This window comes from Phoenix dactylifera, chromosome 1 (genome assembly GCF_051530095.1).
Source record: "Phoenix dactylifera cultivar Ajwa chromosome 1, Ajwa_hap1_PhDact_Kaust_v1.1, whole genome shotgun sequence".
NCBI lineage: Eukaryota > Viridiplantae > Streptophyta > Magnoliopsida > Arecales > Arecaceae > Phoenix > Phoenix dactylifera.
This window is the reverse complement of record NC_143190.1, coordinates 69109545-69247694: the sequence shown is the minus strand read 5'-3', so window position 1 is coordinate 69247694 and position 138150 is coordinate 69109545. Positions and strand designations below refer to the sequence as shown.

At 42.2% G+C, this 138150-nt stretch overlaps 4 protein-coding genes across 22 annotated transcripts; 3 read left to right on the top strand and 1 right to left on the bottom strand.

Annotated features, from left to right (window-relative positions):
• Positions 1-17252: 17252 nt before the first annotated feature.
• Positions 17253-61676, top strand: ICS2 (isochorismate synthase 2). Of its 19 annotated transcripts, none has more exons than XM_088710904.2 (17): positions 17259-18062; positions 18153-18347; positions 22118-22667; positions 40046-40290; positions 41539-41656; positions 41809-41925; positions 42033-42179; positions 42479-42553; positions 42644-42715; positions 44256-44491; positions 52602-52659; positions 52799-52909; positions 53206-53290; positions 58725-58822; positions 60506-60598; positions 60752-60830; positions 61398-61676. In XM_088710904.2, the coding sequence occupies exons 3-16, from the start codon at positions 22545-22547 to the stop codon at positions 60824-60826; spliced, it is 1653 nt and encodes a 550-aa protein (XP_088567030.2). In that variant the 5' UTR covers positions 17259-18062; positions 18153-18347; positions 22118-22544; the 3' UTR covers positions 60827-60830; positions 61398-61676. The 19 variants fall into 19 exon arrangements, 12 of the variants coding, with proteins under 12 accessions (XP_088567034.2, XP_088567030.2, XP_088567027.2 ...); XM_088710901.2 differs by lacking the exon at positions 22118-22667 and having other exon boundaries at positions 17263-18062; positions 42647-42715; positions 44256-44295; positions 44416-44491; XM_039119183.3 differs by lacking the exon at positions 22118-22667 and having other exon boundaries at positions 17271-18062; positions 44256-44295; positions 44416-44491.
• A 147-nt stretch (positions 61677-61823) lies between these two features.
• On the top strand, positions 61824-63646 carry LOC103723442 (uncharacterized). Its single transcript, XM_008814351.6, has 2 exons — positions 61824-62168; positions 62992-63646. Exons 1-2 carry the CDS (start codon positions 62027-62029, stop codon positions 63480-63482), a joined length of 633 nt encoding a protein of 210 aa, XP_008812573.3. The 5' UTR covers positions 61824-62026; the 3' UTR covers positions 63483-63646.
• LOC103723444 (uncharacterized) lies at positions 63575-77512 on the bottom strand. Its single transcript, XM_089926939.1, has 9 exons — positions 77126-77512; positions 76119-76268; positions 75646-75830; positions 74197-74238; positions 72881-73016; positions 72661-72806; positions 66429-66551; positions 64509-64546; positions 63575-63906 (listed from the first exon to the last, which is right to left on the bottom strand). Exons 3-9 carry the CDS (start codon positions 75664-75666, stop codon positions 63897-63899), a joined length of 516 nt encoding a protein of 171 aa, XP_089783065.1. The 5' UTR covers positions 75667-75830; positions 76119-76268; positions 77126-77512; the 3' UTR covers positions 63575-63896.
• On the top strand, positions 69270-71912 carry LOC149768845 (syntaxin-23-like). Its single transcript, XM_089927406.1, has 5 exons — positions 69270-69585; positions 69777-70795; positions 71079-71153; positions 71635-71858; positions 71905-71912. Exons 2-5 carry the CDS (start codon positions 70698-70700, stop codon positions 71910-71912), a joined length of 405 nt encoding a protein of 134 aa, XP_089783532.1. The 5' UTR covers positions 69270-69585; positions 69777-70697.
• Positions 77513-138150: the final 60638 nt, after the last annotated feature.

Genomic DNA, 138150 nt, shown 5'->3' with positions numbered 1-138150 from the left:
GAAAAAGGACCTTCCCTTTTCTACTCCTTTCTTTCTTCTCTTTCTTTCTTTCTTCGGTTTCTTTTCTCCCGTTTCTTCACAGCACGCCTGGGCCGAACTCACCCCTGTCTCTTGATCCTGATCACAGAAGGAATTGAAGGGAGGAGAGGACACCAGACCTGGGCCGAACTCCAAAACACCAGAGTAAAGAAAACTCCTTCCTCACTCTTCTTCTTCTTCACCGAATCAACCTATCTCTCTGTCTCACGTTTTTCTTCCCAAGAAAAATTCTCTCTCACTCTCCATTCTAGAGGAAATGGTGGCCTACAAATAGGCCAACGCTAAGAGGAGTTAAGAGGCGTAAATGGTCTAGCGTTATTGAATTCATTCATTATCAAATATGAATGAATTTGATAACGGTTGTTTCAAAAACAACCATGGAATAAAACAGCGATTAATGCTAATTACTGTCGGTTTTCAAAAATCAAACTGATCTGGAATGTTGGCGGTTCAAAACCGCACATTTCGGTCCAGTCGGCCATCTGGCCGGAGGCCAGTTGGCTGCGCAATCGCCGTTCAAAGGTTCGCGGACACGTGAAACAGAGCTTCTCTGTTTCATGCGTCCAGGTGAAGTCGCGGCTCACAAAAGGGGAGTTAATGGTCCATGAGGGGAAGGGTCCACGGGTCCATGAGTACTATTCACGTTCAGTATCACTTTAAATGGGAAAAGCCAGCTTGTGATATAAATGGATTAGCCCATTTGATCATAAGTTAGCTATTTGGTTCTAAACCAAATTTGTAGCCCATTTGAATAAATTTTTGATCCGAAAAAATTCCACATGAGTCTGATTCATGGGCGATTCAATTGGGTCTAGTTTCGGCTCGATCCAAATCCGACTTAGATCAAAACAAATACAAAATTAAATTTCAATTAAATCATGATCGAGCCCAATTACACTAATTTAGACCCAATCAAATCCAATCTCAACAATTGAGTCCTGATCAAGTTCAATTTCATTAATTGAAACTTGATTGACCCGAAATACAGACTTAATTAGTTGTTCATCCATGAAATTTAGCATGTACCTCATGTTCAGTACTAGCTGAACATAGACAGAACCAAATTCCAAATGACCTATAATTTAATTCTTAATTAAATTGGATCAAGACCTTCCTACTTAGCTTGACTAATGTGCGTGACTCCGATATGTTCGAACACTAAGCCGATAGTATATGGACTACTCCATGCACTAATCGAGGTGACCATCTAGCAATGATACCCGACGTCCGGATAGGTCGAATATGCAAAGCAACATTCAAGAACCTAGACGTATGGTTGTTGCATAATTCATCCCTATGACCATCGATGCTCAAGATGACCTCAGAGTGGACTGTCGAACTCTGGGTCCGGTCATCCATAGTATATTTCAATTAATCAAATCAAGTGACCATCACTTGGTTTACCCTGGCCAAGGTTTTACTGAATTGAAATACAGCGAGACATCAACTCCTATAATCTGGAGCGGTCAATCCCATCTTGACTCGTACACAGACTTCGCGAGTACTTGACTGCACCCAGCATCCTTCCGATCCCTGAATTAGAAATTCAGGTCATCCAGTGCCTAAGTACAGTGAGTTGCTCGCAAGCCACCGTGACAGTCTCAGGTCTAAGGGGTACTTATGCCCATACGCTTTGCGAGCTAACTCCCGACAGTGGAGTGCTACGCAGGTGAGTCACTGTTCAGTGATGATGTACTCCTACATCTCACCTGTATGCCATACAGTGTCTCCACACTTCTCGGTTTAAGAGGATAACCAACTAAATGACACACAACGACCTATACTTGACATAGCTATTGTCCAATTGACAGCTCATCATTTGGTCGCGAACTGGTTTAAGGACTAAATGATAAAACCTCTTTTATCTACTAAATTAGTCCTAAGGACTTCATCACAATACACATGAGTTCAATTTGAAGATGTAACACTTGTGATGAATAGAAAATTGCCAGAATAAATTTTTATTCATTTTAATAAAATATATACATAATCCAATTTCTTACAATTAAAAATTGGCTTTGGGACACAATTCCCAACATGAAGCCCGAGTAGGTCACCAAATCTAGGGAGCAAAGATACTCCCATCGATGCCTTTGGATCCAATCCCCCAACCGGAACCCTTCTTGATCCAAAAATTTGGAGTGGATCCTTCTCCCTGTGGTTACCAGTCTCCCCGCATATTTAGAAAGTTGAACTGAAGGGGAGGGAGGAGGAGGAGGCTCTACACGTGTCTCACCTTGTGGGGGTACTGTAGAAGACTCTCTAGCATGTCTATCTACACGTGTTGGCCGTGAAACTCTCCCGGATCTCTTAGCAACGGCTCGCTTGGGTCCCATTTTCACCAAATCCTTCCTTAGGTCTTGATCTAACGGCGTAGAGAAGCAATCTAGCACTGTTTAGAGATGATTGGAAGGGATTGGAAAGTGGAAAATAGGGTTTTAGGAAGAGAACAAGATGAAACAGTGCCCTAACATAGCTCATGGGTCCCTCTTTTAAAACCAGGGTCCCGCCGTTGGATCGACCCCAGATTTTTCTTGGGTCGACTCAACGTGGGGTCGACCCCATTCTGGCTCGGGTCAGGCCCAGTTCAGAAAATTTTCTTTCTCTTCCTTTCCTTTTAAAAATTCTTCCTTTCTTCCAATCCTTACAAATTCTTTATGGGATAATGATACATGAGTAAAGAATCTATAGATGACTAGTTTGACTAATGTTTCATGGGTTTTTCGAAATAGGAGGAGAGTATCATGAGACAACTTGCTCCTTTTTATATCTCCTCAATCAAAAGGATCACATATGCCTAATTTCCTCCTAAGCATGCAAAATCTATCTTCACTTAAAGGTTTTGTAAATATGTCAGCTAATTGTTTCTCAGTACATATATGCTCAATACATATGTTCCCATTTTGTACATTATCTCTAATAAAATGATATCTTATTTCAATGTGTTTGGCTTTAGAGTGCCGAACCGAATTTTTAGTAAGGTTAATGGCACTAGCGTTATCACACTTTATAGGAATGTTGTCAAATTTAATTCCATAGTCCTCTAGTTGTTGCTTGAGCCATAGTACTTGAGCACAGCAACTCCCGACAGCTATATATTCGGCCTCAGCCGTTAACAATGCTACCGAATTCTGCTTTTTGCTAAATCATGATACTAAGTTATTCCCTAAAAATTGACATGTTCCACTAGTGCTCTTTCTATCTAATTTGCAACCAGCAAAATCTGCCTCAGAATATGCAAGTAAATCTAAATAGGAGTCTCTAGAGTACCATAAACCTATATTTGTGGTTGCTCTCAAATATCTAAGTATTCTTTTGACAGCACTTAGATGTGACTCCTTAGGATCTGATTGGTATCTAGCACATATTCCCACACTAAACACTATGTCTGGCCTACTAGCAGTAAGGTAAAGCAAAGATCCAATTAAGCCTCTATAAAGCTTTATATCTATACTTTTTCCTTTTTCATCTTTGTCTAGCTTACTAGTGGGATTCATTGGGGTGCCTATTCCCTTATGATTTTCATTCTCAAACTTCTTTAATATTTCCTTTGTGTACTTAGTTTGATGAATGAAGATACCTTCCTTAGTTTGCTTGATTTGTAATCCGAGAAAAAAATTTAGTTCTCCCATCATACTCATCTCGAATTCTTCTTGCATTAATTTACCAAACTCTTTACAAAGATTATCATTAGTGACACCAAAAATTATGTCATCTACGTATATTTGAACTACTAGCAGATTTTTGTCTCTTCTTTTGAGAAAAAGTGTTTTATCTACATTTTCCCTACTGAAATCATTATTCTGTAGAAATTTGCTGAGTCGATCATACCAAGCCCTAGGTGCTTGTTTCAATCCATATAATGCCTTATGTAATCTAAATACATGATTTGGCAATTTATGATTCTCAAAACCAGGAGGTTGCTCTATATATACTTCTTTCTCTATAAAACCGTTTAAGAAGGTACTTTTTACATCCATTTGATACAATGTGAAATCCATGAAGCATGCAAAAGCTAGAAGTAATCTAATAGCTTCTAATCTGGCCACAGGAGCAAATGTTTCCTCAAAATCTATCCATTCTTCTTGATTGTATCCCTTAGCTACAAGTCTAGCTTTATTTCTTATAACTACCCCATTTTCATCTAATTTATTTCTAAAGATCTATTTTGTTCCAATTACAGAGTTATGCTTTGGTCTTTCAGTTAATGTCCATACATTACTTCTTTTGAATTGATTTAATTCTTCTTACATAGCATTTATCCAATTTGTGTCTTTTTCAGCTTCTTCATAAGTCTTAGGTTCTAATTGTGAAACAAAAGCAAGATAATCATTTAAATTTCTAAGAGAGGATCGAGTTCTTACCCCTTGAGATGGATCACCAATGATTAAGTCTTTAGGGTGTCCATATGCATACCTCCATTCCTTTGGCAAGTCTTGAGATTGTGGTGGCACGCGTTCATTTTTCTTTTCTTGATTTGACACGTCATCAAGATTCAATTTTTCAAGGTCAATAATTCCTGCATCATCATCAAGAATATTTTCTCTCCTAGGAGACTCACTATCAGACTCATCAAAAATAATATTAACTGACTCTTCAACTACAAGAGTTCTTTTGTTGAATACTCTGTATACCCTGCTAGATGTAGAGTATCCTAAGAAGATATCTTCATCTGACTTGGCATCAAATTTACTTAGATCCTCCTTGCCATTGTTTAGAATGAAACATCTACATCCAAATACTTTAAGATATTTAGCAGTTGGTTTCTTATTCTTCCAAAGTTCATAAGGAGTTTTCTTGGTTATAGGTCGTATTAAAATCCGATTTAGAATATGGCAAGCAGTACTTATAGCTTCAGCCCAAAAGTACTTTGGAAGATTTGATTCGCACAATATTGTGCGTGCCATTTCTGCCAAGGTCCTATTTTTTCTTTCAACAACCCCATTTGGTTGAGGCGTTCTAGGTGCTGAAAATTGATGTGAGATATCATTTTTATTACAAAATTCTTCAAAGTGTTGATTTTCAAATTCAGTTCCATGATCACTTTGAATTGCTATTAAGGTGAGTTTCTTTTCAGTTATGATGTTTTTATAATATTTCAAGAATGCTGAAAATGCTTCATTTTTATGTGCAAGAAATGAAACCCATATATATCTTGAAAAATCATCTACTATAACTAGTCCATACTTCTTCCCTCCTAGACTTGCGGTTCTAGTGGGTCCAAATAGATCCATGTGTATGAGTTCAAAAGGCCTAATGGTTGATTCTATATTCTTTGATTTGAAGGATGATTTTGTTTGCTTTCCTAATGAGCATGGTCCACAGATTTTATCCTTTTTAAAGATCAATCTTGGCACATCCTTTATCAAATCTTTCTTGACTAGTTTTGATATTAAGTCCATACTAGCATGTCCTAGTCTACGATGCCAAAGCTAACTTGTTTCATTTTTTCTTTCTTCATTAGTAATTAAACATAATCTATTTTTCTTGTCTAACTCATGAAGATCTACCATGTAAATATTTCTCAGCTTTTGTCCTATAAGTACAATGCTATTATCTTTAGAATTTGTGATTATGCATACTGAAGCTTCAAATGTAACTTTAAGACCTTTATCACAAAATTGACTTATGCTAAGTAGGTTATGTTTCAGACCATTAACTAATAAAATATTTTCTATAAAGGTGGATGGAGTGATGTAAATTTTACCCTTTCCAATGATAAGTCCTTTTCCATTGTCTCCATAGGTTACCACTCCATCCTTCTTAGATTCCAAGATGACAAATTGTTCTACGTCATCTGTCATGTATCTTGAACAACCGCTCTCTAGATACCATCATTTATCCACCTTATTAGCTGCAAGACACCCCTTCAATCAAGATCAAGAATATGCTTTAGGTACCCAAACTATGTTGGGTCCTTTAGGGTTAGTACTTGATGTTCCTTTTAGAACCCAAATTTTTTTGGATTTTAGCTTATAATTATTACTCAATTTGTTGTAGCTAGACTTTCTATAGTTACACTCATATGCTTTATGTCCTAATTTATTGCAGCAATGACAAGTTATATTTTCATTTTTGGCTTTCACAAATATGTTCTTTAAGTATTTTTGTTTCCTATTTGTTTTATATCCTAATCCAGCTTTATCATATACAGCTTTTTGACTATCAAGAATCATATTTAATTTAGTTGAGCTAAGTGTAAACTTGTCCACTAAGAATTTGTATTTTTCAGCATCTTCTTTTAGCTTGATATTTTCAGCAATTTGACTTTTGGTTTCATTGGTGAATCTCCTACTTAATGTTTCATAGTCATTAGATAGTTTTTGCTTTTCTTGGATAAGAGATTGATTTTCATCTTTTAGAACTTTATTTTTATTGATTAATTTCTTGTGTTCTTCCATAAGTTCTAAAAATGCATCATGTAATTCTTCAACAGTAAAATCACATTCAAGTTCAGAATCTACCTCATCATCATTGGCCATATGGCAGATTTGGGCCGTCTCTTGTTGATCTTCCTCTTCCGAACTTGACTCCTCACTTTCACTCCATTCAGCCATGAAGTTCTTCTTCTTAAGTTTTCTTGCCATCCACTTTAATTCCGGACAATCTATCTTGAAATGCCCGGGCTTGTTACACTCATAGCAAATTGGTGTTTCCTTTTCCTTTTCTTTGTCCTTACCCTTTTCTTTGCTTGAGCTACCTTTGAGGAAGGGCTTCCTTTTATAAAATTTCTTCTTTCCTCTCATGAACTTTCTGAATTTTCTTCCAAGCATAGCCATTCCTTCTTCATCATATTCCTCCTCATCATCAGATTCTTCTGATTCAGTTTTCTATTTTGGAGTAGTAGACTTCAAGGCAATGGTCTTTCTTTTCTTGACCTCATCTTCTGAATTTTGCCTCATGATCAACTCATGGGTCATGAGTGATCCTAGAAGTTCTTCCAATTGCAGTGTATTGAGGTCCTTTGCTTCTTGAATTGCTGTTATCTTGGCCTCCTAAGCTCTTGGTAGAGATCTGAGAATTTTTCGCACTAATTCAGAGTTAGTATAAGACTTTCCTAAACTCTTTAGCCCATTTATGATTTCCGTGAATCGAGTAAACATTTCAGTTATGGACTCAGTGGATTCCATTTTAAACAACTCATACGTATGTACTAATATATTTATCTTTGACTCCTTGACTTGATTAGTTCCTTCATGTGTGACCTCCAGTTTATCCCAAATTTCTTTTGCGGAGGTGCATATAGATATTCTATTGAATTCACTTACATCTAGTGAACAGTAAAGTACATTAATTGTTTTAGCATTTAGTTGTGCTAGTCTTCTATCAGTCTCATTCCAATCCATTTCTGGTTTGGGAATGATTGTGCCCTCTATACTAATTGTGGGTGTGTGTGGTCCTCTAGTTATGATATTCCACAATTCATAGTCTAGAGCTTGAATGAATATACTCATCCTAGCTTTCCAGTATGTGTAATTAGTGCCATTAAACAGAGGAGGTCTATTTGTAGATTGCCCCTCGCTCATAGAACATTCTACTTGGGTTGCCATGATTTTTATCTCTTGATTGTGAGATCAACAAATACTATGTGAGCACCTTGCCCAAGGTGACAAGCCAGGCAGGGGGGGATAAAAATGTCAACCTCTAATCCCTTGACCCACATCCTTGAGAACAACCAATTGACCGAACCTAATTATAAAGATTGGCTCCACAACTTGAAAATTATCTTAAGTTGTGAGAAATTAGGGCATGTACTGGACCATGACTCCCCAGTGTTACCAAATCATCCGAGTACCGAGCAGTGTGAGACGCATGTTAGGTGGATAGATGAAGACAATAAAGTTAGGTGCTATATCTTGGTATCAATGTCCAATGAACTACAATGCCAGCATGAGAACATGAGGACTGCTAGGGACATATTGCATCACCTGCAAGAGTTGTATGGTGAGTAGAGTCGCACAGCTCAGTTTGAAGTATCCAAGAGGCTCTTCAAAGCCAAGATGCACGAAGGGCAGTCTGTCCATGATAAAGAACTTGGAAGAGCTTGAGAAGCTCAGCATGAACATGCATAATGAATTGCAAACTGATTTGATCATGCAATCCCTTTCTTTTTCATATGGGTAGTTTATTGTAAACTGCCACATGAACAAGATTGAATGCACCAAACTAGAATTGTTAAATATGTTGGTAACAACTGAGGGAGCCTTGAAGAGTTCAAGAGGCACAGTTCTCGCTGCCGAGTTGACTTCTATTTCCAAGAGAAAGTCTACCTGAAAGAAAAAGAAGTCTGCCAAGAAGTAGAAGACCGAGAAGAAGCCAAAGAAGGATGTTCCAAAGAAAAAGGCCGCAGACAAGGGAAAGTGTTTCTATTGCAACGAAGACAGCTATTGGAAGAGGAACTGTCCAATCTACATAGAAAACATAAAAGACAAGAAGGATGACATGCCTTCTGAAGGTATGTCAGATATGCTCGTAATTGAAACTAATCTAATGGTTTCTTCTACTTCCAGTTAGGTTATAGATTCTAGTTCTAGTGCTCACTTGTGCACTTCTATGCAGGATCTAAAAGAAAGTAGAAGGCTTACAGAAGGTGCGATAACCCTCCGGGTTGGCAATGAAGCAAGAGTTGCTGCTGTTGCTGTCGGCACCTACCCTCTGCGATTGCCGTCTGGATTTAGTTTGATACTTAGGGACTGTTATTATGTACCTACTGCTAGCAGAAATTTGATATATGTATCTTGTCTAGCAGAGGAAGATTTTGAATTCAATTTCAATAAAGACCACTGTTCTGTTTATTTAAGAAATAAAACAGTTGCACATGGTTTTATGATTGACAGTCTCTATCACTTACATTTGGATATGTCTGTGAATGTATCTGAGCAAACAGTGGATACCATAGGATCTAAAAGATCTAGAGATGAGATAAATCAAAAGTATTTGTGGCACCTCAGGCTTGGTCATATAGGAGAAGACAGAATAAACAAATTGGAGAAACATGGGCTTCTAGGCTCATTGACTTCCGAGTCATATCCGATTTGTGAATCCTGCCTTCAAGAAAAAATGGCCAAATTATCCTTTGTAGGACACGGAGAGAGGTCTACTGAAATACATACCCTAGTACACACTGATGTGTACGGCCCATTCGATGTGCAAGCTAGGGGAGGTTATTCTTACTTCATAACATTTACTGATGATTGTTCTTGGTATGGGTATGTGTATCTTATGGGATACAAGTCTGAAACTTTTAAAAGGTGCAAAGAGTTTAAATATGAAGTAGAAAAACAAACAGAAAAACTTATTAAGGTTCTTTGATCGGATCGAGGAGGCAAATACCTTAGTGAAGAATTTCATGATTATCTTAAAGAAAATAGTATAGTTTCATAATAGACCCCTCCTGGAAGACCTTAGCACAATGGAGTGTCAGAGAGGAGGAATCAGACCCTATTGGATATGGTCAGATCCATGATGAGCTTCACTGATTTACCCTTATTCCTTTGGGGAGATGCCCTACTTTCAGCAATTTATATATTGAATAGAGTTTCCTTTAAGTCTGTTCCTACCACACCTATGAGATATGACATGGTAAGAAACCAAGTCTTGGTCATCTCAAGAGTTGGGGAAGTCCGGCCCACATCAAACGACAACAGACGGACAAGTTAGAGACTAGGACAGTTAGTGCTCGTTTTATAGGATATCCTAAGGAGACATTATGATACAATTTTTACGTCCCAGAGGATCACAAAGTATTTGTGAGCCGACATGTTGTCTTTCTGGAAAAACAGTTTATCCTTGATAAAGACAGTGGGAGAAAAATTAAGCTCGAAAAGAAAGTTTCTAAAGAGCAACGAGCTACTGTACCTATAGAACCTATTCACATTGAGCCAATACACATAGAACCTCCTCCACCTCGTAGATCTAGTAGAATTTCCCATCCTCCTGAAAGGTACCTAGGTATGCTTACAGAGGAAGTAGGGAAAGTATTCCTCGTGGGAAATAGGTATCATTCTAAAGATCCCAATAACTACAACGAGGCGATGTTAGACATTAATTCCGAGAAATGGTTGGAAGCAATGAAGTCAGAGATGGACTCCATGCATACCAACTAAGTATGGACCTTAGTAGATCGACCAGAAGGTATAGTACCAATTGGATGTAAATGGATCTACAAGAGAAAAATAAGTTCGGATGGCCAGGTAGAGACCTATAAGGCAAGGCTAGTGGCGAAAGGTTATAATCAGTGCGAAGGCATTGACTATCAGAAAACCTTTTCACCTATAGCCATGCTGAAGTCCATTCAAACATTGCTTGCCATTGCAGCATATCATGATTATAAGATATGACAAATAGATGTGAAAACTATTTTTCTAAATGGATATCTTGAAGAAGATATCTATGTGGAGTAGCCTTTGGGTTTCACTTCCAATAATGGAGATCACAAGGTCTGCAAACTGCAAAGGTCCATCTATGGACTAAAGCAAGCATCTCGGAGTTGGAACACTCGTTTCAACGATGTAATCAAATCGTCTGATTTCATCAAGAACGAAGAGGAACCGTGTATTTATAAAAAGGTTAGTGGGAGGGCTATTGTATTCCTCATATTGTACGTGGATGATATCCTCCTAATTGGAAATGAAATTTCCATGTTTACTTCGGTCAAGGTATGGTTGTCTAAGGAATTCTCCATGAAAGACCTTGGAGAAGCATCCTACATTTTGGAAATTAAGGTCTATAGAGATAGATCTAAAATGATGCTTACCTGTCATAGAAAATGTACATAAAGGAAGTGCTGAAGAGGTTCAGCATGGAAAACTCTAAAAGAGGATTACTACCCCTTAGGCATGGGATTCATCTCTCTAAGAAGATGTGCCCCAACACATCTGAAGAGATTCAACGCATGAGCAAGATCCCTTATGCTTTGGCTCTAGGAAGCCTCTTGTATGCCATGCTATGTACACGATCTGATATAGCACATGTTGTGAGTATCAAGAGCAGATATCAGTCAAATCCAGGCGAAGAGAACTGGATAGCTGTGAAGAACATTCTTAAGTACTTGAGAAGAACTAAGGATATGTTCTTAGTTTTTGGAGGAGGATCAAAATTAAAGGTAGAAGGATACACAGATTCAGACTTTATGACTGACATTGATGATAGAAAGTCTACATCAGGATATGTATTCTTGTGCAATGGTGGTTCGGTAAATTGGAAGAGTTCCAAACAACCAATCATTGCAGATTGTACCATAAAAGCTGAGTACATTGCCGCCTCTGAAGCTGTAAAGAAAGTATTCTGGTACAAAAAATTTTGTTGAAGAGTTAGGCGTGATGTCATCAGATGCTATCACACTCTATTGCGACAACAATGGCGCCATAGCATTGGCTAAGGAGCCGAGGTCTCACCAGAAGTCCAAGCACATAGAGCGACGATATCACCTGATACGCGACTACCTCAAAAAGAATTATGTAGAGGTGCAGAGAGTAGACTCCAAAGATAACATGGCAGACCCATTCACTAAGCAGCTAAGTCAGCAAAAGATAGAAGCACATTTTGAGAAGATGGGGCTTAGATATATATCTGATTAGCTTTAGTGCAAGTGGGAGATTGTTAGGAGTATACCCTAGAAGCCAATTTGGCAGACACATTGTAATTATTCTGGAGGCATAAAATTTGTATTTGATCTTTTATTAATTAATAAAATTAGGCATTTTCTTCATTCATGTTATTATATGTCCATGAATCGTCCTAGGGATTAATAAAATGATAACACATATTCTCAAAAGTTGAGAATTTAAGGCATGTGTAATTAATAGTTAATTCCTGAATAGCTCCTGATCGATGGATCATCACGAAGGACGGTGATCGATCCGATAAGATTAGTGCACATATCACTTTCCTTGATGGACAGGTCTTAAGTCCACAGTGTGGCGACACTGGGGTGATTGTGCAAGTGCTTGTTAGAGAACAAGGGTACTGAGCGTGACCAAAGCAAGAAGTCACTTGGATATCTATCCACTCGTCAATGACTTACTTGATGCTGCAGTTGTATGACTAGTACTTAGACCTGCGATGCCTCAGCTAATCACGGTGAGATTGCTGTAGTTTGACGAGCACATAAACATAGGCCCTAAGGGTCCTTGTGGTGCAGATTGGCTACAGTAGTTTTACTGTCGGATTAGGGTTGCATTTAGAAGGATTCTATCGACCTTGATAGACTAGGAGTGATCCTATGTGATTTATGAGACTAAGTTCGAAAGACCTTGGCCAGGGCAGTTCTGAAAAAAGAGTTTTCCAATCTCGAACTTGAGTCAAATAAATCTGACATAAGACAGACAATGGGGTTTGACGAGTTATCCATAACCTCCGTCATGTCGGAATCCATGATAGAGGTACTGTATCATTCGCTAACTGCACCTAGAGGTTCATCCTTTCCGTTCTGCTGGGTTGTCACTATATGCTGCTAGGTGTCACTAGTGGATTGTGAAACTCGAAGGCATTCACTTGGTGATCAGTGAACCCTAAGAGTAGAGTTGAAATCGTTTCAACCCATTGAAAGGAGTTTCAATGTTATTGAGATGGAGATCACAATATATCTCACTAGCAGACAGAATAGAACCTATGGGGTCACACATAATAGAAGTTTTGATCGTTTCGAAGGTTGGATTACGATTTAGAATCGAAATTAAAATTGATTGTCAATTTGATTGATAATTAGTTTAACCCGCTAAGAGTTAGTGAGTTAAAGAAGAAGGATTTGCAATTGAATTGTAATTTAATTGATTCAATTGGACCTTACTAAATTAGGCTCAACCTTATTGGATAAGGATGGGAAGGCCTAATTAATTAGAACTCCTTATTATATAAGGAATTTAGTCCAATTTGAATCCTAATTAGATTAGGACTCATATGAATCAATTTGAAGGACACATTAGGTTCTAATTGGATTAGAATTCAATTAATAACGTGGGACCATGTAATTCCTAATTGGATTAGGAGGCTAATGCATGGAAGGAAGGGATAGAACCCTTCCTTCATGAGTGTGAAGCAAAGAAGGAAAGAAGGAGGGGCGTCCGCCCCTCCTCCTTCTCACACACATGAAGAACGCCCCTCCTTACTTATTTGGTCCACGCCACATGGAGGGCTGATAGCCCTCCTTCCTTTTCACGCGGATTGCCACATGGCATGAGGAGTGCCCTTGGATTCTCTCTAATCTCTTTTAAGTAAGGGATGTGATAGAATTAAGTAAGGGGTGTTGCAGATTTTGGAAGGATGAATCAAGAAGTGATTGATCTCTGAAATTATTTCTTATTTATATGGGCATGAGATGCCTATTTAAAGGGTCATGGCGTGAAACATAAGAGCAATTGAAGCTTCTTGCTGCCGCCACCCTTTCTCCCTTCTCCCTCCTTGGCGTGAGCAAAATAAAAAGAAGAAGAAGCGTCTTCCTCTTCCTCCTCTTCATCCTTCTTCTTCTTCCTCTTAAAGGAGTCAAAGAGTTGATTCAAAAGAGAGGAATTCAGTCATCAAAGGTGATCTCTGCAAGGGAGCTAGCACCCCGGTGAGATTTTGGAACAATGTGTACCTCGTGTGGATAACTGTAGAGGCTGGACGCTTGTGCGGCTTCAAGAGAACCAGATAGCGGTGAAGTTCTACCCGCTCAAAGGTAAAAATTAAATCTTTATAAATTCTATACAATTAGGAATTGTAATAGATCTGAAATTAATCTAGTCTTTTAATTTTAATCTTTCCTTTAGATTTCATAAATCGGAGTTAGAGAACTTTAGAAAATTTTTGAAATCTACGTTCCCTAGAAAGTTCATGAGATGAACAACCCCGCGCGTGTCTTTCTGCTGCGATCATCGCAACATGTGCAGGGATAATCTGACATGGAGTATATCTGACAATGTGCTTATTGCCCAGGAGTTCATGTTTGATCTCGGCAGGGCTCCGGTGAGGAGGAGCTTGATGGGGATCAAGCTTGACATGGAGAGGGCCTATGATAGGGTGAGATGGGATTTTTTGCAGCAGTCCTTGCAAGGGTTCGGATTTCATGAGAATTGGATCAGATGGGTGATGGGCTGTGTTCGTGCTCCCTCCTTTGCTATTTTGGTGAACGGTACGCCGTCCCGCTTCTTTATGTCGTCAGGGGGGTTGCGCCAGGGATGCCCTCTTTCTCCCCTATTATTCATTATTTGTGTAGATGCACTATCTAGATCCCTACGACAGGCAGTGGCTACTCAGAAGTTGGAGGTTTACAGACCGGCGGTAGGGGGCCCTCCGATCTCCCACTTGCTTTTTGCTGATGACTGTTTGCTTCTGCCAGGTCGTCGCGGCAGGCGGCCCGGGTTATTTGTCAGATTCTTCGGGATTACTGTGCAGCATCGGGACAGCGGGTCAATTTGACCAAGTCAGCTATTACTTTCAGCTCGAAGACCAAAGTGGCGGTGAGGCGGTCTATATTGGAGATCCTGGGGATAGGAGAGTAGGAGGGTACGATGACATACTTGGGGGTCCCACTCTCGGGCCAGTGGCTACGGCGTAGGGACTGTACATCCCTGGAGCTCAGTATCAGATGCAGATTAGAGGGGTGGCAGATGCATACACTTTCTATGATGGGTAGGATCACTCTGGTTTGATCAGTTCTTACCTCGTTCCCTATCTACCTACTTTCCAACGTCATCATTCCAGTTACAGTCTTGAGGTCCCTTGAGCAGCTACTCAGGAACTTTATTTGGGGGAGGAGCAGTGGCAGAGGTGGGGTCCATTTGATGGCATGGGATGTTGTGTGCTAGCCGATTAGCTACGGAGGTTTGGGGGTGCAGTCCCTGGTGGTGAGGCGGGAGGCCTTAGCGGCTAGACACGCGGTTAGATTTGTGCTCGAGCCCGAGAGTATGTGGTCCTCGTTGATGAGGGCCAAGTATGGCGCTTTGGTTCCCGGGGTGCGAGCTGGCCGTCACCACTCACCGGTTTGGAGGAAGACGTGTACTAGAGCCGCGGTGGTGCTTCCGGAGATCAGATGGATCATAGATGATGGTCGTTCTATTGATGTGTTGGATGATAGCTAGGTGACCAAGCTGCCGATCTGTCGCATGCCGACCATAGTGGATTCGATGAGATTAGCAGGCTGCAGGGTTAGCGAGCTGTTGACTTTAGAGGGGGGTCGATGGAGGGAGGAGCTTATCCGGAAGGGTTTTGGGGAGCAGTTGGCGGAGTCGGTTCTATCTCTTCCGGTTCCCGCCGGGGGGGGGGGGGGGGGGTTGCCAAGCTAGTATGGATGCTGACAGGTCGGTCGCGGGTTCGAGCTAAAGATCTTCATGCCTTGATCGGTAGGGAGCCAGCTCGTCAGATTGAAGGTGGTTGGATATGGAGGCTGCGGATTCACCCCCGTGTGGCGCTATTCATTTGGAAGGTGGCCTGGGGCTGCCTTCCTGCGAGGAGCTTGTTAGTCCGGCATGGCATGGTGGTCTCTCAATGCTGTGAGGAGTGTGCGGATATCGAGGAGACAACCGAGCATGTCCTACTGCAGTGCCTTAGAGCCCGAGAGATATGGAGGAGGTCACCGATCCCACTATCCGACTCGGTGGTTCTTGCGCAGGATATGATTCACCTGCTGAGAGTGTCCATGTAGAGTCCCAGATCTGCTGAGGCAGGAATTTTGGTGGCATACTTGTCCTAGTACATTTGGTTGGACAGGAATACCGGCCTATTTGAGGGGAGGAGGTCGCCCCCGAGGATGGTGGTGGACAGAGCGATGCTATATGCGAGGGAGGTTCTTGCGGCTACCGTTGGATTTTCTTTTGGGATAGCCAGGGATATCTGGGGTATCGTTCACGCTGCTTCAGCGCCCCTGTTTGCCCTTGTTTCTTGGGTACCCCCATCTCTTAGCTATCTTAAAGTAAATTTCGACGGCAGTCGGTCAATGGATGGTGTGACTTGAGGGGTTGGATTTGTGATCAGAGACTACCTTGGTAGGATGATTGCAACAGGAGGGCGGCACATGCCAGGACTTACAGTGGTTGAGGCAGAGCTGCGGGCAGCTTGGGAGGGTATATGCTATGCGTGGCAGATACTTGGTGTGGAGCGGGTCTACCTCGAGGGAGACTCATCTATGATTATCGATTGGCTTCGAGGGGCAGATCGGTTTGGTGATAGTCATTCCCTCATCCGGGAGATCCGTAGGATGGCTCGGTTGATATGTGATGTTCAGATAGGACACGTGTTCAGAAAGGTGAACATGGCTGCAGACTGGGTCGCCTTCTTTGTTGTCCGGTATTTCGGAGATTTTCTTTGGATGTCTGTATTAGACGTCCATCCTTCTTTGTATCTTTTACTTTTTCGTGATTTGAAATGTTGTTTTTACGTTAGAGTTGTATGAAATGGGCAGTTGTTTTTACCAAAAAAAAAAAAAAATTTTTGCAGGTCGGAGTGGTGGGACCCAGCGGCCGATGGTTTGTCTGCTGGATCTGAGACCCAGGACCGTGTGATACTGTGATGATCATTAATGCGTCATTGAATCATATCGTCCAAAACGTATCATGCACTTAAATATGGAAGGCAAGGACAAAATGCCAGCTCAGCCCCGGTCTGACATCGTCAAATAAAGCAGGGCAGGGATGATGGAGAAATTCAAGTATGTGACCACACAAAGCAACAAATCGAGATCAATTCTTAGCCAACCAAACCAACCAACTTATCCATATTAAACAAATAAAATGGAGAAACAATTCTCTCTTAAAAATTCTTAGAGAAGATATTTTTTTAGAAAAGGGAAAAAAATGAATCCCTCTCCCTTGTATCATGGTTTAATTGTCCAGTTCTAACTGACGTGGAATATTTGAAAGTTGTATTTATCGTACTTAAACCACCTATCATAATCATAATGGCATTATTACCTTTTTTTTTAATATTAATTATAGATGCATTTACTAAGCATATTTAGGATGATATTTTTTTAATATATATTATTTATGGGTGATATAGTTTTAGCGGATGAAATTGAGGTCAGAGTTGATCATAAGTTGAAATTATGGAATAATTTTAGATTAAGGAAAATTAAGATGGAATGCATGAAATATGGTACTAAAAAAATTAGAAATGGAGATAAAGGTAGAGTGAAAATTAAGGACCGTGAAGTTAATATTTTTTAATATTTAAGATCCACTGTTCATAAGAAATGAAAGATTGAAGAGAATGTTATCCACGAGATTAAAAAAGCATGCGGATAAAATAGAGAAGTGCAGGTGACTGTAGGATACCTACTAAGATGAAAAGAAAAAATTATAAAATAACCATTCGACTAGCTAATGCTTCATGGTATAGAATATTGGATAGTTATAAAATAATATATAAACAAGATAAATATGATAAAAATAAGAATATTGAGATAGATGTAGTGTAATACAATAAAAGAAATATTAAGAAATGAAGTGATCTATAAAAAAAAATAGAGGTAGCGATGGAGATGGACTGAGAATCACATGGGATGAAGAAGGAATGACTACATATCTTAATATCTTCAAAAAGTATGGCCCCAAACTAAAAGTATCGTTATTATAACTGTTGGTATTCCCCTTGTTGTTGGTATTATTGTTGTTGTTATTGGTCTGCTAATTTCATTGCCATGGCGTCGCTATTTTTACTGCTACGAGTATTGCTGGTGCGGCTATTGATGAGATTATCTCTTATTTTTTTCATTCACTTTATTTCAATAATTATTTAAGGATCAAAATTTTCCCTCACTTAAAAAATATTAATTTATTCATAAATTATTATTTTGATATTTGAAAAATATATTAAATAAGTATTTTTTTAATGTTTAACACTTGAAATAGTGTACTGGCGTGTGTGAAGCACTCGGCCCACGCTCTCGAGCTCTTCCGCACCTTCATCGTTTTTTCTTTTCGTTTTTCTTTTATTTTTTTATTTTTTTGAGAGGAATCTCCATGACAATGGCTGCTCACTCCACCGGAAGTTTGCCAATTCCGGAGTCCTCCTCCCTTTGCCGGCAAGCCGTTCCTCCGGCTCGACACGTAAGGCTTGGTTTATCTAAAACTCCAATTTGCGTGTTTGCTTTCTTTCCTTTTGCATCCTTTTTTAATTAATAGAGCGAGGGTGGGCAGAGGTATCGCCCGTGCAGTCTGTCCATGAACGGGTGCGGAAGGGGAGGAATGGTGGTGCCGGTGGGCATCTGCGAGACGAGGACTCTCCCCGCGGTCTCCGCTCCCGAGTCGGCGGTGTCGGAGCTCAAGTCGGCGATTTCCGCTTTGGTGGTTGCGGACCCGCCTCCCTCCACCTCCGGCATCATCCGCCTCCAGGTATGCGGCAAAACTCTCTCTCTCTCTCTCTCTCGGAGTACCTTATCCCTTTTTTTGGATGGCCAGGATCCATCAGTCCAGGCTTCGGAAAATAAAAAAAAGTTTTTTTTTTTCATAGATACCTTTCTAAATATAGAATTTTACGTGAATACCCTTTCAAAATTAATATTTGTATGTATACCTTCGTAATACCATCTTACGCCATTAAAAAATTAACGATTTTAAATTAAAATAATTAAAATATTCTTAATAGGTAGACGTGCAAATAATTTTTTTTATAAAAATATATAAGTAAATAAAAATTTTACCATGCTTTTGGATAAAAATTTGGATAAATTTAATTAATCATATCATAATTATGAGGTGCTGGGCAATCCAAGACTCCGAAAGACTTGCAATTGACCTCCAGTCAGAATAGGTGACCCATTACCTACTAACTGAGTCTGTTTACAAGCCACACCTTCTTCCAAAATCCAATTCCATTGTAGAAAATTGGCACATGACACATATTTAGTTGAGCGTTCCATCACTTTCTCCCTTCAAAAGTTAAAAGAAACAAAAATCAAAAAACAGAAGGAAAAAGAAAAAAAAAAAACAGCACCGAGACACCAGAGGTATCAACAGTGTAATAGATCGGAGAGAATCCTGAAGGGCCGAGGTTCCTTTGGATTCTGTGAACCTATGCTTGTTGCTATCCTTCCACACTTGAGCCCTACTCCCCTTAGGGCTTTTCCTCCTCACTGGCTGGCATTTCCCATCCCTTTAGAGAATAATAAGGCCATGGGAGCAAGCTAACAATCTCCTAAGACACCCATATCTCCTTCCTGTCTGCCTTAAAAACCCGCCATAAATTCACTTTAAAACGACCAATAGTACCACCACCCACACACAAAAAAAAAAAAAGTAGAGACTCTCTTGCTTGTTATCACAAAGCGAACTCATTTCTCTGATCTTTTGCTGGATTTTAGGTGGCGTTGTGCAGCCTTTATCCTGATTTTGTTTCTCTTTTTCTGTTTCCATTACCACCAACTCAGTGCTGTTAAAGCCACCTATGTTGAATTAAATTAAATATTTTAAAACCAAATTGGTCAACGACCAAGTGGCAAGCATCCTGCACAAGCAAGGGAGCAAACATGAAAAAATTTCCAAAGAAAGCAAACCATGACAAGTGTCATGCATCTAGCGCAAGAGCAAGCATGGAAAGACCCCTTGAAGAAGGAAGAAAGCATGGACGGCCAAGATGCAATAAGCCGCATGATCAAAAAAGCACAAGAAGACACGTCATCAATCTGCAGGAGGAGAGTTTGCTTCTTTTGACGGGCCTGAGCTTATATAAGGGCTCTAGGGATCATTTCAAAGACAATCAAAATTTTCTCTTCTTCCAATTCCAAGAGTCTAGATAAAAAGTGAGGATGATAGTATTATTTCGATGATTAATACAACCATTGAGGGAATATCAAATTAATGATTCAGTTTAACGTGATATATCACTAATGAATACGACACCCTCGATACATTCATGATATATTAAGAGAATGAGATCAAGACATCTTCCAATGATTAACAATGAGATAAAATTTGTAGTAGAAAAGTGATAGAGAACTCTTAATTCTAATTCAGCAAAGTTTCAAGTGAAATATACTCTTAAGGGCAAAACAGTAATTTTTATTGTTAAGGGTATGTAGCTCTATCGTGGCATGCATTCAAAATTGCTTGAAATATGTTTCATTGATTATATGAATTAGTCTAACCTTAAGATGCAGAAAAGTGTGGATTGAGTTGACCCTAGCTTAAGTGGAGTCGACCCTGGCACATCTTGGAACCATCTGGCACACCCCTGCAAAAATGGCATAGATGAACAGTAAGTGGAGTCGACCCCATGTATCTTTGAGCCGATCCCAGGTGAGGAGCCGATCCCAAAGAACCTTGAGCCGACCCCAGTTTGAAGCCTCAAGAAAACAACTCTCTGGAATTCACTAAGAGGGTCGACCCCAAGATTCCTTGAGCCGACCCCAGCTGGAGCCGACCCTAGGAATACTTGAGTCAACCCCAATGGAGCCGACCCCAACTGAACATAAGTCGACCCTAAGGATATGTGTTCAAAACCATGTCTCTGGAACCCTGAGAGGGTCGACCCCAATGGAACTTGAGTCGACCCCACTATAGCACGGGTCGACCCCAAGAAAGCTTGAGTCGACCCCAGTGAAAACAGCCGAAAATACAAGGTTCTGTGGTTCCTGAGAAGGCCGACCCCACTGTAGCAGGGATCGACCCCATAGAAAGTTGGGTCGATCCTAGAGGAAGTTGAGTCGACCCCAAGTCTGATGAACAGTAAGTTGAGTCGACCCTAGAAAAGTTTGAGTCGACCCTAGCACGGGCAATGGCATAACGGCTAGTTCTGCAGAAGTGCTTTTTGACCTCCTAACAGCTAATAACGGCTAGTTTTTCAAATCTAACCAATAGGGAGTGACCAATAGAGGTGGGCAAGTATTTGAAGTGATACTATTCATCAGAAGAAGTATCGTTTGCCAAGAAATCAATAGTTCATTCAAGTCAATGCAAGCTCAGCATCCTTCATCAAGGTTCTCCATTTAAGTCTCAAAAAGGAGGTGGTTGAGCAATCTGGATGTGCATTCAACAGCTCCACCAAACCATTGTGAAGTGAAGTAACCTTGGCAAAGAAGAGAAGAGCATCCTCAAAGCGATAACTATTTTCTCATCTCTTCTATTAGTGTAAAATTGTTATATTTGTTCTTCTAGGAGTTTCAAACTCTTTTTTCTTAATTACTTTGTAAGGTTTATTGGTGAGCCCGTAAAACCAACGGTGTAAGTTGTTGGTGAGCCCGCAAAACCAACATAGATTTTTGGTGATCCTGAAAAACCAAAATGTAAAGGTTTTTGGATTGTGAGCCAGGAAAACAATCCAACTGTAATCCGCGGGATTATAGTGAATTCCCAAGAAAACGTTTGGGGAGTGGATGTAGGTACTTAGGAGAGCACCGAACCACTATACTTCTTATGTGTTTGTATTGTGTATTGTTCTAACTTCACTACATACACTCAATTAATATTAACTAAACCACTCACTCATCAATTGATTTAATTAAGGGATTGAAAAATTTAGAAAAATCAATTCACCCCCCCCCCTCTTGGCTTGTCACCTTGGGCAACAAGTAGTATCAGAGCTAGGTGCTCTCATAGTATTTGTTGATCTCACGATCAAGAGTCAAAGATCATGAAACCCAAGTAGGATGTTCTATGAGCGAGGGGAAATTCACAAATAGAACTCCTCTGTTTAATGATACTAATTACACATATTGGAAAGCTAGGATGAGGATATTCATTCAAGCTCTAGATTATGACTTGTGGAATATCATAACTAGAGGACCACACACAACCACAATTAGTATAGAGGGCACAATCATTCCTAAACCAGAAATGGATTGGAATGAGAGTGATAGAAGACTAGCACAATTAAATGCTAAAGTATTTAATGTACTTTACTGCTCACTAGATGTAAGTGAATTTAATAGAATATCTACATGCATCTCCGCGAAAAAAATTTGGGATAAACTAGAGGTCACACATGTAGGAACTAATCAGGTTAAAGAGTCAAAAATAAATATATTAGTACATAGGTATGAATTGTTTAAAATGGAATCCAAAGAGTCCATAACTGAAATGTTCACTCGATTCACAGAAATCATAAATGGACTAAAGAGTTTAGGAAAGTCTTATACTAACTCTGAACTAGTGCGAAAAATTCTCAGGTCACTACCAAGAGTTTGGGAGGCCAAGGTAACTACAATTCAAGAAGCAAAGGACCTCAATATACTACAATTGGAAGAACTTCTAGGATCACTCATGACCCATGAGTTGACCATGAAGCAAAACTCAGAAGAGGAGGTCAAGAAAAAGAAGACCATTGCCTTGAAGTCTACGACTCCAAAACAGAAAATTGAATCAGAGGAGTCTGATGATGAGGAAGAATATGATGAAGAAGGAATGGCTATGCTCGCAAGAAAATTCAGAAAATTTATGAGAGAGAAGAAGAAATTTCATAAAAGGAAGCCCTTCCTTAAAGGTAGCTCGAGCAAGGAAAAATGAAAGGACAAAGAAAAAGAAAAAGAAATACCAATTTGCTATGAGTATAACAAGCCCGTGCATTTCAAGATAGATTGCCTAGAATTGAAATGGATGGCAAGAAAGCTTAAAAAGAGGAACCTCATGGCTGAATGGAGTGAAAGTGAGGAGTCAAGCTCGGAAGAGGAAGATCAACAAGAGACAGCCCAAATCTGCTACATGGCCAATGACGATGAGGTAGATTCTGAACTTGAATGTGATTTTACGGTAGAAGAATTACATGATGCATTTTTAGAACTCATGGAAGAACACAAGAAACTAATCAATAAAAATAAAGTTCTAAAAGATGAAAATCAATCTCTTATCAAAGAAAAGCTGAAACTATCTAATGACTATGAAACATTAAGTAGGAAGTTCACTAATGAAACTAAAAGTCTAATTACTGAAAATTTCAAGCTAAAAGAAGAAGCAGAAAAATACAAATCCTTAGTGGACAAGTTTACACTTAGCTCAACTAAATTAAATATGATTCTTGATAGTCAAAAAGCTGTATATGATAAAGCAGGGTTAGGATAAAAACAAATAGAAAGCAAAAATACTTAAAGAACATATTTGTGAAAGCCAAAAATAAAAATATAACTTGTCATTGTTGCAATAAAGTAGGACACAAAGCATATAAATGTAATTTTAGAAAGTTCAATTATAACAAATTGAGTGAAAAGAGTAAGCTAAAATCTAAAAAAATTTGGGTTCCAAAAGGAACATTAGGTACTAACCCTAAAGGACCCAACATAGTTTGGGTACCTAAAGTACATTCTTGATTTTGATTGTAGGAGTGTCTTACAGCTAAAAAGAGGGACAGATGATGGTATCTAGATAGCGGCTGTTCAAGACACATAACAGGTGACATAGAACAATTTTTCACTTTAGAATCTAAGGAGGGTGGAGTGGTAACCTATAGAGACAATGGAAAATGACTTATTATTGGAAAGGATAAAATTTATAATACTCCATCCACTTTTATAGAAAATATTTTATTAGTTAATGGTCTGAAACATAACTTACTTAGCATAAGTCAATTTTTGTGATAAAGGTCTTAAAGTCATATTTGAAGCCTCAGTATGCATAATCACAAATCCTAAAGATAATAGCATTGTACTTATGGGACATAGGCATGAAAATATTTATATGGTAGATCTTCATGACTTAGGCAAGAAAAATGGATTATACTTAATCACTAATGAAGAAAGGAAAAGTGAAACAAGTTGGTTTTGGCACTGTAGACTAGGACATGCTAGTATGGACTTAATATCAAAACTAGTGAAAAAGGATTTGATAAAAGATGTACCAAAATTGATTTTTGAAAAAGATAAAATCTGTGGACCATGGTCATTAGGAAAGCAAACAAAATCATCTTTCAAATTAAAGAATGTAGTATCAACCACTAGGCCTTTTGAACTCATACACATGGATCTATTTGGGCCTACTAGAACTACAAGTCTAAGAGAAAAAAAGTATGGACTAGTTATAGTAGATGATTTCTCAAGATATATATGGGTTTCATTTCTTGCACATAAGAATGAAGTATTTTCAGCATTCTTGAAATATTATAAAAATATCATAACTGAAAAGAAGCTCACCTTAATTGCAATTCGAAGTGATCATGGAACTGAATTTGAAAATCAACACTTTGAAGAATTCTGTAATGAAAATGGTATTTCTCATCAATTTTCAGCATGTAGAATGCCTCAATAAAATGGGGTTGTTGAAAGAAAATAGGACATTGGTAGAATGGCACGCACGATGTTGTGTGAGTCAAATCTTCCAAAGTACTTTTGGGCTGAAGCCATAAACATTAGCCATATTTTAAATCGTGTTTTAATATGTCCTATAACAAAGAAAACTCTTTATGAACTTTGGAAGAATAAGAAACCAACTGCTAAATATTTTAGAGTATTTGGGTGTAGATGTTTTATTTTAAACAATGGCAAGGAGGATCTAAGTAAATTTGATGCCAAGTCAGATGAAGGTATCTTCTTAGGATACTCTACTTCTAGCAGGGCATACAGAGTATTCAACAAAAAAACTCTTGTAGTTGAAGAGTCAATTAATATTATTTTTAATGAGTCTGCTAGTGAGTCTCCTAGGAGAGAAAGTACTTTTGATGATGATGCAGAAATTATTGAGTTTGAAAAATTGAATCTTAATGACATGCCAAATCAAAAAAAGGAAGATGATCGTGTGCCACCACAATCTCAAGACTTGCCAAAGAAATGGAGGTACGCACATGGACACCCCAAAGATTTAATTATTGGGGATCCATCTCAAGGGATAAGAACTCGATCCTCTCTTAGAAATTTAAATAACTATCTTGCCTTTGTTTCACAAATAGAACCTAAAACTTATGAAGAAGCTGAGAATGACATAAATTGGATTAATGCTATGCAAGAAGAATTAAATCAATTTAAAAGAAGCAATGTATGGACATTAACTGAGAGACCAAAGCATAATTCTGTAATTGGAACAAAATGGATTTTAGAAATAAATTAGATGAAAATAGGGTAGTTATAAGAAATAAAGCTAGACTTGTAGCTAAGGGATACAATCAAGAAGAAGGGATAGATTTTGAAAAAAACATTTGCTCCCATGGCTAGATTAGAAGCTATTAGATTACTTCTAGCTTTTGCATGCTTCATGGATTTCAAATTATATCAAATGGATGTAAAAAGTGCCTTCTTAAATGGTTATATAGAAGAAGAAGTATATGTAGAGCAACCCCCTGGTTTTAAGAATCATGAATTTTTTGATCACGTATTTAGATTACATAAGGCACTATATGGATTGAAACAAGCACCTAGGGCATAGTATGATCGACTAAGTAAATTTCTGTTAAATAATGATTTTAGTAGAGGAAATGTAGATAAAACACTTTTTCTCAAGAGAAAAGATAAAAATCTGCTAGTAGTACAAATATATGTAGATGACATAATTTTCGGTGCCACTAATGATCTTCTTTGCAAAGAATTTGCAGAATTAATGCAAGGAGAATTCGAGATGAGTATGATGGGGGAACTAAATTTCTTTCTCGGATTACAAATCAAGCAAACTAAGGAAGGCATCTTTATTCATCAAACTAAGTACACAAAGAAAATACTAAAGAAGTTTGGAAATGAAAATCACAAGGGAATAGGCACCCCAATGAACCCTACTAGTAAACTAGACAAAGATGAAAAAGGAAAAAGTGTAAATATGAAGCTCTATAGAGGCTTAATTGGATCTTTGCTTTACCTCACTGCTAGTAGGCCTGACATAGTATTTAGTGTGGGAATATGTGCTAGATACCAATCAGATCCTAAGGAGTCACATCTAAGTGCTGTCAAAAGAATCCTTAGATATCTGAGTGGAACCACAAACATAGGATTATGGTACTCTAGAGACTCTTGTCTAGAATTGCTTACATATTCTGATGCAAATTTTGCTGGATGCAAATTAGATAGGAAGAGCACTAGTGGAACATGTCAATTTTTAGGGAATAACTTAGTATCATGGTTTAGCAAAAAGCAGAATTCAGTAGCATTGTCAACGGTTGAGGCCGAATACATAGCTGCCGGGAGTTGTTGTGCTCAAGTACTATGGCTCAAGTAACAACTAGAGGACTATGGAATCAAACTAGACAACATTCCTATAAAGTGTGATAACACTAGTGCCATTAACCTTACCAAAAATCCGGTTCAGTACTCTAAGGCCAAGCATATTGAAATAAGGTATCATTTTATTAGAGATCATGTGCAAAATGGGAATGTATGTATTGAGCATATATGTACCGAGAAACAATTAGCTGACATATTCACAAAACCTTTAAGTGAAGATAGATTCTGCATGCTTAGAAGAAAACTAGGCATATGTGATCCCTTTGATTAAAAAAAAGAAAAAACCAATTGAAAGGAACAAGTTGTCTCATGATACTCTCCTTCCATTTTGAAAATTCCATGAAACATTAGTAAAATCATTTATTTATAGATTCCTTACTCATATATCAATGTCCCATAAAGATTTGGTAAGGATCAGAAAGAAGGAGGAATTAAAAAAAAAAAAATTTGGCCTGAACTAGGGCCGACCCGAGCTAGAATGGGGTCGACCCCTCCTTAAGTCGACCCAAGAAAAATCTGGGGTCGACCCAACAGCGGGACCCCGTTTTTAAAGGAGACCCGTGAGCTATTTTAGGGCATTCTATTCTTTTGTCTTCTTCTTAAAATCCTATTTTCCACTCTCCAATCCCTTCCAATCAACTCCAAACAGTAGTAGATTGCTTCTCCAAGCCGTTGGATCAAGACCTAAGTGAGGGTTTGGTAAAAATGGGATCCAAGCAAGCTGTTGCCAGAGATCCAGGAGGGTTTCACGGCCAACCATTGTAGAAGGGCGTGCTAGAGAGTCTTCTACAGTTTCTTCACGAGGTGAGACACGTGTGGAGCCTCCTCCACCTCCTTCTCCTGAGTTCAACTTGCTAAATATGCAGGGAGACCGGTAACCATGGGTAGACGGATCCATTCCGAATTTTTGGATCAAGAAGGGTTCCGGTTGGGTGGTTGGATTCGAAGGCAAGAATGGGAGTATCTTTGCTTCCTAGATTTGGTGACCTACTCGGGCTTAGTTCGTGAGTTCTATGCATTTCTAAAAGTCGGTCCGGGAGGGCTTGTGTCTGAGGTCCGAGGAGTACAAGTTCATGTTTCAGAGGAAAGCCTAAGTGAGTTGCTTGATCTCCCCTGTGAAGGAGCCATACCAGAAAAACCAGAGAACAAGTTGAGGGCTTTACAGATAATTTTTGAGAGAGATGACTTTGACTATTCAGAAAATTTAATAGCTAGCTCTCTATCAGCTGAGATGAGGTTATTGTATAACTTCATAGGTCGGATATTGTTTCCGAAGAGTGGAAGATTTGATCATGTATCTGAGCATGACTTGGCTATTATGGAGCATGTCATTCAGGGTATTTTCTTGAATCTTCCAGCTATGATGATTAGGCAGATGCGAGAGGCCATATGCAAATCGAGAGTCTCCTTGCCCTATGGTATGATACTCACCCTGATATTCAGGCAGCATGACATATGTGTGGAGGGAGAGATATCTAGGCATTTGCTATTTATCGACACCTACACTGCACGGTCTCTAGTGCGCATGAGAAGGTGGATGGTCAGTGGGTGCGTGGAGGTGCAGGGGTACATGCACCAGAGGGTGATGCACCAGATATTGGAGACTCTATCCCTGAGCCTGAGATACCTGCGGATCATCCTACAGCACCTTCAGAGGCTGGACCTTCGTCATCCACACCTACGGGATGTACAGAGAAGTTTTGGAGTAGGATGACTGAGCTTATGTCAGCTCGGGTGAGGACTCTCTCTGATGGCATGATGAGCAGGATGGACAGTATGACTGCTGAGATTAGAAGCCTCAGAGATCAGGTGACAGCATTAGAGAGAGAGAGAGGCTCATAGTCCATATATGCCCCGAGTAGCTGAGTCAGAGATTTTGGCACAGAGTCACCCAGCTCACAGAGGTCCATGACAGACTCAGTCCCATCAGGCCAAACCTCCCCTCACCACTTATGCTAGGAGGATGAGGACTAGATCACAGCCATTAGATTCCCCCTAGGCCCGATGATAGCACTACAGGAGTCCATCATGATTAGTGCCTAGGATTTATCTAGTTCTCATATGCATTTTACTTTGTTGATGTACTTTACACCTTAATTGAAGAACATTGTACTTTTGGCATTAGTATACTACAATGTTTCATTTTGATCAATGGAATTTGGATTTTATCATTTATTGCTTCTACTTATCTATTGTTATACATTCTTTTGATGATAACAAAAAGAGGGAGAAGTAAGAAAAGAAAGAAGTTGCGATATAGGGGGGGAATTGCGATATAGGGGAAGAAATAAGTTTGAAAATTAAAGAAAGAGATTATATTCACTTAAGGGGGAGCAATATGTAATAATAAAAATTTTCAAAATAAGAAAGTCTGAATTTTCAATCAAAATTTCTGAATTTGGCACATACTCCTCATGCTTCGATACATAATATGAAATTCTTGCTTTATCTCAAATTCTTGAAGTTTCATCTTTAATAAAATACAAAAGAAAGGAGGAGAAAATCAAAAGCTCAAATTGACAATATTTCGATTAAAGAGGGGAAGCTTTCACTTTTAAATTTGAAAAGCTAAAATTCAGCAACTTAAGCTCTTTCTAAATCAAAACTCCTAAATTCACTATAAGTGTCAATTTGCTCGTGCTCAATGTTTTGTAATTATCAAAAAGGAAGAGATTGAGGATGATAGTGTTATTTCGATGATTAATACAACCATTGAGGGAATATCAAATTAATAATTCAGTTTAACGTGATACATCACTAATGAATACGACACCCTCGATACATTCATGATATATTAAGAGAATGAAATCAAGACGTCTTTCAATGATTAACAACGAGATAAAATTTGTAGTAGAAAAGTGATAGAGAACTCTTAATTCTAATTCAGCAAAGTTTCAAATTAAATATACTCTTAAGGGCAAAACAGTAATTTTCATTGTTAAGGGTATGTAGTTCTATTGTGGCATGCATTCAAAATTGCTTGAAATATGTTTCATTGATTATATGAATTAGTCTAACCTTAAGATGCAGGAAAGTGTGGATTGAGTCGACCCCAGCTTAAGTGGAGTCGATCCTTGCACACCTTGGAACTATCTAGCATACCTCTGCAAAAATGGCACAGATGAACAGTAAGTGGAGTCGACCCTATGTATCTTTGAGCCGACCCCAGGTGAGGAGCCGACCCCAAAGAACCTTGAGCCGACCCCAGTTTGAAGCCTCAAGAAAACAACTCTTTGGAATTCACTGAGAGGGTCGACCCCAAGATTCCTTGAGCCGACCCCAGGAACACTTGAGTCGACCCCAATGGAGTCGACCCCAACTGAACATGAGTCGACCCTAAGGATATGTGTTCAAAAACCATGTCTCTGGAATCCCTGAGAGGGTCGACCCCAATGGAACTTGAGTCGACCCCACTGTAGCACGGGTCGACCCCAAGAAAGCTTGAGTTGACCCCAGTGAAAATAGCCGAAAATACAAAGTTCTATGGTTTCTGAGAAGGCCGACTCCACTGTAGCAGGGGTCGACCCCATAGAAAGTTGGGTCGACCCTAGAGGAAGTTGAGTCGACCCCAAGTCTGATGAACAGCAAGTTGAGTCGACCTCAGGAAAGTTTGGGTCGACCCCAGCACGGGCAAGAGCATAACGGCTAGTTCTGCATAAGTGCTTTTTGACCTCCCAACGGCTAGTAACGGCTAGTTTTTCAAATCTAACCAATAGGGAGTGACCAATAGAGGTGGGCAAGTATTTAAAGTGACACTATTCATCAGAGAAAGTATCTTTTTTGCCAAGAAATCAATAGTTCATTCAAGTCAAAGCAAGCCCTAGCATCCTTCATCAAGGTTCTCCATTTAAGTCTCAAAAAGGAGGTGGTTGAGTAATCTGAGTGTGCATTCAATAGCTCCACCAAACCATTGTGAAGTGAAGTAACCTTGGCAAAGAAGAGAAGAGCATCCATAACTATTTTCTTATCTCTTCTATTAGTGTAAAATTGTTATATTTGCTCTTCTAGGAGTTTCAAACTCTTTTTTCTTAATTACTTTGTAAGGTTTGTTGGTGAGCCCGTAAAACCAACGGTGTAGATTGTTGGTGTTAGATGTATGCCCTAGAAGCCAATTTGGCTGACACATTGTTGATTCTAGGGACATAATTTTGTACTTGACTGTTTATTATTGAATAAATAAAAGGCATCTTTTCATTCATATTATTTATGTGTCTATGAATCGTCCAAGAAATTAATAAGATGATGATACATATTCTCAAGAGTTGAGAATTTGAGCCATGTATCATTGGTGATTAATTTCTAAATGCTCCTGATCAATGGATCATCACGAGGACGGTGATCGATCCGATCAGTGCACAGATCACTTTCCTTCTGGATGGACGAGACTTGAGTCCACAGTATAGGGACACTGAAGTGATAGTGCAGGTGCTTGTTAGAGAACAAGGGTACTGAGCGTGACCAAGATAAGAAGTCACTTGGATGTCTATCCACTCGTCAGTGACTTGCTTGATGTTGCAGTAGTGTGACTGGTCCTTTGACCTGCGATGCTTCGGCTACTCACAGTGAGGTTATTGTAGTTTGACTGCACACATACATGGTCTCTAGCCATATGGGTCTATGCAGTGTAGATTGGCTGCAGTAAGTTCACTGTAGGAGTAGGGTATGCACCTATAAGGAATCTATCGACCTTGATAGAAGAGGAGTGATCCTATGTGATTTGTTAGACTGAGTTCTAAGACCTTGGCCAGGGCAGTAATATAAAGTGGAAAAAGAGTTTTCCACTATCGAACTCAAGTCGAATAAATCTTGACATATGACAGACGATGGGGTTTGATGAGTTGTCCATGACCTCCATCCTGTGGGGATCCACGATAGTAGGACTGTATCACATGTTAACTGCACCTAGAGGTTCATCTTTCTATTCTACTGGGTAGCCACTACATGCTGCTAGGTGTCACTGGTGGATGGTGGGACTCATAGGGATTATCTTGATGATCGATAAACCCTAATGAGTTGAGTTGGAATCGTTCCAACCCATTGAAAGGAGTTTTCAATGATATTATGATAGAGATCATAATATATCTCACTACCAGTCAGAGTAGAACCTATGGGGTCACACACACTAGAAGTATTGACCGATCCGATGGTTGAATAGTGATTATGAATCACGAGTAATCAATTCGATTGATATTCGGTTGAAGAAGGAACAAAGGGAATTAATTAATTGGACTTAAACACAAATCCTACTTCGGGTAGGATTCCTAGAGTCCTAATTGGATTAGGACTGGAAATCCTAGTTGGAGTAGGACTGGGATTCCTACTTGGAATAGGATTCCTACAACCCTAATGAGATTAGGAATTTTGAATTAAAATTGGATTCCTACTTGGAGTAGGATTCCTAGAAATCCTAATTGGATTAGGACTTCGGATTCAAATAGAGTCCTAATTGGATTAGGACTAAAATTAAATACATCCTAATTGGATTAGGATTTCTTAAGTCTAAATTAATTATTAATCTAATGAATCAACATGACTCCTAATTGGATTAGGATTGAAGAGTTCAATTGAGTCATGGTTCATTCAAGTTCTAATAGGATTAGGACTAGCATGGATTGAACCCAATTGATTCATGATTTGGTTAAAGCCTAATAGGATTAGGACTTAGCCATAAGAGGGACACCTAATCCTCCTTAGAGGAGGATTAGGGCATCACAAGAAGGAGGGATCACGCCCCTCCTCCTCTCCTTGTGTGCGGCATGAAGAGAGGGGCCGGCGCCCCCTTCTTATGGAATTAACTCTAGGGCTCCTAGATTGTAGGAGCCCTAGATGGCTATATAAGAGGAGGCAAGGGGTCGGCGCCCTAATGCACTTGAAGCCCTCCTCTTGCTGCTGCCACCCTCCCCTCTCCTCCCTTGGTTCAACCGCAAGCAAGGTGCAAGGGAAAGAAGACCTTGGCGACATCCCTTCTTCCTCCTCTTGGCTTCAACGCATGAGAAAAGAAGAAGGCTGCGAAGGGCTTTGATCTTCTTCCTCTTCTTCATCCTTCTTCTTCCTCCTCTCAAGTGCAATCAAGAGTTGATTGAAAGAGAGGAGATCAGCCATCAAAAGAAGTCTTTGCAAGGGAGCTAGCACCCCGGGAAGACAAGAAAGATTTGATCGGTCCTCTACTTCGTGTGGATACCCGTAGAGGCCGGACGTTTGAACGGCTTCAAGCGAACCCTCTTCCGAAAACCACGAATTCAGATTTGCGGTGATCATCTACCCGCGCAAGGTGAAGATCTGATCTTCCTAATGGTTTTAAAAGTTTTAATTCTTACCTAATTACGAAAGGTCTCGAAACAACGTTCATGCGATGAACGTTGATCCCGCATATGCCCCCTTTCCGCTGCCATCTGATTTTTGTTTTGAAATATCAGCGGCATGGGCGGGTTCCCAACAGTTGGTTAGCCCGCAAAACCAACATAGGTTTTTGGTGATTCCGAAAAATCAAAGTGTAAAGATTTTTGGATAGTGAGCCCGAAAAACAATCCAATTGTAATCCGCGAAATTATAGTGAATTCACAGGGGGACGCTTGGGGAGTGGACGTAGCTGCGTAGGAGAGCACCGAACCACTATACTTCTTGTGTGTTAGTATTGTGTATTGTTCTAACTTCACTACGCACACTCAATTAATATTAACTAAACCACTCACTCATTTAATTAAGGGATTGAAAAATTTAGAAAAACCAATTCACCCTCCCTCTTGGCTTGTCACCTTGGGCAACAAAAAGGGCTCTAGGGATCATTGGGGAGAAAAGAAATAAAGAAAAATTTTCTTCTCCTCATAATTTTTCTAAGTTTCTTTTGAGCTATCTACAAGCGTGAACGTGCTCTTGTTTCTTCCCTGGAGGCGCACTGACGGGGAAGACGTGGTTCTGTATTGGGTCGTAGTATCTCTAGGAGATCTGTGCCAGCAGACCCGTGCGTGGGGGACATAAACTTTTCTAGGACAACGCATCAGCATGCTTCGATCCACAGGCCATCTTCTATCTCTTTCTTTATTTTATTATTATATTGTCAAGTTAATTATTTGCTAGTTTATTCTTCTTATTTACTGTTTTTGAATATTAAAAATATTTAATTTATCAATTATATTTGTGCATCTAGGCTAACATTCCAGGAAAGTTTATATACTGTTAGCACTAGATTTTAAATTGCAACATTTATTATATATTTTGCTGCATAATTGGAAATTGTTATTTTTTAGCTGTTACACATTTATGCTAGCTTTACTTTAGTACTTAATTTTCCAAGCAAAATATTAGATTGCCTAACCTCCAAGAGGTTTATTAATACCTCCATTTGGACTCCTCACGGAGTAATTTTCAGATTCCATTCAAATGAAAATTCGAAAATTGGTTAATTCATAGGAGCTAGCTTAATATTGCACTTAGGATGAAATTGAACGATATCTAGTGAAATGATCTATTGAATAACGGTGTCTAAAAAAAGCTTGTCAAAAAGGCATACGTGCCTAAGAAAGGCTGGTACTTAAGTGAGCCAAGTGCTCCACCACCGATCTGGAGCTGATCTGGCTGTTATTCTTTGGATTTTTCAACTAGACATCTAAGTTCAAATTAGATATCAGTGCAATAATTTGACATAAACCTTCTCATTTCCACAAGTGTCAAAACTGTGTTAAGCTACAAATTAATGGCTTCCCATACATCTGAAAATTTTAGTGCTAAACCTGAAAAGTTTAATGGTCAAAACTTTAGAAGGTGGCAAAATCAAATGCGGTTTTGGCTCGCCACCCTAGGCTTGATCTCGGCCATTAGTGGGTCTAACCCATCTGCTTCACGACCTCGTACTCGCAACAATCCAAACCCTGCTCCTTCGTCTTCTCAAACTATTGGTGCCTCCTCCACTAGGACTCTAAAAGAAACCAACTACCACTGTCTTCATAGAATCCTAGGAGCCCTTTTTGATAGGCTTTATGATATTTATTATGTAGCTAAGAGTGCCGAGGATCTCTGGGATACCCTAAAAAATAAATATGGACTTGATGATGCCGGGGTAAAGAGATTCAAAGCCTCTGCCTTTAGCAAGTTTAAATTTGTTGATTTCAAACCTATGAATGATCAAATCCATGAATATGAAACCTTGATTCTTTAACTTCAGGCAAATGAAACCCACCTAGATGAGTCTTTCCAAGTTACCTGTATTATGGACAAACTTTCCTCTACCTGGTCAGACTTTGCCAAGATTTTGAGCCACTCCCAAGGTGATCTGTCTCTAACCCAAGTCCTAAATTCTATTAGGATTGAAGAACAACATCGCCTTAGAGAAAAATCTCACTCCTCCAATCCTTTGCCCAAAGTCAACAATGTTGAATCCAAGCCCAAATCCAAAAATCAAAATCGTTCTTTCCGTCCCAACCACAACAAGTCCTTCAAGAAGAAATCATTCAACCATAGAAACTCCTTTCAGCCCAACAACAAAAGACCCAACTTCTCTCAGAACCAGAAGAAAGAGAAAGAAGGAGAATCTGTTTGTTGCTGTTTTGTGTGTGGTCGAACTAACCATATGGCCAACCAATGCTTCTATAAGATCACTACTCCTCGTCAACCTAGAAGTAAGGGTCCTGTTACTTTTGGCGCCCAGGCCAACGTGGTGACCTGTGGGGCTGACTCCTCTGAGACTGCTATCAGGTCTGTTTCCTTCATACCTGAAGTTAACATGACACAATTAGCACTGGACTGATGGATTGATACCAGAGCTAGTATACATGTTTGTTTTGATCGCTCCTCGTTTTCATCTTATCAGATCTCACGTAGAGAAACTGTGACCATAGGTAATAATGCTGTGGCGCGCGTGCTTGGAGTGGGACGAGTGGATCTGACACTTACCTCTGGGAAAATCCTCACTCTGCAAGACATGCACCATGTTCCAGACATCCATAGAAATCTAGTTAGTGGATCCTTGCTTGTTCAGCAAGGATACCGAATTGTTTTTGAATCAAATAAAGTTGTAGTAACCCATGGTGTCTCTTTCATCGGAAAAGGTTTTCTTTGCGATGGGTTGTTTAAACTTAATGTAATTATTCCATCTATGAATGAAAATTCTATTGTTCTTCATATTGACTCTCCTGTTGTCTGGTATAGTAGGCTGGGACATGTAAACTATAGTTCAATTAAAAGATTAATGCACTTGAATTTAATCCCAAAATCAGAACTTAAGAATAATGATAAATGTGAAATATGTGTAGAGGCCAAATTATCTAAAAGACCCTTTCACTCTGTAAGTAGAGATTCTGATCTCCTTGAACTCATACATAGTGATGTATGTGACTCAGGAAGAACCTTAAGGGGTGGAAACAAATATTTTGTAACTTTCATAGATGACCTTTCTAGATACTGTCCACCTCTATCTTATCAAAACTAAAAATGAGGTCTTAAATAAATTTAAAATCTATAAAGCAGAGGCTGAAAACCAACTAGATAAAAAGATTAAAATCTTAAGGTCTGATAGAGGAGGTGAATATACCTCATTTGAGCTGACCCAGTTTTGTGAAGAACATGGGATAATTCATGAAGTGACAACTCCTTATTCACCCCAATCTAATGGAGTAGCTAAAAGAAAGAATAGAACCTTAATGGATATGGTTAACTCTATGCCAATTACTTTAGATGCACCAGAAAATCTTTGGGGGGAAGCACTAGTAACTACATCTTATATCTTAAATAGAATTTCATTTAAACATAATGATAAAACTCCATATGAAATCTGAAAACATAGAAAATCTAACTTAAAATACTTAAAAGTGTGGGGGTGCTTAGCTAAAGTAAAAATTTTAGAAAATAAAAGAAAAAAAAAATTGAACCCAAAATAGTAGATGCAATATTTATAGGATATGAAATTGAGAGTAATGCTAATAGATTTTTAGAATTTAACTCTCAAATAAATGAAATTAATAACAATATCATAATGGAAGCAAGAGATGCAATCTACTTTGAAAGTATATTTCCCTTTAAAATAAGGATAAATGATCAAATAAATACCAATAATAATTTATGGACTAGTTCTAGCGGAACCAGATTTAGAGAGGAAGAAGAAGAAGAAATTGAACCTAGAAGAAGTAAAAGAACTAGAGTTGAAAAGAACTTTGGAGAAGATTACTACGCATTCCTAATAGAAGACTCTCTTACTTCTTTAGATGATGCCTTGAAATCTTTAGATGCCCCCTTCTGGAAAGAAGCAATAGATAATGAAATGCAATCTATAATTCAAAACCACACTTGGGAATTGGCAGATCTACCGTCAGGAAGTAAACCTATAGGGTGTAAATGGATCTTTAAGAAGAAACTTAGGCCAGATGGAACTTTAGACAAATATAAAGCTAGGTTAGTAGCCAAAGATTTTACTCAAAAATCTGGGATTGACTTCTTCGATGTTAATGCCCCTGTAGCTAGAATCACTACCATTAGGATCTTTGTTGCCTTGGCTTCCATTCATAAGCTGATTATACATCAAATGGATGTTAAAACTGCTTTCTTGAATGGGGACCTAGATGAAGAGATCTACATGAACCAACCCGAAGGTTTCATTATCCCAGGTCAAGAGAAAAAGGTATGTAGGTTGATTAGATCTCTTTATGGTCTAAAATAAGCCCCCAAATAATGACATCTTAAATTTGATGAAATAATCCTAACTAATAAATTTAAAATTAATAACACAGATGAATGTGTATATTATAAAAAGAAGAATAACAAAATCATAATCTTATGTCTATATGTAGATGATATCCTAATTTTTGGAACAGACTTAAAAATTATTAATGAAGTAAAATAATTTTTTATCTCTAAAATTTGACATGAAAGATTTAGGACAAGCAGACCTAATCCTTAATACTAAAATCATGAGGAATGAAGATAGAATAACTTTGTCCTAAAGCCACTATGTGGAGAAGATTCTTAAAAAATTTCACTACTCTGATTGTCATCCTGTATCTACTCCCTATAATCTATCTCTTCATCTAAAGAAGAACTTAGGTGATCTAGTTAATCAAAGCTTGTATGCCCTGATCATTTATTCTTTAGGATTTCTTGCAAATTATACCAGGCATGATATTGCATACTCTGTGAACCGACTGAGTAGATATACTCACACTCCTAATAATGATTATTGGACTGCTCTAGAAAAAATTCTCAGATACTTTAAGGATACTATATCTCTAGGATTATATTATTGTGGTTATTCTGCTGTTCTGGAAGGCTATAGTGATGCTAACTGGATCAGTGATATAGTTGACACCAAATCTACCACTGGTTTTGTCTTTCTTTTAGGAGGTGCAGCTGTATCATGGAAGTTTACCAAACAAACTGTAGTGGCTAGAAGCATCATGGAATCTGAAATGATTGCCCTAGATACCACTAGCATTGAGGCTGAGTGGCTTAGAGATCTACTAATAGATTTATCTCTTGTGACTTCACCATTACCTTTTATATCTATTCATTGTGACTGCAGATCTGTTATAGATAAATGCAATCAAGAAAATGCAAATGTGAAAATAAATAGGCACTTGAAAGTGCGCCATAAATCATTGAGATACATATTAAAGAATAACTTGATTACACTAAATTTTGTAAGATCCGAAAGGAATCTAGCTGATCAGCTTATCAAAGGATTGTCAAGAACAGTGGTTCTAGAGTTGTCGAGAGGGATGGGACTAAGCCCATAAGTAAAGTCACCACGGTGGTAACCCAATCTAAAAAGATTCAATGGGTGAAACAAGCTAGATAGGTGACTAATGAGGAGCACTATTTGTTTTTCCCATCCCTAGGGCAACAGTGCTAATAAAAAGCAAGGGTTAGGTTGAATTTTTACTCTTAATGAATCCGAGACCCATGAGGCATGGTACCTACTTGCTCGTACCCTTTTTAGGATTCACCTATATGCGTGTAGTCGTGAGGCCGCGACTGTGGGAAGTAGGCTGTTCCCTAATAACACACATGAAGAGATACCTGCGCATGGCCGTAAAGCGCAAATCCGCTTCGAGCATGTTCACGCTATATTATGTATGCTGTTGATGAAATCTAAATCATGGACCAAAGTTCAAGGCATAGTCCACCTTGGCTCCACAGAGGTAATCAATTGTTACTAAGTGAAGGTTCAAACCGAAAGGTACCTACACCTATTACATAATATAAGATACTCAACATTTTTTTTTAATTTTAATTTTTTTGAATATTTAATTTATGTGGAGGATTGTTGAATTAAATTAAATATTTTAAAACCAAATTGGTCAACGGCCAAGTGGCAAACATCCTGCACAAGCAAGGGAGCAAATATGGAAAAATTTCCAAAGAAAGCAAACCATGACAAGTGTTATGCATTCAGCGTAAGAGCAAGCATGGAAAGGCCCCTCGAAGAAGGAAGGAAGCATGGATAGCCAAGATGCAATAAGCCGTATGATCAAAGGAGCACAAGAATCTGCAGGAGGAGAGTTTGCTTCTTTTGACGCGCTTGAGCTTATATAAAGGGCTCTAGGGATCATTTCAAAGACAATCAAAATTTTCTCTTCTTCCTATTCCGAGAGTCTAGATAAAAATGGCTCTAGGGATCATTGGGGAGAAAAGAAATAAAGAAAAATTTTCTTCTCCTCATAATTTTTCTAAGTTTCTTTTGAGCTATTTGCAAGCGTGAACGTGCTCTTCTTTCTTCCCTGGAGGCGCACTGACGGGGAATACGTGATTCTGTATTGGGTCGTCGTATCTGTAGGAGATCTGTGCCAGCAGACCCATGTGTGGGGGGCATAAACTTTCTTGGGACAACGCATCAGCATGCTTCGATCCACATGCCATCTTTTATCTCTTTTTTTATTTTATTATTATATTATCAAGTTAATTATTTACTAGTTTATTCTTCTTATTTACTATTTTTGAATATTAGAAATATTTAATTTATCAATTATATTTGTGCAGCTAGGCTAACAAGCTACTCGACATCATTTCTGGTCCTTAGACAAGCCACCTTCTTTCCAACTCAAACCAACAGTCCTCTCTCTCTCTCTCTCTCTCTCTTCTGGGCCTAAGAGATTCTGAAGCAGAGCACAGCTGTGGAGAGGAAATGCTAGATGTTTGGTAATTTCTCCTCCGACCAGAATGAAAGATCCCATTGAAGCGGCTAATCCCATGCATATTGTATGCACATCGAAAGAGATTCTTCTTCTTTTCTGGCACAAGAACAGTTGTGTGGAACACCCGCGATCGAGATCCCGATACGCAGGGGGTCGGGAGGAAGCCGGGCACCGGAGAGGGGAGGGGGGCGGGGGTGGATTAGGGGGGAGGGGAGAGTAAGGCACAATGGGGTGGAAAGGGGAGGGAAGAGTAAGGCAGGGGAGGGGAGAGTAAGGCACTGGATGGGATGGAAAGGAAAGAGTAAGGATAATAACGTCATTTTAAATTTTTATTTTATTTTTAATTAATATAAATATGATTTTTTAAATACCGTTAGAACATCTGTTATATTAGAGATATTTATACAATAACAGAGTTTTACGATGGTATAAATATAAATATTAATTTTAAAAAAATATTTATGCAAAATTTGATATTTAGTAAAATACCATGCAAAAAATCCTAAAAGAAGAAGATCAGTGGCGCATCATGCGCGGATGCTTGATCGACACCGTCCACTTCATTCCATTCTGTCAGCGGTCAGCTCTCCGATAGGCAACGAAATGAACAGCCCCATGCTCTGTTTCCCCTCGTTACACACACCCACACCCACACCCACACCCAGAGAGAGAGAGAGAGAGAGAGAGAGAGAGAGAGGAGGCGGGTGGTCGGTTCTCCGTCCTTCGCCGGCGCTAGGGTTTCTTTCTGGTTCTAGGGTTATTATCCACTCCTTGCCCTTGCCTTCCAAATTCTCTTAGGTCTTTGGACGTCGTTCTTGATCGCTTCTTCTCTGTTAATATAATGTAGGTCCCAATTCGGCAGAGGGCGGATGGCATCGTTTGGCTCCACGCGCAGCACCCTCTCCCTCGCTGCTACTTCTCCGCCAAATCTCACCCGAGCGTCTCCTTGCCCTTGTCCTTTGGGGACAGCAATGGAGGGCGGCTCCCAAGCTCGGAGGACGAGGACATCGTCAGCGTCGCAGGTGTGGGATCCGCGGTCTTCTTTCAAGGTTCCAATCCTTTCTCCTTGGACGACTGGCGCTGCATCAAAAGGTATCGTTCTTGGATCTATCTATTTTGTCTCACAATCGTCAATCAACCGCTACATGTTTTGCTTTTGGAATCACGATCCACGGAATTTTCCATTTTGTTGCAAATTCTTGATTCACGATCTTTTCTTTCCTTCGCTATCTTTGATCCTGCTTTTAGCTTCTTCTTGACATATCAAACCTAATCAATAGGAGTTCTTCCGCTGTAAAAGGATTTTACTGAGATATGCCTAAACAAGAAGAGCATGTGTCAATGGTATGAATTCCGTGAAAGATTTCTTTCTCTTTATTCAAGTTCTGCACATGCATTATTAGCTCTTTAAGTGGTTGGGGACCTGCAAGGATTTAGGTAATCTCGAAACAAATTGATATTTTGGTTTGGCTTCCTTACATAATTTGTTTAAGTCTCATCCTCAAGAAGCCAGGTGTTGAATATAAGTTTAGATATGTTGGTTGGGTTATAGCACTAATCTATGGAACATATACTATTGACTGCCCCCAAAAGGAAGGAATTACCCAATAAATGAAGCATGGATTGTAGATGCCACTGTTCCATCAGAATACAAGCAACATTCCTTTCAGTTCGTAACAAAATTTTTATTCTTTTCACTTATGATTCAATAATCTAGTGAGCTAAACTTAGTAAAACAGGACAAAGCTATTTGATTTTTTTGACACACTATCGCTAGCATCTTGTTATTCTTTCTTGTAAAATTGTGCTCTCCTTGTCTCGAAGAACCTGTAACAACATACATGTGAGTTGGCCGGATAGAAGAAATCAACTCAAATAGATGTCTGAAGATAAATTCTGTTATTTTTTTATTTCTTCTTATAAGTTGAAGGTGTGCAATATCAAAACAGTGCTCACTGCTCAGCATTGTGCGGATATGATCATATGGCCCTCGGGTACTGAAAATGGAACTGTTTGCATTGGTTGAAGGGCTGTTCCTCTCAGATTCAGTGTATACATAGCATAAGGGTATTTGTCAGATTGCCTATATGGAAGGAGTATGACCGATCCTCATGCCTTTAAAGAGTGAATGGAGAAGTTACTAAGCTCATGATTTTGGTTATGGAGCTGGATACACCTTACTTCGGTGATGAGGGATATGACTTATTAATCTCTTAGAAACAAAGCAAGATGCCGGTTATATCATGCTATACGCGGGTATTATGCCCATAAGTTTGTGGATGTCTTGAATAATTTTTATGTCTGTTCCTAATACATTGTCCTTCACCTTATTTTATGAAGATTCCTCTCAAAGGATTGTCCTTCGATTCGTGCATATGGTGGTATTCGTTTTGATGCGAGAACAAATGTTTCTCCTGAATGGAAGAATTTCGGTTCATTTTACTTTATTGTTCCGCAGGTATGTTGTACCTTTCCTTTTCTCACTCTAAGTGCCTCCAATTGAATATCTACTTTAAAGTCATCACTGTTGAGATAGCATACATATAGATGTGTGCCCACAACCTGCTTGTTAGTACTTAACCACTTGCTATCGAAGAAATTGAATGACAGGTTGAGTTTAATGAGCTTGAAGAAAGTTCAATGCTTGCTCTGAATATTGCATGGGACAACACTCTTCTTTGGACATGGAAAAAAGCAATTAATGGGGTTCAAGCTACAATGCACCAGGTATATATTTGCGTAATGAATGTTCCCTTGTGGAGCTCTTTTTGAGTCTCCTTATCTGTTGCAGAAGAAATTTGGCTATGCCTTTTAACCTACCAATAGTTATGCAGATCACCCCCTGTTTCGGTGGATTAAGGAAGCTGGTCCCAAGAACAGCCATTATTGGCTTTAATCATGTTCCGACAAGAACATCTTGGGATATTTCTGTTAAGAAAGCCCTGCAGATCATAAAAGGAAGAAATTCGGAACTGGTGAAGGTACTTATTGTTGTCTTTCTATGAAATAGAACACCCTAGAATTATATCTATTATCTAGTTATCTTAAGACATCATAGGAAACAACTGCTTTAAGGTTTTCCTCTTCAAAGTTTTATCATGGTTTTCTTTATGTTGGTAACTTACTGGACAATATCATCATTAGATATTCTCTTGTATGCGATTAAGTTTGGCAAATTTTCTTCTTGGTAACTGCTTGTTAATGGGGCTTCCAAAATCAATTACCACATTTATTGCTAATTCTTTACATTTCCATAGTAATTTACTGAATATTTCTCTAGGTTGTACTTGCAAGGTGTAGTAGATATGTTACTGATACTAGCATTGATCCTGTTTCACTATTAGCTTGTTTACAGGTATGGTCCCCCTCATGCAGCTCCTGTTTAAATATTTTCGTTATGCTATCTGCTGATGGGCTAAGAACTCAATTATTTGCACCTTGTCAGCAGGTTGAAGGCCAAAATGCTTACCAGTTCTTTATTCAGCCACCTGATGCTCCAGCATTTATTGGAAATACGGTATGCTAATTAGATCAACAGAGCCTCTGCCTTGTTTTAATTGCTTAGTGATAATGATATGTTTGAAACCCAGTGATACTGTCATTATTTTCATTTGTTTGAAAATTGCAGCAGATGCACGGCCAGGCGACCACTGAGTGCCTAGGCCCAAGGCAGCCACCTAGGCTGTTGCTAGAGATCAAGGGGGCCCAAAAGTAATGAATTATACAACATGATAGATATAAGGATAAACGTAAAAGTAGTAATAATCTAGTAAGTGAAACATAAAATGTCAAATAAGATGCACTAATTCAATAGCAAGTATTAACTTGGCAAAAATGTAATATGGATTTATAAATCAATCTCATCCTCTATACTTATATGTAAGGTCGGAGGAACTGGTACCGGACACCGTACCGGTTTTCCGGCGGGACGATTCGGTACGGGCCGTGCCGGGCCTGTACGGAGAGAGGGACCGTGGGAGAGAGGAAAAGAGAAAGAGCGAGCGGGGGAGGGAGGGCCGGAGGAGGGCTGGAGGAGGACCGGCGGAAAGCTGGCGGAGGCCGCGGCTAAAAAAATTTCGCGTTTTTTTTTTAAGTGAAGTAGGCAAATCGTGTTTTTTAAGTGAAGTCGGCAATTGATTTGCTGACTTCACTTAAAAATTGCGAATTTTTTAAGGCCGCGGCTGAACCTTATTTTGTTTGAAACAGGGGCAGCGGCTGCGGCTTCGCTTCTCGCGGCCGAGGCCGGCCTCCGTCGGCACTCCGCCGGCGTTTCACCCTCTCCCTCCCTCGCTAGCTCTCTCTTTCCTTCTCCTTCTCCGACTCCGGCAACGAGTTTTGTTTTCGTTGCCGGAACCGTACCGGCTTGGGATGGCCAGAACCGTCCGGTTCAAGACAGTTCCGCCGACCCTGCTCATATATGATGTGAAATGTTAAAGTGGGCACCTTGGCGGCCTGCCTTGGCAGCCATTATTTAAAGCAGTAATTGTTTCATACTTGTTGCTAATGTACTGCTTCTTAACTGGCGTCACAATCGATTCTTTTTTGCTATTATTTGCTGTTATTGAGGTGAGAATAATATTGTCCAAATGCTTATGACCTTTCAAAACATTCTTATTTTTGACGATACTTTTCAGCACCTAAAGGAATCACAAAATAATGGTCTACCATCATGTCAAGTAGATCTGTTAATTTAATGCACTTGATAAATGTTGCAAATCTTACAGTTACCATTTTGAAATAAGTAGAGCTTCATATTTGGGGAAGTTCACCCAAATCACGGTACTAAATGAAAATGAATTTGACTTGGGTTCATAATTCCATTTTCCATTGTAAAACTATTGCGTACTATGGTGAGAAGAATGATATGAGCTCTCTCGGTTCTGTTACTTTTATTTGGTTATTGGAATAGAACACACATGTTGTTAACTGTTTCTTTGTGGGTCATGTGCATCGATTACAGAAAAAATAGTAGTCTGGTACAGGTGATTGATTGCTAGATTTACTTTAAGTAGCTATATTCTAACTAAGACTCTCTTTCTTCTTTTTTTGTTGAGTAGCCAGAGAAATTATTTCATCGAAAGTACTCCAATATTACAAGTGAGGCTTTAGCTGGAACTCGTGCTAGGGGTCTTACAAAGGTTGAAGATCTTCAAATTGGTCAAGATCTACTTTTAAGGTTGTCTCTTTTTTTCTTTTTTCCTGTTTTATTTCTTACAGGTACATCTCCAGAACTGATAGCCGATTCTAAGCCCGGATCATCGCTCAAAACTTTTCACAAAAAAATTAGACATAGGTAATGAGGAATGCTCAATGGTTTGCTTGGCTCAGGAGAGTTTGGTATGAAAAGTTAGAGACGCCATTCGAATGCACGCCACTGACTCGAAGTTTGCGAGGAACTAAAATAGTCTTCTATCTCTTTAATGATGCTATTTTCCTCTAATGATGCAACACTGTTTCTGTTTTGTGCGGGATCTTGATATTTTGTGCTCTAAGTTTTAAATGTTCTTTCCCCGACTCCTTTGTTGTTTTAGAAATGTGGAATCTATGCTACACTCTTTCCCCCTCTTTGGATATTAATGTTGTAATATCTAGTCGAGGCTACATATGTTTTGGTATTATAAATACAATATGTTGTCCGCTCGAGAAAAGTTTTAAAAACTGACAAAGCATATGTAGATTCTCCCAATTTGCAGATATCTCTCAGGACATTATAGGAAGGGCGTAAAAGATCTCATAAGCAAGCTCCATATGACAAATACTGATCTTGTATATATGTGGGGCTATGGCTCGAGTTTTAATTGCTCTAGACAACTTTACTTCTGAAGTGTGGAACCACTCAGTTTTCATAGAACAATCAAAACCATCTAATGGAAAGGCCATCAAACAGCTCTATCATAGTTCACTGATCATATAAATGAAATGATTGGAGCACCTCAAATAGGATTGACATGAATGGCTAAAGATTTGGCGAAATATATGTTTGATTTGCTGACTCACTCTCTATACAAACAGCTATAGCTAATTTTAAGATATCCTAGAAAGGAGAATTGAAGGTTGGAATGAACGTATACAAAGAATTTTTGGAATTCCCACCTCCGGTTCCGAGGTGAGGGTGAAGTCACCATTGAGTTGGACCTGGCTTTGGTCAGCCGTCGAGACTGACCGCAATTGCAAGAATAGGTTCTACTCTCTTGGTTGGAAAGTAAAATTCGTTTAGTACGAGATCGCTTCACACCTTGCAGTGTTTACACCTCTTGCCTATTGAAGTTATGTTCAAAAACCTTGTACGAGAACTTGTATAGAGAAGGATTTTCCATGGTGCAGCAATTCTTCCATACCAACTTAGCTGCCTGGCACTGCTATTGGCATAACAACCAAGTCAAACCAAGGACCTATGGAAGTCAAGGCTGTCCCGGTAAATATTGGATCAAACAATAGGGGACCGTAGCACTGATTCTCAATTCTCAACCTTAGAGAACCTTTTCTTTATATCTATATAGATTTGTCGCATAGGTATCCAAACTGTACATCCCCTCGGAATCATGAACTAACATGTTTCTTGAAATATCAGAAACAATTGATGTAGTCTCAAGACTCCATCTTATACATAGTTTATGTTTTTTGTTGTTTCTGTGATTTTCATCCAAAACTATGTTTAAGCTTGGATTTACAGTCAAGTCATGTACTAGTACTGCCAAGCAAAAAGGGTCTACCTAGGTGTGATAGGAAGCCTAACCCAACTCCAAACCACCACACTTAATTGCTTGAGCCTTAGTCTTTCTTCAATGCCCATGGTCATCACTCATCTCTAGGAACGGAGGAGGATGGATGAGAGTCTTGGAAATAGAATTGTGCATGTATGGAAGAAGAGGGGAAGGAAGTTAGAAGAGAAAAAAAAAGATACACCATAAATCTGCAGAAATACGCAGAAATTTGCAGAAAACAGCATAGAGAAAAAAGAAAAAAGAAAAAAAATACTATTCACGTGAACAATAATCCGACCTATTACTGTTCATGGAATAGTAACCCGACCCATTACTGTTCACAGAACAGTAACCCGACCCGATTACTATTCACGGAACGGTAACTTGGCCTATAAAAAGGGAGGACAACATCAAAAAAAGAGAGGAAGAGAAGAACAAATCCTAAAAAGGTGAGTGCCACCGTGGGTGAAGTCCTGAGAGATCCTTTTTTTTTCCACTTTCATCCTGCTTCTTGACCTATTTCTTCTTGGAGCCACCTTCTTGACCCCGTCATCCTTCATCTCGATATCTTGGTGAAGCGTGGCCTGAAGATTCTCATTGGATTGGAAGGACCAAACTCGCAGAGGTAATTATCCGACTAGTTCTATCACCATCTTTTGCCCAGCCCTCGTTTTTTCATCCATCAATCATTTATCTTCATCCATTATCATTACCATTGTTGCCATCTATCACATCCTTGGAACCCGAGTTTGCTGGCAGTATTTTTTTTATTTTTCTGTTGTAGTTATTTTCAGTTTGCTGCATTAGTTATATTTCATTGATTAGGCTTCATTAATAAAATATCTATCATGTTTTGTTTTGCGTTCACATATCTCTATGATGTTCTTTTGGGTTGATGAGTATTTGCTGAAGTGTCTAATCAATTGTACCATAATTGATTATTATGAAATCAATCTACACCTGTAGTAATCGATTATAGGTTGCACTAAAGTGGTATCAGAAAAAATAGGTCCTGCATATCTACGAATCTTTATTATTGTGTTGCATTAAAACATTCATTTTTCTGCATTTTAAATTCTGAGAATTAAATTTCTGCACTTCAAAACAGAGAAATATATTTTCTGGATTAAAAAAATAATAAATTATATTTTCTGCATTTAAAACTACAAAAAGTTTAATTTTTGGAGTTAAAAATACAGAAAAATTAGTTTCTGCATTTTAAAAAAATTCTGCATTCATTTTCCGCATTTAAAAAATAAGAAAATATTTCTGCATTAAAATATTAATTTCTGTATTAAAATATTTATTTTCGGCAAAAATATAAAAAAATCAAAAAAAAGTTTTCTGAAAAAAATCTGTTTCACTTTCATAATATTAGAAGCACCTCCGAAACAGTTTTGGGTCGAATCTTAGCCTACAATCATGTTTGATAATTGGCAAGATACATTTAGAACCCAGCAACAAATCTTAGAGCAGATCCAACGACAGGTAGAACACCTCTCCAACTTCATGACTAGACTAGAATTGAACATACTTGAGATAGTGAGACCTAGGAGAGAGAAAAACCATCAGGATGAGCCAAGATGTAGAGTCAGATCTCAAGGTAGACAAAGGGTCAATTAGAGGGTAGTCGAGAGTAGTGAGTCAGATGAGATAGAAAATGACTTAGACGACCGACCACTACGTAGGAACAGAGAGAGACCACCACATAGAGAACCTCCTCGTGCTAGACGTTGGGATGATGGCATTAAGATAGATATTGGAAATTTTGAGGGGCGTTTCCGCCAGATATTTTTCTTGATTGGGTCGATAAAATTGACCACTATTTTGATTGGAAAGAAATTTCTGAGGATAAAGAGGTCAAATTTGTGACCCTCAAATTAAAGGGACATGCATTGGTTTGGTGGAAGCAACTCCAAGAACGAAGAGTTCAGCAAGGTAAGGATAAGATCCGTACTTGAAGTAAGATGAAGGAGAAGTTGAGGAAGCGATTTGTCCCATTGAATTATCGCCAAAACCTCTACTTGAAATTCCAAAACCTCCGACAAGGGACTAGGACTGTGGATGAGTATACCGAGGAGTTCTATGAGCTCCAAGCAAGACACGACCTTAGTGAGGACCCCATTCATGTTGCCAGTAGATATATCAATGGCTTGAGGTGGGACATCCTGGACCAAGTAGAGATATTCGATGTTTTGAGTATTGATGATGCCCATCACCATGCACTAAGAGTAGAAGCACAACAAAGGTGAACCATTGGTTGAAAGTGGGACTCAAACAGAAACTTCACTACCTATGAAGAGAGTCAGTTCGGAAACAAGGCAATAAGTTCTCAGAATCCTACCAAGACTACAACTGCCCTAAAGCCCAATTCTAACAAGAAATTATGGGACAAAAAAAAAGGCGTACTGGCACCGGCACATGATTCCACTACCATTTGCTATAAGTGCCGACAATTCGGACATAAATTCTCTAAATGTCTCCTGAGAGAATTCTAGTCTCAGTCACACTTGATTGAGCAAAGATGCCAGGACGATTCAGATGAACCCAATCTACAGGCAAATGAGGGTGAGTCTGAACAACAAGATGAGTCGGAGAATGACGATGTTTATATTACAGGTGATGAGGTGGGCCCACTCATGGTGATTCACCGTGTCATGGTCGCACCTAAGCAACCTGCCTAGGACAATTGGTTGAGGCAAAGTATTTTCTTGACTATAGGTACTGCAGGAGGATATAAATGTTCTATCTTGATTGATAGTGGCAGTACTAAAAACTTCGTGTTTCAAGACATGGTTGATAAACTAAAGATACCTACTTTAGCAAAAAAAAACTAAAGATACCTACACAAAAGATTCATAAACCATATAAGGTATCTTGGTTTAAGGAGGGAGTTGAGGTTCCAGTCACCCATAGGTGTCTAGTAGAGTTTTTCATTGGAAAACGATATCAAGATCAGGTATGGTGTGACGTTATGCTTATGGAGGTGTGCCACGTGTTTTAGGTAGGCCTTGGCAGTACGATAGGAAGATCCAGCATGACAGAGAAAAGAATACATATTTCTTTGTGAAAGATAAAATGAATATTATACTCTATCCACAAAAGGAATTTTATAGATATAACGAAAAATTTTGTGAAAAAAAAAGCAAAGAACCTACTCAAAGGGCGTTGATTTTAAATTCAAAATCTTTCAAAGCTGAACTGAAAGAGGACTCGGTAGTTTGTGTTCTGGTAGAAAAAGAAATCTAGGAGGAATTGGAGATTCCAAAAGCAGTCCAACCTTTATTGTCTGAATTCAAGGACGGATTCCTATTTAGAGGATTACACTTGCGCGTATGTGGAGATGAATTGCGTGAGACTTTGATTCGGAAATTTCATGGAGGGTTAGCTGCTCATGATGGACAGAGCCACACTTTAGGACTCCTAGTTGAGAGGTATTTCTGGCCTAAGATGAGAGACGACATCATTAATACGTGCGAAAATGTCAACATTGTCAACAGAAAAAGGAAAAGATCCAGAATACAGGCTTGTACACCTCGTTGCCTATCCCTAGTGGCCCTTGGGAGGATATCACCATGGACTTCATTGTAGGACTACCCATGACTGCTAGGAAGGTTGATTCGATTTTTGTTGTGGTGGACTGATTTTAAAAAATGGCACACTTCATTCTATGTAGGAAAATATATGATGCATCTCATATAGCACATTTATTTTTTAAAGAAATTGTCAGATTGCATGGTATTTCAAGATTATTCACATCTGATAGGGAGACAAAATTCACTAGTTATTTTTGAAAAACTCTTTGGAGCAAATGAGGAACAAAACTAAACTTCAGCAGTGCTTATCACCACCAAACAGATGGTCAGACAGAGGTAGTGAACCATACGCTTGGTAACATGCTTAGATGTTTGGTTAGTGAGCGTCCTACTCAGTAGGATTTGGTTTTAGCACAGGCTGAATTTGCATACAACAGTTCTATAAATTGTACTACTGGTAAGTCTCCATTTGAAAACATTTACGATTTTTCTATTCCACACATACTTGATCGTGCTTCCATTTTCTATCATGGTCGGATAAGTGCCGAAGCAGAGGACAATATTGAGCAGGTCCGTCACATCCAACGGAAAGTCCATCAACGCTTGCTTGACTCCAATGCCAGGTATAAGGATGATACTGACTGTCATCGCAGGGAGGTTTACTTTGCAGAGGGCGATCTGGTGATGGCCTATTTTAGGAGAGAGATTTTCATTAGGCAGTTACAGCAAACTCGACCTGCAAAAGTATGGTTCATTCCGCATACGTCGAAAGCCGGGGGTGAATGCCTATTTGTTGGAGCTTTTAGACAACGTCCAGACTTTTTCAATTTTCAACGTCGTCGATCTGTACCAGTTCCATGGAGATCCATCAGAGGCGGTTGCAGTTCCAGATTTATCCAGCACCGGCTCAGAGTCCAGTTTTCATGAGGGTATTAAGGATATTCTTGACGTGCGAGCAGTAGACACTAGGCGTGGGCAGTACTGCAGATTCCTTGTGCATTGGCAAGGGAGACCTATGTCAGACAGTTCCTGGACCAGCGAGGACGAGTTGAGGCGCCAGAGATCTAATTTATTGCAGCACATAAAGGAGGCATACTCGTCAGGAGTCGAGTTCTTCCCAGTTGGAGGGAACTGATGGAGTCTCAAGATTCCATCTTATACATAGTTTATGTTTTTTGTTGTTTCTGTGTTTTTCATCCAAAACCATGTTTAGGCTTGGATTTTCAGTCGAGTCGTGTATTAGTACTGCCAAACAAAAAGGGTCCACCTAGGTGTGATAGGAAGCCTAACCCAACTCCAAACCACCATACTTAATTGCTTGAGCCTTAGCCTTTCTTCAATGCCCACGGTCATCACTCATCCCTAGGAACGGAGGAGGATGGATGATAGTCTTGGAAATAGAATTGTGCATGTACGGAAGAAGAGGGGAAGGAAGTTAGAAGAGAAAAAAAAGATACAACATAAATCTGCAGAAATACGCAGAAATCTGTAGAAAAAACACAGAGAAAAAAAAAAAAAAATACTGTTCATGTGAATAGTAATCCAATCCGTTACTGTTTACATAATAGTAACATGACCCGTTACTATTCACAGAACAGTAATCCGACCCGATTACTATTCATGGAACAGTAACTCGGCCTATAAAAAGGGAAGACAACATCAAAAAAAAAGAAAGAGAAGAAGAAACCCTAGAAAGGTGAGTGCCACCGTGGGCGAAGTCCTGAGAGACCCTTTTTCTTCCACTTTCATCCTGCTTCTTGACCTATTTCTTCTTGAAGCCACCTTCTTGACTCTGTCATCCTTCATCTCGATACCTTGGTGGAGCGCGGCCTTAAGATTCTTATTGGATTGGAGGGACCAAACTCGCAGAGGTAATTATCCGACTAGTTCTATCACCATCTTTTGCCCAGCCCTCGTTTCTTCGTCCATCAATCGTTATCTCCACCCATCATCATTACCATCGTTGCCATCTATCACATCCTTAGAACCAGAGTTTGCTGGCAATATTTTTTTATTGTTCTGTTGTAGTATTTTCAGTTTGCTGCATTAGTTATATTTCATTGGTTAGGCTTCAGTAATAAGATGTCTATCATGTTCTATTTTGCGTTCACATATCTCTATGATGTTCTTTTGGGATGATGAGTATTTGCTGAAGTGTCTAATCAATCGCACCATAATTGATTATTATAAAATCAATTTATACCTGTAGTAATCGATTATAGGTTGCACCAACAATGAACATTATGGCCTAGTTGTAGAGATTTTTTTATGACCCTATCATTTTTTCCTCTTTTCCTGTTTTTCTTTATATTTCTTTACTGGATGCATAATGACTGGAAGCTGCAAGTAGGCTTATATCATTTCTTTCTAAGTACTGACTATATTCAGCTTTATGATTTAGGCTATAGAATGGGTTTTGGGTTTCTCTTATTCCTTTGTTCTTGGAATAGTGCAGAGAATGTTGTTATAAATAGTTCATAGGTTTGAGAAACTAGATTCTTTGTTCTAGGGCAATTGCCCAGGTGATCTTGAGGGAGACATTCTGCCAGTGCAGAAGATCCAAGACCCTAGCGTCCCTTGCTTTTTTTTTTGTTTGTATTATGATTCCAAAACAACACGATCACTCATTTTTACCACCCATAGGTCGTAAGAAACTGGATATTAAAAAAGAAATGGAAAAAATGACAACATATTTCAACTTAGATTTGCAAGTCTTAATTCGATACAGCTCCAGGGAACTTGTTACGGGTATTTGTCCTGAAAAGTCCTGTAAGCCTTGTGGTATAATAGAAGATATTTTTATTGCTTCACAAAAAAACATAATAATCTAAAATCAGTATCAGTTAGATATTTTGAGATAATTACTTCAATGCATTGCCTTATAAACTAAATGATATTTTTTTGGTTATTTTGATTTAAAAGACATGAGGCATACCATCTTGTGAATGGACCTTATGCCTTACCTGCTTCTTCATGCTGATAGTGCTTAGATGTTTGCATTTTATCTTCTGATTCATGACATGATATGTCTCAACACATAATATAAATGGCCCTGAGGTGCATTTCAATGTATGAGGATCTCATCTACATCAACTTGCAAAATGCTAGTCTAAGAGATGTCACTTCGGCATATATATGACAACAATCTCTTGTTTACATGCAGTACTAAAGATAATAATGAATTTACAATAGTACGGGAAAGCATTAGAAGAAAGATGGAGGCAAGTTGAGTTCAAATGTTTCTACAATTAACACTGTTGCCGGCTAATGCTTTTACTTTGCTCACCTGAAAGTACTTTCAATCAACTCTTGAATTTATGCTTCTTGCGCCTTGATTCTCTTCATATCATTCTTGTGTAGATAACTTGCAGTGAGGTACTTGTTGAACCCAGTAAAGCACTTCGAAAACTTCCTAGAGTACAACATTTATCTGCAGAGTTATCAGGCAAATTAAGGAATGAAGATGATGAGGTAATATTTTGTGGAGGGTGGCGCCATCTTTCAGATCGTAATCTTCTAATCTTTGATGTTGTTTTGTTATACCTATCTGTATTTTGAGCTGAGTTATCACATCATAAAATATGCCATTTTGACTTGTCTATTTCTCTTATGGTGTGGGCTCCCAAGTATGGCATTTAGCTTTTACAGATTATACCTTGAATATTTTCATCTAGCCTTTTCAAAGTTTTGCTGTTCTTCTGTCACAGATTTGGTATGTTTGTACATTTTCGTTTAGCCTTGTCTAAACATTTCTAATTTCTTTGTAGTTTGACATTCTAACATCTCTCCACCCAAGTCCAGCAGTTTGTGGATTGCCTACAGAAGAGGCACGCCGATTTATAGAAGAAATTGGTATATACATCACCTTTTAATTCAATTTCGTAACTACATGTCTCCGCTAAAGCCTTATAAAAGATATCAAAATTAAAATATGCAGTTTTGACAGTATTCTACTTTTCTAATTACTATTGAAAGTTGAGGAGCAGGTGCTGTAATAAATCCAAATTAATCTAGTAATCCAAATTAATACATCCTTGCTCACAACATAATACAAGATATGGAAATAGGGCATATGCATTGTGGACGTACATTACAGATATAATTGGTATTTATGCACTTCTTACCTCAAATTATCTAAAAGGCAATTCCAGCATGCAAGCAGCCAGAGCTTTTGCAAAGCACCTGGCTTGTAAGCTGCTTACTAGTTGTGGTGGTTTCATATGTTAACAACATCTAAAAATTAATTGTAAATTGGAAAACAGATAAACTCAGTATAAAGTTTTATATAGTTTAATAGAAAAAAATATCAAGTTAGGCATTACTAGTAGTTAGAAGAGTGGACTGCTAGCAGCTAGGAAGGAGGGTGAGCAGTGCTAGAGACAGGATTTTGTCCATAGGGGGCAAAAATATTAAGATACTTAGATATCTATAATTTATAATTCAGCATGTTAAACTTCATGACAAGCAGAACTAGACTTTATTACCACTCTTTCCTTTTCTTCCTCCTAAACTTCATTGCAGGTTTAAATTATATTTAAATTATACAACTGACCATAATCAGCATAACAAGGGTCTCATATTCATGTTTTCCAATTTGACAATAGAACCTTTTACAATGGTTGTATAAGAGTGATGCAATGTAACAAAATATAATTAATAATTAAAGGTAAAATTGAATGTTCTTTGGTACTAAAGATGGAAATCAAGAACTAAGGATAAAGAATAATCTATATAGTTTGATAGTCTTCATAAAGAAAAAACAACAGTTAAATAAATGAGACATACTTGTTCACTAGCCTCTAACATAAAAGGAAGCTGTCCTCCGCCTTCTCCTCTTCTTAAGATAACAGCAATTGCTGTATTTTTCTCTACTTTTCAGAATACTAGCAACATATTGTTGAGATGATTGAGAATTAAAGTGCAGCCTATCCTAATTTTCTTTCCAGGTGAAAGAAGAGTGCCTAGAGACCAATCTAATCTAACATAGTCAACCCGGTTTTTTTTTTTTTCTTTTTTCCGCATTCTTCTTCGAGAAGCTTGGTAGCATGTTCCTATTAGAATAAGGCTGTGGAATTGTGATGTCGTTAGCTATTGTCATGGAGATTATGTCCCTTTTTTTTATAGATTTTTTAATTTTTGGCAGGCAATCTTTTGATGATCTGATAAGGGCCATTAACTTAATAGCTAGTTATTTTGTGGGCCACTTTCTCTTCCTAAGAAAGTATGCTAAATTTGTGGAATGTTGGATGGTCCAAGGCTTTTATTTTGTGCTTTTTTTGGCCCCAATCTTCTTTTTAAGTAGCTGTAGGCAACATGGAGTTTGTGGGGCATATATACAGGACCCCAAAGTTCCTTGAGGGAGAGAAAGGGAGGGGATGGGGGGACGCCCCGCTCCACCAATGAGGGAGAGGAGGAAGTTAACCAATAGTAGGGGGGAGGGGGTGAAAGAGATCGATCGGTTCTAACAGTGATTGCATGCTGAAATTTTAAAATTTTTCTATGACTGCACCCGTTCGGGTTGCCTACGTACCCCTTTACAAGAGGGATCAAGCCACACGTAGTTCTTTTAATTTAAAATCGCAGCGGAAAACATTGAATTAAACATTTTAATTCTAGCATGCATAAGAAATCAGATTTCAAAACATCACTACAAACACTCATGATCAATATGCCGGGATCGTTTAAACGATTATGCTAAAACATTTGCATGATTAATATTAGATCTGAAATGAGAATATTAAGTTCTCAACTTGACTAGTATATGATCCAACTAATCTTCGAATACCCATTGAATAGGTTTTGAAGATTACTTTGTGAAGAGCCCCTGAAAAGGTTTAACCCTCGGGGATTAGATCTTATCTAAATTACTGGTATCAGATTTATACCTTTGCAAAATCAGAATATAATGGACCAAATGCTCGAGCTTCGCAGCCCCACAATCGTCTGGCCTCCACGAGTAATCCACGCGAAGTTCCTGGAGAGATCCAATACCGCGGAAGTGCTAGCTTGCGCAGAATTTCTTGAGGCTGAAATTTGATCTTCTGACACTATCAACCTTTGATCTGCCTTCTTGGAAGAATTTGGAGGAAAGGTTTATAAGGATTGAAGAGGACTTAGATCTCATCTAAAGACTCTTATCAGGGACCCCTATCAGCTATGGCTAGATGGATTTAGAGGAAGATGAAATCGGCTAGAAGGAAAGGCTGAATTTTTTGATTGCATGAACTAGGCTTCCTTTCTTTTTCCTTGCATTCGACCACCAGCAAGATGAGGTCTTTTTATTGTCGCCATCCCTCCTAACTCCTCTCCTCTTCACACGCCAACCTTCCAATATTTTGGGAGGATTTTATGGGGTTTTGAATTCAAAATTCAAATGCTTGTTTCATGCGCCAACGCTTGATGAAGATTGATCACATCTACACCTTTCATCTTGTCGCCATCTCCCTCATTCAATTTCGAATTTCCATGCCCACAATCTGATGGTTAGAGGGTCATGCGGAGGTGGGAGGAGTTTGAATTCAAAATTCAAACTCAAATGCAAATGGGAGAGAGAAATGCATACATGTGTCGTGGCACCATGAAGAGAGAGAGTTTGATCTTATCCAATTCTTTTCATGAACTTATCTCTCCATGTCGCCCCATCTGATGATGGAGGTCCCTGATGTGTGCCACATGTCCCATGGCGCCATTAAATAAATTAAATTAATTTTTAATCATATTAAAAATCAATTCATGGCGCCATGCATGGATATGTGACATGTGGATTTCAAGATCCGAACAGTTTCAGATCAAACCCATTTAATTTAATTAAATCCTAACAATTAGGATTGTCCAATTACCTTGGGTTGAATCTAATCCAATTAGGTCAATCCCTAATTAAGCACAAATTTAATCTAATTTAATTTGGTCAGCCTAAGTCCTCTTGATTTAGACCTAATCCAATTAGGTCAAAAATCCTGATTGAGCCCAGAGTTGAATCCAATTCAATTTGGCTCATCCTCAGTCCAATTACTCAATCAAATTGAGTTTATTAGTAATCTAATTACTAATTAATTCTCCAATAATTATTTTAATTATTTTATAAGATAATTTGCCAATCGACTTGACCAAATTATCCCTGAGTGATTCTCAACCATCCATCAGCTATCTTGATCAATCAGGAAACTTCTATGCGTGTGACCTCATAAGCTCGAACCTAAGCCGGTAGTACAGGAACGACTTCCTGCACTACTCGATGTGACCATCTAGCAATGGTACCCGACGTCCGGATAGGCCGAATATATGAGAAGCAAATATTCTGGAACCCTGGACTATGGTTACTGTATAATTCATCCCTTTGACTCCTAATGCCAGGATGACCTTAGAGTTTTGTCAACTCTGTGATCAGTGCATTCATGATGTGATTCAACTTTAGAAATCCTGTGACTCCTCACAAGGATTACCCTGGCCAAGGTTTTGCTAAATTGAACACAAAGCATTATCTCCCGTTTTTAGGAAGGGTCATTTTTATCTTGACTCACTCACTGATTTCGCAAGTACTTGACTGCACCCAGTAACCTTCCGTCCCAGAATTAGAAATTCTGGTAGTCCGGTACCAAAGTACAGTGAGTTGCTTGCTCATCACTGTGGTGATCTCAGGTCTGAGGGATACTTATATCCATATCCACTCGGAACATCTCTCGACAGTAGAGTGTTCCGAAATTTATCATGTTCAGTGAAATGTACTCCTACACTTCACCTGTATGACATATCAGTATCTCCACACTCCTTGGTTAAGAGGACAACCAACGTATATGTCTCACAACGACCTAATCTCGATAATGCTGTCGTCCTAGTAACAGTATATCATTTGGTCGCGAACAGGTTTAAGGACTTGAAGATAAATCCTCCTTTATCATAAAATAAGTCCTAAGGACTTCATCATATAAGAGTTCATTTGAAGATGTTCAATAAAATGATGAATAATGCCAAATAACACTTTATTAATTTGTCAATTTATTTACAAAATTCAATCATCAATATGCTGCTGACGATTGACTTTTAGGATACAATTCCCAACAGGGGGTAGTTCACACAAGGAAGGAATAGGAGAGGTGGTGGGGATTGGAGTAAGGAGGAAGCTGTATGTATATATGTACATATGTATGTGCATATGCGTAGCCACAACTGCATGACGGCCATGAGAAGAGCACCTCTCCCGCTTCCTTCTCTTTCTCTCTCTTGTTACTTGTCGGTGCTTAGGAAATGGCGGGGAGAAGTTACTATGTGAAATCTTATGACTTGCTCACCTATTAATGGCTTTGACCTGCCTGATCTGATTATAAATACTCGAATCTGCCTTTAACTGCCTAACCTGCCCAGATTCTAATCTGTTTACCATGCCTATGGGTGTGTTTTTCGCTTAGATAGGATGTCTCGACACTCCTTATGCAACCAAGCCGCATATGGGGGACTTGGGCCCTAAGAAAGGCAGAAAAGGTGCCATCTTAGCCTAGACAGCGATCCTTTAGAGCAGTCTTTACTCGCATAAAACTAATGACTAATCATTCACCAAAATTAAAACTGATGAGTAATGACTAACATGAAATAACATGAACCTTAAAAAAATGGAGCCTATCATTAAATTGGAGATTGGAGAAGCAATATGGTGTTAGTTTGTTCGAGTACTGTTTGGAAATGCTGCAGCTTTGCAAGAATTCAGTGTACAAGGCAATAAGTCAAAATATGCAATTACAATGTTTTATGATCCTCTAGCAAAATATGTAAATATGATTAAGAAGTTTGTTTACACATAATACTTTAAATCATACAACATTTCTAACACCCTCCTCAAAGTTGCAACAGATTGACATGCATTGAGAGCGTTCTGTACTGTGGATCTTTGTGAAGTAGTCTGCCAATTTCTTTGTAGATTGGGCATAATGAAGTGGTAGATATGAAGACAGAAGTTTCAAATGAGGTGCTAGTCAATCTTAATGAGCTTTTCCCTCTCTGCATAAGCCCAAAATGCTGCCAATTCAAATGTCAGTCTAGTTATTACTCTTGAAGTGGAGTGATGAGCACAATAGTGATGTCACGGAAAAGGCACTGAGATAGATGAAGTCCATTGCATCATAAGCCACTAAAAAAAAGACTCCAGGATTTTCTTTTTTCTCTTAAAAATGGAAAGCCTAATTTCATTCTAAATGATTGATGCTGCCTACTATTATAATATTATGCACAAGAGCACCTACAACTGTAGGAACTCTGATGGAGACTAATATGAGTAGTTTTTTACTTTTTCTAGAGATGTTTGATCGAGGTATGTATGCTGGACCTGTTGGTTGGTTTGGAGGAAGAGAAAGTGAATTTGCTGTTGGGATCAGATCGGCTTTAGTGGGAAAGGTAAGGATAAACAAAGGCTTCTTTCTGCAAATGCTTCAAACCTGGAAATGTAGATTTGGAATTTAATGAGTGTAATGCCTGCTAACATATGGTTTGATCAGTCCTAACATACCCTAACACTTTATGGCCAAAATACACCACTACCTATGTTCTGTCTTCATTCAGTTCTCTTCAGATTTATATTATATATTTTGGATTATTTTCTGGTTTGAATCTTAAATATGATATTTGAGCTAAGTAGTCCTAAAGCAAATAACACTGTTGAGACAGTTGAGATGAAATCTGTTGGTTTTGGTCATGAAAATAGATAGGATCTTGAGATCCTAGTTAAAAACCATTAAATTGATTCTAGCTAGGTATTTTAGAACTAATGCCCTTCTGGAATCGGCATGAAACACCTTATTAATTCATCAAACTGCAGAGGATTTGTCTTTTTAACCCAATAGGAAATTACTGTTTCTTTATAAAGTATAGGTAATTTGTTTATAAGATATCAACAAAATAGTAGAGTATAAAAAAGTAGGATAAAATAGCAGTAATTTTTAATAAGAGATAATCGATGGAAAGTTTCAAAATCCTCCTTTTAACCATGAACCAAGATATCAAACTAGCAACAAAAGTCAAGCAAACTTGTACAGCATGAAATCATCCTTTAGAGCATCTACTATGTCTGTTGAAAGCCGAAGAAATTCATGTGAGGGAAGCCTAATAGGTTCTTACAGACGGTGCATGTGTACTACCTTGAGGAGATGAAGATAATGATGCTAAAAGAAAAGGAAACAAGGAATTATGAAGATCTTAGCGAAGAGTATAATTAACTGGATGTAACTTGTAGATGTAGAAGAATTGCTAGTTTGTCCTTACTCTTTTCATTCCACACCCAATCCAACATCTCATAAGGTAGAAATGAGTTATGTAATTTCAGAATTTGTAGGTATTGAAGGTGTGCTGTAGGAAGATGGTATAAGAAATTTACAGGACAAAGGATTTTACAAGGAAAAATGTGTTGCAGTTTGCAATACTTTGAAATAGAAGTTTGGTTTTGGTCTTTGCAAGTAGTAATCTAAATCCCCCCCAACTTTTTGGTATGAGCTAGCTTGCCTGCTATCGTCTGCCCAATTTATAAAGTTCGCATGATGTTTAACAAAAGCTATTGATTACTTACACAATTTAGTTATTCCTTGGATTCGTAGGCCATGTAGATCATCCTACTTTATTCTTAAATTTGTGCATTAACTGAAGTTGTTGAAGGACATCTATATAACATATTGTTGAAGAATGATATATTGATTTCAGTACTATTGCAAAATTTCACATTGTAGCTGAAAACTAGAGGTTCTATCCTTTAAAATAAAAGGGGTCCAAATGGTCAAGTATCTTATTCACAATACTTCCACAAATTGATCTTTTCTGTTAAAATGCTTCAGATGTAAGCATAGCAGCATATTATTTCATCATCGACTTCATGCAATACAGCTTTATAATCTTATAGCTGTTGAACAGAATTGGAAGTATATTTAAAACGAATCTATTGGTGTTTTTCTTTATGGCCCTAGATATAAATGAAATAGGATATATTAACTTGACCGCATATTATGATATTATTCTTATGTTTTTTTTTTCTTTGCATTTATTGGCTAGTAATTTTTTATGCTCAACCTGCTTTACCTATGTGTATTGCAGGGTGTTGGCACATTGGTCTATGCTGGTGCTGGGATCGTTGAAGGAACTAACTCATCTTTGGAATGGGATGAACTAGATCTGAAGGCATCCCAGGTCTCTCTCTCTCTCTCTCTCTCTCTGGCGTTTATGTATGTACGCATGTGGCAAACTGCATACACTGCATGCTCCCACTTTTTTCCCTATTTATATATATATTTATTAAGATTAATGCATGATTCTGTTTATATTGTTTTCCATTTTTCTCAGTTCACAAAGTTGTTTGAACGTAAAGAAGTACCTGATGCTTGCTATCAAGAGATGAACATGGGCTCCGCCAACTGAGCAGGTGACTCGTGACTTTCTGTCGTTGCTAAAATTTTTTATGAAGACTCGCGAGTCTCTCATTTGGATGCATAATAAAATATTTCTTTAAGAGAAAAAAATGGTTTATTTCTGGTCTTCTTGCTCGATAATCCATGTCTCTGGCGAGTTCCAGTTGTAGATTACTCATACAGAAGATTCCGAGGCTGTGATGACTAGAGATGCATGATGTACTTTAAATGTTCTTTCTTACATTATATGAAGGCCAAGTATTTTTTGAGAGATAATTTGTTAGTAAACACGACTTTTCTTCTTTAATCCTTTCTAAACATTGTTTTTTTTTTTTTAACCATTTGAACATTGTCTTTTTTTAACTCGAGAAAAATAAAATTATACTAAAAGAGTGGCTTTATGCATGTTTAGTGTTCGATACATAGACTTGGGAGATAATGGAGGAAAATTTAATAGGGGACTGTTTCTTTGAAATTACTTCGTTTGTTCTAGCCGTGAATGATGCTGTTCTCTAGTTGTAAATGATGATGTTTGCCTTTTCATTTGATGGTGCTTCAACGGGATTTGTTGTTAATGGCAGGCACCGTTGTGGAGGTGGGTGATTGATAGATTGGCTGCTGGTTCAGCTTTTTCCTCCTTTTGCGGTGGACGTGCATGACGAATTCTGGCAGTTGAAAGTCTTGATTAAGCTGAAGAAGAAGGATCTGCTTTCCCGAGGGAATTGCAGATTTCCAAACCTTGTAGCCGGCATATACTTTGGTAATAACTTAAACCATTATGTATGTACAGACATTTTGGTATGTTATTTTACTGTAAACAACACTCCAAGACAGTTGCCATGCGTATATGGCTTTGCCGATGGTCCTGAGAGCCTGTGATGGCCCCACTCATGTTAAGCAAAAAAATTGATTTGGTGAGCCGAGCCCATCCATAAAATACCAGCAGCCCTCTGGCCTAGCTTGGGGAATTTAATTCTTCCCATTTATCCCAAGTCAAGGTTTCCCTTATCCGAGAATCGGACAAAGTTTGGAATTCTCTTTTGCAAGCTTGGAAGATGCGAAGAATTGCCTTTCATCTGCGACTAGCATGAGCGCCGATGAAGAAAAGTTTGGAATAAGCAGTCGCGGGCGCAACCTCGGGACAAGGATTGTATATTTATATTTATATTTATATTTATATATATATATATAGAGAGAGAGAGAGAGAGAGATGCCACTCGCATGCAAACCAACATCAACGCTAGTTTGCTCTCGACTCCAAATGGCTTGCACGCAGAGCTGCACTTTTTTTCAGCCAGCCACTCAATGGACGCAGGATCCCGATAAACATATACTACGCGTTTGCCTCCCAGGTATGAGCATATAACCATCACTGGGTTTTGGTTGCTTACCCCACACTCCAATTATATGGATCCCATACTGAGATGCACCGCCAAAAGTTTTGGTTACTGGTTATTAGCACCATCAGGACAAGCCCCAGTTCATTTCATTACGACTACCACTATGATTTTTTTTAATATTTCAACAATGCATTGCACTCAGCTCCAAACAAAGAGAAGCAAAAAAAAAATCCTTGATTTTTTTGATGCCATGCAGGCATCGGTCACGTCAATCCTTAACGAGCGTCGGATCGTTTTTTTTCCTTGTTTTTTAACCTTATTCTAGTGGGAGAATCATTGGAGGGGTGAGTGGTGACAAGAAATCAGGAGATCCTGATATTTTAAATTCTTAATGGTTTCTTTGTGACAATCCATATCCCCATCTAAAAAGACTACCAGAAGAATGGATTCTTTAGTCTCATATAAATATCTAGCTAACGAGGGGCTAAATACATGCATGCATAAATTCTTGACATTCTATTTAAACTAATGTTCAAATTTATTCAAATTTAATCATAAATACAGATCATGATTAATTTAAATAGACCTATATTGCAGTATCTTCTAGTCCACGTAAACTATGACCGGCTCTACTCCAATACTATTTATGACAATTTAGAAACCTCATCTAAAAAAAATTAATTAAAATATATTATTTAGATTTCTCGACTCAATAAAACATTAACGTACCGTCTCATGTCATCTAATCACATGAAAGGCTTATTGGTCATTCCAAATCTAATCTCTCTCTCTCTCTTCTTTTCTTTTTTTCCCCCTTTTTTTTCCTAAAATAAAGGTTTCCAAAAGGATGAAATCAAGGTCCAGGTTGACTGCTGTGGGAAGCTAACAATAAGGGGCGGGAGGCCACTCGGTGATGGCAAATATATGCGTTTGGAGCAGGTTTTTGCCGTTCCTAAAGATTCACATGCTGATAAGATCCGAGGGAAATTTGAAGAAGCACATCTCTGTTTATTCATGCCAAAGAAGGTGGTGTCAGAGAAGCAGGAACCTCAAAGGGCTGCTTCATGCGAAAAAAAGCAAGTGGGAGCCCCACCCGAGAAGCCAAGCAGCAGCCTGGTCGGGGCTGACAGACTCGAAGAATGTAAAAAGAAAGCGGGGGATTGGAAAGTAAGAATCGCGGAGAATGTGGAAGGGTGGCTGGATTATGGATTGATAGATGGATTACTGGAGACAATCAGCAAGAACAAAAAGGCCATCGCTGTCGGTGCTGCAGCCTTCTCCGTTGGCTTTTATGTATCCGGAAAACTGAGGTCAAGTGGAAGATGAGCACATCCACCAGCCTTCTGCAGTTGACTTGCCACAGTATAACTTGTAAAGTCCTAAAATACAGCAACTACTACAATTATTTTGATCTGCACTAAGATCAAAGTGTGTGAAAATTACTTATCAATTACTCTCATTTCACCCACGGGTAAGGGGTGTTTTATAAAGTACTGGAATACAACTTTTAAAGAATAAGTTCTCTAGATATGATGAAGATTGATATAAACTTTACACGTCAATCATAATAAACTAATAATTTGGTTAGAGTTGATGCTACATACAATTCAAGTTGCCTCCTTCCTTCACCAGCCGAACTCCATTTCTTAGGACTGCTTGATGGCTCATAATATCCTGGCCCAATCTTGACTGCAATCTTCTCACCAATCTCAGCTGCATAGACATCCCTCTCTGCCTTTGTTATCTTGATCTGAAACATGCAATTAGTTGTGAAATTCAGAACGTGGAAGGCTAAAATGGCACTATTTAGGCAGGCATTGCACATGAAAAGCAAAGAAACGAGGTGCTCATTTGGACATTTCATACAGGATTCACTGTCGGTCAGAAGTGAAAGCCATTCTAAATAACTAATCATGCACTCAATCATAATCAAACTTCTCTCGCTGAAGATCAAAACTTTAAACACCATGAGGGAAATAACTTTTCTGTTTTCTTTTATTCTATTTTTCTTTTTTGGATAATGTTTTGATCATGATAAATATTGCTCTACATGAGGGAAACAGACCAATCAAAGCATCCATGAAAACTTAGCACAGAATGTGTGGTCTCAAAAAGTTATTTTTATATATCCTATCCATGTATAATAAGGGATCATTCTTTACAAGTTTCAAACATCTAAAAATAAATAAAGGTGTCTTTATTTTGATGTACGGCATCCACTCCATACTCTTGGAGTGAATCTTCTTCTGATGTCTGAGTGAGATTAATCTAGAAATTTCTTGCTGATGGTGAGAAAATATGTGGTCATGAAAAACTGCAGGTGGGCCAGGATGTGTCAGGATGTAGGCATACCCTTGCATCTCCTTACCAGATGGGAATCTCCAATGACCCTGTTGAAAAAACAAGGTACAACATGAAAAGAATTCCATTATTATGAGACAAGGAAAGTCAGATTTAGATATTTAAATAATCTAACTTGTTTCTGACATTGTGTTAAGGGATGTAAATTCTCAATAAACATCTTTACAGATATACAAGGCTTAAATATTTAACATAACCTAATGGTTTTTTCATAAGCAAACAGCTAGACATTCAATGGCAATGTTTTTCCTTCATTCCAAGTATTGTATCCATAAGATAGCAATCGATTCATTGTTCACAAAGAACTACAAATACTGAACTCCAAATGTACTGTTGGTTCTGGCATGTGAATTTTTCCTAAAATGCCCTTTATTTTCAAAGAAATGCAATTTGAAAGTTGATACGAAAAAAATAATGCTTGAGGAAGTGACCTTAGTGGTTGATCTGTTTCTTCGCATGACATTTTAAACAAAGATAATTTGGAAGAGCATCTATAAGAAAACTAGAAATATGACCTTTTATGGGTGGGTCAACAACAGTAATCAAGGTTCACCAAACCATTACCGGAGATCATACCTGCCGGCGATGGGTTTGGCACAATATGAATCCATACCATACTGTGAGGGAGGGAGAGAGGCGGAGGGGCAAACTTGGGCATTGGTCAGGATCGGTGTCAAAGAGGAGCTTGACAAGCGACCAAGCAAGCAGGATGAGTGATCGGGCGAGCAACAGAGCTTCGAAGCCTTGATCATAGTGGAATGGGGGCATTTAGGGCCTGGGCCTTTAAAGGGGATGAACCAACCCAACCGCCTAAACCATTCTGATTTTTGACCGGTTCGGTTCATCCAGTTCGGGTTGGTTTAGCCTTCCTAGACGATAACAGTAACTCTAGTGGTGAACCAAATAGTTATGAAAGAAAGGCAAGAATGGAGCTCGAAGTAGGAAAAGTAGGTTATATTTCATAAATATTCATTCAATTTGTATAATTGTATTGTTCAAGTTTTCTGCTGGCTGGACTGGGTGATGTTTGATGGAGGATGGTCCTTTATACTAAGTTTTGGGCTTTTACCTCCACTTACTATGAGTCCATATTGACTATCACAGTGCTGGGCTGGGCTGATATTGTGCCAGCCTCTTTCATCTTTGACATTGTCTATACTCTCTAGTGGGTAGATTCGAGTCAAGTCATGTGGATCAATCTACTGGCAGGTTTGGATTTGGTAATCCTCAATAGCAGACAGTGGATAGGAATCTGACTTTTAACCAGTGTAGACTGAAACCATGATAGTTAAGTTTATGATATTTGTAAACAGTGCTGAAATGATATTTAATCAGTGCATTTTATGTATCTAAAGAAGAAACAAATAATATCAAATGGTAGCAACTCAATTAAAGATGTGTACATAAGAACAAAATTCTTTCTATTCCAACCAGTGCAAACAATTAGGGATAAGCAAAGACGATATTGTTAAAGAGTAGAACAGAAAAAGAAAAAGAAAGGCATAATGCTGAAACCAGGAATGGAGACAAAGTCAAAAATGGCAATAAAAATTTAAGCTAAAAAGCTTAACATAGGTCGGTAGGTAAATAGAGAATGGATACCACAAAGGTACATTCAACATAAAGAAAAGGGACGGTGACCAAGAAAAACTAAAATTAGTCCATGAATTGTTCATGTATTCATTAGGAGTTTTAAGATATGCATCTTCCTTGCTTAACAGTGTCAAATAAAGAGAAAGAACTCTAGATACACTTTTGTAACTATTTCGAGAATTTACTAATATTAAAAAGAATCAAGTTAAAATGGATAAATTAGAAAACTTTCACTTTAGACTATGTTGTTTTCCAACATGTCGAAAAATGAAACTATGAAAGATCTCAAGAGGCAAGATAACTTTAGGCATTTCATACCAGAGTAGAGACAGTATCATGATTCTCTATAAATGTAACTGCATGAGATGGCCACCAACCTACAACCCCAAGTGGCTTCCCCTTTTGATCAGATAATTGCCAATACTCGCACGTTTCCAAGTCCTAGAAGAACAAAATAGCCCGTTAAGTTATAATTGACCCAATGACATTTTTATGAAGCAATTAATGATTATAAGCTTAACTTGAACTCAGATGTATTGGTAGTTGCCACTATGGGAAATGGGTGTGGAAAATTGATAGAAGAACAAGAAGCATGAGATGAACACCAAGATAAGTTCTCAAATAGCATAAGCATTCTCCATACAAAAAACAAAGAAAGCATCTTGTGGTTCACTCAGAAACTCCATTTCCACAGGATATTCCTGAACTCCCAGAGATCCTAGGCATTCCCCCATTTGTGGCCGAGACATCACAAAGACTTCTAGGATAACCGGAAGTTTCCAACTTTCTGTGAATCAGTCATGCTGAAATCCAGAAATACAAAGTTAAAGAGCATGCACTAATCTTGTCATCATCGTCATCACCACCATTTTGTGCATCTGTGTTTGGATGTGTGCAGTCAAAAGGATATTGCAATTTACAGCTAAATGCAATATTGCAATACAAAACTCAATGTAACCCTGTGAACAGTTTTAATATAAGTCAAAATTTGACTGAGACACTTCATATAGCAACTTGACTATCCTGGTCATACTGCCCACCACTCTTATGAAGTTTTATTGCATTTTAAAGCACCATTCAAGCAAGGACATTGCATAAATTTGAAAGTTAAAGCACAGGTTCTCAGAAAATGATGCTCCACATTTACCAATAGAGCACAGTAAACAAACAGATGTTAGATTGAAAGTATAACTATAGATATTTTAGGCATTAATACCCATTAAAAGCTTTAAGGCTCAATATCATATAAGTTGATGGACTGGTCAACATAATGATCTTGCTCATATGATGATTGACTAATGTGTAAATCCATGTCAGTCGCATCATTAAGTTAGTGCTCCCCAGCAAGAATAAATGACAGCAGAACTAGCAACTAAATTTTAAAAATTATCTCTATGTTCTTTAATTGATAATATAGAAATGTTTATTTATATAACTTCTAAGTGTTCCTTATTTAAGTCAGAGCAGTATAAGTACCAAAATAATAGCAAAAGATCTAGACCATATGAAATGGTTTTCAGCATTTAGGATCACATAATCCGCCAGCCTCAGAGCTGAGATGAGCTTCAATAGATAAGCATGTTATAGTTCTCTAACGAGTAAAATCTGCTGTGACTTCAAAAGAGAAAAGTGGGATGTTAAAAAGATAAGGAAAAGAGAGTCAACAGATCTTACAGTGTGAAGGATTCCTTTAGTAGTGACATCAAAGGCACCAGCAGTTCCATTTGTAGCATTTATCCAATCAATGATTCTCTGCCTGTGAGCATCTTGATTATACTACTACAACATGTATGGAAATCATACCCAACAAGAGTTACATATCCTCCTTGGTCTAAATCTTACAAAAGGGCCAGTCCTCCAAAATGGATACTGTTTTTTATCTCTTAATCATAATCATATTCAAGCCTTCTCCCAACTATTTCAGTGGCGCTTTATTGATCCTAATTTGCCAAATCTTCCTATTCCATCTCATAATCATAATCATATGAAGCAAAACAATAAACAAAATATTGGTCTTTATACCTTATGCATTCTTCTTTTAATGATAAATAAGGAAAAAATGTCATAAACAGAAATGACTACCAAGATGCACCATGTCATTTCAAAGTTTTTCATGAATTCATGCTATATTACACTGCACAGCTTTCCAAATAATTTCTTTTTTTTTCCAATTATAGTTTCTTAAAGTTTCCAAATTTAGCATCAACATGATGTAGCTTACAACTTTCATTTTGTATGCATTTCTTGATATGAGATCCTGTAATACTTGCAATTTTTCTTCTCTAGAAGAATTCTGGTACAAATAGTAGAGCAACCTTATACTACAGGAAAAAGGGATTTTAACGACGCTTTTTTGCCGACGCTTACTACAAGCATCGGCAATTTCCCGCAGAGCGCCAAAAATAGCCGACGCATTTTAAAAGCGTCGGCAATATACGACACTTCTTAGCGTTGTCGTAGAGTTGCCCTAAGACAACGCTTATTCGCATCGTTGAAAACCAAATACCCATCAAAACCCGCGTCCGCCCCCCTCCTCCATCCTCGATCGACATATCAAGCCCTCCTCTGCCTCCTCCTCCCTCCTCTCCGGCGCCGACCGTTGTCCCGTCCTTCTCCCTCCTCTTCGGCGCCAAGCGACGTCCTCTCCTCCTCCCTCCTCTGCGGCGCAACCTCCTCTCTTACTCTCTCCTCTGCAGCGCCGACCGGAAGAGCCTTGAAGGTATGATTGTTCTTCCCCTTCTTCGAATCCATTGTTTTCTTTCGGTTTGATCAAATTGTTGATTGAATCCCTCTTGTGTTTGATTATTTGGGAAGAAACTTTTTGTTGGATTTTTGTTTTTGTGGATCCGTAGAAGGTATTGGATTAGGGTTCTCTCCGGTGAACTGGACCACGCTATCTAAGAGAAGAGAAAAGAGAGAGGCCCTGGATCACAGACTCAGTATTTTCTTTGCCGTTTCCATAGCCTTTTTTTTTTTCCTTTCACCTTTTTCTTTTTCTGATTCACGGTTTTTGTGAGTTTTGTGTGATGCGTGTGCGTGCGTGCATGTTTGGTAGGTTGTAATAGGGGGGAAGGGAGTGGGTTGGGGTTTGCTGGTTATAATACTGAAATCATAAATTTCTTTTTGTGTGTGGTCGGTTGTAGTAGGGAGGAAGGGAGTGGGTTGGGGTTTGCTGGTTACAATACTGAAATCATTAATTTCTTTTAGGAACTGTCTTCCCTAAATAGGTTAGCCATATGTTTATGTCTGTAACTTATATAATTCAATGCAGTTGTCATCTTCTCTTTGCATGGTTTTGCACGATTATTCATAGTTAGGTATTAAAAAAAACTTTATATAGACTAGTAATATCTTGCTGTCTTTGTTCTGATTAAGTTGCTTGTGAGTGATAGGCTGCGAAGTGTATAATCTAGGGACTGGAAAAGGAACATCTGTGCTGGAAATGGTGACAGCATTTGAGAAGGCCTCTGGAAAGGTACCACTGCTTCTGTTTGCGATAATTTGATCAAAATGGATGAATCATCTCTTGTTTTCCATGCATTGAATAAAGTAAATCAATACAGTATCCGAACTTGTGCTGCTTGTTATACAAGTATTTGTAGTTTCTTTTAGAATTTTCTTGGTAACTTATGAATTTGTAGTTACTAATCCTGAAAATTCTTTCAGAAAATCCCTCTGGTCATGGCTAGAAGGCGGCCTGGTGATGCTGAAATTGTTTATGCATTAACTGCTAAAGCAGAGAAGGAGCTGAATTGGAAGTATGTGCACAATTGTAGTATTAGTAGATTGTTACAGACATATGCATACATGAATTTGTGGCAAATATATTTGTTCCCATTTTTTTTCATTCCTTCTTCCATTTGTTCATTTTGGGTAGTCATTTAATTCACTGCAACCCTAAGAGTTCTTTGACTGAAAATGGGAATCGTCCTTATTGTAGGGAAAGGTATAGAAGTTAAATGCTTTCAACTTTTGGGGTAGTAGGATGATGTTTCTGATTCATCATTCTAATTAAACAATGTTTCTGCTGTTCAAAATGAGCTTACTTTGGTTAAACCAAATGTGATTTTGGTATTTGACTTTTGGGGTTTATCCATGAGCCAGAGACAGCCTTAGTAATTAATTGCTGGAATTGATCTCTTGAGTTGTTCAAACTATTTGAGAGGTATACCATAGTTGTACTTTTTATTGGTAATTCATGAGCATGTGCTTGTCAAATAATGTAGTTGGTCATGATTGCAATTACTTTTGGGGTTTATCCATGAACCAAAAACAGCCTTAGTATTTAATTGCTGTAATTGATCTCTTGGGTTGTTAAACCTTTTTGAGAGCTATATCATGGCTGTGCTCTTGATTGGTAATTCATGAACTTGTCCTTGTCAAATGATGTAGTGGTCATAATTGTTGTTTCTGGTGCATAATGTTTAAATTACTATGGCATGGTGGCAGCTATTTTGAGACTTCCAGCTATATAGAGGTGACATATTGTATATATGCTTCATTCTAATAAGGCCTCTAAGACTATTGGTCTACACATCATGCTGATTTTCCCCCTTAATTCCGTGATTCTTAGACATGAATTTCTAAATGCAGGCAAGCAAAAAGATAGCCGATGCAAAGCTTGCAAAAGATTTCCAAGCAGTTCTAAAAGAGTTTCAGAAAGCTCAAGCAGTTATTCCTTCGAGGTACTGATTTACTCACTCAGCTCTTATTAGGTCTCAAGAAGTCGTGAATAATGATTGTCAGTCATGTGTATTTGTCTTTTTTTTTTTTTTTTGGTTGTGCGAAGCTATTTAACATAAATTTGATGTATTCTCATGAATTTTCACTGGTAAATAGTAGTTTTCATAGTAATTGGTGTATTTTCAATGCTGAATTTCTGCAAATTACAGTATCAATACATGATACATTGCGATCTTTGTGCCCTGCTGATCATCTGATTGCTGTAGCCTAGTTATTTTTGTGCAGCTATACTGCTAGAGAGATAGATGTTAGTGCTGATAAAACATCTGAACAACGTGCTCTGCTTGTGGAATCTAGAAGGTGAGAGGTCTTTCTATTTTAATCCTTTGATGCATAATGATTATATAGTTGAGTCCGTTTGTGAAATTGCCATGCTTGGCACAAAAGACTGTAGTACTGATATTTAAACACTTCTAGATGCTGTGCCAGGTATTATTTGGCACCGATCTCTTGCACATGCAACTTTTGAATTTCTTGCATTGTTTTATAGATTCATCTAGTTGACCTTGATAGGACATTTTCCCATCATTTTGTGGATTCCAGCTGCCTGAGTGCAAAATTCTGTATTGTCGCTCTTTTTCTTGACATCATCAATGTTTACGAGCTCAACTTTCCCTTTTGTGAATTTTTGATTATCGTTCGCTTGATAGTTTTGAGATTGCTGCCATCTATTCTTGGATAGAAATTATCCCCCATTGGCTTCTTCCCTGACATGCGTCTTTGACAATTCTCAGCTGATGTTGGAAGTTTGTGTTTTAATTTTAATTTTGTGGCATTGTAGACAAGAGGTATTGCTACTGGACAATGAAATTGTCTTTAATGAAGCCATCATTGAGGAGAGAGAGGAAGGCATGCAGGAGATGACTGCTCTCCCTCAACCAATTAAAAGTCATGGTTCAGCATATTCAAATCCAAAATACTCACACTCAAGCAACTCGGAGCAAGGTGCTGGAGTTCATAAAAGGGCGTCAGCCATTCCATCAGAGAGTTCTCTAGAAGAGACAAGTAAATAAATTAATTTACATATATGGTTTCCCCTTTTTTTTTGCAGATTCCTGAGACTTGAAAAGCTCATAGAGATAATGATGATGGAGCTGAATCCCGTCCTTGATACCTTCTAGACTGGTTTTTATGGAATTTGATATGTATATGTTTCTTATTTTGCAAAGTACATTGTAATTCTAAGATATGGAAATTTAAATATTTCGAATGATTTGAATGTTTGTGTCAATGTAAATGTAATACAGGTTCATATTGTTATAATGTGTTTTTATAATTTACATTCGTATTTTTATTTTTTTTAAAAAATAGCAATCCCGACGCTTTAAAGCGTTGGTAAATAAAAGTTGTGGCACCCTACGCCGGCCGACGCTTTAAAGCGTCGGTAAAACGCCCTCGCTAACGCTAAAAAATGCGTCGGCAAAAATACATTTGCCGACGCTTTAAAGCGTCGGCGAAAACCCAAAACTGTGCATGCTTTGGACTTTCCTGACGCTTTAAAGCATCGGCGAATATATTTTTGCTGACGCTTTTTTTAGCGTCGGGAAAGCCCTATTTTTGCCAACGCTTTTCCTTAGCGTCAGCAAAAACTTTTGCCACTCCGGTATCGCCGACGCTTTTGCGACGCTTCTGTTTGTGTCGCGGGAACTTCAGCCGACGCTTATAAGCGTCGGTAAAGATTATAAAAAGCGTCGGAAAAGATGAATTTTCTTGTAGTGTTACATCTTTAGCAAGAAATGCATCCTTTGAAATAAATAATTTTGACAGCAACTTAAAACATATAAAAAGCAGTCCCTCTCTAGTGCACCTGTAACAAAGTTTGAAGGGTCTTCTGCTGAAAAATTTTGGTTCCTGGAGGATAAGGGGCAGATGGGATTTCTCGTTTTCTGCCATTATCCTTACAGACTCCCCAGCGAACAACAACATCACCAGGTATATCAGCATCAAATTGCACTATATTCTTATCTGACTCATTGCTTTTCCTCACAGTAACTGTCATAAAATTTTGAACAAACTCTTCTTTCAACAAAAAATATTCTTCATAAAATCCACGAATGTGCTTATTCTGCCGCTAAGTAACTTTGGCTTCACCAGCAATTCCTTGGGTTGAGAACTAGATCGTAGAGCTTTCAGCAGCAAAGCAAGATATGTGGTCAAAAGCCTCTGAAAACAGAAAGAACTAAAAATCATCGTCACCAAGCAACCTCACAACTATAAAGGAGCTTCTCTCCATTGACATATGCTTCTAACAAAAAAAAGCCAAAAAAAACAAGATGTTAAGGAAAAGTGAATGTTATTCACATGGAGAAAGTGAACAACAATTATACAAAACCAGGACATTCCCATGGAGAAAAAGGGTAGCATGTCAATCATTAGCAATGAACTGCCATTTGAGGATCCAAAAAAAAAATGTATGAAGGAAATTCTCTTTTTAGATCAAGCACATGCTATTCCTATGTCACTACAAAATATGTCTTATGAATTCTGGCCCCTAAATCATGAATTTCTAACAAATGTATCCCGCTAGATATAGAAATTCTTGTATTGTTTTAATATTTTTAGTCCCTAATATCATATTAATCTTTCTATACAACTATCAAGAATCCAGATCCTAAACAGGCTACATGGATGCCCAAATACCAAACCAGTATAATATCCCATGCAAACCTTGAATTTATAAGATGTGACAGAAATAGGGATGAAAATGGATCGGATAATATCCTTCTAGATCTGACTAATATTAGTAAACATATTCATATCCATCAAAGAAAAGTGAATATGGAAATGGATACACAACTGTCCAATCTATATGCAAATATCTAATTCCATTTCCTGTACTATTTAGTCTGATATAACTCTCTAAAATTTCAAAAGAAAATAAATGATAACATTGATGTCTTTAATTCAATTTAACATTTTTGATCTTGAAGCTCATAAAGTTCAATTATCTGATTTATATCCACATCTAAACCTATATTGCCAATGTCTGCTATGTATCCACATAAGACTAAAACAAATATGGATATGGAGTCTAGTGTCCAACTAATTTACATATCTGTATCCATGTTCACCAAATAAAAATGGATATAGGTATGGACAAACTGATATCTGATATGTTTGCAGACCTAAACAAAAAGTGGATAAATTAAAAAAAAAAAGAAGAGGAAGGCTGCTGATCCCAAAATCCAAAAATTTATGGAAACCACAAAATTACTTTGAAAATGGAATATGATATGACAAAAACATTAGAGCAGTCAATACAGCCAAACTCAATGATTCTACAGGATAAAGTAGATGGGAATTTGCAAAAAATCGTACGATTTGACAATAATCAGTATCTTACTGTGCAGACATTTAGTAGGCATTTTCTAAAGGTTCCCAGCCCCTGCGCATCCAAAGCAACCATTTAGGCAGTCATGTCATGATAATTGGCTAATATACCACCCAACAAATCAATAAAATAGATAGATGCTTGGAAAATCTTTATGATGAAAAATAGAGCATCTAATAGAAGTATGAAATAAACTAATATTATAAACAATGTCCATGGTTCAACTCCAACCTGAGTGCTCAACTCCACTTTTAAGAAAATTACAAAAATATCTTTCATAATGTTATCGGCTTTTTGCCCTTTCATTCCTCTGTTCACCCTTTATGTGCAGAGCATGTGCTAGATTTTAGTAAACAAAAAATTACAACTTGATGGTTTTACTCATGCTTAAGTCTTGTAGTTTTTCAAAGGATAGCTATATTTAGAAATTTTACAACTCAAATATTAAAAAGAAACAAACAGGCATTAAGAAACTTTGCAAGTAGACTTGTAACAATCAAAACAGAGTAAATCTCATATAGATTAGACTAAGGCCTTGTTTGGAGGAGCTTTTGGAGGGCCAAAAAGCACTTTTTGGTCCTCCAAAAGTACTTTTAGATAAAAAATGGTGTTTGATAAAATTTTCGGAAAGCTGTTTCAGCTTTTGTAGGAAACTAAAAACAGCTTTGAGGGAGAAGCTCCAATTTGGAGCTTTCCGAAAATGTTGTTTTCAGCTTTGTCGGGAAGCTGTTTTTTGGACCAAAATACCCCCATTTAAATCACACTTTTTTTCCCAAAATCCTTATCCCGCCTCTTCCTTTCTTCCTTTCCCTCTCAATCTTCTTCTTCCTTTCTCTCTATTTGTTAGAGAGATAAATGGTCATTAGAAGGATGAAAAATTAATTTACACTAATAATTATAATATTTTATATATTTATTATTGTATTATACTATAAATATAATATTATATTACATTATATCATAATACATTGATATATTATTTAAATAATTTAATATTATATTAAATTATTATTCTATAATACATAATGTTATAGTACTATATTATAATAATATTATATTACATTATATTAATATTATACTATATCACATATTTATGTATTAATACATATTATATTTTATTATGCTCTGTTATATAATACTGGTAATGTCCTTTATGGTCATTTTATCACACAAAAGTACTTTCTCAGTTTGTTTACCAAACACATGTTAAAGTGCCACAGCACTTTAGAAATATAGTTACCAAACAGCAAACAGCAAACAACTTTTTATAAACGCTCTGCTTCAAACAGCTCTACTTCTAATAGCTCTACTTCCAAAAGCTCTACTACTAACAGCTCCCCTAAACAGGGCCTAAACACTTTCCATGGATCGACATTTAGTAACTAATTCCAAGCAGTCGGCAAGTTTCAAGCAATACATCCAAAGGAAAAGGTAAAAGTACCAGGTGAATTAAATGTTTACTTCATGAAAAAGGATTTGCATTAGTATGAATAATCTTTGAGGATCCAATAAATCATACAAGTCTTGAACAGCCAACTGTGAACAGAAAATGCTTTGGGGCACCAGTTAGTGCACAAAAGGTTGCCTTGCTGTCTTGGCAAGTCAGCATTCGATCAACCCACACACACCGCATGAATTCCCGTAAACTGCACATATCCCTTTATGCCACATGGCATGCAGATTAGAGCCAAGAGACTGCAAATTTTAACTCAGACTATGTAAGTCGAACTTGCACAAAAATAGAAATACATAAATCAAAATAGATGCAAGGGGGCATTTATCACTAGTTTGATATTAAATAGAGATTTATTTTTCTTTTTTTTTTCCCCTGGTATATAGATAAAAAGATCTTACTTTCCTTCTTTTCCTTTTCTTTTTGTTTTTCTTTTCAAAGAAAGATTCAACTATAAAGATAACAAAGGGGTGTGGCTTACCTTCCCAGTTCATCACAATAGGTGACTCCCCAGTGCAAAACCCGCTTCCCTTCCAGATTACACCCCACCATGAGCCGCCATCTCGATCCATCTCCCTCCTCCAGATCCAATCTCACTGTTATCTCCCCTTCGACCTGCCATGCCCAAAACCTAGTGAAGTCATCGTCAATTTCAGCGTGCACAACGGACAAGGGGGAGGGTTGGCGGTTCATTGCGAGTCCTAGTTTTGTTAGGATATTATTTTTGTGCAGAATATAAGTGACTTCGGTTTTGAACATCATGGAGTGCTAAATAAAGTAGGACTAGCTTGGTATGTTATTCTCAACAAAGGCGCTCTCCTAGCAGATCTCTTTCTCTTAGACACAAGGATTGTTAGCAGGAGAGTTTGACAAGGACTTGAGTCCTATTCTAACATGAGTTCTAGTACTTAATTGGGAGTGGCGTGTCAGAGTAATAGGATCAGTGAGAGCGTATAAAGTGGATGCATGAAGCTTAGGCCTTGTAGAGAATGAGTAACGTCTTGAAGTTAAGGATAGAAAGTCCCTCGCATGGTAGATTTTATAGAATCCTGTTAGTACAGAGGATTGTGGAGGGCTCAGCGTTATGAGTATCTTGAGCGTCCCGTGATAGTGGCGTTGAGTTCTTGAGGAGAACATTACAGTTCTTTGGCTTTTGATTTTGTGAGTCCCGTAATACTTTTGTTATTTAATAGAAGTTTTTTATTCTCTCCAATATTATTTTCTCTCACAAATATTTTTGTATTTGGTGTTTGTTCTTCTAATACTGGGCATCGGAGGACCTCCTCCGTTCTTCAAAACGAAACCCTAAAATCCCAAAAAAAAATCAATGCAGCACCCCTACCACTGGGCTGCCACCTAGAGCCGCACGAATCGGAAGGACCTCGACCGCCCCCGGATTCGCCGAGAGCAGTGACGGATCGAAATCCATCACCTCTCCAACAAATTTGGAACCGCAAAGAGAGATAAATCGAGCAAGAGAGTAGTTACCGTTTGGGTCCGCTTCAAGGCGAACGTCTCCAAAACAATACTTCGGTCTCTGCGGCGTCGGCGAGGAGGGCGTCGGCGCCAACCCTGCGCTGACGATCGGGGGCGCTCTTCGAGCACAGTTCTCGGAAATTCCTCTGGAAGCCGGGAAGAAGGGTTTCGGGTAGCGGATCAAGCGCGCGAGCTTCCATCTCCACGGCTCGAGGGGAGAAAATGTAGGGTTTTCTCCGGGAGCTGGTGGAGCACCGGCCGCCACCGGACGATCGACATCGGAGACGGGAAGAGAGCTAAGAGAGAGAAAGAGAGGCGCAGAGAAGAAAGAAAAGAGGAAAGATCCGGGCCAAGGAGAGGGAACGCTGCATAAAAGCGGCGAGGATATTCAGGTGATCTATTTGAAGGAGTTTGGTCCGTACGAAGTATTTTTTTAATAAAAATATAATTTTTATTTTTAATAAAAAATATCTAAAAAAATATTTTTAGTATATTTAATTTACTATAAAAAAATATAAATTTTTAAAATATTTATGTTTGGTTGAGCATCTACTTTTTTTTTTGAAAAAACTTATATACAATTCCTATTATATCTTTAATAATAAATTTTTAATATTTTTTTAATGCTGAAGAATTTTTTTAAAAAAAATAAAAATGAACAATTCTTCATTCATGAAAAAATAACTTTTTCATGTTTCTTATTAAAAAAATTTTTATAAAATATGGAAATCATATTTTCGTAAATGTATAATTTTTTCGTTTTTTTTCTTTTGAAAATTTCAATTAAATAAGAGCCATCTTATCATTTTTTTTCGTTGCTTATATTTTTTTTTTTTTTTCGTAGAATAAAAAAACTATATTAAAAAAAAAAGAAGGAAAGAAAAAAAAAGAAAAGAAAGAAAGAAAGAAAGAAAGAAAGAAAGAAAGAAAGAAGAAGAAGAAGAAGAAGAAGAAGAAGAAGAAGAGAGGCAGCTATCCATTATGAAGTCTCCCGGCGTTGGTAATCAATCAGGATCAGAAATCCTCGTCCGCTGTTAGAATCTTGTAAGGATATTTTCTGGCGAGCAATTGAATCCCGACACGTCAACCTGTTTTTATGTACTTTTATTGGATTCTGTTTGGAACATTACAAACTGATCGGCTGTCTAAATTATACTCAATAAATAAGTGGATACTAGAGCACCTAAGTATAGCTATACTCAATAATGTACAATAAGGAGAGCAAATAAGTGGATGGTAGAGCTGCTAGAGCACATTGGTATAGCTATACTCAATAATATACAATAAGGATTTTTTAGGTATATGCCATACTCATATCATACAGGAATATAAAAACTAAACTAAATTATACTTTAGGCACACATAGAAATGCTCTTAAAATTCGTACTATTTTGTCTAGATTACAAGGATATGCAACAGATAAATATTCCTACATCAATGTGTTTCACTAGGTTTAAAGGGATATCTAGATTGTTTGTACTTTTCATATATGGTTCTCATTCAGAATTAGTGCCTTTGCTTTTTTGTTGTGCCAAACTAGTTAGGATTTGCCTAGCAAAAAAAAAAAAAAACAACTAGTTAGGATTTCTATTGAACAGATACAGATAACTATCTGGTAGATGTATAGAGCTAGCAAGAGAGAGCCACATCTATGTTCATATGCCTACAAAATCATAAGAGCATTGCAACAAAATATGACTTGTTGGTGGGTGATACCTAATAGGTGCACAAAAGCATCTCGGTTTTGCTTAATTGACCATGCCAATTATCTAAATCCATGTAGCAGAAGATCCTCTTAAATGAAGGTATTTGTGCTTTTGGATGGTGGCTCATGATCAACCTTATAAAAATCTTAGTTTCCCTAAGGAGGTTTTATCTCGTGGAAACAATGGAACTTTAGCTTTAGCTGGTCCTGACAAGAAACCATTGGTTTTTGCTTGGTGGGTTGGAAATGCCAGACTTATCTATTTGTTCAATAAACTATTTGGAGCTCATGTTGCCCATGCCAAATTAATAGTATTCTGGGCTGGAGCAATGAACCTATTTGAAGTAGCTCATTTTATATAAGAGATGGGAGGCTCATTACTTCAATTGAGATAATAAAAAATTATTTTATTTTTTTAATTTTAGTCAGAACCTTAGGCGGTTCTCGAAAAAAGATAGTAAAAAAAACTATCTCTAAAATCAAGACTAAACGGAATATAGAAACCAATGCTTCCATAGATTCGATCGTAGTATACGGACATGCAACAGAGCTCAATTTTGTATAGGATGCACAGAAATACTTGTGGGCACCTTGTCTAAGGTTCATGTTGCCCAATCCAAAAATAGATGTGAACCACTAATCTTGTGCCCCTATAGATTCTCAACTGGCACCTTCAAGATGTTTCAGATAATTTATTTAACTCAGTCCCTAGACCATCCATAGATGAAGACTCTTATCATAAAAGCAAGGGCTAGCAAATTAGATAGGAAGAATGGCCAAATATTCTCCTCTCCATTCCTACATTCCTCTGCATGCTGGTGGTCCCTTCATAAAATCAATTGTTCCTGAAAACATTATCTCCAAAGCGGGAGAGAATAGATTCCATCTTTCACCACCAGCAGTAACCATCGAACAGTCGTATGGAAAGAGCTCAGAAGCATATCGGAATGTTGTGCCGGGGATACAGGGAGTGCACAAATCATCTGTACCCAGTGGGACAGCACACAGGCTGTTTGAAACCATATACGTTCGATCCATGAACCCTGATGTCTTCCTTATGTTTGCATGTCAAGTGCCCATTTACGGAGTAGGCTGTTTGCTGACCAAGAAAACGGATGTCAGAGGAAAGCAGCATGCCATGATTCCTTGCCTCCTTGTCCTCGTGCGAGTTGAAAGGAGGGTACGACTCCGACGCTGTTCAAGCCCTTTGTGGTGCACCATGAAGTAACATGTCACCAGAGCTTAAAAGGATCAATGCAAAGAACCTCGGAAAGATGGGGTTTGATTTTCTTTTATTTGGATGGTGGTCTGATCACTAAGGAAGGAACTAGTTTAGCTTAGATTTAAGGAGCACCGAAGTATCGACAATCGGCAAGAAAATGCAACCTCCGACTTGATGACACTGGATGAGTTGGCGAACGGCTGGTGGGCGGTTTTTGTCCAGATTGATCTGCTCGTAGATAAAAATCCAACCTACAAATAGGAGAGAAAATATTGAAGGTTGTTGGACTTGATCTGACGGGAGATTCTCCAATGCCCAAGTGAGATCGAGTTATGAGGAATAACAGAAATATGAGAGAGCTAGTAGAGTAAAGTAAGAGAGAAAAAAGATGTATCTCGAGGTTCTCCAAGTCTTGGAAAAAAGGGCATAGCTCTGTGGCTTGAAAAGAGTGGGTGGACGTACAATAATTACCTAAATGTAAAGTAACTGTTCAATACGTAGGACGACCTGTAACCATCCTGTAATATGCCTCATGAATGCACAAGATTGTAATCGCCCCTCTCAATAGGCTTTAATCACCTTCAATATTCTTTCAATCAGGAATATGTGGCCCATTGTTACTGGTCGGCTCGCTTGATCATCATTATTGTTTGGCTGGTCTAGTTAGTCACAAACTGATGAATCTAGGCCACATTAAATGACAACATTTGATGTTTTTGCAATTTCTTATAGGATGGTAACATTGGCAATCATTTTAACCTTAGAATAATTGGCATAGCTACCCCCAACTTCTGCCATTTAGCATTCCTAATACATCCTGGTAAAATTAATTTCTCAACCAATGCAAAGATCAGGTAGATGTTGATTGTTGACACACTAAACTTTTTTATTAATTTTTTTATTTTGAAATTACCACTTTATGATCAATCATAATTAAGATCGATATTAGATGTTCAGATTCTCCTCATACCTCAAGCGAGAGAGCTCATAATTTGCTAAGACATTAATATAAAAAATAAAAAAAGAAGAAGAGTGAAAAATGAATGAACATTGATGAGGTCAGGGTTTTCAGGCCATGCCTCCGACCTCGTCCCCACCAAACTGGAGCAACAGAACGGCTGCATCCCTTGCGAGGTATTATCCACTGCGGTTAATTACGCGCCCCGAGACGGTTTTGCTCCACAAAAGGCATCTCGCAATGGAAAGGATTTCCCCCTCCATTTAAGGCACAGACCTTTCCGCTACTTAGTCGATGTAGGACTAAGTCCGAGATCCTTTATTCCCATAACATCAACCTCCCCAGCGGGAAGGTCTGTGTTGGGGTCAAGAGCCCCTACCTGGCGCGCCAATGATGAGGTCAGGGTTTTCAGGCCCTGCCTTCGACCTCGTCCCCATCGAACTGGAGCAGCAGAATGACGGCTTCCCTTGCGAGGTATTGTCCACTTTGGGGTTACTTACGCAACCCGAGACAGTTTTGCCCTACAAAAAGCGCCTCACAAGGAAAAGAATTTTTCCCTCTATTTAAGGCACAGACTTTTCCGCTATTCAGTCGATGTGGGACTAAGTTCGAGACCCTTTATTCCTACAACAAACATAATTAATAGTGTTTGTGATACAAGATAAATGCAAATAAAAGAATTAATTATGAAATGAAAGGATGAGCATATAATTTTTGCTGTTCCAAGGATGGCCAATTCTGTCACCCAAATCTCATATAGAAGAGGAGTAACTCGACTTTTTTGCTTGTAAGCGAGACTTGAGCTAGTTTAATGCTGGTAGAAAGACATATGCCACCAACTTCATGAGTTACTTGAACTCAAACATATAGGAAGAGATTGACCCTCACTTTATGGACTCCTCGATCTTTGTGAGTGAGCAAGTGGAACCTCCAGCTTGTAGGAACCTTAACATCCATACAGAAGTAGGTTGAACCTTCATTTTAGTTCACTTGACAACTATATGAGAGCGGATTGAACTTTCTCTATTTGGGTAGAATTGGAGCCATATCTATTGATGGTTGGAAAAATCTTTCAAGAAAGGTTTTGGATCCTTGAATTCTAGAAAGGGATGGTCAGACCAAGTGTTTTATAGGATTGCAAGATAGAAGACATCGATGCCTAAAAAAGTATTGTAGTGGTGAGACATGTTAGCTATAGAAAATAGATTTTCTTTTCCTTTTATCATCCAGATTGGATGTTATTACTTGTAGTTTATTACATAAATAACTCCTTTTTGGATGATTTTCTTGTAAATAACCATCTTATATCTAGAAAACTTCCTTTAAGAAGCTAATTTTAATAGCAAACCATCCATACATAGCCTCTTGCTTGGATAACCAGTAGTAGAATATAAACCTTTAGAGTATCAAAATATAAATTATTTTAATTGAATCTTGATCAGTTTAATATGTGTAACCATTTACTATAGTGTTTTGAGTCTACACATTGCCCCGTGGAACTTGATAAAAATGGATATTTTTGTTGATCCGAATAAATATAAGTCGATACTCAATTGTTAACCTTCCCGTAGGACCTTCATGTCAATCATAATTATACGTTTGGATTGATCAATTTTAAACATCATAACATATAGTCCATTGAGCAAGTTTGTCGACCATGACATAGACCATAATTTTAAATTCAAATAAACATTGACCATACATTCAAACAGATCAATCATTTGTATCAATGATCATATTTTTAAATAAATATATCATACTTATTGACCATAATAGTGGCCAATTGTAAATCATACTGATCAGTCATAACAATTGCCATAGACTTGAATTGGTTGATCATCATCATAGTTACAGCAACGGTCGTACTGTTAAATAGGTCAATCATACTTATCGATCATGATAATAGTCATGGTTTTGAAAAGACTGATCATGCAAATCGATCATAATAATGGCTATAGTTTCAAATTGGTCAATCATTTCGATCAACCATGATAGTAAACATATTGTTGAATAGACTAATCTTATTTATTAATCATGATAATACTCATAATTAAGCAGATCATTCACACTTATCAACCATGATTATTTTTATCAACCATGTATTTAATTATGTTATTGATCAACATAAAACTTTTACACTCTATGTCCACAAGTGTTACTTTTTGCTGGCTTTTTCCAATCAATTTAAATAATGTTCCCCAAATATTTCGGTATCCAAATTGACTGGCTCTTCTAAGCCAATGATTCGCCATAGATTTAAAATTAAAGGGGCATATGAAATAATCATTCCTAGCCTAAATATATGGTCTATTTTTAAATGAATTGACCATATCCTTTGAATAACCAAGCAATTAGCTTTTCTAAGTCAATTATAATGATACCCCCTAAGTTTATGATCAAAAGAGTACATGTAATAATCACTCAGCTGCATGCACAAGCTATCAAATTCCCTCTTAAAATGCATCCATAAATGGTATCACTCGGCCTCCGGTAAATGTACCAAAAATGTTTTCATATTTTAAAATTCCCTCTTCATTATTGATCATAACCAAGATTGACCTGAGATGTCAAAATTCTTTATCATGTCTCAAGTAAGAAGGTTGAGTGAATTAATAATTAATAATGATTACGATATAACATAAACAGGAATTAAAAAATTAATCATGAAAAGAAGAGCATAAATATCATCTCCATTTCTCCAAGGACAACCAACTTTGTCACTTGAACCTCACATGGAAGGAGGAGAGTCGACTTCTTTACTTGTTGATGAGACTAGAGCCGCTTCTTTGATGGTATAATAGCATCCACTATCAATATTGTGAGTTACTCAAACTCTATGCATGGGAAGATTGACCCTCCACTTCATAGATCTCTCAAATTCCATAAGCAAGCAAATTAAACCTCCAGACTGCATGATTCTTGTCAGCATCCATCCTAAAATAGATTGAACATTCACTCTAGGACATTCAATGCATGCCCAAGTAAGAGCGGATGAACTTTCATTCTTCGGGTAGAATTAGAGCTGCATTCGTTGATGATTAGAAGATCCTTCTACTATTAAGACATGCGGCACATGCTTTGGAACATAGAATCTAGCAGGGGGTCATCAGATCAAATGTTTCATAGGATTGTTAGATGGAAGACGGTCGACACTTGATAGAAGTGTTGTAGTGTTGAATTGTGGATGTTATTTTCAGCAAAAACATTTTTAGGAGGTAGTTTCTTGTCTGATAACTCTAGTGATTACCAACAGTTTTTTTACATATATAACCTTTTCTTGCAAATAACTATCCTATATCCTGATAATTTCATTTAGAAAGTTAACTTCATTGGTGAACCAATCATATACAGCCTCTTTGTCAGTAACAAGTGGCCAAACATGAGCCTTTTTGAAGTATCGAAACATAAATTATTAACTAAATCTTGATCGGTCTCTATATTTTTGATCATTTACTATAGTTGGTAGATTGCCGAATAATTTTTGGATGCAAACGTTCATGGCATCTGTTTGCTGTGGCTATAGCTGGCTAACCTTTCGATATGAGAATTCTTATTGTTGGATGCTGAAGAAAAGCACATAATTGCATCATCAATCGTCTAATGCCTTCAAAGATAAGGTTGATCTGTTTTGTAAACATCTGTAAATAGGATCATAAAACAACCATGAAGGGTGGCGTACCTGGATCCATGGATTTTCTGAATGATCAAGCTTCGTTTCTCCCTCTTGGCCACTGTTCAAACACCCAGTGATGGATTCCGATTTTTGTGTTCACGTTATGGGCAGAGAGTGAGACCCCTTCAAATATCCTACCATCAAGGATATTATGCTTTCACTTCTCTAGGAGTTAGTTATGGTAATAATCCTATAACTGACCATGTTATGGTCATGTGGGTCAAAACCCAACATTCTCCCACTTGGCCCATATAACCATACTTTGGTTAGAATGATATAAACATTAGGTGCGCATCATTCTAATCCACGGTCAATTGGGTTATCATAATACTATAATTAAACAACTTACTAATGCGAGTCAAGGCGGTTCCATATCAACATAATGACATAGTTCCTTCCAAGTACTACAACACTAGCAAATTATTTAACCATAGTCCATAAATGAGAAGTTTCTATAATGGTCAAACATTATGTCTTTATCAGAGATAATTCCTGTGATCATACATTCAAACTCATACATGTACATATATTTGAAGAACAAAAAAATCAGAAACATAATTAATTATATCTAAGTGTGAAGAAATAAACATAATACAATCCTCAATTAATATCATGGATTACAACTAAGACCCATTCTTTCAACATGCTCTTTAAAAGTCTTCGGTTGTAAACCTTTTGTCAAAGGATCTGCAATTATGAGCTCTGTCCTCATATTTACTATAGACACATTTTGTTTCTAAACTTCCTCCTTGACAACGAAAAATTTAAGCTCAATGTGCTTGGCACCATTAGAATATTTGTCGTTTCTGGAGAAATAGACGCTGCAGTATTGTCACAAAAGATTCTCAGCGGCCTGGCAATAGAGTTGACAATCCCAAACCCCGAGATGAAGTTATGTAGCCACAAACTATGAACCGTAGCCTCAAAGCATGCCACAAATTCTGCTTCCATGGTGGGCGAAGCAGTGCTTGTCTGTTTGGCACTTTTTCATGAGATTGCTCCTCCAGCTAATAGGAACAAATAGCCAAACGATGACTTTCTACTATCCACACATCTAGCAAAGTCCGAATCCGAATAGCCAATTATCTCAAGGCTATCTGACTTTCTATATGTAAGCATGTAATTCTTTGTTCCTTGCAAGTATCTCATTACCTTCTTTGCAGCTTTTCAGTGATCCATCCCTGGATTACTTTGGTATCTGCCTAGCATTCCAACTGCAAAACTGATATCTAGTCTAGTACAGATCCGAGCATACATCAAGCTACCAACCGCAGAAGCATAAGGTATATTTTTCATCTGCTTACGTTCCAATTCATTCTGTGGGCATTGCATGAGACTAAATTTATCTTCTTTCTAAATTGGAACAACAATGGCTGAACAGTTCTCCATACCAAATCTCTCTAGAACTTTATCTATATATGCCTTTTGAGACAACCCTAACAATTCACGTGATCGATCACGAAATATTTCAATGCCTATCACGTAGTTGCCTCATTCATATCTTTCATTTCAAAGTTCTTTGAGAGAAAAATCTTAGTTTCATATAATAAGCCAAGATCACTACTGGCAAGCAATATATCATCAACATATAGAACTAGAAAGATAAACTTGCTCCCATTGACCTTCAGGTTTATACACCGATCAACAATGTTTTTCTTAAAACCGAAGGAAGTGATGGTATCATTGAACTTGCGATACCATTGTCGGAAAGCTTGTTTAAGACCATATATTGACTTCTTTAATTTGCAAACCATGTGTTCTTTTTCTTTTAATGAAAAACCTTCGGGCTGGTCCATATAGACTTCTTCATCTAAACTCCAATTCAGAAAAGCAGTTTTCACGTCAATTTGGTACAACTCTAAATCATAATGTGCAACCAAAGCCATAATGATTCTAAATTAGTCCCTTTTAGATAGAGGAGAAAAGGACTTTTTATAATCAATGCCTCCTTTCTGAGTGAAATCTTTGGCCACTAGTCTGGTTTTATGTCGTTCAACATTGCCCTTTGAATCGAGCTTGGTCTTAAAGACCCACTTACACCCAACTGTCTTATAACCTTCGGGCAAATCAACGACATCCCAGACTTAATTCTGATCTATTGATTTTAACTCATCTTTCATGGCATCAATCCATTTAGTAGAATCAATACTTTCTATGGCTTGTTTAAAAGAAACCGGATCTTTTCTTGTCCCTATATCAAAATCAAATTCTTGTAGATAAACCATATAATCATTTAGAAAGGCAGATCTTCTTTCTCTTTGAGATCTCCTTAATGTCATCCCTTGTGGTTCTTCTACAACTTGTTCAGTGGTGATAACTTCATTATGGAGTATTTGGTCATTAATTTGTTGTTCATTGTTATTAAACTGTGACAACTGTAGGAACAACAATTTTCTTAGAAGTCATAGGTAAAGGGACTTGCACTCTAACTTCTTGAATTTTCACATTTTGTGGTTTATCACTCCCACTGGTTTCACCATTTTTAATGAATTTGACATTACCGGTCTCTATAATTCTCGTACTATGGTTAGGACAGTAAATCCTATACCCTTTGAATTTTTCGGGATAACCTATAAAGTATCCACTAATCATTCTAAAATCCAATTTCTTTTCATGTGGATTATAAATTCTCACCTCTGCTGGACAATCCCAAACATGCAGGTGTCTTAAACTCGGTTTCCTTCTTGTCCATAACAAAAGGAATTTTTGGAGCTGCCTTACTAGAAACCCGGTTTAATATGTATACAGCGGTCTTAAGGGCTTCCATCCACAACGATATGGGCAATGAAAAATTACTCAACATACTCCTAACCATATCCATAAGTGTATGATTACGCCTTTCAGCTACTCTATTCTGCTGTGGCATTCCCGACATAGTGTATTGAGCACGTATACTGTTCGTCCGATTTCTGTTCACCTAAAAATATGCTAAACTAATCATTGTTAGAACCGACAAATAAATTTTAATTTAATTTTACTCTTACCTTTCCTACTCGAAGAATAGCGGTTGTAAGAGGTCGATCCACAGGGAAGCGATTGGAGTTGCATAAAAATTAGAACGTTCACTCGGATTTGAAATTGATTTTTGAATGATAAAAGGAAAACATTATTTTAAGGATGTTGATGGATTCTCTAGTCTACCGGAGAATGTTTTCTATTTGAAAATAAACAAAGAAAAGAAAGAAAACTTGCAATTAAAATTTGATGCGGAGTAGAAGTCGATTTCTAAAGATAGAATATAAATTAAAATCGTCAATCGAACTGCAAAGATTTATTCCAAGGTTATCTTAAAATTAAGAATTCTAGAATGCATATAATAAATTATAAAATATTAAATTAACACTTAGACATGTATTGCATAAAAGAAAAATTAAAAGATTGCATAAAAAAATAGAAATTAAACTGAACCTAGACCATGGATTGCATGAAAGAAAATTGATTGATTTCATAAAAAGGAATGATTCAAAAAGTAAAGAAAAATTGAAGATGAAGCCTAAAGCTTATTTCTTCTGCAAATTAAAATAAAATAAAATAAAATAAAATTTCATTTTCTCTCCCTTTCTCTCCATTTCTCTCCCACGGTAGAACTCAACATAAGATATAATTTTTTTATTCCTTTCTCCCCCCCAAGAACAGAGCAATGCTCTGTTTTCCTTCTCTTTTCTTTGGACCCGCCGGCCACCACCTCCGCCTTGGGCCAGCCGACTACCCTCCTCTTATAGCCCTTGGAGATGCGTTGGGGACGAGCTGGCAGCACGGTGATTGTGGAGCGTTGGGATTTCGGGAGAATCACGGGCGGAAGGGATGTTGCAAATGGGATCCGCTGGCTGGAGAAGAAACGGAAGGAGGGAGAGGGCGGACGCTGAGGACGTTGATCCGAAAAGGAGGAAATGCGGGATGCTGTCGCGGAAGGAAGGAGGCGCGCGTGGAGGCAGAGGGCGTCAATCCATGGGATTACGGGCTGCATTTGAAATGGGCGGAAGAAATGGCTGAAAAATTGCTCGGGATCCTTGGATGCTTGAGCTCACGGGAGAGGCGGACACTGAGAGGAGGTGTTGATGAAGCGGAAGGAGGGATCTGCGGGATGAATGCTTCACAGATGGAAGCTGGGAGGAGGCGATCACACGCGGACTCGGTTGGATGTCATTCACGGACGCGTGATGCAGGGGCGGGCGTGGGACTGCTGGGAGGAATCTTGGAGGAGGCGGACTCGGACGAGCGCGTGAGCTTCGTGGGATGCTAGGAGGAGCTGATCTGCCGTGGATCCGGGAAGAGTTGGAGGTGTCGTGGACGGCGGGATGGCAGTGGGAGAAGGAAATGAGATCACGGGTCATCTGTTTTGACTAGAGGTCAATTGCAAGTCTTTCAAGTCATGGGTCACCCAGCACCTCATAGTTATGGTATGGCCAAATTAGAATTGCCCAAAATTATTTCCCAAAAGCACAAAAGAAATGGACCCGATTCGGATCCGAACCCGACTCGGACCCGACCCGATCTTCAACCGGGTCGGATCTGGGAAGGGATCCTTCTGAAGTCAAATTTGTACTCAATGTGCATTTTATCTCTAATTTATGATAATCTGTGTCAAACCCAAATATAATATTAATCTAGTGAATTTATTATTATCGATTAGCAATAACACTAATTTTAGTGACATGTAGGTCGCACTTTTGTGCTCTCATCACGCCCCCCAACTAGCTTATTGCTAGTCTCTAGCAATTAACAAGCAAACGATAAAATGAGGGCACAAAAAGATGTAGTCTAACTTATGATTTTTTTCTCTCTCTTTTTTTTTATTAAAGCTAAATACACAAACTAAGATATGTACCCATTTTCGTAGGCAGTCACGATTGCACTTAGCACATGCAACAAGCCTTTAAACCCCTAGGTTATCCTAGTGGATGAGTGTTGTCTCTTGAGGGTTTGCAGTGAAGTTACCCACAAACTTCATCAGTCAGAAATTTCCAATTTTTAACTCAAAATTTGAACAAGTATTACTGTATGAACTTAGAATTGCAAGGACAATAAAGACTTATTGCTATCATATTTAAGCAGACTCTAACTCAAGTTCCATTACTCCCATCTATCTGCTAACAAGTCAAGAATGTAGTGAGGTGCAAGATAGTATCATATAAATGAGTGGCTTTTACTTACTTCCACATGATCACTCTAATTTTCAAGACTTTCTAGAGTTAAATGGTAATGAACACCCCAGATTTATTTATTTATTTATTTTTTTCAGATTGAATGCTAAGAAGAATGACTTGTGCAATATCTAGCCTTATTAAGCATTTTAGCTGACCTATATAGCGAGTGTTAGGCCAATGACTCCCGATCCAGATGGCACAGGGCACTAGGTGTAGAGACACCCTAACAGGCTTAATAACTCAAGTTAACTAGGCTTTAAGGCCAAATTAATCACTCAGAGTTTAATCTCAATCATCCTCACCTTTTTACGCGAACACTCGCTGCTTGCCAGGCAAGAGGCCCGGTTACTCAGTGAGAAGACTTAAAATAAACTCATTATTTTATTTTATTTTCTCTCTCTTTTTTTTTTAGGGTGTTCATCACACATATAACTTTAAATTATCCTGAAGATTAAAAGTATTCATATTAGTTGCAAGTATACGTACCCCACTATTCATATGTTTACGTGTAGGTGCTAAATCATCTTGTATCATGGTAGCAGAAGATAAGTGGGACGAAAACTCAAGCTAGAACTGCTATCATATTTCTTAACTCAAAGCTATTGTCAAAGCAATTCCTAGTTTGTACAGCCAAAAAGATTAGAGTTTGAGTTAAAAATTTGAAATCTCTTTTTTTCTAATTTTAATTTTTTTTAATTGCATAGAAAAATAAAAAATCAAAAATATTCTTATCTCCATACCTAAATCTAACATTGTCCTCAATGTTAAAAAAGATTTAAAGCAGTAATAGGACAGAGGAGAAGTTACCTGATATGGGTGGGTAAATTGAAAATTGGGGCAAAATACCCCCAAACCTACATGTTAGTAATTTTTTTTTATTTTTTTTAATAATATTTATATGTTGGGTTGCCTCCCAAAGAGCGCTAAGTTTTATGTCTTCAGCCAGATAATTCTAATTCATTTATGATAAACAGGGTCGGTCAGAAGTGTCTCCTCGACTTCTGGACTCAAATACTCAAGGTATGGTTTTAAACGATGTCCATTAACTTGAAACGACCTACCATCTTTAGTATTGCATATTACTACCGCACCATGCGGATGCACTTTCTCTACCGTGTATGGGCCAATCCAGCGAGATTTAAGTTTTCCAGGGAATAGATGTAATCGAGAATCATATAAGAGAACTTTTTGTCCTTGGTGAAACTCTTTACGAGTAATCATTTTATCATGCATGACTTTCATGCGATCCTTGTACTTCTTAACACACTCGTAAGCATCGTTCCTAATTTCTTCAAGCTCGTCGAGCTGAAGCTTTTTATGTTCTCCTGCCTTGTCGAGATCGAAATTTAGGCGTTTGATTGCCCAATACGCCTTGTGTTCTAACTCGACAGGTAAATGGCAAGCCTTGCTATAGACAATCCTATATGGGGACATTCCAATTGGTGTTTTGTAGGCCGTTCGATATGCCCACAATGCATCTGTTAACCTAAGGGACCAATCCTTTCGAGATGGATTGACAGTTTTTTCAAGGATGGTCTTAATTTTTCTGTTGGAAATCTCAACTTGTCTACTTGTTTGTGGATGATATGGTGTACCGACCTTGTGGGTGATGTTGTACTTCCTAGCAAGGGCTTTATAAATTCTATTGCAAAAATGTTTCCCCCCATTACTAATGATAGCCCAAGGGGTGCCAAAGCGAGCGAAGACAGACTCCTTAAGAAACTTGATCACTACTTTATGATCATTGGTCTTACATGCGACAGCCTCAATCCACTTGGACACATAGTCAACAGCTAGGAGTATGTACTGGTGCCCAAATGACATAGGAAAAAGACCCATAAAATCAATACCCCAAACATCAAAGATTTCTACAATTAAGATCGAGTTCAGAGGCATCTTATTTTTTTAAAAAAATTTTTCTAGTCTTTGACATCGGTCACATGATTTGCAATACTCGTGTGAGTCATGAAATAGTGTGGGCCAATAGAATCTGCACTGCAAAACCTTTGCAGCCGTCTTTTTACCACTGAAATGACCACCACAAGCGTGGTCATGATAAAAGGAAAGGACTTTCCTTTGCTCGTATTCAGGGATGCACCGTCGGATGATCTGATCAGGGCAATATTTAAATAGGTATGGTTTATCCCAAAAATACCACTTTACACGAGCTAGGAAGCGGAATTTCTCTTGTTTGGTCCATGAACTGGGCATTCGTTCAGTAACTAGATAGTTGACTACATCAGCATACTATGGAACATTGGTATGGGAAATCATCATTAATTGTTCATCAGGGAAGGTCTCGGACACAGGCATGGATTCTCCAGATGATTCAACAATTAATCTGGACAAGTGGTCAGCTACAACATTTTCAGATCCCTTTTTATCTCGTATTTCAAGATCAAATTCTTGAAGCAATAGGATCCAACGAATGAGTCTTGCCTTGGCATCCTTCTTTGTAAGAAGGTACTTAAGGGCAGCATGATCAGAATAAATGAGGACCTTGGATCCTATCAGATAGGGACGAAATTTATCTAGAGCAAAAACAACTACCAACAATTCTTTTTCAGTGGTGGAATAGTTGAGTTGGGCGTCATTCAGAGTTTTGCTCGCATAATGAATAACATGGGGAAGCTTCTCTACTCGCTGTCCTAAGACGGCACCTATTGCATAATCAGATGCATCACACATGATTTCAAATGGCAGATTTCAATCAGGGGATCTTATGATGGGTGCTGAGGTTAGTTCAGACTTTAGTCTTTCGAAAGTAGTTATACGAATTGGCGAAAAATTAAAAGTAGCATCTTTCGCCAACAAATCGCATAAGGGTTTTGACAATTTACTGAAATCCTTGAAAAAGCGGTGGTAAAAACCCACATGCCCTAAAAAGGATCTGACTTTCCTAACAGTTTTGGGAGGTGGTAACTTGGCAATTAATTCTACTTTGGCTTTATCCACCTCGATTCCCCTTTGTGACACAATGTGTCCCAAAATAATACCTGATTGGACCATAAAATGGCATTTTTCCCAGTTAAGAACTAAATTTTTCTCTTTACATCGTTCTACAACAAGGGTCAAGTGATGGAGACATTCATTAAAATTGGATTCGAATACAGAAAGGTTATCTATAAAAACTTCTAAAAATTTCTCCACCATGTCGGAGAAAATGCTCATCATACACCGCTGGAATGTAGTCGGTGCATTGCATAACCCAAAAGGCATACGACAATAGGCAAAAGTGCCATAAGGATAGGTGAATATGGTTTTCTCTTGATCCTCACGTGCAATTGGAACTTGGTTATATCCAGAATAACCATCAAGGAAACAGTAATGAGAGTGGCCATCTAGACGTTCTAACATTTGGTCAATGAAGGGTAGTGGGAAGTGGTCTTTCCTAGTCATGGCGTTCAGCTTTCTGTAGTCGATGCACACTCGCCATCCAGTTTGGATTCGAGTTGGGACTAACTCATTTTGGTCATTCTTGATCACAGTAATTCCAGATTTCTTGGGTACGACTTGAACTGGGCTCACCCACTCGCTATCAGAAATAGGATATATAATCCCTACATCTAAGAGTTTAATAATTTCAGCTAGAACCACATCCTTCATGACTGGGTTAAGTCGCCTTTGTGGTTCTCTAGAGGTTTTTGCATCCTCTTCTAGATGAATTTTATGTTGGATCACAGAAGGGCTAATCCCCTTAATATCAGCTATAGACCAGCCGATCGCTTCTTGATTTTTCTGAAGGATATTTAACAACTTCTCTTCCTGTTCTTCAGTTAAATTTGATGCAATAATAACAGGTAAGGTGTTGTTGTCCCCTAGAAATGCATATTTTAGGTTTCCAGGCAGATCTTTTAGTTTAAGCTGGGGAGGTTTGACACTTGAAGGTACTAGCTGGGATTCACGTATAGGTAATGATTCAAATTTAGTAGCTCATCTGCTAGTATCCATTACAGGAATGGAATCTAGTAATGCATTAACCTCCTGATTCGACTCTCCTTCCTCACAATCTTGACTGAATTGAGCCAAACATCTTTCTAGTGGATCAGAATAACTTGATTCCTCGAAGAACTTGCTAATTATGTTTTCAATCATGTGAATTTCTTCTAAATCGTCCATCTCAGATGGTTGATTACTACTGTGAAAGACATTGAGTTGGACGGTCAATTTTCCAAATGCTAAGGTCATTATCCCATTTCGGCAACTGATCACAGCATTTGAAGTAGCCAAAAATGGTCTACCAAGGATTACCGGGATGTGACTACCTGGGTTTTTCACTGGTTCAGTTTCGAGGACTACAAATTCCACAGGGTAGTAAAACTCATTTACCTTTACAATTACATCCTCTACAATTCCCTTAGGATACTTCACAGTCCTATCTGCTAATGACAAAGTAATGTTTGTGGGCTTTAATTCCCCCAAACCTAGTTCGGTATAGACAGAATAGGGTAATAGGTTTACACTTGCTCCTAAGTCTAATAGGGCTCTCCGAATGATGGTTTCTCCTATTTTAATTTCAACAGTGGGGCAACCAGGGTCCTTGTATTTTGGGGCAATCTGTTGTTGAATAAGAGATAAGGCTTGTGCCGCCATCACAGCTTGCCTAGGAATACTGGTTTTCCTTTTCACCGTAGTTAGGTCTTTTAAGAATTTTGTATAGGAGGGGATCTGTCTGATGGCATCTAGGAAGGGTAAATTTATTTGAACATTTTTAAAGACTTCCATGATTTCATCGTACTGAGATTTTTTCTTTGAGTCTTGTAGTCTACTAGGAAAGGGAGCCTTCGGTGTGTACGTCTCTATTGGTTTCTCCTCTATTCCTTGTGTTCCCTGTTCTTGTGCCTTTTTCTAAGTGGGGTTTGGTTCATGCTTTTCTTCTTTTTCTTGTACAGGAAGTCGGATCTTGTTGTCCACTTGTTTGCCAGACCGTAAAGTGGTAATTGCCTGGACTTCATGGGTTGAGTTTCCATTCGAATCAATCTGAAACTGGCCTCTTGGCCCTTGATTCTGTTGCCTACTAGGGTTAGGTACTGGCTGACTTAGCAATTCACCTCTCTTCCTATCCCCTAGAGAGTTAGCTATTTGGCTCAGACTAACCTCAAGTTTTGCAATCGCTTGCGCATGGAATTGGTTAGTTTGTGTTTGAGCCATGTTGGTCTGTTGTTGCTGTTGGATGAAGTCTTGTTGCTGCTTCATCATATTAGCCATCATGGTTTCTAGAGTTGAAGATTGTTGTAGGGCAGGGGTATTGTAAGGAGGTATAGATGGAACCAAAGGTTGGTTCATTTGTGATGGACCTATCCTGGGAAAATTCTTTTGAAAACCTGGTGGACCACCTTGATGCTGAATAGGTTCATTTTGCTTGTATGAGAAATTTGGGTGGAACCTATTATCAGGGTGGTAGACTGGGCTGAATGAATTGGGAGTGGGCTTCTTGAAGGCACTATATGAGTTTAGAGCATTTGCCTGCTCAGCCTTAATATTGGGTAAACTAGGACAACACTCCACTAGATACTCAGAACTGTTACACAAGATATATAAACTTTGTGACTCGTGATCCACTTTCATGATGGGATTTGTTTGGGAAAAACCCAAATCATCCGGAAGATGCTGTTTCAAGGGGCGCCCGATGCAAGGCAGCCACCTCGGCCAGGCGCCCGACCAGAGGGCGCCGGGCCGTAGGCGCCCGACTTAAGGCAGCCAGCTCGGCCAGGCGCCCGACCAGAAGGTGCCGACCAGGCAACGCCCGGGCCGCAAGCGCCCGACTTGGGGCAGCCAGCCCCGCTCAGCGCCCGGCTGGATGCCCGGTTCCGAAGCATCCCACCCTAGTACTCGGCCTCTGCCTGACACCTTTCGGGAGCCTAACTCAAGACCCTCAAATCTCGCCATATCAGGCTACCACCAGACCATTAATGGGCATGGCCTCTGTAGGCCTCCAGTGCACTCAACCATTAATGAGCACGACTCAAGATGATCTCCGGATCACTCGACCATCAAAGCGTATGACCTTTCCCGATCACCGGTTCACTCAACAATCAATGCACTCGTTATCTACGGACCCCAGACCCTCCACAGCGGGCGGTTGAACCACTCCACCAGGTTCGATCAACCACGACAGTTCACTGACTCTGGTCTGATCCGGCCTCATCCCCCACGACGCCATTAATGCACATGATCGTGCTCAATTATCACAAAGAGGACAACCTGCCCCGTCACCTCCCAGGTAATACAATATTCCTCTATAAAGGGGAAACCCTCCATCGGGGGAGGAGGGGACACAAAAACCCGGAAAAGAAACATCCTCCTTTTTTTCTCCCTCTTACTTTCTTCCTCTGACTTAAGTATCGGAGGGCCGACGCCGGGAACCCCGGCCACCAACTTCTTGCAGGTCTTCCGGAGGACGCCACCCGCCGACGTACCGCCGCCCGCCATTCCAACAGCGGAGCTCCTCCCCCCTCAGCCGACGGACGCCCTCGGGTCCAATTTCCAGCAACAGTTGGCGCTAGAGAAAGGGCCCGAGTCACGGTCATAAAGTTGAGGAGTAAAGGAGCCTCCAATGCCTCCCGGCGTCCACCACAAAGTCCCGAACACTCTGTCCAGAATTTACCACCTCCGGCTGATCCAATTTTCCAAGTTTAGCCAGAACAGTTCAATGTCCTGGTACAGCAAGTCCAGGCATTAGCTGCTGCCATCCAAGGCCTGCGGCACGAGGAAGCCCTACCTACGCTCGCCCCGCAGGCCCAGGTCCCGCCGGTGCTTCATCCAAACGGTCCGATTCTCCAAGGCCAGAACCTTCACGGCTCTTCTAGGGCCAACAACGAGGAGCGAGTGTCTCCCCGGAGAGAGCTGCTTGGGGGATCTTTAGACAGAAGGCCCCAGCTCTCCGAAGCAGAGTCGGCACCGGACCACCGCGAGCCGGAGCAAACTACGGCGACAATTCTCCGGGCTGGGGAGCTCGACAGAAAAGTCGAGAACCTGGAGCGCCAGATCGAAGCGCTCCGCAGCAGAAAGGCAAGGCATGAGGGGGACTTTGAATTCACCACCAAGTCCCCCTTCTCCCGCCAGATTGAGGACGAGCCGATCCCCTCGAGGTTCAAGATGCCTCAAGTGGAGCCTTACAGCGGAACCACCGACCCCCTCGACCACCTGGAAAGCTACCGGGCTCTCATGGCACTACAAGGTTCCTCGGAGGCTGTGCTCTGCAAAACCTTCCCAGCGACCCTCCGAGGAACAGCTCGACTCTGGTTTTCCGGGCTGAAGCCAAGTACGGTATCCTCTTTCGAGCAGCTCGGCAGGCAGTTCGCCACCAACTTTGCTGCCAGCCGACGCCAGCGGCGGACGTCGGATTCCCTCCTAGATATCAAGCAGAAGGAGGGAGAATCTCTTAAAGAGTACCTCGACCGCTTCACCGTCGCGACCTGAAAAGTTCGCGAGCTCGACCAGTCGATAGCCATATCGGCGTTAAAGATTGGAGCTCGCTCTTATAGATTCCTCTTCTCCATCGAGAAGAGCTTCCCAGCTGACTTCACCGAAATGCTGGCCCGGGCCCAAAAATATGCGAAGGCCGAGGAGGCCATCGCCTCCAGGCGGGGCGCGACCGAACAGGCTTCGAAGAAGCAGAAGAAACACCGCGTGGAGCGCGGCCGCCGGCAAAGCCCATCTCCCCGTCGAAATAAAATTTTGCCACGACTAAGGAGTCCACCTCGGCAACAGAGGCGGTGCAGAACAAGGTCCCCGCCCCGACTGAGGTCTCCAACACGGCCGCGGGTTCAGCCGAGGAAGTACGAGAATTATACTCCCCTCAACGCTCCCCGGACGGAGATTCTGGTGGAGATCGAGGGCCGAGATTATTTTCGGCCTCCACCATCGATCAGGGGTTCCGGAGCCCACCGCAACCCTAGGAAGTATTGCCGCTTCAACCGAGATCACGGTCACACCACAGAGGACTGCTTTCAGCTCCGAAACGAGATCGAGGCACTTATCCGTCGTGGAGTATTGAACCGGTTTGTACAAAATCGGCTCGAGGAACGAAGGCCAGCAGAAAATGCCGAGCAGCCCGATGTCTCAAATGTCAATAGGCCCATCGCAGGCACTATTGACACCATCGGAAGAACCTTGGTCGGAGGGCCGGCCGAGGAAAGGGACCCCCCAAAGCGCCTGCGCACCTCCGAAGCCATCTCATTCTCAGACGAGGACTTGAAAGGGGTTGAAGTTCCCAACGATGACGCGGTGGTGATCTCAATGATTGTAAATAAGTTTGATGTAAAACGTGTCCTTGTTGATAATGGAAGCTCAGCAAACATTTTGTATTATGCTGCTTATCAAAAGATGGGGATGGCAGAAGACCAACTTCGGAGAATGAATGCTCCGCTGGTTGGATTTACCGGAGATTCGGTCTCGGTTGAGGGCAAAGTCGGCCTCCTGGTCACGGTCGGGCTTGCCCCTCGAGAAAGCACCGTAGAGACAGATTTTCTTGTGGTCCGCCTACCCTCAGCCTATAATGCCATTCTTGGACGACCAGGGCTGAACGCCCTCCGAGCCGTGGTCTCGACCTATCACTTGCTCATGCGATTCCCTACTGACCAAGGAGTCGGCGAAGTTCGCGGGGACCAATTGATAGCCAGATGATGTTATATGGCGGCTTACAAAGTAAAATGGCCAAGCAAAGTATCTGGCCAGCAGGAGTTATCGGCTGAGGTGTCCACTCAAGCAATGGACCACACGTTGCCCATCGAAACCTTGGAGGTGCGGGGCCACCCTTTGGAAAAGCGGGTGGAACCTGGTGAGCTTCTTACTCAAATCCCATACAAGAAGATTGTCCAGAGCTAACCGTGCAAGTCGGCTCCAGCCTGAGTTCCCTGGAGAAGGAACAGCTGATCGGATTCCTCCGGGCCAACAAGGACATCTTCGCCTGGATGCCCGCCGATATGCCGAGAGTCGACCCCGAGGTCATGGTTCACCGGCTCCAGGTGAGACCAACTTGCAGACCCGTAAAGCAAAAGAAGCGGAGATCCGCCCCGGAACGACAGCGAGCTGCGGCCGAGGAAGTGGACAGACTCCTCGAGGCCGGCTTCATCCGGGAGGTCTCCTATCCAGATTGGCTCGCCAACGTGGTCCTTGTGAAGAAAACCAATGGAAAATGGCGTATGTGCGTGGACTACACCGACCTGAATAAGGCCTGCCCATTGGATAGCTTCCCCCTTTCGAGAATCGACCAGCTCGTGGATTCCACTTCGGGGCACCAACTCTTGACCTTCATGGACGCCTTTTCGGGATACAACCAAATCCGAATGGCGCCAGAAGACGAGGAGAAGACAGCTTTCATCACCGACACGGGCACTTATTGCTACAAAGTGATGCCGTTCGGGCTAAAGAATGCAGGAGCTACATACTAGAGGTTGGTCAACCAAATCTTCAAGGACCAGATAGGCTGAAACATGGAGGTCTATGTGGACGACATGCTGGTAAAAAGACGGACAGCCGAATACCATGTGGCCGACCTCGATGAAATATTCTCCAAGCTCAGGAAGTACCAAATGAAGCTTAACCCGGCCAAGTGTGCGTTCGGAGTCACCTCGGGCAAATTTTTGGATTTTATAGTAACCCAGCGCGGAGTCGAAGCTAACCCCGAGAAGATTCGGGCGCTGCAGGAGATGGTACCACCAAAGACGGTTAAGGAGGTACAACGACTCACTGGGCGGATCGCGGCCTTGGGAAGATTTGTCTCCAGGTCAGCCGAGCGGTGCCTCCCATTCTTCAGAATTCTCAAGCGACCAAAGGACTTCTTGTGGTCGGGAGAGTGCCAACAAGCTTTCGAAGAACTTAGATGCCTTCTCGCCTCTCCGCCACTGCTCACCAAGCCTCAACAGGGCGAGCTTCTCTACCTGTACTTGGCTGTCTCCCCGGTCGCAGTGAGCTCGGTCCTAGTCCGAGAAGAGGACAAGCTTCAAAAGCCTGTCTACTACACCAGCCGGGTCCTCAGAGATGCTGAGACCCGATATTCTAAGCTGGAAAAGACAATCTTCGCCCTAATCATCTCAGCCCGAAGACTTCGACCCTACTTCCAAGCTCACACAGTAGCCATACTGACCGACCAGCCAATAAAGCAGATCTTACAATGATCGGACCGGGCCGGGAGAATTGCCAAATGGGCAGTCAAGCTCGGAAAGTTTGATCTCGAATATCGCCCAAGACCGGCAATTAAAACTCAAGCGCTCGCTGATTTTATCGTAGAATGCACCCTGCCAGACGACCCCGAGCACCTACACATACCAACGTAGGAAACCCCGAGGCCACCCTGGGTCCTGTACGTGGACGGCTCCTCGACCTCGGGGGGTAGCGGAGCAGGACTCATCCTCACCAGCCCGAATGGGGTAGTTGCAGAGCAAGCCTTACGCCTCGAGTTCCCTGCCTCGAACAATGAGGCGGAATATGAGGCACTCATCGCTGGGCTCAAATTGGCAAGAGAGTTGAAGGTCGAAGACCTAAAAGTCTATAGCGACTCCCAGCTGGTCGTAAGCCAAGTTCTAGGAGATTTTGAAGCAAAAGAGCTCTCAATAAAGAAATATCTTCATAAAGTACGGGAACTCATCTCCGCCCTGAGCGCCTTCAATATTCAGCATATTCCCAGAGTGGAGACCTCAAGGCCGACCTGTTGTCAAAGTTGGCGACCTCTCGCATGAGCGAGCTCCCCAAGGCGACGGCGCTCGAATATCTCCAAACACCCAGCACAGAAGAGCCTGACCTGGCCATGTGCATAGACACCGAGCCGAGCTGGATAGATGAGCTCGTCGACTATCTACAAAGTGAGGTCCTCTCCGAGGATGAGCTCGAATCTCACCGGATCAGGCGCCAAGCTTCCCGATTCATATTATATGAAGGCAAGCTCTACCGGAAGTCGTTTACCTCTCCTCTCCTCAGATGCCTCCGCCCGTCTGAAGCAGACTATACTATGCGAGAGGTCCATGAAGGGATATGCGGGAACCATTTGGGAGGCCGAGCACTGGCTCAAAAAATGTTGCGCCAAGGATATTTTTGGCCTACACTCCAGAAGGACACACTAGACTTTGTCCGAAAGTGCGATCGATGCCAGCAAAATGCCAATGTCCAGCGCTGTCCTTCGGTCCCACTGACTTCAATCGGTGCACCTTGGCCGTTTGCCCAGTGGGGCATCGACATCCTGGGGCCATTCCCCCTGGCGACCAGGCAGAGAAAATTTCTGGTCGTCTCCATCGACTACTTTACCAAGTGGGTCGAAGCCGAGCCTGTGGCCCGGATCACCGAGCAGAAAATGAGGGACTTCGTCTGGAAGTCAATCATTTGCAGGTTTGGGCTCCCCAACATCCTTATATCTGATAACGGTCGTCAGTTTGACAACATCCGTTTCAGAGAATTCTGCTCCGAGCTCGGAATCGACCACCGCTTCACCTCGGTAGCTCACCCCCAAACAAATGGAGAAACTGAAGTGACGAATTGCACCATACTCCAAGGACTCAAAGCCAGGCTGGACCGATCCAAGGGGCAATGGGCTGAAGACCTCTACAACGTCCTGTGGGCCTACAGAACAATATTTCGGCTCCCCACTGGCGAGACCCCCTTTAACTTGGCATACGGAACGGAAGCCGTCATTCCTCTGGAAATCGGGCTCCCCTCCCTAAGTGTCGAGCACTACAACGCGGCCTCCAACTCCTCCCAACTCAGAGAGAACCTGAACCTCATCGAGGAGACCAGGAAGGCGGCCCGGGTTCGTATGGCAAGGTACCAACGAAAGACAGCACAATACTTGAACTCCAGAGTAAAAGCCAAGCTCTTCAAGGTAGGAGATCTCGTCCTTAGGAGGGCCGAGGCTTCTCAGCCCGCCGAGCAGGGGAAGCTAGCCCCGAATTGGGAAGGACCATACCGAGTCACGCGAGTTCAGCGACCCGGAGCTTACAAGTTGGGAACCCTCGAGGGGGCTCCTATCCCTCGAAGCTGGAACTCTGAGAACCTTCGGATATACTACCAATGAGCCCTTTAGGAGTCATCAACAAACAGGAATGCAATTCTCTCTCCATTTGTGATAATTTGTTTACGGTTCTTCATTAATTACCTCATACTCCTGACGCTGGGACACATAAATCCCAGGAAATCCCGACAAAGCTCGGATGCCCGAAAGTTTGAATGCTCGACGGAGCTCGGGCGCCCATCTGCTCGACAAAGTTCGGGATGCTCCGTAGGTCGACCGTAGAGTCTCAAACTTTCTCGACCTCAGAAAGCGTCGCAGGTCGACAGTGCATTTCCAGACCCCTCGACCTCGCGCACGATACCTCGACAAAGTTCGGGATGCCCCGTAGGTCGACCGTAGAGTCTTAAACTTCCTCGACCTCGGAAAGCGTCGCAGGTCGACAGTGCGTTCTCAGACCCCTCGACCTTGCGCACGATACCTCGACAAAGTTCGGGATGCCCCGTAGGTCGACTGTAGAGTCTCAAACTCCCTCGACCTCGGAAAGCGTCGCAGGTCGACAGTGCGTTCCCAGACCCCTCGACCTTGCGCACGATACCTCGACAAAGTTCGGGATGCCCCGTAGGTCGACCGTAGAGTCTCAAACTCCCTCGACCTCGGAAAGCGTCGCAGGTCGACAGTGCGTTCCCAGACCCCTCGACCTTGCGCACGATACCTCAATAAAGTTCGGGATGCCCCGTAGGTCGACCGTAGAGTCTCAAACTCTCTCGACCTCGGAAAGCATCGCAGGTCGACAGTGCGTTTCCAGACCCCTCGACCTTGCGCACGATACCTCGACAAAGTTCGAGATGCCCGTAGGTCGACCGTAGAGTCTCAAACTCCCTCGACCTCGGGATGTGCCACCGGATCAACTGCAAACCCGAGTTCCAGGTGTTGAGCTCGACTCTCCGACTGAAGTCGGAATGCCCCGAGAACCCGTTCCAAACTCCCTCAACCTCGGGTAGTATCGTGGGTCGACTGCAAGCCCGAGCATCTTCGGCCTTGCATCCATCGGCAAAAACCAGGATTTTCCGTGATGACTTTCCCCGACCGCGAAAAGATTGGCAAAAACGGGGACCTTTACAGACCCCCCGATCTGCAGAAGACCACCTTTAAAGAATGTCCCTTGGAGACGATCCCAGAGCGGACTCGGCCGTCAACCTGAAGTGCTCGGCCCCGATGGTGCGAAAGGTATTACTTACCTAGCACCTACATTTATCGCATTTACTTTATGCACCAGGATGGTCGACGAAGTCTCGGTCGAGCTCAAGATTTCAAGGGTGAGATGCCTAGCCGAGCCAAATACAAGCCAAAGAACGAGGGAGCAGGCTACGCCTTGGCCCCGACACTGCATACGGATACGTGTCCCCGAAGCCAAACAACGCTTCAAAGAGCTGACCGCAGAATACACCCGACAGTGAGAAAGGTATTCCTCACTCAACACTTATGCTATCGCGTTCGTTTGCTTACGCTATAATATTCAACAGTCTCGACTAAGCTCGGAAGCTCCCCCGACCAGGGTTGAGATCCGTCTAATGTCCGTTCGAACCTTGGTTCATAACCCCGTCGGGGACAGGCTTTAGAACCTCTACGAGTTTATACCCGTAAAGCCGAGTCTAAAGACCCGACCAAAGCCTCTTGGAAGGTTAACCCCGCCAAGGCCAAAGAATCGAGCTCGATGCTCCGAAAATTCGGATCCAAGAACCCGGCAGAATTCGGTTCCGAGCTCAAGGGCTCGGCAAGTCCGAGCTCCGACCAGAGCGCGAAATCGATTAAAGTTTGAAACGAGTTCCTATCAGATCTAAGTTCGGAGCATTTTCTAATGGGCCTATGCTTATCGAGCCCGAAAACCTGTTAAAAGGAACTAGATCTAACCGGTTGAGAAGGAAAAGGCAAAACAGGAGTAAATTTAGAATGAACTTAGAAAAGAGATCTTCATTAATAAAAGCCCGAAGGCCAAGTACAAGACTTGGGCTTGGCCATACACTTTTAGGGGCCGACCTTACTTAAAAAAAAAAAAAAAACAACAAAGGTAAATCCCGAAGAGGCGGGCGCTGCTCCTTAGTTATCCGCAGTCATCGCCTCGGCCCGGGCCACGTCAGCAACTTGAGGGGCAGCATCAGAAGCTCCTTCGACCGCCGAAATTTCACCCTCCTCGGCCGTCGGGGGTTCGGCCCTATCCGAGTCTTCGAACGCGTTGAGCCCCTCGACCCCTGCTCCGGGTCGGAGTAGATCAAGGTCGAACTCGGGGCAGAGCCGCCTCAGTTGATTTTGGAAGTCATTGAAGCCGCGAACGAGCCCATCCACGGCCTCCTCCTCCATCAGTTTCTGGAACTCTTCCGATTTTCGGAAGAGTTGGACCGCCCTCTTTGCCTCCTCTTCGACCTTGAGGTGAGCCTCCTTCACCTCCTGCTCGCGGATAGCGAGCACCGAAGTGGCCTCGGTCAGACGCGCCTCTGAAGCACGCAACTCTGACCTGGCTAGGGCGTGTGCGCCCTTCTCCTCCTCGAGCTCGGCGTTCAGAGCCCAAATCTCATCCTAGGCCGCCTCCACCTTCGCTTGGAGCGCTTTTTGCTCGGCCTCAGACGCGAGGCGCCTCGCCTCGGCTTCCTCCTGCCCCCGCTGATACTTTCGGGCTCGTTCCCGATAGTCTGCGACAATATGCATCAGCGTTTCGATCTCGTGGAGGTGCTGTAAAAGAGAGATAAGAAACAAAGTCCGAGCCAATTCGAAACGAACTTACACAAATGCAAAGGCAAACTTACCCGGATGGCAGAACAGATGGTCGTATCCATGAAGGCGCCATAACTCATGGACCGGACCTTGGCCTGGTCGGCCGGGAGCAGCGCGACCCGAAGAACTTCGCGCGCCGTTTGGGGATTATCCAGGGCCAAATCGCCCTCGAAGACTGCCCAACCAGGAGCATAAGGTACTCTCTCCTGGTGGCCTTGATCCCCCGACAGGCCCGGAGAACTGGGCCTTGCTGGGCTCGATGAATGCGGCTCCGCAGCCCCCTGACTGCTACTCGGCTCGGGACCAGGGAGTTGGGGTTGGGCAGGTGCCCAACCCGACCGCTGTGAGATGGGGGCGGGACACGCAAGCGTAAAAGCCCCCGTAGGGCCCCTACCCTCTTGACCGTGGTTCGGAGCCTCCATCCGAACAGTTCTAGCCACCCTCGTCCCGGCAACCATGCCAGATGAAGACCTGGCTTTCTTCCTGGGCTCGAGAGGGGCCCCACCAGCTTCGGCCGCCCTCTTCTGGAACCGAGCATACAAGGCCGAATCCTTCGTCACCATTTTTGGAATGTCTGAGAGCAAAAAAATAAAGAAAAAGGGTAAATATCAGGAAATAAGACCAAGCAAAAAAACAAAACACGAATAGAAACTACCCTTACCCTGAGGACGCGCCGAGCTCAGGCCGACGTTAACCAGAGTATCCTCGCTCACAAGGTCGTTTAGCAGAATGTCCTCCTCGAGGCCGCTAAGGGCATCGAGGATCTTCTGCTCGCCCTTGGACAGGATGGGGAGCTTGTTGACGGCCTTGAACCGGGCCTGCTCCCACCGAGGATTGAACTCCCACGTCCGCTCGGAAGACAAAAAGAAAAATTTCTTTTTCCATCCGTGGATGGATGAAGGAGCCCCCCGGAAAAGCGGCCGACCACCCCGAATGGCAAGGTAAAGCCACTCTCCGTCACCCGGGTTGGACTTCAATAAGAAGTACCACCGAAAAACGTTGACGGAGGTCGGCATCCCGTGCAAAAGGCACAAGGATAAAAAACCGACTATAGTTCTCCACGCGTTCGGAACGAGTTGCGCCGGGACGATCTGATATGTCGCCAGCAACTCGTTCACAAGCCCATGAAGGGGGAACCGCAGGCCGGCCCAGAGTGATTCTGTGTACACTCCGATCCGGCCCGGAGGGGGCCTGGTCACCCGATCCCTCGACCCCGCGGATTCCAAGCGGAACCCGTACTGAGGGAAGAACCACTTCTCGACCATTTCCATCTCCTTGACACTAATGGCGGACCCAACCTCATCGGGACCACGACCCATCCTAACAAAAAAAAGGGGGAAGGGGGAAAGAAACGAACGAGAACAAGGGCCTCCCGAGCAGACGAAAGAGAGCATCTATCAAGATCACTGCCAGAAATGAAGAGAAACTGGAGTGAAGGTCCCGGGAGGCCGCTGGAGGAACGGGGAAGGGGATAGTTGGAGGATAAGCAGCAAAAGTCGCCAAATAGAAACCCTCAGGGCTAAGTTGAGGGCTTGTATAAACCTTTTCAACAGCCCAGATCGGCAAAACAGGATCCCACGTCCCGTTTAGATCGTGCCATGTGCCGATCCCGAGAGCCATACGAGCATATCCAGTTCGAATCGACGCCTTGAATGTCGAATCAAGGCGGCATGACATCGGATCGCGGAGCCACATCATGAGCCCACGACACGAGGCCGTTTCGAAGGGCGAAAAGGCGTCGCCCCATATCTCCTTATTAATATCACCTTGAAACGTGCAAAACGTCACCAAAATTCGAAAACTCAGTCCCTACCAATGCGGCATTAAATGAACTACTTTTCGTGTCCGAGCCCGCAAGCGGCTCGAACTAGGAAGTCGGAGGGTAGTGTTGGGAAAAAATCCAAATCATCCAAAAGATGTTGTTTCAAGGGGCGCCCGATGCAAGGCAGCCACCTCGGCCAGGCGCTCGACCAGAGGGCGCCGACCAAGCAATACCCGGGCCGTAGGCGCCGTTGGCGCCCGACTTAAGGCAGCCAGCTCGGCCAGGCGCCCGATCAGAAGGCGCCGACCAGGCAATGCCCGGGCCGCAAGCGCCCGATTTGGGGCAGCCAGCCCCGCTCAACGCCCGGCCGGATGCCAAGTTCCGAAGCATCCCACCCTAGTACTCGGCCTCGGCCTGACACCTTTTGGGAGCCAAACTCCAGACCCTCAAATCTCGCCATATCAGGCTACCGCCAGACCATTAATGTGCATGGCCTCTGTAGGCCTCCAGTGCACTCAACCATTAATGAGCACGACTCAAGATGATCTCCGGATCACTCGACCTTCAAAGCGTATGACCTTCCCCGATCACCGGTTCGCTCAAGATGATCTCCAGCCGAGGCTCCTCCTCGGATAGTGTTGATGACGCCGGCGATGGGCCTGTTGGCATTCGAACCTTCAGGCTGTGCTGCTCCTTCGGCGGGCTGCTTTTCTTCACGCCGGCCTTGCACAAACCGATCGAGCACCCCTCGGCGGATGAGTGCTTCGATCTCATTTCGGAGCTGGTAACACTCCTCGGTATCATGGCCTTGATCCCGGTGGAAACGGCAATACTTCCGGTTATCGCGCCGGGTTCGGGTATCAGGCTTCAGAGGTGGGAGCCGGATGCGATCCCGACTCTCGATCTCCATGAGGATTTCGGCCCGAGGAGCGTTGAGGGGAGTGTATCTTTCATACCTCCCTTCAGGTGCAGGGGCTTGCAGTGGGAACCTCGGGCGGGGTGGTGACCTCTGCCGTGGCGGTCCCCTCAGCCGGGGTGGACTCTTTGGGCGGGGCGGATTCTTAGCTCGTTGCGGAGACGGGCTTTTAGGCTGGCCGCGCTCCTCGCGGCGTCTCTTCTTGGGGTTCTGCTCGGCTCCGCCCCGCCTGGCTGCCACGGCTTCTTCTGCCTTGGCGTACTTCCGCGCCCGAGCGAACATTTCGGTGAGGTCCGCGGGAAAACTCTTCTCGATCGAGAAGAGAAATCTGTAGGACCGGGCTCCAGTCTTCAGCGCCGACATGGCGATTGACTGGTCAAGCTCCCGGACCTTCCATGTTGCGGAGGTGAACCGATCCAAATACTCCTTGAAGGATTCTCCCTCCTTTTGTTTGATATCAAGGAGGGAGTCGGATGTCCGCCGCTGGGGCTGGCTGGCGGCGAAATTGCCAACAAACTGTCTGCCGAGCTGCTCAAAGGAGGAGACAGTACTCGGCTTTAGCCCGGTAAACCACAACCGGGCTGGTCCTCGGAGTGTCGCCGGAAAAGCTTTGCACATCATGGCCTCCGAGGCTCCTTGTAGGGCCATTAAGACCCGGTAGCTTTCCAGGTGGTCCAGGGGATCAGCCTTGCCGTTGTAGGGCTCCACCTGGGGCATCTTGAACCGTAACGGGACCGGTTCATCTTCAATTTCCTGGGAGAAGGGCGACTTCGTATTGAACTCGAAGTCGCCGTTACGTCCTGACTTCCTCCCGTGGAGTGCCTGGATTTGACGTTCCAGCCTCTCGACCTTCCGGTCGAGTTCATCGTTCTGGAGAATCGCTGCAGCGGTTCGTTCGAGCGCAGGTTGCCCTGGAACCGACTCAGCTTCTGAAGGCTGTGGCCAACCTCCGTGGCCTCGGGCTGGGCGCTCTCTCCAGGGGGAGGCCTGGACTTGGGAGTCCTGACCTTGAGGGGGAAGTCCACTTGTAGGATGCTCCGGCTGAACCGGAGCTGGAGGAGGCGGTGCCGTTGGGATGCCCCTGGGTTGCAGGCTTTGGACAGCGGTAGCCAGGGCCTGCACTTGTTGTACCAGGGCATCGAACTGCTCCGGCCGAACTTGATGAACTGACTCGGTCGGAGGTGATGAGTTCCGGACGGAACGCTCCGGACTAGGTGGAGGTCGTTGAGAGGCATTGGAAGCCCCTTTGCTTCTTAGTTTCATGGCAGCGAACTCGGTCCCTTCCTCTAGCGCCAACTGTTGCTGGAAATTGGACCCGGGGGCCGCCGCGAAGCCGGAGAAGGAGGAGCTCCGCTGCTACAGGGGGCGGACGGCGGTGCGCCGGCCGGCTGCGTCCTCCACCGTGGGGCGTGGGAGCGTCCGAAGAGGGGTGGTGCGTCCAGTCCTGTCCTGTCCTGCAAAAAAGCCGGTGGCCGGGCTCCCCGGCGCCGGCCCTCCGATGCCTAAGTCAGAGGGGGCAAGTATGTGGAGAGAGCGGGGAGGAGAGTATGTGGAGAAGACACAGAGGATATCTGGATAAGATCAAGAAGATGAAAGGGATGATGTCATCAATTGTGTCTGTGCTTCCTCCCACCCCGTCCCGGAGGGTTCAGTCCGTCTGGAGAGAGTCCCCCTCCTCTTCCCCCCCAGGCTTCCTTTTATAAAAGAATTTGGTTACCTGGGAGGTGACAGGAGGTTTGTCCTGTTCTGTGATAATTGGGCACGATTTAGCCCATTAATGGCGTAGTGGAGAACGGGACCGGATCAGACCGGAACCAGGGAGTTGTCACGGTCGATCGGACCTGTTGGAGTTGTTGAACCGCCGGCCGTGGTGGGCCTGGGGTCCGTGGATGGTAAGTGCATTTATTACCGAATGAACCGGCGGTCAGGTAGAGCCATACGCTCTGATGGTTCAGTGATCCGGAGATCGTCTTGGGCCGTGTTCATTAAATGACTGAGTGCATCGGAGACTTGAGGGAGTCTCGTGCATTAATGGCAGGTCGTGGCGAATGCCTGCGGAGATCTTATGCCTTGATGGCTTGAAGATAGCGGCAGGTTATAGTGGAGTTGTCAGGTCCCTTGGACTTTAGGCAGAGGTTAAACATTAAGGCATCGGCTCGGCAGGGGTGCCGAGCCGAGCTGGTCGCCCAATGGGGCGCCCTGTGGCGGGGCCGCTTTGAGTACTCCTGGTCGGCGCTCTTTAGGCGAGCACCTTCTAGCAGAGCGCCTCTATTCGGCGCTTTTTGCCCCCGGGTCGGCATCCCTTGGCCGAGCATCCCTACTTTGATTATTTTGGCTGGGCGCCCCTTCTTGGCGCTCTCTCTGGTCGGCATCCCTTGGCCGAGTAGTTCTCTGGTCGGCACTTTCTGACCGAGCAGCTCTCTGGTCGGCACTCTCTGACCGAGCAGCTTTCCGGTCGGCGCTCTTTGGCTGAGCGCCTCCGTGGATGTATGACTTGGGGTTTTTCCCCCAACACTACCCCCCGACTTCCGAGTTCCAGTTGGCTACCAGCTGGAGCGCGGGAAGTAGCTTTAGTTGGGTCATTACGAATTCCAAAAATTTCGATTTACTGCGCGTTTTGAATTATCGGAAGCTTCGAGGTGCCTTTAATAGGCGGCGTCTCTTCCTTCCCGAAAAGCCTCATTATTGGGACACTTTTTGCGAAGCGTCCTCGCATCGTGGGCTCATGATGGGGCCGCACGATCTTCGATTGCGGACGCCTTTCCGCACGATCCGATGGGGCGCTTCGATGTTCGAAGCGCTAGCCCTAATTAAATGCGTCGTTCTGTCTTTTAGACCGACACGTGTTATCATCTAACCGGGACGCAGCGTTTTCTTCGCTGATCTGGGCCGTTGGGGAGGTCTATATAAACTCTCCCCCGGCCCCCTGTCCTCTTTCTATTGCTTTCTGCTTCCAGCTTCCTATTCTTCCAGTCTTCCTCAGACCGAAGTCCCTTTTCTCCGGCATCTTCCCCAGGTCCCCCTTCTTTTTGACTTCTCTCTCTTGCAATGGGTTCTTTGCCTAGTGAGGTAGTGTCCACCATGAGTGTCCTGGAGGTCGAGATGACCGAAGAGTGGTTTTTTCCTCTTCACGGGTTCCGTTTGGAACCCGCCAGGCGAAGGGATCGGATAACCGATCCTCCGGTGGGCCGGATCGGAGTGCACTCGGAGTCACTCTGGGCCGGCCTCCGGTTTTCTCTTCACAGCTTCGTGAATGAGTTGCTGGCGGTATGCCAGTTGGTTCCGGCGCAACTTACTCCGAACGCTTGGAGGACAGTGATGGGTTTCCTGTCACTGTGTTTACTGCAGGGGATTCCTACCTCTGTCAACGTCTTCCGGCGACTTTTTATTTTTAAGTCGAATCCGGAAGACGGGGAGTGGCTCTACATTGCCCTTCGGGCGGGTCGGCCACTCTTCCATGGTGCCCCCTCATCCATTCATGGCTGGAAGGAGAAATTCTTCTTCCTGGGTTCTGAACGGTCCTGGGGGTTTGACCCCAGGTGGAGGCCGGCCCAGCTTAAGTCCATCAACAGGCTCCCCCAGCTTTCTCCGCGTGAGCAGGAGATCCTCGACACCATCCGCAGCCTTGGGGACGGGATTTTGCTGAACGGCCTCATTAGCGAGGACGCTCTGGTGAACGTGGGCCTGAGCTCGGCACGTCCTCAGAGTAAGGATAATTACAGCAACCTTTTATTTCCTTAATTGTTCTAATGTTCTAATTTTGTTCGTCTTCGCAGACATCGCGAAGATGGTGACAAAGAGCGAAGTTCTTTATGCTCGCTTCCAGAAGAGAGTGGCCGAGCTCTCAGGAGAGCCCGCCGAGTCGAGAAAGAAGCAGAAGGTCTCGGCAACCTCGACTCCCTCAGCGGCGGTGGTGGCCGAGGCGGGTCCTTCTCGCCCCGCGCATCCCGAGGCGGGGCCTTCTCGCCCTGCGCATCCCGAGGCGGGGCCTTCTCGCCCCGCTGACTCCGAGGCGGGTCCTTCTCAGCCCGCACGCCCTGAGGCTGATCGGGGAGAGGGCGCGGGCTCCGGGGGCTCGGGCTCCAGAGCCCCGATGGCGCCCCTATGCCCGGCGCCCTTGGCGCAGGTCCCTGGTCGGCAGGACGCTCCAGTTGCCGACCAGGGGAGGAGTTCAGCGGGTCCCGTGCTTGCACGCCCCGTTATAGTTGTGCGGCGGTCAGATCGGCCGCTCATCCGACCCCAGCCCCCTAGCTCCGCGGCGGGGAGCAGTCAGGGAGCCCCGGGGTCGGCTCTGCCTAGGCCAGCCGATGCTGGCCTTCCGGGCCTATCAGGCTCGGAGGAACGGGTGCCCTATGCACCCACCTGGTCAGTGTTCGAGGGTGACTCAGCCCTCGAAAACCCACAAGTGGCGCGCGAGGTATTTCGGCTCGCGCTGCTCCCGGCTGACCGGGCCATGATGCAGTCCATGAGCTACAACACTTTCATGGACTTTACCCGCTGCAATACCGTCCGGGTGAGTAAAATTTTCCTCTTACGTGATTTGTAGAGATTTTTTACTCGTGGTGCCTTACGTCTCTTTTTTACAGCACTTGCACGAGACGGAGATGCTGATGCACCTGGTTCAAGAGTACCGGGAGAAAGCCCGGAGGTGCCAGCGCAGCTACGAGGAGGCCCAGAAGAGGTACATGGCCGCCGAGGCGAAGTACCTGGCCTCCGAGGAGAAATACCAGGCCTCTGAGGCCGAACAGCAGGTGCTCCAAGGGAAAGTCGGAGCATCTGATGAAAAGATTCGAGCTCTGACCGCTGAGCTCGATGAAGAGAAGGGCGCGCACGCATTGGCGAGGTCCGAGCTGCGCGCCGCAGAGGCTCGATTGGCCAAAGCCGAGCAGGCGTTGGCTTCCCGCGAGCAGGAGGTGGGGGATGCCCGCCTCCGACATTCGGAGCTCGAGCAGGAGCTGAGGGGCCTCGAGCGGAAAGCCGCGTACCACGAGGCCCGGGAGATAGAGGCCCGGGAGAACGCCCAAAACGCAGTGAAGCTCTTCCGCGAGTCGGAGGAGTTTTGCGAACTCATGGCAGAGGAGGGCGTGAACGGGCTGATCCAAGGCTTCCGGGATTTCCGCAACCAGTTGCGGCAGCTTCTCCCGGACTTCGATGTAAACCTGCTCAAGCCGGGAGCAGGGGTCAAAAGGCCGGGGGCGGAGGCGGAGGCAGAAACTCCGGAAGTCGACCAAGGAGGTCTGGCCGAGGCGGCCGAAGCCGTCCCCGAAGTTGCCGAGGTCGCCTCTGAGGCTACCCCCATTGCTGCCGAGGCCACCGAAGAGGTCTCGCGTGCTGAGCCAACCAGTCCCGGTACTGCCGAGGCCGAAGTGGTCGAGCTCGAGCCTTCGATGTAATTTTGGTTATTTCTTGTAAAGTCGGGATGGCCTCCCATACTTGTAAGGGCCAAACCCGAGTTTTGTACTTAGCCTACGGGCCTTTTTGAAATGAATATGCATTTCCTTTTGGAAACTCGTCTGTCGTAGTCCAAGTTTTTCTGCTCGGATCCATTTTAGGTTCCGAAGATATAAGCTCTAGGGCCTCAGCTTTTCCCGCCACAGGGTTTGAGTTTAAGCTTGGCTTGTCGAGCTTCATTGCTCGGTCCTTCAACCAGTGGTATAGCAACGCTTGAGCTTATACCAAGGATTCGGGCTCGGAGAGTTTTTCGGTGCCTAGTCCAGGACTTGACCGAGCCCTAAGGCGGTCACCAGGACTCAAATTTCAGCGAAGTTACCTATTTCCAATCCTCGCGTTGCCGGGGCGGACCACGTTCGTTTCTAACGAACAAGTCAAATGCCCGTCAGCTTGTGACGGGGATTCGCCGGACTTTGTATGATAATGTGCTGGTGTCACGAGCACTCCTTCGCCGAGGCGATCGAAGACGCTCCTCTGCTCGGTGTCCGCTACTTGAGGACATCGGCAGAGAAAATTCGAGAACAGAATAGGTAATGTAAACATTAATGTAGAAACATAAATGGGTACCTTGTACCGTGTGCGTCCTTGTGCCGAGGCGACTGAAGACGCTTCTCTTGTACCATGTGTCCTTGCGCCGAGGCGACTGAAGACACTTCTCTGCTCGGACTCCGTTCTTTGGGGACGCCGACAGAGATCCGGTGATGAAGAGCGGGCCGAACTCGTTGGCTGAAGCCGGGGCATCCCTATAACTCATCTCGATGTCTCGAGCATCCCTATAGCCGGGGCATCCCGACGTCTCGGGGCATCCTGACTGTAGTCAGGGTAGGAGCACGAGCCGAGCTCGTCCGGTCAGAGAGGACCGCTAACTCATAGCCGATGGAGCACGAGCCGAGCTCGTCCGGTCAGAGAGGACCGCTAACTCATAGCCGATGGAGCACGAGCCGAGCTCGTCCGGTCAGAGAGGACCGCTAACTCATATCCCGACGTCTCGGGCGTCCCTATAGCCGGGGCATCCCGACGTCTCGGGGCATCCCGACGGATCGGGGCATCCCGACGTCTCGGGGCATCCTGACCGTGGTCAGGGTAGGAGCACGAGCCGAGCTCGTCCGGTCAGAGAGGACCGCTAACTCATAGCCGATGGAGCACGAGCCGAGCTCGTCCGGTCAGAGAGGACCGCTAACTCATAGCCGATGGAGCACGAGCCGAGCTCGTCCGGTCAGAGAGGACCGCTAACTCATATCCCGACGTCTCGGGCCATCCCGACGGATCGGGGCATCCCGTTGCGGCAGGGCATCCCAATATATTGGGGCATCCTGACGTCTCAGGGTAGGAGCACGAGCCGAGCTCGTCCGGTCAGAGAGGACCGCTAACTCATAGCCGATGGAGCATGAGCCGAGCTCGTCCGATCAGAGAGGACCGCTAACTCATAGCCGATGGAGCACGAGCCGAGCTCATCCGGTCAGAGAGGACCACTAACTCATATCTCGACGTCTCGGGCGTCCCTATAGCCGGGGCATCCCGACGTCTCGGGGCATCCCGACAGATCGGGGCATCCCGACGTCTCGGGGCATCCTGACCGTGGTCAGGGTAGGAGCACGAGCCGAGCTCGTCCGGTCAGAGAGGACCGCTAACTCATAGCCGATGGAGCACGAGCCGAGCTCGTCCGGTCAGAGAGGACCGCTAACTCATAGCCGATGGAGCACGAGCCGAGCTCGTCCGGTCAGAGAGGACCGCTAACTCATATCCCGGCGTCTCGGGCATCCCTATAGCTGGGGCCTCCCGTTGCGGCAGGGCATCCTGACCGTGGTCAGGGTAGGAGAAATAATCCTGACACCATGAGATAATCAGAAAAATCGGTGAGCTCAAAATGAGTATGCGGACCATAAGTTTATTATAAAATGGAATTCATAAAACGAAATTCAATAGTTGAATAATGGGGAACCCCTTAGGGTTCTACTGATGGTACACGCGGAGATTTTCAGAGCTCCAGCTCCGTGGAATAAGAGTCCTGTCTAGGGACTCTAGCTGATAAGTCCTGGGTCGGCGGATGCGCGTGACTCGGTATGGTCCTTCCCAGTTTGGGGCCAGCTTCCCTTGCTCAGTTGGTCGGGAGGCTTCAGCTCTTCTGAGGACAAGATCCCTTGGTCTGAAAGATTTGATTTTGACCCTGGCGTTGTAGTACTGAGCTGTCTTTTGCTGGTACCTCGCCATACGAACTCGGGCGGCCTCCCTTGTTTCCTCGATCAAGTCGAGGTTGCTTCTGAGCTGCGAAGGGTTGGAGCCGGCATCATGATGCTCGACTCTTGGAGAGGGAAGCCCAAGTTCCAGCGAGATGACGGCCTCCGTTCCATATGTTAGGTTGAAGGGAGTCTCACCGGTGGGGACACGGAACGTGATCCGGTAAGCCCACAGGACATTGTATAGGTCTTCGACCCATTGTCCTTTGGATTTGTCGACCCTGGCTTTGAGACCCTGCAAAATAGTACGATTTGTTACCTCGGTTTCTCCATTCGTTTGAGGATGCGCGACCGAGGTGAAGCGGTGGTCAATGCCAAGCTCGGAGCAGAACTCTCTGAAGTGAATGTTGTCGAATTGGCGACCGTTGTCAGAGATGAGGATGCGGGGAAGCCCGAATCTGCAGATAATGGACTTCCAAACAAAATTCCGCATCTTTTGCTCGGTGATCCGGGCAAGGGGCTCGGCTTCCACCCACTTGGTGAAGTAGTCGATGGAGACGACCAGAAATTTTCTTTGCCCGGTGGCCAGTGGAAATGGCCCTAGGATGTCAATTTCCCACTGGGCAAAAGGCCAAGGGAAGCTGATAGAAGTCAAAGGGGCCGAGGGCCGGCGCTGAACATTGGCGTTCCTTTGGCACCGGTCACATCTTTGGACGAAGTCCATAGCATCCTTCTAGAGTGTCGGCCAATAGTACCCTTGACGCAAAATTTTATGGGCCAATGCTCGCCCTCCCAAATGATTCCCGCAAATCCCTTCGTGGACTTCGCGTAGGGCATAATCAGCCTCCGTTGGGCGGAGGCATCTGAGGAGGAGAGAGGTGAAGGATCTCCGATAGAGCTTTCCCTCGTACAATATGTACCGGGTAGCGAGGCGTTTGATCCGGCGAGCCTCTTGTTCGTCGGTGGGGAGGACTTCGTCTTGCAGGTAGCCGATGAGTTCGTCCATCCAGCTTGGCTCGAACTCAGTGCAGAGGGTCTGCTCGGGCTCATCCGTACTAGGCTTTTGGAGATACTCCAGTACTGCCTCCTTGGGAAGCTCGCTCATGCGAGAGGACGCCAGCTTTGATAGCTGGTCGGCCCTGAGGTTCTCCGACCTGGCAACATGTTGAATGTGAAAAGAGTCCAGGGTTGAGGCGAGATCCCGTACCTTCTGAAGATACTTCTGCATGGTCGGGTCTCTGGCTTCGAAGTCGCCCACAATTTGGTTGACGACGAGCTGAGAATCGCTGAAGGCCTTCAAGTCCTTCACTCCTAGCTCTTTGGCTAGCTTGAGCCCGGCGACGAGCGCTTCGTACTCCGCCATATTATTGGAAGCAGGGAACTCGAGACGCAGGGCTTGCTCGGTGACCACTCCTTCTGGGCTAGTGAGGATGAGCCCTGCTCCGCTACCCCCCGAGTTTGAAGAGCCATCGACATGCAGAGTCCATGTCAAACTCGGGGTCTGCTCCACTGGTGGTTCAGGTTCGGGCTCGATCTCATGCAGTATAGTGCACTCGACAATAAAGTCTGCGAGCGTTTGTGCTTTGATCGCCGGTCTGGGTCGGTACTCGATGTCGAATTCGCCGAGCTCGATGGCCCATTTGGCGATCCGTCCCGCGCGATCTAATTTCTGCAGGATCTGCTTGACCGGCTGGTCGGTCAGCACAGCCACTGTGTGGGCTTGGAAGTACGGTCGGAGCCTTCGAGCCGAGATGACCAGAGCATAGGCGGTCTTCTCGAGCTTGGTGTATCGGGTCTCGGCGTCCCTCAAGACCCGGCTGGTATAATACACTGGCTTTTGAAGTTTGCCCTCCTCTCGGACCAGGACCGAGCTTACTGCCACAGGGGAGACGGCCAGATACAGGTAGAGAAGCTCGCCCTGGTGAGGCTTTGTGAGCAGGGGAGGAGAAGCCAGGAGGTGCTTGAGCTCTTCAAAAGATTGCTGGCACTTGTCCGACCACAAAAAATTCTTCGGCTTCTTGAGGGCTGCGAAGAATGGAAGGCAGCGCTCAGCCGAGCGGGAGATGAATCTCCCGAGGGCTGCAACTCGGCCTGTGAGCCGTTGTACCTCCTTGACCGTCCTGGGGGGCGTCATCTTTTGGAGGGCTCGGATCTTCTCTGGATTGGCCTCAATTCCTCGCTGTGTAATAATGAAGCCGAGGAATTTGCCGAAGGTGACCCCGAATGCACACTTGGCTGGATTGAGCTTCATCTGGTACTTTCGGAGTGTGGAGAATGCTTCAGTGAGGTCGGCTATATGATCTTGCGCCACCTTGCTTTTCACCAACATGTCATCCACATAGACCTCCATATTCCGGCCTATTTGATCTTTGAAGATCCGGCTGACCAGTCTTTGATAGGTTGCCCCGGCATTTTTTGTTGCCCAGTAGATACAACCCAAGAGGGGGGGTGAATTGGGTCTTTTAAAACTTTTATGCTACTTCTAAAACTTTTTGATTAACTATGCTAAGTTGTATAGATGCACAGTGAAAGTTAAACTTAGCAAGGGTTTGATGTATAGACTTCGACTTGATTAAATATGCTTGCAACTAAAGGATGTGCGGATAAGAATTAAGCAAGCAATTTATCTAAGTAAGTAAGTGTGTTAGTTAGACAATAACTAGAGGCATTACAAACACAAAGGACATATAGTGGTTCGGTGCACCCCAGCACCTACATCCACTCCCCAAGACCTCTTGGAAATTTCACTATAATCCTACCGATTACAGCCGGTTGTTTTACAAGCTCACAACTCAACTTGTTGTTTTACGAGCGCACAACGAACTCGGTCGGTTTTTCCAGGCTCACCGACTAGAACCTCTCCGATTGTTTTCCCGGGATCACAATCAAACCCTTACACGTTGGTTTTACCCTCGGCTCACCAACAAACCTATCACCGTTGGTTTTCCCTTTGGCTCACCAACAAACCTTAACACCGTTGGTTTTTCTTTGGCTCACCAACAAACCTTAACCCCTTGATTCAATCCCTTGATTGAATCAAGTTACAAGATATTAAAACAAAGTATAAAACAAAACAAAGCTTCTTAAACAAGCAAATATGACAATATAAACAAATAGAGTAAAGAGAAGCCCTCAAACGAGTTTTGAAGATGGAGGAGCTCGGCTTCTTCTTTACTTGATCCTCCTCTGATTTGGCATGAAGTAGAGGATCCCCGAGGCAGCACACGGATGGAGAGGAAGCTTTCGGATTCACTTGGATGCTCTTCTTCTCTCTATTTCGTTTTGGATGGCCCTTTTGTGCTTATGGGAGATTTCCTTTGTAATCTCTTTGAGATCTCTTTCCTAGATGATCTCTCCCACTTCCATGAGTTCTCCCCTAGCTCTCTTCTTGTTTTTATAGCTTTAGATGGCGTGGAAACAAGAATATAGCCGTTAGAGACAAAAAAAAGAGCCGTTGGACACAGTCTGCATTTTCTGACAATGTTACCGTTGGGATCGGAGTCGACTCGCGCGTTCAGGAGTCGGCTCGCCTGTTGCAGGAGTCGGCTCGTGTTTTACCGGAGACGACTCGGCTACTGTTCCAAATTTGAATTAATGTGCTTGCCTCGACTGGGAGTCGACTCGTCTTAACCTGGAGTCGACTCGCCAACTTCTGGAGCTTGACTTGGCAATTTCGGAGTCGGCTCATCCACTGAAGTCCGTGGATCCAATTTTGAATTTTGTCCTCTCGAGTCGACTCGACTGTCCTGGGAGTCGACTCGAATCTCAGAGCCCGAACTTCCGATCCTCTGTCTTTTGGCTCGTCCAGTCTTGGAGTCGACTCGAACTTCCTTGGAGTTGACTCGGCTCTCAGTTTGCGAAACACAGCCTTCTGCCATCTTGGTGTAGCGCTGCCTTGGAGTCGACTCGAGCTGTCTGGGAGTCGACTCGAATCTCAGAGGCAGTAACTTGGTTTTCTGTCTGTTGATGGTCGCGGAGTCTCGGAGTCGACTCGTGCAATGCGGGAGTCGACTCGAATCTCAGAGTCCCAAAAATGCTCTCTGACTTTTTCTTTGTGTTCCGCTGAGAGTCGACTCTTGCTTTCTTTGGAGTCGACCTACCAACCATCGGAGTCGACTCGCGTTCCACTGGAGTCGACTCGAATCTCAGAGTCCCAAAAATGCTCTCTGACTTTTTCTTTGTGTTCCGCTGAGAGTCGACTCTTGCTTTCTTTGGAGTCGACCTACCAACCATCGGAGTCGACTCGCGTTCCACTGGAGTCGACTCGAATCTCAGACCCGAAAACTGCTCTCTGACTTTTCTGCCTGTGACTCCTAGGAGTCGACTCATACTTCCCCGGAGTCGACTCGGTAAACATTGGAGTCGACTCGAATTCCTCAGGAGTCGACTCGAAGACTATTCTTTCGAATTTTTCCTTTGATTTTACTCCTCCAATTTGAACCTTTTGAACTTTAAACTTGGGCCAATGAATTGTAGCTTTCTTCTAACTTTTCTTGAGAGCTTTTGGAGGCCTTCTTGTGTTCTTCCAACTTGCTATGTTCCTTGCAAAACAAATATCTTTCTCCTTGCAACATAAACATTAGTATCTATACTTCAAGGTTTTGTGATCATCAAAATCAATCTATGAATCAATCTTTGGGTCATCATTTTTCAAGCCGAGCGGCATCACCTTGTAGCAGTAGGTTCCCCCATCGGTGATAAAGGCGGTCTTCTCCTCGTCTTCTGGCGCCATGCGGATCTGGTTGTATCCGGAAAAGGTGTCCATGAATGCCAGCAGCTCGTGACCCGAGGTGGAGTCCATGAGCTGGTCGATGCTGGGGAGTGGGAAGCTGTCCTTTGGGCAGGCTTTATTCAGGTCGGTGTAGTCCACGCACATACGCCACTTCCCGTTGGCTTTCTTGACGAGGACCACATTGGCGAGCCACTCCGGGTAGGCTATCTCCCGGATGAAGCCAGCTCCAAGGAGCTTACTGACCTCCTCGGCTGCTGCTCGCTGGCGTTCAGGGGCGGCACCTCGCTTCTTCTGCCGCACAGGCTTGCTGGTCGGCTTTACTTGGAGCCGGTGGACCACGATCTCTGGATCTATCCCTGGCATGTCTGTAGGCGACCATGCGAAGACATCCATGTTGTCTCGCAGGAAATTGACGAGACGACTTCTCTCGTGCTCATCAAGGCCAGAACCGACCTGCACGGTTAGCTCAGGGAAGTTCTCTTGTAAGGAAACTTGGATCAGTAACTCACCAGGCTCTACCCGCTCTTTCTGAGGGTCGACCCGTGCGTCCATAACCTCGGTTGAGGGCTGGTCAGTCGCTGGGGCAGGCACCTTGGCGGGTCGCTTTGCCTCATGGGTCGCCAGGTAGCATCGCCTTGCCACCATTTGGTCTCCTCGGACTTCGCCGACCCCCTGGCTGGTGGGGAATCGCATGAGCAGGTGGTGAGTGGAGACCACCGCTCGGAGGGCGTTGAGGCCTGGCCTTCCGAGGATGGCATTGTAGACCGAGGGATGGCGTATCACGAGGAAGCTCATCCCCACGGTACTTTCACGGGGGGCGAGCCCGGCTGTGACCAAAAGGTCGATCTCGCCCTCTACTGGGACTGAATCCCCAGTGAATCCAACCAACGGAGCATTCATCCTCCGCAGCTGTTCTTTGGTCATCCCCATTTTACAATATGCACCAAAGTACAAAACGTTCGCCGAGCTTCCATTATCAACTAAGATGCGTTTTACATCAAATCTATTTATGATCATGGAGATGACCACGGCATCATCATGGGGAGTTTCGACTCCCTCTAAATCATTATCTGAAAAGGAGATGGCTTCAGAGGCGCGCAGGCGCTTTGAGGAGGTTTCTTCCTCCGAAGCTTCTCCAGCCGAGGCTCCTTCTCGGATAGTGTTGATGACGCCGGCGATGGGCCTGTTGGCATTCGAACCTTCAGGCTGTGCTGCTCCTTCGGCGGGCTGCTTTTCTTCACGCCGGCCTTGCACAAACCGATCGAGCACCCCTCGGCGGATGAGTGCTTCGATCTCATTTCGGAGCTGGTAACACTCCTCGGTATCATGGCCTTGATCCCGGTGGAAACGGCAATACTTCCGGTTATCGCGCCGGGTTCGGGTATCAGGCTTCAGAGGTGGGAGCCGGATGCGATCCCGACTCTCGATCTCCATGAGGATTTCGGCCCGAGGAGCGTTGAGGGGAGTGTATCTTTCATACCTCCCTTCAGGTGCAGGGGCTTGCAGTGGGAACCTCGGGCGGGGTGGTGACCTCTGCCGTGGCGGTCCCCTCAGCCGGGGTGGACTCTTTGGGCGGGGCGGATTCTTAGCTCGTTGCGGAGACGGGCTTTTAGGCTGGCCGCGCTCCTTGCGGCGTCTCTTCTTGGGGTTCTGCTCGGCTCCGCCCCGCCTGGCTGCCACGGCTTCTTCTGCCTTGGCGTACTTCCGCGCCCGAGCGAACATTTCGGTGAGGTCCGCGGGAAAACTCTTCTCGATCGAGAAGAGAAATTTGTAGGACCGGGCTCCAGTCTTCAGCACCGACATGGCGATTGACTGGTCAAGCTCCCGGACCTCCCATGTTGCGGAGGTGAACCGATCCAAATACTCCTTGAAGGATTCTCCCTCCTTTTGTTTGATATCAAGGAGGGAGTCGGATGTCCGCCGCTGGGGCTGGCTGGCGGCGAAATTGCCAGCAAACTGTCTGCCGAGCTGCTCAAAGGAGGAGACAGTACTCGGCTTTAGCCCGGTAAACCACAACCAGGCTGGTCCTCGGAGTGTCGTCGGAAAAGCTTTGCACATCATGGCCTCCGAGGCTCCTTGTAGGGCCATTAAGACCCGGTAGTTTTTCAGGTGGTCCAGGGGATCAGCCTTGCCATTGTAGGGCTCCACCTGGGGCATCTTGAACCGTAACGGGACCGGTTCATCTTCAATTTCCTGGGAGAAGGGCGACTTCGTATTGAACTCGAAGTCGCCGTTACGTCCTGACTTCCTCCCGTGGAGTGCCTGGATTTGACGTTCCAGCCTCTCGACCTTCTGGTCGAGTTCATCGTTCTGGAGAATCGCTGCAGCGGTTCGTTCGAGCGCAGGTTGCCCTGGAACCGACTCAGCTTCTGAAGGCTGTGGCCAACCTCCGTGGCCTCGGGCTGGGCGCTCTCTCCAGGGGGAGGCCTGGACTTGGGAGTCCTGACCTTGAGGGGGAAGTCCACTTGTAGGAGGCTCCGGCTGAACCGGAGCTGGAGGAGGCGGTGCCGTTGGGATGCCCCTGGGTTGCAGGCTTTGGACAGCGGTAGCCAGGGCCTGCACTTGTTGTACCAGGGCATCGAACTGCTCCGGCCGAACTTGATGAACTAACTCGGTCGGACGTGATGAGTTCTGGACGGAACGCTCCGGACTAGGTGGAGGTCGTTGAGAGGCATTGGAAGCCCCTTTGCTTCTTAGTTTCATGGCAGCGAACTCGGTCCCTTCCTCTAGCGGCAACTGTTGCTGGAAATTGGACCCGGGGGCCGCCGCGAAGCCGGAGAAGGAGGAGCTCCGCTGCTACAGGGGGCGGACGGCAGTGCGCCGGCCGGCTGCGTCCTCCACCGTGGGGCGTGGGAGCGTCCGAAGAGGGGTGGTGCGTCCAGTCCTATCCTGTCCTGCAAAAAAGCCGGTGGCCGGGCTCCCCGGCGCCGGCCCTCCGATGCCTAAGTCAGAGGGGGCAAGTATGTGGAGAGAGCGGGGAGGAGAGTATGTGGAGAAGACACAGAGGATATCTGGATAAGATCAAGAAGATGAAAGGGATGATGTCATCAATTGTGTCTGTGCTTCCTCCCCCCCCGTCCCGGAGGGTTCAGTCCGTCTGGAGAGAGTCCCCCTCCTCTTCCCCCCCAGGCTTCCTTTTATAAAAGGATTTGGTTACCTGGGAGGTGACAGGAGGTTTGTCCTGTTCTGTGATAATTGGGCACGATTTAGCCCATTAATGGCGTAGTGGAGAACGGGACCGGATCAGACCGGAACCAGGAAGTTGTCACGGTCGATCGGACCTGTTGGAGTTGTTGAACCGCCGGCCGTGGTGGGCCTGGGGTCCGTGGATGGTAAGTGCATTTATTACCGAATGAACCGGCGGTCAGGTAGAGCCATACGCTCTGATGGTTCAGTGATCCGGAGATCGTCTTGGGCCGTGTTCATTAAATGACTGAGTGCATCGGAGACTTGAGGGAGTCTCGTGCATTAATGGCAGGTCGTGGTGAATGCCTGCGGAGATCTTATGCCTTGATGGCTTGAAGATAGCGGCAGGTTATAGTGGAGTTGTCAGGTCCCTTGGACTTTAGGCAGAGGTTAAACATTAAGGCATCGGCTCGGCAGGGGTGCCGAGCCGAGCTGGTCGCCCAATGGGGCGCCCTGTGGCTGGGCCGCTTTGAGTACTCCTGGTCGGCGCTCTTTAGGCGAGCACCTTCTAGCAGAGCGCCTCTATTCGGCGCTTTTTGCCCCCGGGTCGGCATCCCTTGGCCGAGCATCCCTACTTTGATTATTTTGGCTGGGCGCCCCTTCTTGGCGCTCTCTCTGGTCGGCATCCCTTGGCCGAGTAGTTCTCTGGTCGGCACTTTCTGACCGAGCAGCTCTCTGGTCGGCACTCTCTGACCGAGCAGCTTTTCGGTCGGCGCTCTTTGGCTGAGCGCCTCCGTGGATGTATGACTTGGGGTTTTTCCCCCAACAGCATCCTTAATTTTTTTAGTTTTTACCATGGGATAGAACTTAGCCATGAACTTCCTAGATAGTTGTTCCCATGATGTGATGGAATTAGAAGCAAGAGAATACAGCCATGCAGCGGCACGATCCTCTAAAGTCATGGGAAACAACCTTAATTTAATACCCTCTTCATCTAAGTTTTGATTTCTAAATGTTTGACAGATTGTCAAATATTTGTTTAGATGAATGTAGGGTTGTTCACTCTCGAACCCATGAAACTTGGGTAACATGTTTATTGTTGCAGCTCGAATCTCGAATTGGGCTGCATTATTAATTGGTAATACTATGCAAGTAGGGGGACTAGCAGATGCGGGTGCAAACAACTCATTCAAGGTTCTGATATGTTCACCCATTGTAGAGATTGACGGTTGGTTTACAGTTCGCAGGTTGTGATGAAAAGTTCCATCAATCTCAGGATCAAATGGGGTTAACTTATCCCTTAATGACCTTATACCATGCATACATTATCAACAATTCATTAGATTTGACTCCTACAATAAACGAAATCCTAAGAGAAGAGAAGGGCTAGACACAGATGACCACAACCAACACCACACAACAATTTGACCCTATTAGTCTTAGAATTAAGTGAGGTTTGGTAGCTTCTTAAATCTAGTTGCACAGAGATTTATCAGGTTAAAAAGTTCTTGAAATTCTCTCTAGATTAGACAGCTCCTAATCTCCCTTTCAGATTAAGCTTGAGCTTACCAGTTAAGCGATCCAGTAACCAGTGACTAGGAAAGTTCCGGGGTGTGTGGTGGTGCCAGAAGGGATACACCGATACCACAATACCCGTAACAGTTTTCACTGTTGTAAAACTTTCCTAGACATCACCAATTACTAAATTCTCACTGGAGTGGCTTTCAGCCGCTTCTTTCCAAGAGCCTAATTGAGCTCGAAAACTCTAAGGCCAACGTCTAATTTGATTTTAATTTAATTTGGCTTAGGATATGGATGCAAGGTGGTGATTTTTGGGCTAAGGATAGGTAATGACTTCCTGACCTTATCTTTTTAATGGGTTTTGACCTTAAATTCTTTTATGCAAATGCTTAATACTAAATGCAGCAAATAATCAATGATTTTTAAAGTTTATGCAATGTCATCAGGTTGTACTGATTAAATGAGCAAACAAATTTTTTTTATTTTTTATTTTTAAATTTATTTTTTTTATTTTTTTTTTGTATAGCAATAACTTGAATGTAAACACAATCCTTATGCGTCAGTCAATCTCCGAATGCCCGTTGAATAAGCTCTGAAGATTACTCCATGAGGAGTCCCAATAGAGGTATGATAACCTCGGAGGATTGCACCTTATCAATTACTAGCAAAAATAATAATTTTTTAAATTTTTTTTTGATTTAATTTTTTTCTTTTAAACTTCAAATTTCGAATCTCAGAATTCAAATTTTGAATTTAAAATTTTTTTGAATTTTGGAATTTTTTTAATTTTAATTTTTTTTTGAATTTTAAATTTCGAATTTTAAATTTCAGAATTTAATAACTACGAAATTATTAACTAGAAATTATCAAAATAAGAAAAATTAATAAAAATAAAAATAAAAACTTACTACCGGAGTGCGCTCACTCCGGGCATCCAAAATTCGATTTGATCTTCGTGATCGTTCTTGCTTCTCGATTTGCCTCCCCGGCAATGGTGCCAAAATTTTGTTCGTCCGATTCCTGTTCACCTAAAAATATGCTAAACAGATCGTTGTTAGAACCAACAAACAAATTTTAATTTAATTTTACTCTTACCTTTACTACTCGAAGAATAGCGGTTGTAAGAGGTCAATCCACAGGAAGGCGATTGGAGTTGCATAAAAATTAGAACGTTCACTCGGATTTGAAATTGATTTTTGAATGATAAAAAAAAAATATTATTTTAAGGATGTTGATGGATTCTCTAGTCTACCGAAGAATGTTTTCTATTTAAAAATAAACAAAGGAAAGAAAAAAACTTGCAATTGAAATTTGATGCAGAGTAGAAGTCGATTTCTAAAGACAGAATATAAATTAAAATCGTCAATCGAACTGCAAAGATTCATTCCAAGGTTATCTTAAAATTAAGAATTCTAGAATGCATATAATAAATTGTAAAATATTAATAACACTTAGACATGTATTGCATAAAAGAAAAATTAAAAGATTGCATAAGAAAAATAGAAATTAAACTGAACCTAGACCATGGATTGCATGAAAGAAAATTGATTGATTTCATAAAAAGGAATGATTACAAAAAGTAAAGAAAAATTGAAGATGAAGCCTAAAGCTTATTTCTTCTGCAAATTAAAATAAAATAAAATAAAATAAAATTTCATTTTCTCTCCCTTTCTCTCCATTTCTCTCCCACGGTAGAACTCAACATAAGATATAATTTTTTTATTCCTTTCTTCCCCCCAAGAACAGAGCAATGCTCTATTTTCCTTCTCTTTTCTTTGGACCCGCCGGCCACCACCTCCGCCTTGGGCCAGCCGACTACCCTCCTCTTATAGCCCTTGGAGATGCGTTGGGGACGAGTTGGCAGCACGGTGATTGTGGAGCGTTGGGATTCCGGGAGAATAACGGGCGGAAGGGATGCTGCAAATGGGATCCGCTGGCTGGAGAAGAAACGGAAGGAGGGAGAGGGCGGACGCTGAGGACGTTGATCCGAAAAGGAGGAAATGCGGGATGCTGTCGCGGAAGGAAGGAGGCGCGCGTGGAGGCAGAGGGCGTCAATCCATGGGATTACGGGCTGCATTTGAAATGGGCGGAAGAAATGGCTGGAAAATCGCTCGGGATCCTTGGATGCTTGAGCTCACGGGAGAGGCGGACGCTGGGAGGAGGTGTTGATGAAGCGAAAGGAGGGATCTGCAGGATGAATACTTCACGGATGGAAGCTGGGAGGAGGCGATCACACGCGGACTCGGTTGGATGCCATTCACGGACGCGTGATGCAGGGGCGGGCGTGGGACTGCTGGGAGGAATCTTGGAGGAGGCGGACTCGGATGAGCGCGTGAGCTTCGTGGGATGCTAGGAGGAGCTGATCTGTCGTGGATCCGGGAAGAGTTGGAGGTGTCGTGGACGGCGGGATGGCAGTGGGAGAAGGAAATGAGATCACGGGTCATCTGTTCTGACTAGAGGTCAATTGCAAGTCTTTCAAGTCATGGGTCACCCAGCACCTCAGTTATGGTATGGCCAAATTAGAATTGCCCAAAATTATTTCCAAAAGCACAAAAGAAATGGACCCGATTCGGATCCAAACCCGACTCGGACCCGACCCGATCTTCAACCGGATCGGATCTGGGAAGGGATCCTTCTGAAGTCAAATTTGTACTCAATGTGCATTTTATCTCTAATTTATGATAATCTGTGTCAAACCCAAATATAATATTAATCTAGTGAATTTATTATTATCGATTAGCAATAACACTAATTTTAGTGACATGTAGGTCGCACTTTTGTGCTCTCATCACACCCCCCAACTAGCTTATTGCTAGTCTCTAGCAATTAACAAGCAAACGATAAAATGAGGGCACAAAAAGATGTAGTCTAACTTATGATTTTTTTCTCTCTCTTTTTTTTTATTAAAGCTAAATACACAAACTAAGATATGTACCCATTTTCGTAGGCAGTCACGATTGCACTTAGCACATGCAACAAGCCTTTAAACCCCTAGGTTACCCTAGTGAACGAGTGTTGTTTCGTGAGGGTTTGCAGTGAAGTTACCCACAAACTTCATCAGTCAGGAATTTCCAATTTTTAACTCGAAATTTGAACAAGTATTACTGTATGAACTTAGAATTGCAAGGACAATAAAGACTTATTGCTATCATATTTAAGCAGACTCTAACTCAAGTTCCATTACTCCCATCTATCTGCTAACAAGTCAAGAATGTAGTGAGGTGCAAGATAGTATCATATAAATGAGTGGCTTTTACTTACTTCCACATGATCACTCTAATTTTCAAGACTTTTTAGAGTTAAATGGTAATGAACACCCCAGATTTATTTATTTATTTATTTATTTATTTCAGATTGAATGCTAAGAAGAATGACTTGTGCAATATCTAGCCTTATTAAGCATTCTAGCTGACCCATATAGCGAGTGTTAGGCCAATGACTCCCGATCCAGATGGCACAGGGCACTAGGTGTAGAGACACCCTAACAGGCTTAATAACTCAAGTTAACTAGGCTTTAAGGCCAAATTAATCACTCAGAGTTTAATCTCAATCATCCTCACCTTTTTACGCGAACACTCGCTGCTTGCCAGGCAAGAGGCCCGGTTACTCAGTGAGAAGACTTAAAATAAACTCATTATTTTATTTTATTTTCTCTCTCTTTTTTTTTTAGGGTGCTCATCACACATATAACTTTAAATTATCCTGGAGATTAAAAGTATTCATATTAGTTGCAAGTATACATACCCCACTATTCATATGTTTACGTGTAGGTGCTAAATCATCTTGTATCATGGTAGCAGAAGATAGGTGGGACGAAAACTCAAGCTAGAACTGCTATCATATTTCTTAACTCAAAGCTATTGTCAAAGCAATTCCTAGTTTGTACAGCCAAAAAGATTAGAGTTTGAGTTAAAAATTTGAAATCTCTTTTTTTCTAATTTTAATTTTTTTTAATTGCATAGAAAAATAAAAAATCAAAAATATTCTCATCCCCATACCTAAATCTAACATTGTCCTCAATGTTAAAGAAGATTTAAAGCAGTAATAGGACAGAGGAGAAGTTACCTGATATGGGTGGGTAAATTGAAAATTGGGGCAAAATACCCCCAAACCTGCATGTTAGTAATTTTTTTTTAATTTTTTTTTCTTTTTTTAATAATATTTATATGTTGGGTTGCCTCCCAAAGAGCGCTAAGTTTTATGTCTTCAGCCAGACAATTCTAATTCATTCATGATAAACAGGGTCGGTCAGAAGTGTCTCCTCGACTTCTGGACTCAAATACTCAAGGTATGGTTTTAAACGATGTCCATTAACTTGAAACGACCTACCATCTTTAGTATTGCATATTACTACCGCACCATGCGGATGCACTTTCTCTACCGTGTATGGGCCAGTCCAGCGAGATTTAAGTTTTCCAGGGAATAGATGTAATCGAGAATCATATAAGAGAACTTTTTGTCCTTGGTGAAACTCTTTACGAGTAATCATTTTATCATGCATGACTTTCATGCGATCCTTGTACTTCTTAACACACTCGTAAGCATCGTTCCTAATTTCTTCAAGCTCGTCGAGCTGAAGCTTTTTATGTTCTCCTGCCTTGTCGAGATCGAAATTTAGGCATTTGATTGCCCAATACACCTTGTATTCTAACTCGACAGGTAAATGGCAAGCCTTGCTATAGACAATCCTATATGGGGACATTCCAATTGGTGTTTTGTAGGCCGTTCGATATGCCCACAATGCATCTGTTAACCTAAGGGACCAATCCTTTCGAGATGGATTGACAGTTTTTTCAAGGATGGTCTTAATTTCTCTGTTGGAAATCTCAACTTGTCTACTTGTTTGTGGATGATATGGTGTACCGACCTTGTGGGTGATGTTGTACTTCCTAGCAAGGGCTTTATAAATTCTATTGCAAAAATGTTTCCCCCCATTACTAATGATAGCACAAGGGGTGCCAAAGCGAGCGAAGACAGACTCCTTAAGAAACTTGATCACTACTTTATGATCATTGGTCTTACATGCGACAGCCTCAATCCACTTGGACACATAGTCAACAGCTAGGAGTATGTACTGGTGCCCAAATGACATAGGAAAAGGACCCATAAAATCAATACCCCAAACATCAAAGATTTCTACAATTAAGATCGAGTTCAGAGGCATCTCATTTTTTCTTAAAATTTTTTCTAGTCTTTGACATCGGTCACATGATTTGCAATACTCATGTGAGTCATGAAATAGTGTGGGCCAATAGAATCTGCACTGCAAAACCTTTGCAGCCGTCTTTTTACCACTGAAATGACCACCACAAGCGTGGTCATGACAAAAGGAAAGGACTTTCCTTTGCTCGTATTCAGGGATACACCGTCGGATGATCTGATCAGGGCAATATTTAAATAGGTATGGTTCATCCCAAAAATACCACTTTACACGAGCTAGGAAGCGGAATTTCTCTTGTTTGGTCCATGAACTGGGCATTCGTTCAGTAACTAGATAGTTGACTACATCAGCATACCATGGAATATTGGTATGGAAAATCATCATTAATTGTTCATCAGGGAAGGTCTCGAACACAGGCATGGATTCTCCAGATGATTCAACAATTAATCTGGACAAGTGGTCAGCTACAACATTTTCAGATCCCTTTTTATCTCGTATTTCAAGATCAAATTCTTGAAGCAGTAGGATCCAACGAATGAGTCTTGCCTTGGCATCCTTCTTTGTGAGAAGGTACTTAAGGGCAGCATGATCAGAATAAATGAGGACCTTGGATCCTATCAGATAGGGACGAAATTTATCTAGAGCAAAAACAACTACCAACAATTCTTTTTCAGTGGTGGAATAGTTGAGTTGGGCGTCATTCAGAGTTTTGCTCGCATAATGAATAACATGGGGAAGTTTCTCTACTCGCTGTCCTAAGACGGCACCTATTGCATAATCAGATGCATCACACATGATTTCAAATGGCAGATTTCAATCAAGAAATCTTATGATGGGTGCTGAGGTTAGTTCAGACTTTAGTCTTTCGAAAGCAGTTATACGAATTGGCGAAAAATTAAAAGTAGCATCTTTCGCCAACAAATCGCATAAGGGTTTTGACAATTTACTGAAATCCTTGAAAAAGCGGTGGTAAAAACCCACATGCCCTAAAAAGGATCTGACTTTCCTAACAGTTTTGGGAGGTGGTAACTTGGCAATTAATTCTACTTTGGCTTTATCCACCTCGATTCTCCTTTGTGACACAATGTGTCCCAAAATAATACCTGATTGGACCATAAAATGGCATTTTTTCCAGTTAAGAACTAAATTTTTCTCTTTACATCGTTCTACAACAAGGGTCAAGTGATGGAGACATTCATTAAAATTGGATTCAAATACAGAAAAGTTATCTATAAAAACTTCTAAAAATTTCTCCACCATGTCGGAGAAAATGCTCATCATACACCGCTGGAATGTAGCCGGTGCATTGCATAACCCAAAAAGCATGCGACAATAGGCAAAAGTGCCATAAGGATAGGTGAATATGGTTTTCTCTTGATCCTCACGTGCAATTGGAACTTGGTTATATCCAGAATAACCATCAAGGAAACAGTAATGAGAGTGGCCATCTAGACGTTCTAACATTTGGTCAATGAAGGGTAGTGGGAAGTGGTCTTTCCTAGTCATGGCGTTCAGCTTTCTGTAGTCGATGCACACTCGCCATCCAGTTTGGATTCGAGTTGGGACTAACTCATTTTGGTCATTCTTGATCACAGTAATTCCAGATTTCTTGGGTACGACTTGAACTGGGCTCACCCACTCGCTATCAGAAATAGGATATATAATCCCTACATCTAAGAGTTTAATGATTTCAGCTAGAACCACATCCTTCATGACTGGGTTAAGTCGCCTTTGTGGTTCTCTAGAGGTTTTTGCATCCTCTTCTAGATGAATTTTATGTTGGACCACAGAAGGGCTAATCCCCTTAATATCAGCTATAGACCAGCCATCGCTTCTTGATTTTTCTGAAGGATATTTAACAACTTCTCTTCCTGTTCTTCAGTTAAATTTGATGCAATAATAACAGGTAAGGTGTTGTTGTCCCCTAGAAATGCATATTTTAGGTTTCTAGGCAGATCTTTAAGTTTAAGCTGGGGAGGTTTGACACTTGAAGGTACTAGCTGGGATTCACGTATAGGTAATGATTCAAATTTAGTAGCCCATCTGCTGGTACCCATTACAGGAATGGAATCTAGTAATGCATTAACCTCCTGATTCGACTCTCCTTCCTCACAATCTTGACTGAATTGAGCCAAACATTTTTCTAGTGGATCAGAATAACTTGATTCCTCGAAGAACTTGCTGATTATGTTTTCAATCATGTGAATTTCTTCTAAATCGTCCATCTCAGATGGTTGATTACTACTGTAAAAGACATTGAGTTGGACTGTCAAGTTTCCAAATGCTAAGGTCATTATCCCATTTCGGCAACTGATCACAGCATTTGAAGTGGCCAAAAATGGTCTACCAAGGATTACCGGGATGTGACTACCTGGGTTTTTCACTGGTTCAGTTTCGAGGACTACAAATTCCACAGGGTAGTAAAACTCATTTACCTTTACAATTACATCCTCTACAATTCCCTTAGGATACTTCACAGTCCTATCTGCTAATGACAAAGTAATGTTTGTGGGCTTTAATTCCCCCAAACCTAGTTCGGTATAGACAGAATAGGGTAATAGGTTTACACTTGCTCCTAAGTCTAATAGGGCTCTCCGAATGATGGTTCCTCCTATTTTAATTTCAACAGTGGGGCAACCAGGGTCCTTGTATTTTGGGGCAATCTGTTGTTGAATAAGAGATGAGGCTTGTGCCGCCATCACAGCTTGCCTAGGAATACTGGTTTTTCTTTTCACCGTAGTTAGGTCTTTTAAGAATTTTGTATAGGAGGGGATCTGTCTGATGGCATCTAGGAAGGGTAAATTTATTTGAACATTTTTAAAGACTTCCATGATTTTATCGTACTGAGATTTTTTCTTTGAGTCTTGTAGTCTACTAGGAAAGGGAGCCTTCGGTGTGTACGTCTCTATTGGTTTCTCCTCTATTCCTTGTGTTCTCTGTTCTTGTGCCTTTTTCTGAGTGGGGTTCGGTTCATGCTTTTCTTCTTTTTCTTGTACAGGAAGTTGGACCTTGTTGTCCACTTGCTTGCCAGACCGTAAAGTGGTAATTGCCTGGACTTCATGGGTTGAGTTTTCATTCGAATCAATCTGAAACTGGCCTCTTGGCCCTTGATTCTGTTGCCTACTAGGGTTAGGTACCGGCTGACTTAGCAATTCACCTCTCTTCCTATCCCCTAGAGAGTTAGCTATTTGGCTCAGACTAACCTCAAGTTTTGCAATCACTTGCGCATGGAATTGGTTAGTTTGTGTTTGAGCCATGTTGGTCTGTTGTTGCTGTTGGATGAAGTCTTGTTGCTGCTTCATCATATTAGCCATCATGGTTTCTAGAGTTGAAGATTGTTGTAGGGCAGGGGTATTGTAAGGAGGTACAGATGGAACCAAAGGTTGGTTCATTTGTGATGGACCTATCCTGGAAAAATTCTTCTGAAAATCTGGTGGACCACCTTGATGCTGAATAGGTTCATTTTGCTTGTATGAGAAATTTGGGTGGAACCTATTATCAGGGTGGTAGACTAGGCTGAATGAATTGGGAGTGGGCTTCTTGAAGGCACTATATGAGTTTAGAGCATTTGCCTGCTCAGCCTTAATATTGGGTAAACTAGGACAACACTCCACTAGATACTCAGAACTGTTACACAAGATATATAAACTTTGTGACTCGTGATCCACTTTCATGATGGAATTTGTTGGGGAAAAACCCAAATCATCCGGAAGATGCTGTTTCAAGGGGCGCCCGATGCAAGGCAGCCACCTCGGCCAGGCGCCCGACCAGAGGGCGTCGACCAAGCAATACCCGGGCCGTAGGCGCCGTAGGCACCCGACTTAAGGCAGCTAGCTCGGCCAGGCGCCCGACCAGAAGGTGCCGACCAGGCAACGCCCGGGCCGCAAGCGCCCGACTTGGGGCAGCCAGCCCCGCTCAGCGCCCGGCCGGATGCCCGGTTCCGAAGCATCCCACCCTAGTACTCGGCCTCGGCCTGACACCTTTCGGGAGCCTAACTCCAGACCCTCAAATCTCGCCATATCAGGCTACCGCCAGACCATTAATGGGCATGGCCTCTGTAGGCCTCCAGTGCACTCAACCATTAATGAGCACGACTCAAGATGATCTCCGGATCACTCGACCATCAAAGCGTATGACCTTCCCCGATCACCGGTTCGCTCAACAATCAATGCACTCGTTATCTACGGACCCCAGGCCCTCCACAGCGGGCGGTTGAACCACTCCACCAGGTCCGATCAACCACGACAGTTCACTGACTCCGGTCTGATCCGGTCTCATCCCCCACGATGCCATTAATGCACATGATCGTGCACAATTATCACAAAGAGGACAACCTGCCCCGTCACCTCCCAGGTAATACAATATTCCTCTATAAAGGGGAACCCCTCCATCGGGGGAGGAGGGGACACAAAAACCCGAAAAAGAAACATCCTCCTTTTTTTCTCCCTCTTACTTTTTCCCTCTGACTTAAGCATCGGAGGGCCGACGCCGGGAACCCCGGCCACCGGCTTCTTGCAGGTCCTCCGGAGGACGCCACCCGCCGACGTACCGCCGCCCGCCATTCCAACAGCGGAGCTCCTCCCCCCTTAGCCGACGGACGCCCCCGGGTCCAATTTCCAGCAACAGTTGGCGCTAGAGAAAGGGCCCGAGTCACGGTCATGAAGTTGAGGAGTAAAGGAGCCTCCAATGCCTCCCGGCGTCCACCACAAAGTTCCAAACACTCTGTCCAGAATTTACCACCTCCGGCTGATCCAATTTCCCAAGTTCAGCCGGAACAGTTCAATGTCCTGGTACAGCAAGTCCAGGCATTAGCTGCTGCCATCCAAGGCCTGCGGCGCGAGGAAGCCCTACCTACGCTCGCCCCGCAGGCCCAGGTCCCGCCGGTGCTTCCTCCAAACGGCCCGATTCTCCAAGGCCAGAATCTTCACGGCTCTTCCAGGGCCAACAACGAGGAGCGAGTGTCTCCCCGGAGAGAGCTGCTTGGGGGTGTTGGGAACCCGCCCATGCCGCTGATATTTCAAAAAAATTCAGATGGCAGCGGAATCGGCATAAGCGGGATCGACGTTCATCGCATGAACGTTGTTTCATGAACCGTTCGTAGTTAGATAAGAATTAAAACTTTTTAAACCTTTAGGAAGATCAGATCTTCACCTTGTGCGGGTAGATGATCACCGCAAACTGAAGTTCGTGGTCTAGGATGAAGGTTCGCTTGAAGCAGTTCAAGTGTCCGGCCTCTACGGGTATCCACACGAAGCAGTGATCCGATCAAAGCTCTCTTGTCTTCCCGGGGTGCTAGCTCCCTTGCAAAGACTTCTTTTGATGGCTGATTTCCTCTCTTTCAATCAACCCTTGATTGTGCTTGAGAGGAGGAAGAAGAAGGATGAAGAAGAGGAAGAAGAAGAATCCCCACGCAGCCTTCTTTCTTTTCCCTGCGTTGGAAGGAAGAAGGGAGGAAGAGGATGCCGCCAACACCTTTGGCTTTTATCTTCCTTGCTTGCGGCTGAACCAAGAGGAGAGGAGAGGGAGGCGTACGGCAAGGAGGAAGAGGACTTCTTCTATGCCCTAGGTGCCGCCCACAAGTCCCTTTTTATAGACATGTGGAGCTCCTAACATTTAGGAGTTCTTGATGTCTTTCCTAAGAGGGGGCGCCGTCTCTTCTCCCTTCTCCACGTGGAAAGGGGAGGGGCTTATCCCCTTCCTCATGGTAAACCCTAATCCATATTAGGTAGGAATTGGAATGCCCTAATGTGGTCAAGCCCTAATCCAATTAGGCTTAGCCCAAGGGTGAACCAATTTGGATCCAATCTAGGTAAGTCCTAATCCAATTAGAACTTAAATCAATTTTGACTCAATTGAACTCTTCAATCCTAATCCAATTAGGAGTCTTATTGATTCATTAGATTAATAATTAATTGTGACTTAAGAAACCCTAATCCAAATTAGGACATATATAATTTTAGTCCTAATTCAATTAGGACTCTATTTGAATCCGAAGTCCTAATCCGATTAGGACTCTAGGAATCCTACTCTAAGTAGGAATCCAATTTTGATTCAAAACTCCTAATCTCATTAGGATTGCAGGAATCATATTCCAAGTAGGAATCCCATTCCAAGTAGGAATCCCAGTCCTACTCCAACTAGGATTTCCAGTCCTAATCCAATTAAAACTCTAGAAATCCTACTCGAAGTAGGACTCTTGTTTCAAGTCCAATTAATTAATTTCCTTTGTTCCTTCTTCAACTGAATATCAATCGAATTGATTACTTGTGATTCATAATCACTTTTCAACCATCGGATCGGTCAATACTTCTAGTGTGTGTGACCCCATAGGTTCTACTCTGACTGGTAGTGAGATATATTGTGATCTCTATCACTATATCATTGAAAACTCCTTTCAATGGGTTGGAACGATTCCAACTCAACTCATTAGGGTTTATCGATCATCAAGATAATTCCTGTGAGTCCCACCATCCACCAGTGACACCTAGCAGCATGTAGTGGCTACCCAGTAGAATAGAAAGATGAACCTCTAGGTGCAGTTACCATGTGATACAGTCCTACTATCGTGGATTCCTACAGGACGGAGGTCATGGACAACTCGTCAAACCCCATCGTCTGTCATATGTCAAGATTTATTCGACTCGAGTTCGATAGTGGAAAACTCTTTCTCCACTTTATATTACTGCCCTAGCCAAGGTCTTAGAACTCAGTCTAACAAATCACATAGGATCACTCCTCTTCTATCAAGGTCGATAGATTCCTTGTAGGTGCATACCCTACTCCTACAGTGAACTTACTGCAGCCAATCTACACTACATGGACCCATATGGCTAGAGACTATGTATGTGTGCAGTCAAACTACAATAACCTCACTGTGAGTAGCCGAAGCACCGCAGGTCAAAGGACCAGTCACACTACTACAACATCAAGCAAGTCACTGACGAGTGGATAGACATCCAAGTGACTTCTTGTCTTGGTCACGCTCAGTACCCTTGTTCTCTAACAAGCACCTGCACTATCACTTCAGTGTTCCTACACTGTGGACTCAAGTCTCGTCCATCCAGAAAAAAAGTGATCTGTGCACTGATCGGATCGATCATCGTCCTCGTGATGATCCATTAATCAGGAGCATTTAGAAATTAATCACCAATGATACATGGCTCAAATTCTCAACTCTTGAGAATATGTATCATCATCTTATTAATTTCTTGGACAATTCATAGACACATAAATAATATGAATGAAAAGATGCCTTTTATTTATTCAATAATAAATAGTCAAGTACAAAATTATGTCCCTAGAATTAACAATGTGTCAGCCAGATTGGCTTCTAGGGCATACATCTAACAATCTCCCACTTGCACTAAAGCCAATCAGTCATATATCTAAGCCCCATCTTCTCAAGGTGGGCTTCAGTCTTTTGCTGACTTAGCTGCTTAGTGAACGGGTCTGCCACATTATCCGCGGAGTCTACTCTCTGCACCTCTACATATTTTTTCTCAACATAGTCGCGTATGAGATGGAAGCGCCGCTCTATATGCTTAGACTTCCGATGAGACCTTGGCTCCTTAGCAAGGGCTATGGCGCCATTATTATCGCAGTAGAGTGTTATGGCATCTGATGTCATCACGTCCAACTCTGCAATGAATTTCTTGAACCAGAAGCCTTCCTTAGCAGCTTCAGAGGCGGCGATGTATTCAGCTTCCATAGTAGAATCAGCAATGATCGGTTGTTTAGAACTCTTCCAATTCACTGTACCACCATTGCACAAGAACACATATCCAGATGTTGACTTCCTGTCATCGACATCAGTCATGAAGTCTGAATCTGTGTATCCTTCTACCTTTAACTCTGATGATCCTCCAAAAATCAAGAATAAATCTTTAGTTCTTCTCAAGTACTTAAGAATATTCTTCACAACTGTCCAGTGTTCTTCACCTGGATTCGACTGATATCTGCTTGTGACACTCACAGCAAGAGCTATATCAGGTCGTGTACATAGCATGGCATACATGAGGCTTCCTATTGCCGATGCATAGGGAATCTTGCTCATGCGTTGAATCTCTTCAGATGTGTTGGGGCACATCTTCTTGGAGAGATGAATTCCATGCCTAAGGGGTAAGAGACCCCTCTTGGAGTTTTCCATGCTGAACCTCTTCAGCACCTCCTCTATGTACATCTTCTGTGAAAGGCCAAGCATCCTTTTAGATCTATCTCTATAGACCTTTATTCCCAAAATATAGGATGCTTCCCCAAGGTCTTTCATGGAGAATTCTTTTGACAACCAGACCTTGACCGAGGTTAGCATGGGAATATCATTCCCTATCAGTAGGATGTCGTCCACGTACAGTACGAGAAATACGACAGCGCTCCCACTAACCTTTTTGTAAACACACGGTTCCTCTTCGTTTTTGATGAAATCAAACGTTTTGATTGCGTCATCGAAACGAGTGTTCCAACTCCGAGACGCTTGCTTTAGTCCATAGATGGACCTTTGCAGCTTGCAGACCTTGTGATCTCCATCACTGGAAGTGAAACCCAAAGGCTGTTCCATATAGATATCTTCATCAAGATATCCATTCAGGAAAGCAGTTTTCACATCCATCTGCCAGATTTCATAATCATAAAATGCTGCAATGGCAAGCAATGTTCGGATGGATTTTAGCATGGATACAGATGAAAAGGTCTCCTGATAGTCAATGCCTTCGCGCTGACTATACCCTTTCGCCACAAGCCTTGCCTTATAGGTCTCTACCTCTCCATCCGAACCTAT

Excerpts from the sequence above, each read along its gene's own strand:
- ICS2 (XM_088710888.2), top strand. The coding sequence starts at position 17,976 with ATGACAATGGCTGCTCACTCCACCGGAAGTTTGCCAATTCCGGAGTCC. Across the intron at positions 42,716-44,255 it reads CAGCATTTATTGGAAATACG|CCAGAGAAATTATTTCATCG; the intron begins GTATGCTAATTA and ends TTTGTTGAGTAG. Across the intron at positions 52,910-53,205 it reads TAAGGAATGAAGATGATGAG|TTTGACATTCTAACATCTCT; the intron begins GTAATATTTTGT and ends ATTTCTTTGTAG.
- LOC103723442 (XM_008814351.6), top strand. The coding sequence starts at position 62,027 with ATGCCACTCGCATGCAAACCAACATCAACGCTAGTTTGCTCTCGACTC. Across the intron at positions 62,169-62,991 it reads ACTACGCGTTTGCCTCCCAG|GTTTCCAAAAGGATGAAATC; the intron begins GTATGAGCATAT and ends CCTAAAATAAAG.
- LOC103723444 (XM_089926939.1), bottom strand. The coding sequence starts at position 75,666 with ATGCAAATCCTTTTTCATGAA. Across the intron at positions 73,017-74,196 it reads GCCTACTAAATGTCTGCACA|AGGCTTTTGACCACATATCT; the intron begins GTAAGATACTGA and ends TTCTGTTTTCAG. Across the intron at positions 66,552-72,660 it reads CCCTTCAAACTTTGTTACAG|GACTTGGAAACGTGCGAGTA; the intron begins GTGCACTAGAGA and ends TTGTTCTTCTAG.
- LOC149768845 (XM_089927406.1), top strand. The coding sequence starts at position 70,698 with ATGCAGGCAAGCAAAAAGATAGCCGATGCAAAGCTTGCAAAAGATTTC. Across the intron at positions 70,796-71,078 it reads CAAGCAGTTATTCCTTCGAG|CTATACTGCTAGAGAGATAG; the intron begins GTACTGATTTAC and ends ATTTTTGTGCAG. Across the intron at positions 71,154-71,634 it reads CTGCTTGTGGAATCTAGAAG|ACAAGAGGTATTGCTACTGG; the intron begins GTGAGAGGTCTT and ends GTGGCATTGTAG.